The sequence below is a fragment of the Loxodonta africana genome, chromosome 19 (genome assembly GCF_030014295.1).
Source record: "Loxodonta africana isolate mLoxAfr1 chromosome 19, mLoxAfr1.hap2, whole genome shotgun sequence".
NCBI lineage: Eukaryota > Metazoa > Chordata > Mammalia > Proboscidea > Elephantidae > Loxodonta > Loxodonta africana.
The window spans coordinates 62,657,151-62,769,947 of NC_087360.1; the positions used below are offsets into that span (position 1 = coordinate 62,657,151).

General features: G+C 40.9%; 3 protein-coding genes, 1 long non-coding RNA gene and 1 pseudogene across 11 annotated transcripts; 4 read left to right on the forward strand and 1 right to left on the reverse strand.

The window, feature by feature from the left end:
• Window positions 1–4,065: 4,065 nt before the first annotated feature.
• PLPP5 (phospholipid phosphatase 5) lies at window positions 4,066–9,860 on the forward strand. Of its 2 annotated transcripts, none has more exons than XM_003412407.4 (7): window positions 4,066–4,155; window positions 4,333–4,441; window positions 4,885–4,975; window positions 5,401–5,464; window positions 5,934–6,058; window positions 6,886–7,056; window positions 8,708–9,860. In XM_003412407.4, exons 1-7 carry the CDS (start codon window positions 4,082–4,084, stop codon window positions 8,869–8,871), a joined length of 798 nt encoding a protein of 265 aa, XP_003412455.1. In that variant the 5' UTR covers window positions 4,066–4,081; the 3' UTR covers window positions 8,872–9,860. The 2 variants fall into 2 exon arrangements, with proteins under 2 accessions (XP_003412455.1, XP_064128883.1); XM_064272813.1 differs by lacking the exon at window positions 8,708–9,860 and adding an exon at window positions 7,876–8,695.
• Window positions 9,861–9,873: 13 nt separating this feature from the next.
• Window positions 9,874–97,492, reverse strand: LOC100663900 (phospholipase DDHD2). Of its 6 annotated transcripts, XM_064272807.1 has the most exons (22): window positions 97,164–97,492; window positions 77,994–78,101; window positions 58,078–58,332; window positions 55,093–55,347; window positions 53,838–54,072; window positions 33,823–34,050; window positions 32,936–33,126; window positions 32,383–32,472; window positions 31,804–31,924; window positions 30,183–30,272; window positions 29,164–29,299; window positions 25,846–26,054; window positions 25,481–25,548; window positions 24,403–24,525; window positions 23,081–23,176; window positions 21,676–21,804; window positions 21,414–21,569; window positions 21,039–21,141; window positions 20,728–20,898; window positions 19,743–19,905; window positions 12,904–13,011; window positions 9,874–12,463 (listed from the first exon to the last, which is right to left on the reverse strand). In XM_064272807.1, exons 1-21 carry the CDS (start codon window positions 97,431–97,433, stop codon window positions 12,930–12,932), a joined length of 3,279 nt encoding a protein of 1,092 aa, XP_064128877.1. In that variant the 5' UTR covers window positions 97,434–97,492; the 3' UTR covers window positions 9,874–12,463; window positions 12,904–12,929. The 6 variants fall into 6 exon arrangements, with proteins under 6 accessions (XP_064128877.1, XP_064128876.1, XP_010590754.1 ...); XM_064272806.1 differs by having other exon boundaries at window positions 9,874–13,011; XM_010592452.3 differs by lacking the exons at window positions 53,838–54,072; window positions 55,093–55,347; window positions 58,078–58,332; window positions 77,994–78,101; window positions 97,164–97,492 and adding an exon at window positions 35,714–35,982 and having other exon boundaries at window positions 9,874–13,011.
• On the forward strand, window positions 58,329–71,025 carry LOC135228253 (origin recognition complex subunit 3-like; annotated as a pseudogene).
• Window positions 90,448–94,523, forward strand: LOC135228254 (uncharacterized). Its single transcript, XR_010318648.1, has 2 exons — window positions 90,448–91,324; window positions 91,424–94,523. It is a non-coding gene; the product is annotated as an uncharacterized LOC135228254 (long non-coding RNA).
• A 67-nt stretch (window positions 97,493–97,559) lies between the features above and the next one.
• Window positions 97,560–110,204, forward strand: LSM1 (LSM1 homolog, mRNA degradation associated). Of its 2 annotated transcripts, XM_003412533.4 has the most exons (4): window positions 97,567–98,020; window positions 102,124–102,192; window positions 103,427–103,542; window positions 108,272–110,204. In XM_003412533.4, exons 1-4 carry the CDS (start codon window positions 97,732–97,734, stop codon window positions 108,440–108,442), a joined length of 645 nt encoding a protein of 214 aa, XP_003412581.2. In that variant the 5' UTR covers window positions 97,567–97,731; the 3' UTR covers window positions 108,443–110,204. The 2 variants fall into 2 exon arrangements, with proteins under 2 accessions (XP_023406879.1, XP_003412581.2); XM_023551111.2 differs by lacking the exon at window positions 102,124–102,192 and having other exon boundaries at window positions 97,560–98,020.
• The last annotated feature ends 2,593 nt before the right edge of the window (window positions 110,205–112,797 follow it).

Sequence of the window (112,797 nt, forward strand, 5' to 3'; positions counted from 1 at the left end):
GGGGCAGTTCTACTTTGTCACATGGGATCGCTACAAGTAGGAATAGACTCAATGGCACCTAACAGCAACAACAACAAGCTATAAAATAGGCTGAATTTTAGAATCACTGAAACTTAGAAATTTCTGTATGCTTAAGTCAGGAACAGCTGAAAACTTTTTTTTAAAAAATGGTGTGTGTGTGTGTGGCAGGGGGGTGTGCTTCCAGCTCCCTTCTGCCATTTCCACAGAATATTTGGAAACATACTTGTAAATACCGTGGAACTGAGATATTGAGTATCTAATCATGTAAAGGGCTCTCAGTAGGGCAGGCTGATAGCTAGCTTTCTTTCCTGGTTCATGAAGTAGAGTTTCCTATTTGAATGGTTACTTGCATGGTATGTGCTCAAATCAGGGTCAGAGGTCTGCAGTTTGTAAAACAGAAGTGCCATCTATAAAGAACGTGATCTCTGGACTGCCCAGGATATTGTTACTTGTCTTTCATTTCATTTTTTAAAACAGAGTTCTTCCTTTAGCATTCGCCTTAAAGACAAGGTACTGCCACAGGCTGTGTCCTAAAAGGATAAGAAAACAAGTTACAGCATCCTTACAGCTTGGGAGGCTGGCGGCTGACTGACTTCTACTGGAGTGCAGTGTGCCTGGGGAAGTGGCTTTAGTGCTGGACAGAGCAGGTTAGACTTGGCTCGCGTTCTACGAGGCTGATGCTCCTAGCCAGCCCCAGATTGGCCACGTTGCTGCAGACATGAAGTGATCAAATGGAACAACTTCCTTTGGCCCAGGGCCAGGAATTGGTCTCTGGTTATTTGTAAGCAAACAAAAAGGAGAACTCACTTCCTGTTTCAGGTGGGATAGGAAATAGATACAACTAGACAGCTTTGCAATGAATTAGCTACCATTGAAGAGCTGGAAATTTGTACATACTGAAATCTTTGCAACTTTTATCTGGGGCGGGGTACAGAGAGAACAGGGGGTTATAATAGGGTAGGGAGGGGGACGGTGTGTGTTTACCACAGGTACGAAGTTGTCACTTTAACATTCAGAATTCTGCCTCATTGAATTCAGGTTTTATAAGTACTTGAAACTCCTCCGTTTCTCATTTTACAGTTTTTTCTTTAAACTTATGAAGTAGAGAGCATTGTTGTGTATACTATTTAGAAAATACAGTAAACAGCCTAGTCTCTTATCCTCTGTAACTTGGGTTAAAGGCAAAGTTCTGCAAATGGGAGAGATTGTTCAGATAGCTCAGATTGAAGGTACACACTGGAAGAAGGAACAAGCAGCATTTTATGAGTATTTTCTATGTATGTTCTTTGGCATTTTGTCCACCCTGTCCCTGAGCGCCTCTTCTTTTCCTTTAATGTATGCCCGTGGGGTAGGGGGATTGCACTTACGTTACACTCCTGAGATGTTGGATGTAAACTGTGTGTTTCAAAAACTGTTCTTCTGTCAGTCCATTGCTTAAGTGAGAAGCTCAGGTGCTAGTGGCACTTACGTATGAAGGGGAGGGAGGAAGATAATCACCTGTCTTTCAGCAGCCTCTAAGTTATTACCACGCATGTAAAACAGGAAAACAGAATATCTGCCAGTCATTTATTCGGTCCTTCATTTTTCTTATGTGACATCACTGCATCTGCCAAATGGCGAGACAGCACCCTCAGGTTCCCGTGTTCCCTCCCCTGCCTGCCCGCAGGCTGCTGATACGTGAGAATGGTTCTCAAGTACCCCTCAGATCACCTGCAGAAGGTGTTCATAAGGTCTTCGCGTCAGTTTAGAAGTGGACTGGATAAAATTTACTTTTACTTCGTTGTCTTTAATATTGCTCTTATCTCATTTGCTTTGTCACATACCCTGTGTTAAAAAATAATCACATTGCCACTGGTAACCAGGACGCTAAATCGTGATTACAGCTGGGTAACAGTAAGATCGTCTTTTTCTATACCAGGGTGTGTGCCTATTTGGAGTCGATATGAGAAACTCATTTGTATCCACACTGAGTGATACTGCACAACAAACACAGATACCTACAGATTCCGTTTTCATTTCCTTGTGATCTTTATGATAATGACCTTTGTAGACTGGTTGTTTCTGTACTTTGTTTATCTGTAATAAACTTTGTAGATCCTGTGAAATGTTATTTTGCCTAAATCACTTGAGACTTGAGTCTTTAATAACAAAGCATCAGTATTCACTAAAGTCAGTCTCTTTTGAGTTTCTGTGACTTGGCTAGAAGCTCTTGACACTAACAGATTAGTGTTATTTTCCCTGGGAGTGTTCCACTAGGGCGTTACTGTATGATGACTTGATGTTGCTACATAGACTTCAAGATATATAATATTTGGGGGATTTTGTCGATGGGCCTATGTTTTATTGCAGAGTGTGAAATGTGTAAAGCTTGGTTAACCTGTACATAAACAGCTGATTGTGGACTAGTTATAGTGTATTTAGGATTGCCTGTAATATTTAAGCTTCTTACTGATTGTGTGTGCTGGTAGGGACATATAATTTTTGTACATTATATTTACCGAGATTTTGCCTTTTTTATTTTACAAATACTTTGGAATTCAAATGTGTTTTTTGCTTCCGTGAGGATTAATTTGGAAAGATTTTTAATGACATTCCACTGATTTCAGATTTTGCTTGAGACTGACTTCAATAAATTGTCCTGTATGTTCCAAATTAAATATGTGGACTTGTACTTCGCATGTCATTTCTTGCTGCAACTCACTGGGCAGAAGACCAGCATTGGGGGAGGGGTGGCGGAACATATGCAACCCCAGCCGGCTAGGCCTACCCCGCATCGGAGCCTTGTGTGAGAGCTAGGTCTATCCTCCTTCAAAACACCGCGGTGCTATTGGAAGAGACCTGGATCCTAAAACGTGGGGTTTTGTTTGGCTTTGATACTTGGAGGAAAGATCCTTGCAGAATGTTGCTCCTTGCTTTGGTGTGGAAGGAGAAAACCTAGGCGCCAGCTGGGTGGTGAAGGATGGAGGGGAGATCGAATTGGTTTCTCCCGCAAAGGTTACTAGCTGCTCCGGTGGCCACCGGGGAGCCAGCTCACTGATGCCCAGCACGGCTTGCTTCACGTGCCCTTTGCTAGAGGGTCCCCTCAGAACGCAGGCGAAGCTACCGGTCCTAATTAGAAGCCGCGGGATTGCTGACCTGCTTGGGGAGTGGAGGTGGCCGAATGCCTTCCCCTCGGGGACCGCCTCCCCTCCGGCCGCTCCGCCCCTCGTCCGACTGCCCACCCCCCGCCCCGGACTGCCTGGGCCCCCACCACCCTCCCCCCAGCGTCCCCGCGCCGACTGCCCAGGACCTACTCCCCCGTCCCCCGGTCCGCCTAGCCAGGACTGCCCCTCCATCCCACCCCGGACTGCCCACCCGCCTCAGGACCGCCCTGGGACCAACCCCGTCCCCCCTAAGACCGCCACCTGTCGCCCCCCAGGACCGCCCCACCCCACGGACCGACCCCCGTCTCCCCTCCCGGGACCAACTCCGGGCCCCCCGGGACCGCCCCCCGGCCCCCATGACCGCCCCCCCAGGGCCGCCCCCCGTCCCCCCTAGGGCCGCCCCCCCGTCTCCCCAGGACCGCCCCCCGTCCCCAGGACCGCCCCCCCTCAGCACTGTCCCCCGCCTCCCCACGACCGCCCCCCCGTCCCCCTAGGACCGCCCCCAGGACCGCCCCCCGTCCCTAGGGCCGCCCCCCGTCTCCCCCAGGACCGCCTCTGTCCCCCCTCCACGGACCGCCCCCGTCCCCCCTAGGGTAGCCCCCCGTCTCCCCAGGACCGCCCCCGTCCCCCTAGGACCGCCCCCCGTCTCCCCAGGACCGCCCCCAGGACCGCCCCCGTCCCCCTAGGGCTGCCCCCCGTCTCCCCAGGACCAACCCCCGGCCCCCCCTAGGACCGCCCCCCGTCCCCAGGACCGCCCCCCCGCCTCCCCCTCAGCACCGTCCCCCGCCTCCCCATGACCGCCCCCCCGTCCCCCTAGGGCCGCCCCCAGGACCGCCCCCGTCCCCCTAGGACCGCCCCCGCGTCTCCGCCGCACCCGGGGCCACGTCAGCGCGGCGTCGGAGGGACGTGCGGGCCGGATGGGGAAGGCGGTGGCGGTGGCGGCCTTGGGGGCCGAAGTGGGCGTCCGGATCGCGCTGTTCGCGGCCTTCCTGTAAGCGATTTGCGGACCGGGCCCGGGGAGAGGCCGGCAGTCAGGAGAGGCCGTCCGCGCCCCGCGTGGAAATCTGGGAGCCCCGGGCCGAGATGGGAGCTTCCAGTCCGCAGGAGCAGCCCTCGGGCCCGGAGAGGACGCCAGCCGACGTGCTCTGCCTTTTTGTTTCCCCTTTAGGGTGACGGAGCTGCTCGCTCCCTTCCAGAGGCTGATCCAGCCGGAGGAGATGTGGCTTTACCGGAACCCGTACGTGGAAGCGGAGTATGTCCCCACCAAGCCCATGTTGGTGCGTGGTGAAGTATCCCTGCTGACCCTGTGCCCAGGGGCGGGAACGTGGTCCTTGTGGCTCCAAAATGACCCTTGTAGGAACGTACTGCTCCCTTTCTTGGTTTTGTTCAAGATTCTAATGTCTAGATGTTTGAGACCCGCATTTAGAGAGCAAGATGTCATTCTTTTTTGGCTCAGGAGGCATTTTCTTTTGTTAGCTCTGCTCCTTAGGACAGCCCGAGGTGACTGGTCATTTTGAAAAACGGGTGACAGTGTTATTTACCTGGTGGAACCGACTGACCCCCAGTCACACCATAGATGCACAACAGGCCCTGAGGACCCCTACTTACAGGGAACTGTTAGGGCTGACACTGAGCTCTGCTGTGTCACTTCTGTCCCTCTTCCCTGTAAGAGCTGCTTTAGCAACTAGTTTCCTTTGACCTTTGACATATTCTGGTCCAGGTCATTGCATTTCTCTCTCCTCTGTCACTGATCCTGCTGGCCAAATGTCTCAAGAAGGCAGACACCATGGACAGCAGACAAGCCTGCCTGGGTAAGCGCTAACCCTTCCTGCCTTGGGGTTGTCTTGTCTTCGTAGTGGTGTGCAGGCCACTGAATTCCGCATTCCTAAAGCACTTACGAAGCAGTGGTGGTTCGGTGGTAGGATGCTCACCTTCCACACGGGGGACCTGGGCTCAGTTCTGGACCAGTGCACTCAGTGCCACCACCGTCCTGCTGCAGTGCGCAGGGTTCAGCGGAGCTCCCAGACTCAGACTAGGGAGAAAAACCTAGTGATCTACTGGAAACAGCCAATGAAAACCCTGTCGATCACAGCGGTCTGATCCCACCATGCATGGGGTCGCCATGAGTCAAGGGTTGCCATGAATTGGGGGCCACCTCAACAGCAGCTAACAACCCCCTTCATACCCCCGTTGTTGCCCTGTGAGACAGAAAAATAGTAAGTTTTTTGCTTTCCAGCTGCCAGCCTTGCCCTGGCTCTGAATGGTGTCTTCACCAACACAGTAAAACTGATAGTGGGAAGGTAAGAGTTAGCCACCCCCGTATCTGCCTCAGCCCCTTCAGAAAAGAATAGTTAATGGCTCTCCATCCCACGTATTTCTCTTTTGGTCTCAGTCTAATCTTTCTCATCTAAGCCTCCCTCCTTTCCCTGTATCCCGGGCTTCCAGGCGGCACCTCTGCTCCTCTCTGCCCCCAGCATTGCCCACTGACAACCACAGCGGCCTCTGTCCTCATGAGTGCCCCTGGAAGCTGCAGTGTTATTCACTGTTTGCCCTGAAAACAGTCACGTGCTGGACTGGTGCTTTACTCCCCTCCCCTAATTGAAATGATAACCTGGAAATAACATTCTTTGTTAGTGTGGTGACTATCCTAACACAGCTCCAGTGCTTGCTTGCCATGCTGTTTGGTAAGGTTAGTATGTCTGAGAAAACTGAAACCTGAATTTTAGAGCTGTAAGTGATCTGTGTTCACACTATGCTTATTTCTTCCAGGCCACGCCCAGATTTCTTCTACCGCTGCTTCCCTGATGGGCAAGCCCGTCCCGACCTGATATGCACAGGGGACAAGGACGTGGTGAATGAGGGCCGCAAGAGCTTTCCTAGTGGACATTCTTCCTGTATGAACAGCGTTATCAACTCTACATCTATCCGTGTTTTTGGATCTCTGAATTTAACCTAGGAAGCTCGTGGAGATGGGAACATCTGACTACTCCTGTTACTTGTATCTAGAAATTGGAGGCCCCCCTTCTTTAATAACCTTAAGGTTTTACAAGCCTGAGCCTCAATTATTATTGAATTACATATTCAAGGACAGAGGAGGTAGTTTATCTTCATGAGGGCTGCACATTTTATTAGTTTTTTATTTGTATAAATCCTGCAATATTGTAGCAATCATAAAAATACTAAACCCAAAACCAAACCCACTGCCATCCAGTTGATTCCGACTCATAGCAACCCTACAGGACAGAGCAGAACTGCCCCATAGGGTTTCTGAGGAGTGGCTGGTGGATTTGAACTGCCAACCTTTTGGTTAGCAGCTGAATGCTTAACCATTGCGCTACCAGGGCTCCATAAAAACACTAACCTTTACTGAAGACTGTGTGCCAGGTACTTTGAAAAGCATTTTAGACTTTTATTTGATCTCACACCAGCCCATTGTTATATTTATTACGCCCATTTATACATGAGGAAATTAAAGCATCGAGAAGTTAAGTAACTGTCCAAAGCCGTATAGCTAGTATTCTGAAAAGTATTTTTAGGTAAAATATTATCTTTGGGACACAAAGTCCTTCATTTTTCTGTTTCCTTCTCCTTCATAATCAATGATCCACAGCAGACATGTACAAAAAAAAGGGAAAACATGTCACGCCCCTGCCTCCTATGTGGAGACAAGTGAGGTAGCTTCCTTTAAAAGACACAGACTTACAGGTTTTCTCTGTTTTAGTTGCATTTGCAGGCCTGGCCTTTGCTTCCTTCTACCTGGCAGGGAAGCTACACTGCTTCACACCACAGGGCCGTGGGAAATCCTGGAGGTTCTGTGCCTTTCTGTCACCCTTACTTTTCGCAGCTGTGATTGCACTGTCCCGCACCTGTGACTATAAGCATCACTGGCAAGGTGAGCAAGGGTTCATGCCACAGAAGCTTCCCTGTTTTCACTCCTCTTTTTACCCCCAGCACCAGGCAGAGGAGCTGCTCTGGGTTCTGTATCAAGGGTACGCGTTGCTATCTGTGGATGAGAAAGCGCTCTGTTATCTTTTAAAGTGATCACCAAGGAAGGGCTTCCTAATTTTTCCTTTACTTTGAAGCCTCATAAATGCAGAATGAACTCATCTAACAAGGAATTTTTAAAAACAAATCTCAAAGCTGAACTTACTGTTTTTAAAATAAATAAAAATCAAGTTCATTATCATGAGATTTTTGTTCAGAAACAGGAAATTTAAGAAAACAAAATTGTAATTAAAACTAAGAAGTTTAAATTGGGTGATAAAGTAAAACAGCCAAGTTATAGACTATTTTCAAAGAAAACCCACAATTCCCAGTTAACGGTATTGCCCAGAGGCTCTCAGAAGCCCTGTTTTAAAGAATACCCTAATGTTTTACAAATGGAGGCAACTCTTGAACAGTTTATTCTTTTCTCTTGAACTCCGAAATGGTGAAAAAGAGTTAATATCATCAAGTGAACCTTTGTTAATTCTTCTAAATTAAATTCCAGTTTACTGTACTCTGAACAAGACTTATTAACTAACGCTGTGTTTTGACCCTGAGGGACCAAGTTTCTGGGCTCAGGGCTGGGGACCATGATCTCGGGGACATCTAGCTCAATCGGCATAACATAGTTTATAATGTTCTACATCTTCCTGTAGCGAGTAGCATCTGGGGTCTTAAAGGCTTGTGAGCGGCCACCTAAGATACTCCACTGGTCTCACCCCATCAGGAGCAAGGGAGAATGAAGAAAACCACAGACACAAGGCAAAGATTAGTCCAAAGGACTAACGGATCACAACTACCACGGCCTCCATCAGACTGAGTCCAGCACAACTAGATGGTGCCCAGCTACCACCACGGACTGCTCTGACAGGGATCACACTAGACGGTCCCAGACAGAGCTGGAGAAAAATGTAGAACAAAATTCAAACTCACAAAAAAAAGACCAGACTTACTGATCTGACAAAGAATGGAGAAACCCCGAGAGTACGGCCTCCAGACACTTTTATAGCTCAGTAATGACGCCACTCGTGAGGCTCACCCTTCAGCCAAAGATTAGTCAGGCCCATAAAACAATAATACACATAGTTCAACCATGTATACGAGACTAACTAGGCACACCAGCCCCGGGGCAAGGACAAAAAGGCAGGCCAGGACAGGAAAGCTAGACGAATGGAAATGGGGAACCCAAGGTCAATGTGTGCTGCCACATTGCAGGGCTGGCAGCCAATGTCACAAAACAATATGCATATTAACTGTTTAATGAGAAACTAATTTGCTCTGTCAACTTTCACCGAAAGCACAATAAATATCCATAAGAGCAAAAAAAAAGGTATGTTTTGATTTGTATTTAGGGAACTGACGACCCGATAATGGTCATCTTGTAACTATCTGATAAAACTAAGAAAACATAAAGAAACCATAAACCTGGAATTTAGGGTTTTTGTAGCCCCAGTAAGTAGACTAACCTGGCGGGCCAAGTCCTCCGTACCGTGTGGTGTTTAGGTAACTTTAGGAGTCCAAGTCTAATATGATGAAGGCCTTCTCTGTTCTCCCTTCAGATGTCCTAGTTGGATCCGTGATTGGCCTGACTTTTGCCTACGTCTGCTACAGGCAGTACTATCCCCCACTGACAGATGAAGAATGCCATAAACCGTTTCAGGACAGACTCGTACTTCCCACTGTACAGAAGAAGCTTGGTGATCCCGATCGCTTTGACGTGTAGAAATTGGACCTACACCAGTGGAAGCCAGGTGAATCAGCCCCTCCTCAATGGACCGCGCACAGGCCAAACTTCTGGCCTTTTTACCTCTGCAGAGGTGAAGCGAAGACCTGTGCCGCGCAGCGTTCTGCCTGCACGTGCGTCTGCAGGTTTCTCCTGCTTACACGGATCCACCATGAGGAGCCAAGGGCCTTTTCCATGGACACCACACATTCTGGTAAAAGGGATCTTTCTAGGGTCCTCGAAAAGCTTCGGAATATGATTCAGGTTGAAATCCCCAGGTCTGCAGTGTTTTTACACTTAATTTAAATGCCGTTCTTGGAAGGATCTTGTCACAGAGAAGCCTTTACACAGCCCGACTTTATCCTCAACGCTACAGTGAAACTATAACAACTTAATCTCCACTTCCCCGTAGCCCAAAATTGTAAAATCCAGGACATGAACAACTGAATTACTGTCCGTTCTCTGCTGAGAATTTCATCAAGCCTTAAATAGGAAAACGTACACTTTGGGCTGATTTATCACACACAGCTGATCTCAGTCCGGCCAGATACTGCTGTCTGTTCTGAATACCGTGGGCATATACAGTCTGCTGTGCTGCCAAGTGAGCACAATGAAAAAGAAGAAAATGGTCAGAAGTGTGATTTCAGGACTAAAAACTCATACCTGTTTCTACCTCATCTGTCTTTAAACTGTGGCTCATGAGCTGCTTTCCCGGCATTTATTACTGAAGATCTCCCAAGTGGCTAAGGCGGGAAGGAAAAACCACATTTAACTGGAGGATAAATGAGCCTTATTCTGTCCCCTTTCCACAACAGGATATTAAGGACCAGTTGTGGGATCTCATCAGACCTGCTGCTGTACGACCTACACCTGCCATTTTATTGTGATCATACTTTAAATATGACCTTGTCTTATGTATTTTTTTTTTTCTGTTTTCAGTGCATCTTTTCCTTCAGCAAAGTCAACATTCAAATAAAGTGTAAATGTGCTTTTTCTTGTACGTATAGCACCACTTAGGGGGCAGGGAACATTTTGGAAGTACAGCACTTGATTCCCCGTCGGACAGAAGCGATTCAGCCGTGTTGTCTGTAGCAGTGACTGATGTTTACAGATGCTGAACGATTCTCAGTGATCACATTGTAACTGTCATGCTCTAAATGCAGAACTATATCTGCTTATGACAGTGAAAACGCCAGTCAAGGGAAAGGAACTTAAATATTAGTTCTTTGCCCAAAACTTTCGTTTTTAAAACTTGTTTCAGTAATATATAGGGGAAGAGAAAATGGTTACTGTATTAATTTTCTTTATGATAGATGAAGCCAGGTAAACACAGGCAACTGGTCAATAGAGTTTTATTTAAGTATTTACTGAAGTTTTAAATACAATCACGTAAAAAACAAACATTTCAAAAGTGCAAATGTTAGAAACCTCATTGGTGCCATGAATCTGTCCACGCTGAAGGAAGTGATACTAATTCTGCAGCTGGGACTACGTACAAAACAAGGCCGTTCCAGGGTTTACACATAGATTTGGTCAAGAAATTGCACATGATACAACTGAAATAGTGCAAATAATATAAAACTAAATAAAAGATTTTAATCAAGCTTATGACCCCATAATAATACCACAGGTGTATGGATGAGATATAAAGCTCTCTTACCGTTAACCCACCCCTCACGACCATCAGTACAAATAGTGGCTCATCCAGGTCTCCAGGGTCATACTGTCCATCTTTGGTGGCAGGGACTCACTCTTCCTTGTCCTTTGGTTTACTTTTAAATACTATCTATTCTGCTAATATGAAGAGTAAATTTAAATTTGAAGACAGAAACGTGAAAAAAGTTTTCTCTTTAATATAAATGAGTGCTACTTAATTCTCAGTAACCCTTTCTTGAAACTCAGGGTTTATTTAATATGGAAAATATTCCCTATATGTGAAACGTCTTAGTGGCTTAGTCAGCATTATTCTGTAAGCAGAAGGACGAGGAAAGGCCAGGCTCAGACTATACCCCAACCTCTCCTTCACCATCTCCAGGGCGACACTAATTAACCTTCCCTTCCCTCTCCAGAAAGGGATAAAGACCACTGTTGCCTGCCTGAGGGATGGCTCAAGTGAATATTAAATGCCAGTACTTTGGATTCCATGATACATTTACAAAAAAAAAAAAAACCTTTTATATAAAAACAAAACGCAGTTGGTCTACCTATGCTACTCTCTAAGGAGGGGCCTGTGGAAATCTGAGAGAGAGTATAAAGGACCCTCATAAAGAGAACTACCTCCAACCAGTGCGGAAGAAAACAGCTACTGCAAAGTGGTGGGCAGATGCCTTGAAAAACTTAGCCTACAATCCCCTGTGGTCTGCAAGGTAAGCCTCACTCTGTGCATTCCAGGCTCAGCTGGCCCTGATCCTACATGAGCTATACCTGGGACCCTACAGGCACAGGTTTTTCTTTCAGAGTAAGTTGAATTAAACATTTCCTCCTTCCAAACCTATCTGCTATGCCAAAAAAAAGTGCCTTTTAAGTAAGCATTCTGGGTTGTGCGTAACCAAGTGCCTTTTAAATAAGCATTCTGGGTTGTGGGTGCCTAAGAAGACTATGATGTTTACAAAATGTTTTTAAAGAGGACAAACAATGTGGCCTTTGCCCAAGTGGACATGTCAGGTGACTGACAGAAGTTTTGTTTCACCATAAAGGTACCACTAGAAGATTTTATTTACAACCTAACTGCCAGTCAAAGCTATGCTACTTCAGATTTGTCAGCTCTTACAACTTTACCCTAAACATAAGAATAGAAGCTCTTATCAAATAACTAAGTCAAACTTCATCTTCAGTCTCCAAATTTGAAGTATGATATAAAAGGGCAGGCCTAGGCTATGTAACATTTATGCTCTATGAAGATGTATCTAGTGGGATCTAAATCATCCACTTTACACTCTTACAGCAGCTCAAACAGCGTAAAAACAACGCACAGCATCCATGATTCCTGGCAATAATCAGCCTGTCAGGTGTCTGTAGAGAGGAAACAATAGCCTTTCAAAGCCACATTCTCATCATTCTTCATCCAGTACATGTAGGAAAGAAAAGTTGGTTCAAAAAGAAACTGCCTGCCTGACAAAACCTTTTTTATCCCCACGTAGACTTAGTCTTCAAGTGCAGACAACAAGACAGGAGTGTATCCCCAAATGCCTTCAGAATCTCAAGAATTTGCTTTCCAAGCTGCAAGCTTTTCTAAAGATAAGCAATCATTTCCTAGAAAAATGTCTACCTGACCAAAAATAAATCAAACCCAAAACCGACTTTATACCATCTCAAGTAAGAAAGCATCGAACTGTGGCACCTATACACTATCATTAAAGCGTTAAAGATGCGAACCACCCCCAGCCATGAAGAATGGCAAGTTCTTTAAACGAAATCAGTAACCGGGCCTTCCCTTTGCTTCTCCTCTCATTCCTAAAAGGAAGATTATCTTCCAAAGACCCCAGTTGTGGGTAAGTGGCAGGCAACATGCAGGACATGGATGCAGCTGAGGAGAGGAAAACCGTAGCAGCCAACAGGTGGGTTTTCTGGGGAAGCCTCCCTCAGTGTCCGGCTGGGGAAGAGAGGGGGAAAAGAGGTCGGCATGCGGTCACAATGGAAGGCAGGCAGAGAGAATGCCACAGGCTAGCACGCAGACTCTCGTTACACATGTAAAGGCTGAACAGTTTAAAATGCTGGATGGGCTGTTTGTGATTTAAATTATAACTGTTATCACGGAAACTCTTAGATGATCACAACTCTTAAGATCCTGAAAACAACAGGTGTTATGGGATGAAATCACTAACCCAACATACACCAGTCTTCCCCTGAGTGAGCTACTGTGCTTTTCCCCATGCATCTGAACCAGAGTCCTTCTGAAAATGAACAGTAACCTAGATGCTGGTGACAGACAACAGAAAAGTGTATTTGTAGCGAGCTTGCGGTTCCGTAGTTTCTTGTAACATGTCAGGAATGTTGAGGACTATCCCGGATACGTGACGATTAAAAACTTACATTAAGCAGCCACAGATGGGTCATGTCTACTGTAAAGGCTGATCAAGGGAGATGCCCTGGGTTTGGTAGATTTCTTTGAGGACCAGCAATACTGTATCTTCAGACTCCCTGTAAAGGGAAAACGGTAAGGCTGAGAAAAGAGGGAACTAACATTTGTCCTAGATGCTTTACAGACAATATTTCACTTAATCCACTCAACCGCCTTGCAAGTTCATTTTTTACTACTGCAAAAAAAGCAGAGCTAGGGTGATGTCAGTACTGGTAGACAACCAAGAATTATCCTTTCCAGAGAGCTCATTCTTGGGGCAGTTTGGAAGCGACATCCGCGATTGGTCACTGTAATTTTTAAAATGTTACTGTTTTTTTCTGAAAAGGTAATACAATCATGTAGTTCAAAACCCCAAAGATATAGAAGGGCATACTAACGAAGTCCCCCTCCCACCTCTGTTCCTCACCACCGGTTCCCATCTTCCGACCACCAGCGTTACCAATTTCTCATTCACCTTCCAAACCTTACTCTGCGTGCGAACAATTATATCCAGTTCATAACAAAATGCGATTACATAAAAGTAACATTCATGAAGGACTGCCTTAAGGATATATGGCTCAAACATTCCTCTAGATCTGCTGTTCTACATTTTTGGAGTCATAGATCCTTTTGAGAATCTAATGAAACCCACAGATTTCTCCCCAGAAAAGATCACATATGCATATGTGCCCAAAATTATAAATAGAATTTCACTGGATTCACAAACTTCCCCCGTCCCTCACAAACTCCATAAACAGACCCCCAGGTTAAGAAACTCTGACACTAACCAGGGGGAATTAGCTCTACCAGATATTAAAACATATTATAAATCCTTAATTAAAATGGTGTGATCTCGGTGTATAAACAGATCAATAGAAAAGTACAGGAAGTTCAGAAATAGTCCGAAATACATATAGCATTTAATATACGATAAAGTTAGAATCTCAAATCAATGACTAGTGTTGAGACAACTGGATAGCCATGTGGAAAAAAATAAATTGGCTCAATCCGTATCTTAGGATAAATCTGAAGTGAGTCAAGGATTGACATACAAAAATGAAACAATATTAGAATAAACTATGGTAAGGATTTTTTGGGAGAATAAGGAAGATCTTACTAAGTACGACACAAATTTCCGAAGCCAAAATCTGACTAATTAAAAAGTCACAAATCTGACTGTAAAAATCAAAGTTTTCTATACAGCAAAACCAATATAGGCAATATCAAAACACAAACTGGGGACAAGGTATTTGCAACATGTATCACAGACTTAGAAGAAAAGGACCAGCATTTCAATATAAAAAGGAGTAGAGGGTATAGATAACTCCCAGAAAAGGAAATAAAAATGGCCCTTTTATATGTCAGCACGTTCAACCTTATTCATAATAGGAAAAATTCAATTTAAAGCTGTAGTGGGCGTGACATCATTGTTATCAGGTCTGGTGGAGTCAGTTCCGACTCATGGCAACCCTATGCACAACAGAATGAAACACTGCCTGGTCCCGCGCCATCCTTACAATCGTCGTTATGCTTGAGCTCATTGTTGCGGCCACTGTGTCAATCCACCTCGTCGAGGGTCTTCCTCTTTTCCGCTGACCCTGTACTTTGCCAAGCATGATGTCCTTCTCCAGGGACTGATCCCTCCTGACGCTGTGTCCAAAGTATGTAAGACACAGTCTCGCCACCCTTCCTTCTAAGGAGCATTCTGGTTGCACTTCTTCCAAGAGAGATTTGTTCGTTCTTTTGGCAGTCCATGGTATCTTCAATATTCTTCGCCAGCAACACAACTCAAAGGCATCAGTTCTTCTCTGGTCTTCCCTATTCATTGTCCAGCTTTCACATGTATATGATGAGATTGAAAATACCATGGCTTGGGTCAGGAGCACCTTGGTCTTCAGGTGGTATCTTTGCTTTCCAACACTTTAAAGAGGTCCTTTGCAGCAGATTTACCCAGTGCAATGCGTCTTTTTATTTCTTGACTGCTGCTTCCATGGCTGTTGACTCTGGATCCAAGTAAAATGAAATCCTTGACAACTTCAGTCTTTTCTCCATTTATCATGATGTTGCTTATTGGTCCAGTTGTAAGGATTTTTGTCATCTTTATGTTGAGGTGCAATCCATACTGAAGGCTGTGGTTTCTGATCTTCATTAATAAGTGCTTCAAGTCCTCTTCACTTTTTAGCAAGCAGGGTTGTGTCATCTGCATAACACAGGTTGTTAATGAGTCTTCCTCCAATCCTGATGCCCCGTTCTTCTTCATGTAGTCCAGCTTCTCGGATTATTTGCTCAGATACAGATTGAAAAGGTATGGTGAAAGGATACAACCCTGACACACACCTTTCCTAACTTTAAACCAATCAGTATCCCCTTGTTCTGTCCGAACAACTGCCTCTTGATCTATGTAAAGGTTCCTCATGAGCACAATTAAGTGTTCTGGAATTCCCATTCTTCACAATGTTATCCATAATTTGTTATGATCCACACAGTTGAATGCCTTTGCATAGTCAATAAAACACAGGTAAGTATCCTTCTGGTATTCTCTGCTTTCAGCCAGGATTCATCTGACATCAGCAATGATATGCACACTGAAAACTACAAAACACTGCTGAGAGAAATTAAAGACCTAAATACATTAAGAGATATCATGTTCATGGATCAGAAGACTCAGTGTTATTAAGATGTCAATTCTCCCCAAAGTCATCTACAGATAAAACGCAATCAAAATCCCAGCAAGCTTCTTTGTAGAAATTGACAAATTGATTCTAAAGCATATATGGAAATGCAAATAATACATTTGGCTACAATAGCCAAGACAACTTTGAATACAAGGAACAAAGTTGGAGGACTCACGCTACCTGATTTTGAGAGTAATTATAAAGTTGCAGTAATCAAGACAATTAATGGCGTAAAGACAAATAGACCAATAGAAGAGAATAGACAATGCAGAAACAGATACACACATATACGGTCAATTGATTAAGGCAATTCAACGGTTTCTATATCTGGATAAACTTTTCAAGAAATGGTGCTAGAACAATTGTCTAGCCCTATGCAAAACAATAAGGAGTCACTGGGTGGTGCAGTTAAGCACTCAACTATTAGCCTAAAGATTAGCGGTTCAAAACCAGCCACAGGTGCCCTGGAAGACAGGCCTAGCGAGCTGCTTCTGAAATGTCATAGTCTTAAAAACTCTATGGAGCAGTTCTACTCCACACACATGGCATAGCCATGAGTCCGAACTAATTCCACATCAACTAACAATAACAACAACAACATGCAAAATGATGAACCTCAATCCTTACCTCATAGCATATTCAAAAATTAACCTTGTACAAACTTTCACCAAAAACTCAATAAAATATTACTTTAAAAAAATTAACTGACTTGAAATGAGTCATAGGCCTAAATGTAAGAGCTAAAGTGATACAACTTCTAGAGCACAGGAAAAATCTTAATGATTTTGCATTTAGTAAAGATTCCATCAAAATAGCACAAGTCAATACATTAGACTTCATCAAAATCAAAAACTTTTGCTCTGCCAAACACTCTGCTAGGACAATGAAAAATCAAGCAAGCTACACTCTGGGAGAAAACATCTAACAAGGACTTATAACTGGAATATACAAAGAACTCCTACAATTGAGTAATTAAGAAGACAATCCAATATTTTAAATGAGCAAAAGATTTGAAGAGACATGTCACTGAAGAAGATATACAGATGGTAAACACATGAAAATATGCTCAACATCATTAGTCATTAGGGAAATGCAGATTTAAACCAGAGTAAGATACCATTATGACCTATCTAGAATAAAAAAAGAAATAGAGTAAAAAAGACTAACCACACCAAGTGCTGGCAAGGATGCAGAATAACTGAACTCTCATGCGTGGTTGGTGGGAATGTAAAATGCTGGTGGGAAGAGTTCAGCAGTTTCCTATATATAAAGATACACTTACCAGACAATACCCAGCCATTCCACTCCTAGCTATTTACCCAAGAGAAATTAAAGAACGTGTCCATACAAAGACTTGTCAAGAAATGTTCACAGCAGCTTTGTTTGTAATAACTGAAAACAACCCAAATACCCATCAAGAAATGAATGGCTATACAAATTGTGGTACGTCCATACGATGGAATACTATTTAGCAATATAAAGGTACAAACCCTTGATACATGCAAAAACATGGAAGAATCTCAAAATAATTATCCTGAGCAAAAGAAGCCAAAAAATAAAGAGTACATATTGTGTGATTCCATTTACATAAAAGTCATATGCAAACTAACCTACAGTGACAGAAGCACATCAGTGGTGCCTGGAGACAGGGAGGGGAGGGAAGAGGAGAAGAGGGATGGTGACAAGGGGGCGAAAGGAAATGACAGGGTGCGTGATGGATTTCACACATGTATGCCTGTGATTGTGGTCATGGTTTCATAGGTGAAAACAGGTCAGAACTCAAATTGTACACTTTAAATAATATATCCAGTTGAATGTATGCCAATTATGATTCAAAAAAGCTTTATATATTTTAAAAAAGAAACTACAGTGAGAGACCATTTTTCACTCAACAAACTGGCAGATTTAAAAAGTTATTAAAACTGTGTTGGAAAAACTGTGAGGAAACAGACTTCCATGTTCTTGATCCAAAAAAAACCAAACCCACTGCCGTCAAGTCAATTCCGACTCCTAGCGACCCTACAGGACAGAGTAGAACTGCCCCATAGAGTTTCCAAGGAGCACCTGGTGGATTCTAACTGCCGACCTTTTGGCTAGCAGCCACTTAACCACTACGCCCCCAGGGTTTCCATGTTCTTGATAGGAGTGTAAAAAGGTACAATCTCTACCTGACGATTATCTATCCAATATTATGAATGCATATAACCTTTGGGCCAGCAGTTTAAGTATTTACAGATAAACTCATGCATGAATGGGTGAAATGACATGAACATGGTTCATAAAAAGCAAAATGCCCATCAGTAGAAGACTATTAAATACATTTTGGTACATCCATACGGTGGAATAGTATGCAGCTAAAAGAGAATAAGGAAACTCCTGACATACAGTGCAGGCCTGGGGGCGCTGTGGTTAAGAGCTCAGCTGCTAACCAAAAGGTCAGCTGTTCAAATCTACCAGCTAGTCTTTGGAAAACCCTATGGGGCAGTTCTACTCTGTCCTAAAAGGTGGAACTGACTCAGTGGCCAAGAGTGGTTTTGGGTGATATACAATAGGTAACACAAACTCCAAAATATACTAATAGAAAAAGCAAGGCACACAGCAATGCCTATAATACTATTTCTGTTTTTTTACAGGAGGAAAAAATATATTCACACACACTCACACATGTATTATATATGCATAAAATGTATCCCTGGAAGGACATTTTAGGAAGTCCATGTTAGCAGCATATGAGGAAGGGAGCTAGGTGGCAGGGAACAAGGTAGAAGAGAGGCTTTTCATTATTTATCTTTCTTTGAATTCTGAGCCATAGAAATATACTGCCCACTCAAAAATTTTAAAAGAACCCTTTTTTCAGATATTTTATCGGGCCAGATCGGCAGAGATCATTCCTGGACAGCATTCTTTTGGCCCCTTATAAGATTGCTTTTACTAAATTGCACTTTGATTTTCTGTAATAACCTCTATTGTATTTATTATATACAGGTGACATTGATTACATCAGATGATAATCCCTTTATCGGAATTCAATAGAAAAATCTTTCTGAGGTCTCAGTACCAGGAAAGCACACGCAGGCATGTGATTTTCCTGAGAACTCCTTTGTTTCCCCTCTTTGCTTTGCCTATTATTAGAAAGCTCAACTGAATACACAGCCCACCACCGCAGGACCCTAAAGCATCCATTTTTTACACACTTACCTTTGGCTGAAACCAAAAACCCACTGCTGTCTAGTTGATTCCAACTCTTAGAGGCCCTGTGGGACAGAGTAGAACTGCCCCGTAGGGTTTCCAAGGAGCAGCCGTTGGATTCTAGCTGCCAACCTTTTTTGGTTAGCGGCCAAGCTCTTAGCACAGCGCCACCAGGGCTCCACCTTACCCCAGACCCATCTTATTTTCCTAGCTTTACTATCCTTTACTTCAATTTTTTAAGTGATTAAGTTGTATTCTGTTATACCGTATGAATTTCAATAAGCACTAATAATCCATTCTGCAATCCAAAGGGTAATTAATCAAAATTAATTCTGCTCTAGCTACTGTAAATGCCTTTAATATTGATGTAACAATGTTTTCTTAAAACTCTGTTACCAATAGGAAAGCACCTGTTCTAGTTCATTCATATGTACCCATCCTGTCCCACCAAGGGCCAAAAGAGCACACTTTTTTTTTATTGTAAGTGAAAGCTTACAAATCAAGTCAGTCTCTCATACAGAAACTTACACACTCCTTGCTATGTACTCCCAGCTGCTCTCCCCCTAATGAGACAGCACACTCCTCCTCTCCACCCTGTATTCCCCATGTCCATTCAAGCAGCTGCTGTCCTCCTCTGCCTTCTCAGCTCGCCTCCAGACAGGAGCTGCCCAAAGGGCACACTTTTAAGACTAAGCTAATTGAACTCATAGTTGCTGGCATCATTAGCCTCATGCTCCAACCATATGCAACTAAATGAAACAACAATGTGTTTAAATCAGGTTTCTTTAAATGACTACGTGAATGTGCTATTTTGTAACTTTCTAAATGAGAAATCATTCTAGTCCCCAAAAAATGTACCCTGGCCTATCCTCCCTTCTCCAAATCTATCAAATACCTGTGCAACGGTTAGACAAAAAACAGAAACAAAAGCAAAAACCACCACTTACCAGTAGCACAGATGGCTTTGTAAAGCAAATAAATATTCATTAAAACTCTCAATGGGTTTCTCCTGTAGCACATAGTCAATGCGTTGGCCTCCGTTCAGCATTCCCACATTGATGGGTGGAACTTCTTCTTTAACTGCGTCAGAAGTCTCCTCTGTGTTAACATCTGGACATGGAGGAACCACGGTAAGAATCTAAAAGTTCTTAGCCCTCCGCGGTTGTACCGTTAGGAGCCCTGCTGGCAAAGTGATTAACAGCTTGGCTACTAAGCAAAAAGCTTGGCGGTTTGGTTAGAAGCTGCCCCTTGGAAACCCTATGGGGCAGTTCTACTCTGTCCTATAGGGTTGCTATGATTCGGAATTGACTGATGGCAATGTGTTCTCTTCTTTTTTCTCTCAATCCCTTTAAAGCTCCTCAGGTCACACTGGTTTTGTGCCCTTTTTTCTTTTTGCTCATCTCATGACCTGCACCTTTCACAGCTAATTCATCTGCTTTTGGGTTTATAAAGTAAAATGGAAGCAGGAATAGAGGTCTGTAGGCAGTCAGAAACTAAGGCAAAAGAATGCAGTATTAACTGTTCAGTTAAGAGAAAGCATCCTAGCTTGTCCTCAGCCAGGACAATGAATCAGTCCTGCAGGGAACTGAACCGACTCATGAATGTACAGACTTTCCCCTTGTAGAAGCAAAGGCTTCACAGAGAAAGCTCTTCCCATCACCTCCACAGTTCCCAAGTGGGGAATGTTTCAAAGTCTAGGTATCAGATACTCAGTTTCTCTTGACATTTTTCCTCACAAATACTGTTTTTCCATAATTTATGGCTATTAGATGACAGAAAAGGCAGGCAGAGCTAAAGGCCCATTGAGACCCATAAAATAGGTCCTATACAACAAAAAGGGGCGATAAGAAGGCCCTGGGAGAATAAGAACTCCACACCATGAAGTCCTTATCCGGCATGATGCAGGAAATCAATGTGTGCAGTGTCACTGACCACTGGCCTTCTCGGAACTTGATTCCAGCTCGGCTTCAGTTTCTTCTGCAGTTTCTGAAGCTTGTAAGGCAGGGTGTGGAGCTCTTGTGAAAGACTTCCAGGCCATCCGCAGGGAACCTAGCAGGTTGTTCTTCAGGTCCATACTCATCCGGGTCAAGCCCTCTCTCAGTTCTGAAACACGTGTGAGTAAAGAGCATTAAATGGCTTACAAAGACCTGAGGGCCCAACACAGCTGAACAGAATGAGTAAGGTCCAGTTAGTCTGCACTGGCCAGAAGGTGCAGAATTATCAAGTTCTGTGGTCAAACTTACCTAAGTGCATCCGCTTCCTGCCTTTATGATGTGGGATCAGCATTGGCTCAAATTCCACTCCTGGGACCACCATTGGTTCAATCCTATAGGCCACAGGATCAAACTACATAGGAAAAATAATAGCTACATTTACCTCTGCTGAAGAAAGATCGCCAGTCTGGGAAACTGTATACCTTAAAGCAAGAGCAATCACAGGTTCACTAGAAAAAGGTAAGATGTTCTGCCACAACACTTCCAGATCAACAGTATCATAACTTGTCTCATCACTACAGAATACTGTAGAAAAAAGGCAAGTCAACACAACAGAAAAGTATATGCTCTTTACCAATATGCCATAATATTCAGATAAAACCACAACAGCTGTACAATGCTTACAGGGTGATAAATATTGAAGAAACCTTTGCACGTTGGAAATCTGTAGTTTGGATCAATTCTTTTTAGTCCTCGGACAGTAAGGAACATCCCAATGGGCGATCCAAAGGCAAAGAATATTTCTGGTTTATAGATGAGCCGGGGGTACTTTACAAATACCTGGAATGAGGAAATAAAAGTATCTGTCATTAAAAACAAAAGTCACACCAGTTCCTGCCATACCAATGACAGGCATAAAACAACCAAAGAGAATTAGTATTGTTACCTGCCCGATGCCAACATCCAGAAAGGTATGATTTCTAGTATCATCAGTATTACTGCAGAACTCAGATTCTTTGGGGATATTAGACGTACTCCTCCCTGAAACTGATTGCAGGGTTGGTCTATTCATGCCCTAAAGAATAAAAAAAATAGTTCTCTGGAGTTCCTGTGTAGTAAATATAGCTAAAGGATTATACAGTTTTCTACTGGTTTAAAAAGACGTTTGAGAAAGTTTTGAAATGGTAGCCAGTAAATCTAGGGAAATCCCTTAGAGAACAAGATAAACCTGATAAAAACAACAGTTGCCTTAAATTATAAATTGACATCCCTACATGCTCTAAGATGTAAAAGTTGCACACAGCTAGTTGGGCGGCAATTGAAACTTTAGGCAACCATCACGACAGAAAACAACAGCAGAGCATCATGGGAAGGAATGTTGAGGACTGCTGTGCCTCTCGAATCAAGGCAAGTCTCTCTGGGTACAGAAAATGATGCAAACACTGGGCCAAGAACGGAAGCCTTAAATAAGAACCAAGCCACCTGCTAAAAAGCTGGATATGGAAAGGCACTCAGTGGCCAAGAAAATGAAAAAGTGAATGGTAGATATAATGATACATGCTGTAACATGGATGAACCCTGATAACATTAAGCTAAGTAAAGAGGCCAGTCACACAAGACACATATTACGTGATTCCACTTATACGAAATGTCCAGAATTGGCAATCCACAGAGGCAGAAAGTGAATTAGTGGTTGCCATGGGATGGGGGAGACAAAAGTGGGCAGTGACTGGTAATGGATGCGGAGTTTCTTTTTGGGATGACAGAAATGTTCTGGAATAAGATAGTGGTAATGGTTGCATGGGGTCCCTGGATGGTGCAAACCGTTAACATGCTTGGCTGCTAACCAAAAGGTTGGACGTTCAAGTCCACACAGAAGTATCTTGGGAAAAAGTCCTGGCAATCTACTTCCAAAAAATCTGCCATTCAAAAGTCTATAAAACACAGTTGTACTCTGACACACGTGGCAGTGCCATGAGTTGGCATCAACTTGACAGTGACTGGTTTACTGGTTGATGGTTACACAACTCTGAACATACTAAAACCCACTGAATTGTGTACTTTAAAAGGGTAAATTTTATAGTTATGTATATTATATCCCAGTAAAGCTATTTTTTTTTTTAATGGAAAAAAACTGAATGGTAGGAGGAGTCCAGAAAAGATAAGACTTCTGATACTAGTGGTATTTTTAAGGACATGGATAAAGAAACTGTGCTTAATTTCTAAAAAGACAACCAAAGACCAACTATCAAAATTGCTTAGCTCCTCAGAGTATGTACCCCACAAAGCATGAGGATACACCATGCACGTCAAAGAACTGTTTGGTCTGACAAACCATATTAGGCACATACCATTGAAGTTTTTCTTACACTAAAATAGTTTAATATCTTCTTTCTTGGTCCCAAAGGGATTCCCATTTCCTGAAGATCTTTGTCTGTACATAAAGCCTAGGCAAAGAAAACCAAATATTATTCTTATTTCTAGGCGGACAAAATAAAGTAAATGTCCTGGCCTCTAGGCACTCTGTCGTTCTTTGCTTTACATTGCTCTGGCCTCCTAGTGATGCAACATCATCAATAACTTTGAGAAGGAAAGACTATTCATAAAAGAGCCTAAAGACGAATAAAAAGTATCAATACCACAGTATCGATGCTATAGTAATACAGATAACGGGGTTATTGAAAAAAAAAAAAACTAAAGAAGTATATATATAATAATGACTTCATGACAGACAGGAAACCCTGGTGGCATAGTGGTTAAGAGCTATGGCTGCTAACCAAAAGGTCGGCAGTTCAAATCCACCAGGTGCTCTTTGGAAACTCTATGGGGCAGTTCTACCCTGTCCTATAGGGTCGCTACGAGTCAGAATTGACTCAATGGCAAGGGGTTTGGGTTTTTTGGTCATGACAGAAAAACCCTTCTTGGTTCCCATCCTCACCTAACAGCTATAGCCTTCCTGAGGAAGACTACAGACACAAGCAGTAAGAACATACAGTAACAAAAAAGTATGGAGTAGACTGACAATAAAGATCTCAGCTTAAGTGTCACTTCATTAGGGAAGTTAGGTTAGTTCATCCTACTGCACAGCCTGACATCACTGTGCACTTTTCCTACTTAGAACTTGTCACATATGTAATTAGTTGTTGTGTGATTAATATGTGTCTTCCCCACTAAACTACAAACACCAAATCTGTTTCATTCACTACTCTTATCTCCTGAACTTGGTATGCTACGCCTGATCACAGTAAGCATTTACTAAATATGTCAAATAAATGAACGTATCACAAACCAGAAAAAAGCACAACAAAATTAAGTGGTAAATAAACAAGTATCAGCAGTAGAGCCCTTGAAAGTAAAATAAGAGCTGGAATAAGTAACGGTCATTTATAGGATGCTTTTGCTCTCATGTTCTCTCTGAGATGAGCTGTTTTAGTCCTTGCCCTATCGCTGTATGTTTATTGACACTGCCCATTCTGAACTCTGAACTTCCACAAAGCAAAGAGGACTTTGTATAATGAAAAAGCATGAGTAATGCTAAAGAACATTATCAATGATAGCAAAGTATTTATGACTCAAAAGCTGCTAACAGGCAGGCTCTTAGGAAGTAGTACAATGAAGATAAGCAGTAAAAATGCTGAAATGATATAGCATAAAGTTTAAAAAAGATTTTTACCAGCGCTTCTTTATCTACTCTCTCCTTCTCAAAGATACTAAAGAACTCTGAAAGCTGAAGTTTCTTCAAGTCTTCCTCCAGTGTTGGTGTGTCTCCTTGATCCATATCAATATTTGGTGATGCCTAAAAATTAAATTGTAAAGCTCACATTTTCTGAATTCATCTAGATTTTCCTTAATACTATTTTGTGACAAAGAAATTTATTACACAAGGTTTCCACAGAGATGTCTCTTAACTTTAAATAAACTGTAATTTATACAAAATATAAATGGAAAGGTGAGCGAATGATCTAAGTTTTTGCAACTTCAGCTGAAACTTCCTATGTTTTTAAATAAACGAATGAGTGAATGAATGATTACCAAAGTATTCTTCATCATCATTAGCAGACATTCACTGAACTCTTACTAGGAAAGCAGTGCCTACCCTATAAGAGAGGCTTAGCTAAAACCCCTGCCCTGAGGAAGAACTCATGGTTCGCTAGGAAAAACAGGACACTTACATAAAAAGAGAAAAAGCACAGGACAGTATATGCGCAGTGCCCAGTACGAAATACAGGTGGTAAGTACTGACAGGATTTTGTTTCACTAACAGATATGTCAAAACATCAAGTCGCCCCCCTGCTTTAAAACAGAATTTCTATAAATCAGGTCAATTTGCATCCAATTCATTCTGCGTCTCCTCACATGCAAACCCCTTCTTAGTGCAGCAGCTCTGTAATTCTCCTGACAAGACAGTAAACCAAAACCAACCCCAGTGCCGTCGAGTCGACTTCGACTCATAGCGACCCTGTAGGACAGAGTAGAACTGCCCCAACAAGACAGTACTACATATTTATAACAGAAAGTAAGATACCTAGGATTATTTTAGAATGTGGCAATATCTGTAGAAGCATATTACTATCTTGCTTCTCTCACCCAAGAATGACAGGAGTAATAGAAGTCTGTTAAAATTAAAACAAATGCAGATTTAATGCCATGGTATAAGACTAAGCTCAGCTAAAAACAAAAAAAAAAATATTAGTCTAATATCTAAAAAGTAAAGAATACTACAAGAGAACCTATCTGAACATCTAAATTACCTTTTCACTGTCAATATCCCCCAAAGAATCTTTCTGATTTGTTAGGATATCAAACAATATAAGCGAACCTATAAGTAAAATAGAAGAAAGAAGGAACAATTTCTAAGCATTAGCACTAAATGGCTGTGTTTACATAAAAAAGTAGTAAGCCAATACCCATGTAAACAAATCTACAAAACAAGGAGTCTTTTGTTCCAATCCACCACCACCCTTCAAAACCCCTTCCAAATTCTTTATCATAGAACAGTTCTAGACCTCTGAACCTGATACTGATAAAAAAAATAAATAAAAATAAATTGTTCCTTAAAAACAGGTGTCCTGAAAATATGACAGTCTTCTCTGGACACAGAGAATTCATTTGTTACCTAAACTATGACCAGCAATGGATACACCCCCTTTGAAATCAGGGTTCCTCTGCAGAAAAAGTGTGTATATTCTGTTCATTTCAGAAGCAACTGTGTCCACAATAGTCTGACAGTAGGTGGGGCTATTGTAGAAGAAGACATCCAAGATTGTGTCATTGGTGAAGTGTCTGAGCCGATTAATGCTGGGCAGGGTTATTCGCTGCAGATCTCTGAAAAAAGGGAAGACATTATAAGCAGAAAATCTAAATATATTTCATAGCCATCTCTGAGTTATTATCTAGCTTAGCCTTCAAGTTTAGACTTAGACATTTAAAGATGTTTGTGACAGGTATTAATTTATAGAAAACGAAGAGGACAGAGGGACATGCTTAACATCACCAAAGGGATGTGATCAGCAAAATCCAGTGTGAGAAATGGGGAACCCAAGGTCAAGAAGGGGAGAATGTTGACACATCACGGGGTTGGCAACCAATGTCACAAAACAATATGTGTATTAATTGTTTAACGAGAAATTAATTTGCTCTGTAAACATTCACCTGAAGCACAACTAAAAAAAAGAAAGAAAAAATTCAGTGTGAGAAATTCTACAAGAAACAACCCAGTTTCTTCAATACATAAATTGCAAGAAAATAAGAGAGATGGAGAGGTAAATGAGATTAAAAGAGGCTTAAAAGACATATCAGCTAATCACAATTTATGGACCTTATTTGGACCCCAGTTTAAATATATGTGGGGGTACATCTGTGTGTGTGTGTGTGTGTGTGTATATATATATATATCGTGACATTCATTAGGCAACTGGAAATTCAAACGATGACTGGGTATTGATGATATTAAGAATTGTTTTAAGTGTTATAATGGTGTTACCTTACATATTTTTAAGTTCTTTAAGATATACAAATTAAACATTTATAGATGAAACTATATGATGTTTAAGAGCTGATTCAGAAGTAACATCGAGGAGGCAGTTGATAGAGGTATAAAGTTATGGATGAGGCAGAACTGGCCATGCATCGAGGTCTGTTGGGGTTGGATAATGGGTACATGAACATTCACTTTATTTATATATGTATATATACATAAAAGCAATATACATTTTATATATAGTTTGTATATCTTAAACATAACATACATACATACACACATTTTTGTGTATGTTCAAAATTCTCTATAAAAAGAGTTTAAAAAAAGATACAAAAGGCTTTTCCTAGAAGTCTCAGCATTAAGGTTTCTTTTTTTTTAATCACAAGGCAAATGATAAAGGAATCAAGCTTCCTCTCTCAATACAGAATTTCAGAAAGCAGAAAGGTGAGAATGCCAGATGCCAAAAGCAAACAGAACTCAGATCTGGCAAAGGAAGACCAGGTTGACATAGTCTAAATCAACTTCCAATTAAAGCTTTTTCCTGAAAAGATTCCTGAATGATTCAATGGTTTCTGTGGTTTAAAGCAAGCTACATGGCTTTCGTAACCTCTCAGCATCAGCTCAAACGTGAAAGAACACAGACTCCTTACCTAATGTCTTAGTTATCTAGTGCTGCTGTAACAGAAATACCACAAGTAGGTGGCTGTAACAAATAGAAATTTATTTTCTCACAGTTTAGGAAGCAGGGAGCCGATTCAAGGGGAAGGCTTTTTCTCTGTTGGCTTTGCGGGGAAGGTCCATGTCTCGTCAGCTTGCTTCCTGGTTCCTTGGAGATGTTTGTGTGGCTTGGCATCAGTCTTCCCCCATGTCTGATTGTTCACTTGCTTGTTTGCACCCAGTTTTCCCTAACATTAACATTTTACATGGCTGTAATTGTTGCTGTGTGCCATCCAGTCTGTTCCAACTCACAGCAACCCTACGGACAACAGAACAAAACCCTGCCCGGTCCTGCACCATCCTCACAATCTTTGCTATGTTTAAGCCCATTGTTGCAGCCACTGTGTCGATCCATCTTATTGAGGTTCTTCTTCTTTTTCGCTGACCCTCTACTTTACCACACATGATGTCCTTCTTCAGGGACTGGTCCCTTCTGATAACATGTCCAAAGTACATGAGACGGGGTTTCGCCATCCTCGCTTCTAAGAAGCATTCTGGCTGTACTTCTTCCAAGACAGATGTGTTCCTTCTTCTGCCAGTTCACGGTATATTCAATTTTCTTCACCGACACCATAATTCAAAGGCGTCAATTCTTCTTCGGTCTTCCTTATTCACTGTCCAGCTTTTGGATGGACAGGAGGCGACTGAAAACACCGAGGCTTAGGTCAGGTGCACCTTAGTCTTCTAAGTGACATCTTTGCTTTTGAACATTTTAAAGACATCTTTTACAGCAGATTAGCCCAACGCAATATGTTGATTTCTTGACTTTTTAAGTCTCTTTTATATCTCAGGAGATTGATTTAAGACATACCCTACACTAATCCTGCCTTATTAACATAACAAAGACAACCCATTCCCAAGTGGGATTATAACCACAGGCATAAGGATTTACAACACATATTTCGGGGTGGGGGACACGATTCAATCCATAACACCTAGTAAAAGCAACACCACACGGGACCATCTGGCACATGGAATAAGCTCAAGTCATAGACTATTAAGAACTGAGAGACAATGAATCAGGAAGTCCATTTCCAGGATCAGCATGGTAACAATACTAACTACTTCCTTTATTCTTCCTGAGAAGCAACTTCTCTTCTGCTTCTATTCTACAACTGTATTAGGAACGTATCTCTTCTCTCTAGGGAGTCCATAGCTGGATTTCCTTGACATAATAAGGCAAGCTTCTCTGCTACTACCATAAAACAAAACTACTGGGCTTGTAACTTAAGAAAGCCATCACTTCAAAGTTATTACACCAAGCAGATCTCAAGTTATAAGTCCTAATAATTTAATGTTTGGGGATTTCCTTCCTGTTTTCCTTAATTTGGACAAGTATTATTTAAATATGATCACAAAGGGAACAACAAAATGCTTTGGACATCTTGAGGTACGGCTGGCTTCTGACATCTGAAGATGGAAATGCTCACACATTCTGGGAAGAAACCAATGATTGGCTTTAATGCTGCAAAACAGATGCTGATGAGCCAGTAAGACATACTAGAGGGAGCTACACGCAGCTCTTTACCCCTAACCAAGCCAGTTAAATCAAAGGACTGATCAGCACTTAATAATGTATCTCTAAGAAAAAGACACAGGAGCACAAAAAGCTTTTTGTTGAACAAAATTTTAAATATACAATCAGCTAAACCAGAAATGTCCCTACGCATATTGCTACTGAACAGAAAAGAGATTACAGTGACAGTGAACAACTCAAAGGTGTAAAGGATTACTCACACATCCACACCAGTAGAATGCAAAGGACTGTGCCAGTTGACTGGAAGAAATTCTACCCTTCCAATCTGCTGATTTTCCTGGGCTTTCTTAAAATGGGTCTGCAGCAGGTTCAAGGAGACACTGCGAAAATCATTAACTAGAAAAGAAAATTAACGGTAGAACAATGAATTGGCAGAATCGGGGTCAAACAATTCACGTAATTTTACTCTAACTACATTTACATAGAATACACTGACTTGAGTCAAAAACAGCAAAGTGCTATTCAAGTGCATACAGGACACTGTTTCTCTAATATAGAATTGATCTTACCATATAAAACATTTCATCAAAAGTTAACTTCAAAACTTCTATAGTATCATGGGAACTTTATCGATTAAAAAAGAAAAAAAAAGTCATGACCACCAGGCCAGTCGGTCTTGCAATCGGGTCCCTAGCCTAACTTCTCTGGTTGATATAAGCAACCACCATCCAATATTTTACATTAAAACACACACACACTGCTGTCTGAAATGTATATCCTGTCAATCTTATCCTTCCAGAACACAATTCTAATTTATGTTTAGGATCATTATCCAATAGGGTAAGACTTCCTAATTGGGACAGTTAGACTTTGAATACTACCAAGTTTATGCTAATGAATTCAATTAGAATATCAAGGTTTACCACAGTGTGAATTACAAAAATGACTGAAGCTTCTGTTATTCATTTAAACTATATCATCCTTGTGGTTCCTTTAAAATTTGAAGTGGTGATAAATAGGACTATCACTTCATAAAAAATTTCATAGCGATTAAGGGCTTTTCACTCAGGAATTATGAGTTAAGAGTATGAACCAAGCTTTAGGAGTTTACTTTAGGTCTTAGCTGGAAGCTTTACTACTTTGCCACCTGTCTTTAGCTCTCCAGTTCTTACTATGCAGCTAAGACAACAGGCCAAAAATAACACTTAATCTCAGCTCACAGGAGCACTGCCTAATGCTCCCCTTAAACAATCTAATCTTACATGCTTTACAAACTTACCACACTGTACAATGCTTCGAAAGCGGAGATCACAAGCTGGTCCAATCCCATGGACTACAAAAACCAAGTGATCTATTTGCAAAGGCTCCCCTATAAATGAAATTAAAAAGAAATATTATTCTATATAATTGGTCATATATTCTAAAATCAAACACTCATAGTAAGTTATAAATTTGGGTGTTACGAATTATGTCCCCAAAACTATGTGTTGGAATTCCTAACCTCTATGCCTATGGTTGTAATCCCATTTTGGAATGGGTTGTTTTTGTTATGTTAACGAGCAAGTTTAGTGTCAGTCAATCTCTTCTGAGATATAAAAGAGATTAAACCAGCAAGTCAAAGAGAAGAGATGGTGAAAGACGTGCCAAGCCACATGAAGATCAGAAGAGACAAGGACCTTCCTCCAGAGCCGACAGAGATACAACGCCTTCCCCTAGAGCCGCAGCCCTGAATTTGGACTCAGAGCCTCCTAAACTGTGAGAAAATAAATTTCTGTTTGTTAAAGCCACCCACTTTTGGTATTTCCATTGTAGTAGCACTAGATAACTAAGACAATGGGCAAATTAAAAAATCAAACATAATTTAAAGAACATAAAATAGTCCTATATTTAACTACTTAGTATAAATACAGTGATTTTACTTAGTTTCTAATTCATCTTAAAATAAATCTGTGAAAAAATGTTTCAGGTTTTTTTTTAAACTTTTTACTTTGAAATAATTTTGAACTTACAGAAAAGTTGAAAGAATGGTACAGAAATACCCACATACTCTTCATACACTGAATTTGTAACACTCCCGTGTTTGCTCTATTATCCTCTAGATAGCTCTGTGTGTGCATACACGCATAGGCATCTACTTTTCTGAACCATCTGGGAACAGGTTGTGTACATCATGTCTCTTTACTCATTTAATATTCAACACGTATTTCCTAAAAACACTCTCTTGCATACCCACAGTATGGTTATTGAATTCAGGCAATCTAACATTGAGCTAATATTCCATTTTTATCAACTGTTCCAATAATCTCCAGTATGTTTTTGAAGACTGAGCTTTTAAACTTTCATCCTTTTCAATTTCAGTAAGTTTAATCTAAGACTTTGTCCAAGGAAACAGAACTACCAAATCATCAGCTCTGCAAGACAAAAAGGAACTTGATAATCCAGATAAGTATATTATGAACCCAACCATAAATGACCTATTTAGATAGCAACGGATAATCGTCAAGGTCTTACTGAAAAATAGTTTTCCTTAGATGAAAATCTTTCTAGGACAGGAGTTACCAGGAATAAATTTCTAATTTATCAGGTGATATCACACTTCTTAGAATTAGGGCTAAATCAGCTCACCTGTACTTAATGACTTCCTAATTAGTACTGCCAAATTTTACCAACCCTATGTACCTAACTTAGCAACTTTAAAAAGAAAATCTTTACATCTATTGAGATTCTTAGTAGATGAAGTAATGCTAACCTTAACTCAGAATAAGCCCATATGACTAAAGATTATTTTTAAACTCTGAGGCAATCCAAGTCCACAGGAAAAAAAAATCACAATTTAAGTAATAAACAATAACAAAATGAGCATACTGGGAGATAAGAAAAAAATAAATGATTAACATTACCACAGTGAATGTCAACAGAGATGTTCTCAACCCCTCTCTTCACTGTTCTTGGTCGACCCTGCTCAGTGGGTGTCGAACCCCATTCATCAGACCCTGCGACTGGCTGGTAATGCACCATGAGCTTAAATAGAAAAGACAGGAGAAACAAAGGTACCTATATTAAAGTTATCTCTCCATATATATTCCAAAGGGATGTACGTCTTTCAAAACATAATATATAGTCAAATCTCCACCGGAGTTTTGATATGCAACTCACAGCTTGAAATGAGTACCCTGAAAACACATTGGGCTGACAGATCTTCCAGCAATATCTTACACATGGACGCTAGCCCACACATGTGTCAGTGATTTTCTTAATCCACAATGGTGCAATTTTCCATAAGGAAATTCCTCCGTGAAAACTGAGTGAGGTAAATAAGGGTAGTGGCTGAAAGTTTTAAGTTTCATACTTGTGAATGCAGTATGAAATTTGTCAGATTATCCCAAGTAGAATCCCTACGGAAAAAGAAACTAAGTTTTCCTTAATAAAGCAATTAACCTTTCATCCCAACATCAGAGAAACGCTTTAGTTGGCTTTACCTTTGGATTGTGTAAAATAATGATTTCTCTGTTGGGAGACTCCAGTTTCTTTTTCCATTCATCCAGAGTTACAGCAAGCATGTAAGTTTCCTTAACAAAAAACACATTTCATTAATTTCTTTGATAGCTTTTCTATTAAAACTAAATTTATTCACAAGAATACGGGTAGCGTAACAAGAATTTCTATAAGAATATCCTACTCCATTTTGAAGAAGGCAAATTTCAGATGGTTTTCAGAGCAAGAAAAATAAAAGTCAAAAAAGATCAATTCTCTGGTCATGGTTTAAACCGCAACAATATCGCCACTGGGGAAAAAGACATAATTTCTGTAGTATTTTAAAGTCTGAAAACTACTTTATCCTGAAACTAACTTGCAAAAAGAAATGCTATAAACTATGATGCAGATCGAACAAAATTCTTTCTGGGAATTTCACAAAATAAGTCACAAGTGGACAAGGAGATTACTAAATAAGAAAAAAAAAAAAAAGGAAGAAAACAATGAGGAAAAAAAGAGCCATAAAATAGGTTTTACACTATAACGTAGCAGCATTACCTCTAACACTTGGCTGAAGCTTTCCGAGTAGGGAACGTATTTATTGTCTTTGTCTCCTTTATAAAACCAGGTACACCGTCTTACTTCTGACGCTAGCTCATCCCAGTAGACAGCATACCGCATCCTCTCCCCCAAATGAACATCATACCTGCCCCCATCAGTGGGGACAACTCTCCCATTACAGTCTTTTCCTATCAAAAATTGGGAAGGGGAAAAGAAGTAGATATTTAAAAATAAATCCCCCCAAATGCAACTCTGAGTTAGACTCTATATAATGTTCTAAAACATATGAAAGAACGAGTTTCTTTTTTGGCTAAACATAACATAAAATGGAATTTAATTGATAATCGTTTTTCAGTAAGCACTCTACAAACTGTCAAAACCATTCTTGCTTTTAAGGAAACATTAAACACGCTACCTTTGTTCTTCTTCTGAGGAGAAATAATAGTGTCTCTTCAAAAAAAAAAAAATTCTAAGAAGACCCCTCTGAATTTTTTGCTTGAGGGACTAAAAGGTAAATTAATGACTATCACGATGCTATCTATGGTGGTAACTAGCACCATTCTCATTTCATAAAAGAAACGGTCGACACGTTAGAGAATTCTTTCTTCTGCGATCCGGCACCCTCCCTCCTCCCCCCATACACACTCTTTAAAAATAAAAACCAGATCTGAAGCATAAACTAGAACATAATACTATTGGATAAATATGTAAAAATTACAAAAGGTACTGTTTTCAAAGTACAGAGCCAAGGCAAAACCTCTATATAAACACGTTGTAGGAGATTACGTAACTAGAAAAACCTAAAATTTATTTTTAATAGCATTCACTACAAGGGCGATTAAATTATAGTTGGAGAGAGATGACAGTCATCACCTTCACCTTACCAGAGCCATATGCCTCTTCCAGTTGTTGCGAATCCTGAGAGTTGAAAGGAATCCATGTCTCCTTAGAATCTATTATCTTACAGTAAAACCAATGAGGAGAAACCGGCTCATACAAACTGGCAGCATCCATGTCTATTAGCTCAAAGGAACTGCATGAGTTTGGTGACGGAGATGGATCTGACTGGGACAATTGTTCCTGCTGTGATTCCACTGATGACATTTCTCTCTCTAAAAGACAAGTTAAAACAAAACTATCAGGAAAATGATTTTCCTTCTGTTAAAAGTGTAATTGTTGGCATGCACACTAATCATTTTAAGGGGAGTCATTTCTGTAAACAACCTGAGGGGCTACATAATTCAAATAAAATATAACATAAATTAACAGCTGGATTTTTGAGGGAACTGAAAACAAAATACTTCTAGCCAGATCAGCCACTTTGCACTGAGTTCTCAATTCTCTCAGAAAACTAAGTGGTTTTAGTCAGTGTTACAAAACAAATCCAGAATCACACGTAAAACCCCAAAAAAAACCCAAACTCACCGCCCTCAAGTGGATTCTGACTCATGGCTACCCTATATGACAGAGTAGAACTGCCCCATAGAGTTTCCAAGGAGCGCCTGTGGATCTGAACTGCCAACCTCTTGATTAGCAGCTGTAGGTAGCACTTCACCACCACTCAACAGGGTTTCCATGTGGTTTTAGTCAATGTTACAAAACAAACCCAGAATCCCAAGTAAAGCAGCGTCAAAACTTGGTTGCAACACAACACGTTACCCCAATTTCTAATCTTCACTTAGTGCCAAAGCTAGAAAATTTACTCCAACCAAGCCAGGGTGCCATGTCCTAAGGACACCTAGGTTTTAGGCTCCCTGGGAAACCCTGCTGGCATAGTGCTTAAGAGCTATGGCTGCTAACCAAAAGGTCAACAGTTCCAATCCACCAGGCACTCCTTGGAAACTCTATGGGGCAGTTCTACTCTGTCCTATAGGGTTGCTATGAGTCGGAATCTACTCCATAGCACGGGTTTGTTGTTGTTTTTTACCTCCATTATTACACGTTTACATGACTATTGGAATCTTAAAATATTGAAAATACAACTTCATTTAAGAACCAAGTTCTTGATTGAGTCTTCAAGTGTACCTAAGCGTATTTAATTAGTGGCTGGGGTACAAATTCTGAAAACAGAAACTGCCTGGGGCCGCTGCAGCACGTACACCCACTCACACCACAGAGACACACACACTCCAACTCTCAGGTAAAAAGTTCCATGTGGCTTCAAAGGCCTCCATCCCTCAAAGAAGGTTCTCGCCCGTGTGTTTTGCATTTTTTTCTTCCTTCAACCCTGACACCACTCGGCACTCCAACCACCACTCCAGACATCAAAAGTTTACTCTTCGGCGTCTATGCGGGCAGTGAGCAAGACTAGCGGTATCTCAGCACCCAGCACAGGGCGATGGCAAACACCTGGCCTCCCTCTGAGCAAACCTCTCCATCCTTCCCGCTGCATCATCCTTCTTCTGAGCACAAATTTACCTCGGCCACCTGGGCGCGCTCCTGCTCCCCACGACCCCAGGCCTCCCGCGCCCACCCCGGGGCCTCAGAGCTCGGGGACTTGTCCCCTGCCAGCTCCGGCACGGAGAGCTGCCAACGAGAACCAGGTAATTTGCCAGCGCCTTTTTAGGGTGCAGCCGATACAAGGGGGGGGCCTGGCTGCTTCCCGGGCACCGAGGCCACCCCTCCCCACCGGGGCTAGTCTTCCCAGCTCCCCTCCCGGCCTCGGGCTCTGTCCTCCTCCGAGCCCGGCATCCAAAGCCCGGCCCGGGTCAGGCCTCCGTGCGGCCCGCCGCAGCTCCAGCTCCAGCGCCAGCTCCAGCGCCGTCGGGAGCTCACCTGGCAGCCCCGCTGCCCCCCAGGCGCTCCTGCCCTCGCTGGGAGGGGCACGACATGTCCCGGCGACGGCCCTGCCCCCAAGCCCCGGCGGGACTGGGCGGAGCAGGGCGGAGTCCGCGGCCCCGCCGGGCTCGTGCGGAACTCGGAGCTCCACCGCGCTCCCAGCCGGTGAGCACCGGGCCGGGCTGCCTAAAACAAAGGTAAGGTGGCCAAGGTCGCGGCGGGGCAGCGGCTGCCGGGGCGAGGGGAGCCGCAGGGGGACCTGCGGCAATGTCGCGAGAGGTGGAGGGAGTCGCGCGAGATGTGGCTCCTCCCTGCGGGCAGGGAGCCGGAGCGCAAAGCTAGCGGGTGAGGCGGCACGTGTGCCCTCGCCTCGGAGCCGAAGCCCGCCTGAGGCCCGCGGTCTTTACAAGCGGGAACGGGGACACAGTGCACGGGAACATATCGGATTTCAGTCAGAAAGTTCTTCCAGGTCAACCAGTCTAGCCTTCTCCCTTAACAGATGGGAAAACGGGTCTCCTGCCCCCGGTGGCATTCTGGCTAACCCTACTGATGGGTCAGGGACGATGTGGGAACCCATGCAGACGGGGGGATGCGCGTCCCTGGTGGTTGAAAAGGAGGGTTAGGGGGTGGTGGGGCCACCACCTCGGTCCAGACCCCCGCTTCTGGGTGCTGAGGTGAACGGATACCTTCGGCGTTTGCAAGGTGAAAATGAAAGGAAGACAGAATCAAGGCTTCTCTTCATCTGGGGACTTCGCTCCTCCCCCTTGTGTTTATTAGGACTTTGTTGTTGTGTGCCCCATAGAGGCTGTGAAAGGTATCCCTAAAAGATGTAGAAGTGGACTTGACAGGATGTAAAACCCGCAGAGGAGGTCGAAGACGGGATATTCTCGTCCAAACAAAGATGACGTAGTTCTTCTGATCGAGATGCCAAACCCCGCCCAGCTCTCCTGAGTATTTCGTTTTCTGGAGACCTCTATTCCTTTGGATATTAAATAAGATGCTTTCCTATTTTCTAAATAGATTTTAGGGCAAGGGTTCAGGGAATGTTTTACAGTCTTATTCCTTCTTTATAAACAGGAAAAGGAAATTTTTTATAACATGAATTCCCATACAGGTTAACAGCCATACACAAATATCGACAAGTTTACTTATACCTCCCCGTAAAATTTATAACACCTACCTAGCTTCTGTTTTTCTGTGGAGAAGATGAGGAAAGCCAGGACCGTGTCCCGTTCTCTAGAGTCCTGTTAAATGACTAGCTAATATCATAGATTAATTATAGTTGCTAAAACTCACTTGGAGCCCTGGAGGCACAGTGGTTAAGAGCTCGGTTGCAAACCAAAACGTTGACAGCTCGAATCCACCAGCCGTTCCTTGGAAACCGCATGGGGCGGTTCTGCTCTGTCCTGTAGGGTCGCTGTGAGTCAGAATCAACGTGACAGCAGTGGGTTTAGTGTTTACTGAGTTCTTACAATGTTCTAGGTACCTCGTAAGCATTTTCCAGGTATGCCATTTAATCCTCACAGCAACCTGATGAAGTAGGTACTGTTGTTATCCCTATTTACAGACGTAAAATGACTCACCCAAAGCCACACTACCAGCAAGTGGTGGAACAAAAATTATGAACCCAGATAGCCTGACTTCAGAGCCTGCTCTTAAATAACTCACTAAAATCAAAGTCAGTTAAGTGACAGAACTGCAATTGGAATTTAGGTTTTCCATCTCCAAATCCCATTGTATCCTTTATACCAGCTGTTCTGAAACTTTCTGATCTCAGGACCCTTTACACTCTAATTATTGAGGACCCTAAAGAGCATTATTTATGTAGGTAATATCTGTGGAGTTCTCTGGATGGCACAAACAGTTTACACTCAACTAGTAACCTCAAGGTTGGTGGTCCAAATCCACCCAGCAGTGCTGTGGAAGAAAGGCCTGGCAGTCTGCTTCTGTAATGAATTAGAGCCAAGAAAACCCTATAGAGCAGTTCTATTCTGTAACACGTGGGGTCACAATGAGTCAGAATTGACTCGATGGCAATGGGTTTTGGCATATCTATCCTTATTGACCGTTTTTGAAGTTAAGACTGAGAAATTTATTCATTAAAAATAACAGTGGTAAAACCATGTAAACAAAAGTAACAGTCTATGAAAAATAACTATTTTCAAAAACAAAAATTTGGTGAAAATAACGCTTAGGAAAAAGAATAGCAGTGTTGCTTTACATTTTTGTAAATTTTTTAATGTCTGGCTTAATTGAAAACGGTTGGATTTCTATATATGTTCCTGCAATCTGTCACAATTTTTGTTTTGATTTAAGTATATAAAGCAAATCCAGCCTCACTCAAATATGTAATTGGGAAAGAAAGAGTGTTTTAATAGCATTTTCAGATAATTGTGGCTATTCTCTTTTGACACTATATTAAAATTCAACAAGCAGTATCTGTTGCCATCAAGATGATTCCAACTCATAGCAACCCTGTTGGACCTATTACCCCATAAGGTTTCCAATGCTGTAATTTTTACAGAAGCAGGCTGCCACGTCCTTCTTCCTCGGAGCCACTGGTGACTTCAGACTACTGACCTTTGAGTTTCCAGCGGAGTGCTTAACCACTGTACCACCAGGGCTCCTTCAACAAGTGGTAGTTTCCCAAAAGGGAGTTGCAACGTGGAATCTGAAAACAAATCAATGAACTTTTTGTACTCTGAGACTTCAAAATCCATTGGTTTATCTTGTACTTCGAATGTATATTTTACCCATGTATAACCTATAACATCATGCATTGGTCATTTGGAAAATACCTGCTCACTGGGCTATGCAGATCTTCCAAGTGTTGACACATTTCATTATACAGTATTTAAAATCACATTCATTTAAGAGAAAATCACCGCCAGTCTCATCAGAAGGGTCTTGAACTATTGGACAGGTGTCGAGCTCACAGTAGTGGATACAAGTTTTCCAAAATAGTGCTTTTTTTCTTGAAAGGTCAAGTTTTATCATTGGCAACAAACACTGTCAGTTGTTTTCCTTGAAGTGACAAGTTTATTTTCAGGAAAAGGTCTGCCAAATACGCCAGTGTGAATAACCATAATCTGTCAGTCATACTTTTCAAACAAAAATGGTATTCCATGAAAAAAGAGCAATTAGTTCAGCTTGCAATTCAAGTCATTGCGCGAGTGGTTCTTCCTCAAGAGACAACCATGGTGCTTTGGTGTGCTGAAGCGTTTTATATATACTAGCCATTTTGTCACATAAAATGTGAAAAAGATGTGAGCTTGAGGGTTGGGAGTTAATCATTTTTACTGCTTCATCAAGGCTATTACGTGAAACTGGCACTCCTTTTATTATGGGTGAATGACAGTGCAGAATACAATAATTGTCAGTACAGTTTGGTCCTGCTGTCTTAATTCACGCTGAAGAGCCAGCAGCTTTTTTTTTTTTTTTTAATTGTGCTTTAGGTGAAAGTTTACAGCTCAAGTTAATTTTTCAGACAAACATTTATGTGACCCTAGTTGCTCTCCCTATAATGTGACAGCACACTCCCGCTTTCCACTCGAGTTTCCTGTGTCCGTTCAACCAGCTCCTGTCACTTTCTGCCTTCTCATCCTGCTATTGGACAGGAGCTGCTCATTTAGTCTCATGTATCTACTTGAACTAAGAAGCACACTCTTCACGAGTATTATTTTGTGTTTTATAGTCCAATCTTTGCCTGAATAGTTGGCTTCGGGAATGGTTTTAGTTCTGGGTTAACAGAGTCCGGGGGCCATGTCTTCTGGGCTTCCTCTAGTCTCAGACCATTAAGTATGGCCTTTTTATGTGAACTTCAGTTCTGCACTATACTTTATCCTGCTTCGTCAGGAACTCTCTGTTGTGTTCCCTGTCAGGGCAGTCATTGGTGGTAGCTAGGCACCATCTAGTTCTTCTGGTCTCAGGCTGATGGAGTCTCTGGTTTATGTGGCCCCTTTTTTCTCTTGGGCTGATATTTTCCTTGTGTCTCTGGTGTTAAGGTTGTGTCTCAACTTATGATCTAGGCTATGATTCTCAGTGGAAACCCTGGTGGCATAGTGGTTAAGTGCTACAGCTGCTAACCCAAGGGTCGGCAGTTCGAATCCGCCAGGCGCTCCTTGGAAACTCTACGGGGCAGTTCTACTCTGTCCTTTAGGGTTACTATGAGTTGGAATCGACTCGACGGCACTGGGTTTGGTTTGGGTTTTTTTGGTATGATTCTCAGTGGTTTGGCAGTTATGTAGTAATGTAGTCATCCTCCATGATGTAATCTGATGTGACCACCCAATTGGTTGTAAAGGGAGTTTCCTTGGGGGTGTGGCCTGCATTCAATGTATACATGGACCTTCTGGCAAAGCTCACTAGCTGGCTGTGTATCCTGCATCCAGCTCATCATCATCTGACCTCCAGATTTGGGGAGTTGAGCCAGCAGCCTGCCATACTGCCTGCCGGTCTTGGGATTCATCAGCCTTTGCAGCCTGTGTCCCAGCAGCCTGCTGTCTTACCTGCTGATCTGGTGATTTGTCAGCCTCCACAGCCTGTGAGCTTACCATCTTAACTGCCGATCTTAGGTTCATCAGCCCCTGCAGATAGGTGAGTCAGGAGAAGCCTCCAGCCTAATGCTTGACCCATGGAGTTGAGACTTGCCAGCCTCTACAACTGCATGAGCCATTTCCTTGAGATAAATCTCTCTCTGTCTCTCTCTCCCTATATATATGATTCATTGGCTTTGCTTCTTTAGAGAACCCAGCCTAAGACAAGGGCCAAATAATAAATATTTTAGGCTCTATAGACTGTGAGGGGAAGCCCTGGTGGTGTAATGATTAAGAGTTACGGCTGCTAACCAGAAAGTCAGCAGTTCAAATCCATCTGGCGCTCCTTGGAAACCCTATGGGGCAGTTCTACTATGTCCTGTAGGGTTGCTATGGGTCGGAATCGACTTGATGGCAACGGATTTATGGGCCCTAAAGTCTCTATCACAAGTCAACTCTTGTTTTAGCACAAAAGCAGTCTTAAACAACACGTAAACTAATGGTGTGGCTATGTTCCGATAAAACTTTATTTACAAATATAGGCGGTGGGGTAAATTTGGCCTCAGGTAGTAGTTTGATGACCTTGTGCTCTACTGCAAAAGGTAACGCTAATGGCCAGTAAGTTGCCTAAAGAGCAAAAGCAAGAGGCTAGGATCACGAAACAAATGGATTTTACATCCAAAGTTGGATTGTTATTAGACATCAATTTTGAACTCCCTTTCTTTCCAGAATAAACCATATATGATTTATTCAATAAGTATGTGTTGAGTGTCTATCCAGGCATTAGGTGGTGTGAGAACAGTTTTCGGATGCAGAAGTCCTCAATCCCTGGCTGACATCTAAGCATCCACAGTTGAAAAAACTCCATAGTTGTTGCTGATGTTCTGACTGTAAAATAAAAAGACCAAGGCTTCAGGCTGTGACAGTGATTCTCAAAATCAAATGAGTGGAAGAATCTTCTAAATAGATTCTTTAAAATGCAGATTTTCAGCTCCAACTCCCAGAGATTCTGATTAACTCTGATAGTTAATCAGAGAGGTCCATGAATCTGCATTCCAGTCAAGAATATGCAGGCTGCAGCTGTGAGGAGAGGCACCTTGAATCAGGAAACAGAAGACCTCTCCCACTCTGTGTCTTAGTCATCTAGTGCTGCTATAACAGAAATACCACAAGTGGATGGCTTTAACAAAGAGAAATTTATTCTCTCACAGTCTCGTAGGCTAGAAGTCCAAATTCAAGGTGTCAGCTCCAAGGGAAGGCTTTCTCTGTTGGCTCTGGAGGAAGTCCCTTGTTATCAGTCTTCCCCTGGTCAAGGAGCTTGTCCACGCAGGCACCTCAGGTCCAAAGGACACGCTCTGCTCCTGGCACTGCTTTCTTGGTGCTATGAGGTCCCCCCAACACTCTGCTGGCTTCCCTGTCCTTTTATCTCTTGTAAGATAAAAGGTGGGGCAGGCCACACCCCAGGTAAACTCCCTTTTCATTGGATCAGGGAAGTGACCTTAGCAAGGGTGTTGTATTTCACACTAATCCTCTTTAACATAATCTAATCTTGCCTCATTAACCACAGGCAGAGATTTAGATTGGTAACACATAGGAAAATTATACCAATCACAAAATGGAGGACAACCACATGATACTGGGAATCATGGCCTAACCAAGTTGACACATACTGGGGGACACAATTCAATCCATGACACTTTGCTTATAAAATAAGAATGTTAGAGCTTGACAGCTTAGAGACATCCAATGTGATATTCTCTTTTAGCCCAAAGTTGGTTTGATTTTTATAAGTCCCAGTAAAAGGAACCCAAGGCTTCTTGGAGAAGTGATTGATTCTAAGCACTGGGACAGGAAATACACAAGATGAGCCTGGTGCCAGAAAGTAAGGAAGGGCTAAAAACAACAAGAAGCAAATACCACACACAATGATGGGAGTATATGAAAGGGACAGAGGAACCAACTGAAAGAACTCCCAGTGGTCAAAGCTAAGACAATTTGTGTAACAAAATTAAGTAATATTGGCTTATAACCGAAAGTATAAATATCCTTGAGCCCGTACTGATGAATAATTAATAGATAAATAAATGGGGGAGAATAGACAAATCTCCCATGCAAAGAAATTTCAATAATTTAACTAGTGTCATGGGTTGAATCGTGTCCCCCCAAAATATGTGTCAACTTGGTTAGGCCATGATTTCCAGTATTGTGTGATTGTCCATTTTGTCATTTGATGTGATTTCCCTATGTGTTGTAAATTCTATCACTATGATGTAATAAGATGGATTAACAGCAGTTATATTGATGAGATCTACAAGATTAGATAGTGTCTTAGCCAATCTCTTTTGAGATATTAAAGAGAGAAGCAAGCAGAGAGACAGAGGAACTTCGTACCACCAAGAAAGCAGTGCTAGGAACAGAGCACGTCCTTTGGACCTGAGGTTCCTGCGCTGAGATGCTCCCAGACCAAGGGAAGACTGATGCATCACAAGGACCTTCCTCCAGAGCCGACAGAGAGAGAAAGCCTTCCCCTGGAGCCAGCACCCCGAATTCGGACTTTTAGCCTACTGGACTGTGAGAGAATAAACTTCTCTTTGTTAGAAGCATCCACTTGTGGTATTTCTGTTACAGCAGCACTAGATAACCAAAACAACAGCCTAGAGAGGTGGAGTATAACTCCCTACTGTTTAAGTGTGAGCCGTGCGTAATGACTTCTTTCCAAGGAGTACAATAGGGAAAGGAGGGGAAAAAGAGTAACTTTCCAGTGGAGAAACCTGACAGATACTACCTCAGCCAGGGATTAAGGTTAATACCAGCAGTGACAAGTCATGTTGATAGTTAAGTACCCTTGATATGACATGATGAGAAGAACATTTCACATCTCTGTGGTCTTCCTCCCAAAAATCTATTACCTCAGTCTAATCATGAGAAAAACATCAGACAAATCCCAACAGGGGAACATTCTTCAAAACGCCTGACCAGTACTCCTCAAACTGTCAAGGTCATCAAGGAGAGTCTGAGAAACTGTCACAGCCAAGAGGCCCCTCAGGAGAAATGACAAGTAAATGTAGCATGGGATCCTTGAATAGAAAAAAGACTTTAGATAAAAACTAAGGAAATCTGAATAAAGGATATATTTTCCTTAATAAAAATGTATCAGTATTGGTTTATTAATTGTGGCAAATGTAGCATGCTAATTTAAGATGTTAATAATAGGGGAAACTGAGGGTAGGGAATCACTGTACTATCCTCACAATTTTTCTATAACTCTAAAACTATTCTAAAATGAAGTTTACTAAATCCAGTTAGAAAACGGACAAAAGTCATGCATAGACATTTCATCGAAGAGAATATACAGATGGCAAATATGCACGTGAAAAGATGTTCAACATCATTAGTTACTAAGGAACTGCCAATTAAACCACAATAAGATATCACTACACACCTACCAGAACAGCTAAAATGAAAAACAGTGACAACATCAAATATTGGCAAGGATGCGGAGAAACTCATACACTGCCGATGGAAATGTAAAATGGTAAAGCCATTCTCGAAAATAGTTTGGGAGTTTCTTAAAAAACTAAATATGCAACTACCAGATGAACCAAAATTGCACTCCTGGGCATTTACCCCAAAGAAATGAAAATGTGTGTTCCCACAAAAACAGGTGCACAAATGTACACAGCAGCTTTATTCATAATTGCCCCAACTGGAAATAACTCGGACGTCCTTCAGTGAGTGAATAGTTAAACCGTGGTGCATTCATACCATGGAATACTACTTATCAATAAAAAAGATCGATTGATACAGGAAACAACATGGATGAATTTCCAATTAATTAAGAGTGAAAAAAAGTCAATCTCTAAAGGTTACATACTGTATGATTCCACTTACATAACATGCTTGAAATGACAAAATTATATAGAAAATCATGGAAATCATTTAGTGGTTGCCAGGGGTTTGTATGAGGGTGGGGGGGGATAGGTATGGCAAGAAGGATAATTATAATGATAGAAATGTTCTGTCTCTTGATTATATCAGTGTCAGTATCCTGTTTTTGATACTGTACTATAGTTTTGCAAGATGCTACCATTAGGAGAAACTGGGTAAAGGGTACATGGAATTTCTGTATTCTTACAGCTGCATGTGAGTCTAAAATGATCTCAAAATAAGTAGTTTAATAAAAAAAAAAAAAAGAAGACTCCCAGTTGAATCTGAATTTCAGATAATGAATTATTTTTTAGTGTAAGTATAAAATTTTTTTTTTATATCCCAAATATTGCATGGGATATACTTACAGTAAAAATGATTTATTATCGAAAATTCAGATTCAACTGGGAGTACTGTGTTTCATCTGGCAACTCTATGCTTGGCTGTAGCCTTCTAAGTTAAAGAATATATTGAAAAATAAAAGGACATTAAAGGATTGGCTAAGAGAAGATGTCCCCTGATTCCAGAAGCCCCGAAATCCTCCCTCTAAGCAGCTGGTTATCTCCTCTGACTCACATTTCATCACAACATATGTGCTACTGCCCACTACTCTTGGTGAGAAAAGTCACATAGACTGTAAAATCTTCCTGTTTTCACTGGAGTGAAAACTATGCAGATAATCTCCCCTTCCCAATCTCAGAGTTAAAATATCCATCCCCTCCAAGAAAGATTACAAAGAAGTAACAAAATAGTCAGGAAGCATTTTCTAGAAACAATTTTGGGTCTCCACTGTAATAAAATACTGTAAAAATACATTTAAGGAAAAAAATGAATAAAGCAGTAACAAATATAACAATCACAATAGTAATTTTCTGCTGTCACAGTGAAAATAAAGGCTTGGAAAATACAGTTCAAAACCTCTGGCGAAGTGTTCATCTATTTAACACCGTATACTTCCCTATGGACAGAGCTTGAGCTCTTAACTTGAACGATTTGGCCTTCCTGCCTTTTTTTTTTTTTTTTTCTGAGTAGACTTTCAAATGTGCACACCAAACCCATTGCCATCAAGTCGATTTCGACTCACAGTGACCCTCTAGGACAGAGTAGATCTGCCCCATAGAGTTTCCAAGGAGTGCCTGGCAGATTCAAACTGCTGACTCTTTGGTTAGCAGCCGTAGCACTTAAACACTATGCCACCAGGGTTTCCTTTTTTACTGAGACTTTCAAATGTGCACACAGGTAGGGTCAATAATATAGTGGATGTTAACCACTGCCCGATCATCAACTCATGTCCAATCTAGTTTCATCTACACTCCCACCCACTTGCCTGCCCCAACAGGACTATTGTGACGGCCTAATTTTTCTAGTATCAAACCACTTAACTCTTAGTTTTAAACAAAGTAAAATTTATTTTTTTCATTTTTACCATAATTTAGGCATAAGAGGCCCCCATTTTTTTTCAAAGCCAGATTATAAATTCTATGAGCGGGGCACCTTTTTGTGCCCAGCATGGCGCCTGGTATGTACCATTGAGTGATGAAGGCATGTTGATCCTTACCACAGACTTGATACTATTTTAAATTCTTTAGCTTGAAGCCAAATAAATTTCTGTTAAGCAAGGGTTACAAAGGGATAGTCCAATTTCCTCACTCCATCTGAAGCAGGAAGATTACAATAACTACAAGATTAATGGCAAAATTAAAACTAGAACCCAAGTGTCTGAGAATACAGACTTGGGAATTAGCAACATATAGGCTAAAATCAAAGCTATAAAAATAGATGAAATAACCCAGAAAAAGAGAATATGGTCAAAAGAGAAGATAATCAATGATAATACCTGCCTGGTGTAGTGGTTAAGTGCTACGGCTGCTAACCAAAAAGGTCAGCAGTTCGAATCTGCCAGGTGCTCCTTGGAAGCTCTTTGGGGAGGTTTTACTCTGTCCTATAGGGTCGCTATGAGTGGAATCGACTGGACAGCAGTGGGTTTGGTTTGTTTAAGGGGCAGACTGAAAGAAGCCCGTAAAGGAAAAAAAACAAAAACAGTAAGTGGAAGACTTATATGAGAGACTTAGTGGTTGTCTCATCTTCACTATATCACACTGACGGTCCTTTACATTTGCAACTAAACAAATATCTTAAAGAGCTTTATTATAATGAAGATACTTGCCAACAGAAAGTTCTACAGAACTAGTGGTTCTCAGCCCTGGCTGCACAGCAGAATTACCTGTAGGGGTTTTTCTTTTCTTACCCATACTCCACGATGAAATCAACCAGCCAACCCACTGCTGTCAAGTCGATTTCGACTCATAGCGACTCTATACAACGAAAAGAGGTTTTTAAAACTCCAGGGGCTTGGGGTCCACTCTAGACCTACAGAATGAGAATTTTTAAGGATGAGGCACACTCATCTGTATTTCAAAAAGCTCCGTAGGTGATTTAGGTGAGGAACCAAAATTCAAAACCTACATACTATACTCAGGAGCTCTGTGGCACCGTGGCTAAAGCGCCCCACTGCTAACCAAAAGGTCAGTGGTTCCAACCCACCAACCACTCCATGGAAGAAAGATGTGGCAGTCTGCTTCCGTAAAGATTTACAGCCTTGGAAATCCTATGGGGCAGTTCTACTCTGTCCTACAGGGCCACTGTGAGTTGGAATAGACTCAAGGGCAGCGAGTTTGCTTTGGTTTGGTACTACATACTAATTTGTGTGTTTCCCCCACCCCTGGCACCTAATGGAGAGCTAGGGCACCTTTCAACTTCAATGCCAGTCAAAAACCAATGCTGATACTGGTTCCGAGCATTGATCTGCAACTTAATACAGCTAGGATTAAAGATGGAGATAATTTTAAATTGAAGTTAAGCCGGTCAGTTGTTACATTTTAAAGATGAAAGCAGAAAGCATACAGAAAATGCTAAATGTATTGTGAAAAGTTGTCTAAAGGGCATAGTGTCGTTAGAGGTTTTATAAGGTTGTGTAGCCTTAGGAACAGAAGTCTCCTTAAATCGAAGTCTGTTGTTCGGCTTTCCCGTTTTCAGGAATGAATAATGTACTAAGGTAGAGAGAGGCTGCCTGTATCGTACCAGGAGTGGTTGTCAAGATTTTCAAATGTTGAAGGGAGGTCAAGTATGATTAAGGCTAAGAAGAGACTATTGAATTTGGTGGTCTTCAAAGAACTCTTTCAGCAGAGGGCTGGGGACAGTAGAAGAGAGAATACAGTCAGTGTGAAAAAGGACTAGAAACTCTTCTCTTCCCAGAGAGGTTCTGGGGGGAAAAGGCAGTAGCACCTTAGGTCTATTTTTTCAAAACATTTTGCTACAAAGAATTTAAAATATAAGTGATACTCAGTGTTGATGAGGGTACGGGGAAACCAGCATTCTCCTGAGCTGTTGGTGGGAATGTAACCTGGCACACCCTCTCTCAGGTGGTTTAGCAATATATTAAAAGGTAAAGCTGCCTACTTGTTAACTGACCACTTCTGAGCTGCCTGTGTCTCCTTCAGCCCAAGGATCGTCACTGCGGTGGGTTCAGTGGTAAATTCTCTCCCTCCGCTCAGGAGACCCGGTTCAATTCCTGGCCAGTGCACCTCAGGCACAGCCACTGCCCGTCTATCAGTGGAGGCTTGCATGTTACTATGATGCTGAATAGGTTTCAGCAGAGCTTCCTGACTAAGATGGAGTAGGAAGAAAGGGTTGGCAATCTACCTCCAAAAATCAGCCAATGAAAACCCTATAGCTCACAACGATCCAGTCCTTAACCAATCATGGGGGTGGCACCAGACCTGGCCGCATTTCATTCCATTGTGCACAGGCTTGCCATGAGTCAGGGGCTAACTTGACAGCAGCTAACAACAACACACATTAAAAATGGTATAGAAAAAGTTACACTTCCAGTGTAAGGAAAAAAGATCAAACAAAGGCATACGATTTCACTTCCTTTAGAAACCCCATGAAATGACAGTAACGAGATTGTTTAAAGACATAAATCTACAAAGATGTAGAGAACTGAAACAAGAGCAACAAAATATTGGCAACTGGGAAGCAGATGGATGAGTGATGGCTGACTTAGCTGACCTGAAAAGCTCAATCCTAAACCAGCAGTGGGGAAAGTCAAAAATCAGTATGATTTCATCGATGACAGATACCAGTTGCCTCTAGAAATAGGCGTGAAGTGAGGTGGCTAAAATAGAACTGGTTGAAAGCTGCTTTCTAAACAGGTGACAGTCCCTTCTCCATCCCACAGAAGAGAGCTAAGAGCATTAATCCTCACACTTTAGCCTGTATCAGAATCACCTGGCGGGCTGGATGAAACAAAGATAGGGCTCAACCTCCAGGCTTTCTCATTCATTAGGTCTTGGGTAAGATCAAGAATTTGCATTCTAACAAGTTCCCAGGTGATCTTGATGCTGCCCGTTCAGGAATCATACTTTTGAGAACCAGTGGTTTAGAGAAGGTAAAATAAAACCATCAAGCACATTTGAGAGCATTGAAAACAGTGACTGGTATACACGCTGGATATTAAAACCACTTATCCATCTTCCCCCACTCCTCTCCTAGAAGGCTGACAATCAAGCCTTACTTCCTACTCAAAGACTGAAAGTCAGGTGAATGAGTCTCAATCAGAACACTCCAATAGTAAACTAAGGCCTAAAGTACTAACCTTTGGGGTTCTTCAAGGAAGAAGCCCTGCCACAGAACTCTCCCACGAAGCCCTACTGAACAAGCTCCTCACCTGCTTCCAATCAGCTTTTAAAATTTCCTCATTCTTAAACATGAGCAGACAACCCAGGACTAACAGACGTCTGAGAAATACTTCTAACATGACAAAATAGGGACCAAAACAGGAAAACGCCAGCAGCTTTGGAGGAAACTCATTATTTAGAAAGAAGAAAACATCAAGAAATTACATTCATATCCTCAAAAATACAAGATGCTACCATAAAAAAGAGCATGATCCCATAAAGAAATACAGAGAACAATAATGACAAAAATTCTTAGAAATGATAAATATGATAGAAGAAATATAAAGTTCAGTGAAAAGTTGGGAGATAAAGTTAAGTAAACTTCCCACAAAGCAGAGTAAAAAGGCAAAAAGTAGAAATCGAGGGAGAAAAGAAAATCGAAGAGCTAGTCTAGGAGGTTCACAATCAAAATCACAGGAGTCCTAGAAAAATTTAACAGAGTATTGGGATAGAAGAGGGGGAAATGAATAAACAAAATCAAGAAAAATTCCCAGGATTTAAGGACATGAATTTCAAGAAAGAAATGTCCCCAGAAAAAGATGAAAATAGAACTACACCAAAACTACACTGTTGTGAAATTTCAGAACAGAGGAGACAAAAACATCTTATGAGCTTCCAAAGAGAAAAACTGGGCTTTATACAAAGGATCATGAATTAAACAGCATATGCTTCTCAACAATTCTTCAAACTAGATCAATACCTTCAAAATTCTTAAGACAGTAACTTCCAACCTAGAATTCTATACCTAGGCAAACTATCAATCTAGTGACAGGCAAAAGAAACATTTTCAAGTATGTATGGCTTCAAAAAAAAAAAAAAAATTCCCATGTATCATTTTCCAAGAAGTTACTGGAGAGCATGCTCCACCAAAATGAGGAGCTGTACTAAGAAAGAAAAAGACATAGGATACGGAAAACCAACAGGAAGGGCAAAGGGCATCCCCAGGATGACAGTATGCACCAAGAACATACCAGTCATCCAGTCAGAGGGATCCAAGATAGATCTCTTCAAGGGTTTCGAATTAAAATTTCATATGTTTGAGAATCTTGAGAGAAGATTTAGACAACCAATGAAGGGCTTGAGATCAAATTAGTCATAAGTATGTAACCAAACAAAATAAGTAAGACAAATTATTAATTCTAGGGAAAACAAGGAGTTGTTCAGGAAACGAAAAGTCATCAGTTTACTACATGGCTGAGCTCGCGTTAGCATTTACGTATTCATAATAATGTACAACAAAATTACCATGTAACTATATTGACAAGTTAGAGGGATGGTAATTGGACTGTGGGCAGGGAGGGGTAGGTGCAGAGAGAGAAGCCTAAATTCTCATCCTCCATAACAGGAAATCAGTAGAAAATGCCTAAAATCAAGAAACATGGAGTAATGATACAATTGTGTTATTTTAAAATACGGAGTTGTTTTGGTTTTTAAAAAACTCAGTTGAATATGGTTGCCTCTTGAGAAGAAGGTGTGGGAGCAGAATGCTGCTTTTCACAGAGCTGACTCTTTAAACTCATAAATTACATAAAATGATTTGGATTTTTAAACTCATTACTTTTTCAAAAAGAAAAAATGTAGAGATGAAAAAGAAACATTCCAGTCATCAACTACCCATCCTCCAAAAAACTTTTTAAAAGAATGCTGCTTTAACCTATATTCATCAACTTTTAACTTGCCAACCTTAAATGATATAATTTACATTAGAGAATTAATGAACTGTTTTCAAAACTCCAACATTGTACAGACGAGCATAACCCATCCCCCAGATACTTCATTAGGGCTTGTTTAAATATTTATATTGGCATTTATATTTGGAACAATAGGGACTTATTACAAAGAAAACATAGTTGTGTTTAACATGCTAAGTCTGGGTAAATTTATTCAAGATTTTGACAAAAATGATTCCCAAACTAACATAAATGTAGACACTTAAAAAGCCCAGGTGTTAAATTTCAGGAAAAAATTTAACTCAGTCTCGAGTCATAATTAAGTCAAAAGTCAAACCAATTCTACAAATCATAAATAACTGTTTCTCTTAAATTCATTGTATTTTCTGAGATAGGTTACCAACGTAGTTTTCCTTTCTTTGATACTGATATTTTGAATCATTTTAACAAAGTTTTTACATCTTTAAATTCTAAGTTTTGTACTTATGCTGAATATCATTATAATTAAAAATATAAATCCAGAAGTGACAACTCTTCCTTACAGAAGAATTCCAATTCATAAATGTAGAAAGAATGAAACAAAAAATCACCATTAGAATACCACAGTAGTAATTATCACAAGCGAGATCTACCAATGGATACTGAGTGGACAAAAGTTAAAGCAGAAACAAAACATTTGCATAGTCTCAAAGTATCTCCCCCAAATATTTAGTAATTACATAAGGACACATAGTAAATTTATAGTAGAAAATCCTAGCAGACATCACCTTAGCCTAGTGATCAAGGTTAACAACACCAAAATGTATTACGACATCATGTACCTCGTAGCAGGATGCACTGTGGAGGACACTACAGAGACACAACAGCTAAACACAACATGTGATCCTGGAACAGTAAAAGGACATTTGTGGAAAGAATAATAAAATATCCACTTTTTAAATTCTCTACTTAAGTTGATAGTATTGTCTTAAGGTTAATTTCTTAATTTTGGCAAATGTTCTATGGTTAGGTAAGATGTTAACAACGGGGAACTTGGGTGAAGGCATATACGAGAATTCTGTGCTATTTTTACAACTCTTCTGTAAGTCTAAAATTATACCAAAATTTTAAAATTAACTGTTAAGAAACACACACATACATGGATATAATTTCATTGTGTGTGTACACGTGTATATAAATCGAGACTTCACGGAAAATGGCATGTTGGGCACTTGATAAGTTAAATCCAAGTGTCCTATCCTGAATTAGTAATTATCTCACTGGTTTATGGTAACTTAGCTTTAAGGTGCTACCCCTTTAAATTTTTAGCTTCAAGTATAATTCTAATTTTCACACAAAAAAAGCCTTTCTTTAACATTCCTATATTAGGGCCAAAAATAAAAACCCTGGAATAAAATTATCCCCACGCAACATTCTAAAATCACTCATCCCAACTGTAAGACCTAGCCAATATTTTTACTAAATTTCTTCTCATCACATAGTGTGCTTGTATTGGTTTGGTTTTGTTTCTAGGGGGAGGAGATGGCTGATACATTTAATATCTATAGGCTTGGCAGTCTAGAAAAAAAAATTACCACTTGAAAATCTTATTAAGAAACAGCTGTTTTTCTAAGAACAGATACTGTATACTAAAACTCACCTCAGATGTAAAAAGTAAGTTATTTACATAAGTCCTTTCTATATAACAGCATTGGTGCTACTCAAGCAAGCCCAGCTAAGACCCTTTTAATATTACTTCCATAAATTTGGCTCTAAAAGGACTGTTATTAATGGCAATAAACCTCTTTTTATAAAACAGGAAATCCTCTCTATGCAATTTACAATAGGGAAAAAAAGGTAACCATCAAATATACCCTTAAAAGAAAAAAATAATTCCCCACTCTAGATATGGCTGATTCAGTTCCTGAGCACAAATCTGCCTTTACCCTCACCGTTTCCTGCTATACACTGAGATGAAATCTGCTCGGAGGGATCTTGGAAATGAAACTAATATTTTAGATGGAGAACGGTATTACCAAATAATCATATTTATTTTTTGCAGTTATTATTTCTACTCACTGTAGAAAGATTAGTCTTTAATCTATCACAGCACTATCTGCAGAAGCAGCAGTGGTGAAAAAATTATTTGCTAAAAAAAAAAGGTTAATTTTCAAAGTGTATCTCTATCCAAAATATGATAAAAAGCAAAAAAGCACAATGTCCACATATATTTTCAAACCGATGTCATTGCCATTTCCAAATTCATCTTCCACTACTACCACGAAAAGCAGAAGTGGTAAAAGCTATCACCTAATGACAATCTATACAAAAAGGGAGACAGTTTACCTCAGGAACTCACTACACATTGTAATATATATACTCAAGTGGCAAAAAGATATAAATTCATTCAGTATTGCCATACTGTCTGGCTGTCAGTATGATCTCTTGAAATAATTATATTAAACATATTACTACAAAATATACCAAGTAGAGAATAATAGTATATTTATGAACTGCAAATAACACACAAAACAGAGGTCCAAGAAGGCTAAAGTCCAAGCTGTAATTTACACATGAAGTTGTAAGCAGTCACAATGTACAAAAATTTAACAAGTAATCCAGCTGTTTAAAAAAAACAGAGCCTGTCTGTCTCATATTATATCCAGTCTCATCTGGCAGGTTTCTGATAAGCCTGTTACATAAAGTGTATTTCCCTCCTGCTGGTAAGAAGCAGCTTGCAAATATCCATAAATTTCTTAGGAAAGCAGTGAATCTACTTGGCAATATTGATAACTCCACAGTTTCCTGTTACATTCATTGGTCTGAAAACTGAAAACAATTCATTACTACAATGCTCCTCCAAGTCCCTTGCCCGTTTTTGAAGTCTGAAATCAAAGGAAAGCTGGAATGTATTGCTTCCTGTCATTAACAGCCATCTCAAAAAGAGGGTAGTTAACCAAAACCAGTCAAGAGTTCTTTGGTCAAGCTAGTAACAGGCTTCCACTTTGTTCTAAATCCTTTCATAATCCTTTTTTCTCCAATTTTTCCAGTATGGCCTGGATCTTACAAACAGCCTCTTTCCTGGCCTGCCGGACGGAGTCCTGGCCCCCAGTTTCAACTGAATCCAGTTCCAAAAGTTCCTTGGTTAGCATTTCTTCCAGGAGCCAGTATGCTTTGTCTGTCTTTTTTCCTATAAACTCTTCTACTTCTTGCTCAAGATACTGGACCTTCTCCAGCACATTTATGATTTTTTTAATACTTGGAGGCGTACCTTCATCTGAAGATAAACGCTCTTCAGGATGACTACTGCTTGGATCCTGATGGCTGGGATCTTCATGGGTGACATTATCACACAGCTGAGGCTCAGCGCTATACTGGACTTGGGGATCCACAAGACCTGAATTACCATTGTTCATTGTCCCCGAGGATTCATACTGCTGGATACTGCAAGGAAAGTTGTGCCGGTTCACGCCTTGATCTGTTTGGCTATAGGGGTATGAAGAAGCCTTGGAGTGGGAAAACAAAGAAGGGGAAAAACTATTTTAATGGGGATCCACCAACATCGTTCACCTGATCAGGAGGGCACATGAAAACATTACCCACCAATAAAACTGCACCTCTCTTCTTAATCATTTGAGAAAAAACACAATCCTAAAAAGATACAAGCGCATGCCCTGTCAAATAAAAGGCAAAGAATTCCTGAGAATAATGGCTGGAATCTTGTCCTGAGGCAGGTCATCATCACACACACCTCACAGTCTCTCCTTACCACCTCACAGTCCCTCCTTACCCCCTGACAGTCCCTCCTTACCCCCTGACAGTCCCTCCTTACCCCCTGACAGTCCCTCCTTACCCCCTGACAGTCCCTCCTTACCCCCTGACAGTCCCTCCTTACCGCCTCACAGTCCCTCCTTAGTGCCTCACAGTCCATCCTTAGCGCCTCACAGTCCATCCTTAGTGCCTCACAGTCCCTCCTTACCGCCTCACAGTCCCTCCCTACCCCCTGACAGTCCCTCCTTACCCCCTGACAGTCCCTCCTTACCGTCTCACAGTCCATCCTTACCGCCTCACAGTCCATCCTTACCATCTCACAGTCTATCCAGTGACTTAACAAATAGGAATTAGTTCTTCCCCTACAGAGTCAAAACCTCAAGACAGATCTTAAGTAGGTACCCAGCCACAAGCAGATGATGCTCCAGTATATGGTCTAATTTAAAATTAAACCATACAAGCTAATACTATAGATACTTCACATTGCTTTTGTTTTTTGTCTACAGATTATTTCAGGCAGCAAAATGCAATCTTTGATTGTATTTAACATTCAGATAGTGTTAACAACCAACAGAAAAAGAACACTTTCCTATCTTTTAATAAAAAAGAAACTGGGCAGAGGTTAAACTATAGGTAGTAGTCATCAACGTTTTGCAGTTAGCTCCCACTTGACACAGACCAATGCAGAAAAGGTCCATGTTGTGCTCACTTAATTATCCAAGTGTCAAAGCAGCAATGTTTAGAAGGTCTCCTACCTTGGATTGGTGGGGTGGTGGTGAAGGAGGTGGCTGAGGAGAGCCACTGCTAGGCCATGATGAAGTACTTTCAGTCATGTAGAGATTTCCAGGTGGTGCTGAGGGCGTAGCTGAAGGCCAGGGGTAGCGGGCTCCCATTCCATAAGCACCAGGAGAAGCCCACACATCCTCTTGTGGTCGTACACTCGGTCCTGATTGTGGTACACTACGATTACCATCCCCATAAGAATAATGGGGCAGGGTCATTCCAGAGTTCTAGATTGAAATGGAAGGAAATACGATTATTGTTAAAAAAAAAAAAAAAAAAACTTAAGTTACAAAAATATTCTAGTACAGACAGATTCTGAGATGCTTCCTATTGTATAGAGTACACTTTAGCTGCCACTGGGCTAAACTGTACCAACTCAAACCAGCTGCAGTAAGTTCACCAAGCCCAAGATAACTGGACTCGAAAGATATTCGGAGTAGATGTGGTAACAATCAGAAGAAATAAGGCCTGAAGTTCAATGGCTGAAGCATAACAATTTTGTCCCATGGACACCATAAATAGGGTGGACCCATATGGTATAAGGAAGTGCAAATAAAGATATATGAGAACTCCTCTTGAAGTGAACACAGAAATAAACATGATATCATCCATAAAATATTAAAAAATATAAACCTAACAAAGCATTAAAAAGGCTAAGATAAAGAAACTTTAAAGGCAACAACTCTAAAAATTTCTTCTAGTGTAAAATTTACGATTATGACATCCCAAGGTATCCTCAGCCAAAATCCATTCACTAGAATAGGTGCTACAAGTGAGAAAAGCATGAATATAAAATTAGTCTTTGTCTTCCCAATCACCTCTAGAATAACCACTGAACATCTGAAGTGTTTTTAAAAATATATACACTGAGGGCTGTGGGGACCATGGTCTCAGGGAACATCTGGCTCAACTGGCATAACAGAGTTTATAAAGAAAATGTTCCACATTCCACTTTGGTGAGTGGTGTCTGGGGTCCTAAAAGCCTGGGAGTAGCCATCTAGGATACTCCACTGGTCTCACCCCTTTGGGAGCAAGGAATAATGAAGAAAACTAAAGACACGAGGGAAAGATTAGTCCAAAGGACTAATGAACCACATCTACCACGGCCTTCATCAGACTGAGTCCAGTACAACCAGATGGTGCCCGGCTACCACCACTGACTGCTCTGACAGGGATCACAACAGAGGGTCCCAGACAGAGCTGGAGAAAAATGGAGAACAAAATTCTAACTCAAAAAGAAAGGCCAGACTTGGCCTGACAGAGACTGGAGAAACCCTGAGAGTACGACTCCCATGGATACCCTTTTAACCCAGTGATGAGGCTACTCCTGAGGTTCACCCTTCAGCCAAAGATTGACCAGGCCTATGGAACAAAATAAGACTAAAGGGGTGCACCAGCCCTGAGGTGGGGACTGGAAAGTAGAAACGAACAGGAAAGCTGGTAATAGGGAACCCAGGGTTGAGAAGGGAGAGTGTTGACATGTTGTGGGGTTGTTAACCAATGTCATACTACAATGTGTGTACTGTTTGATGAGAAACTAGTTTGTTCTGTAAACCACCTAAAGTTCAATAAAAAATAAATAAATTATATATATATGTATATATATAAAACCCATTGCCATTGAGTCGATTTTGACTCATAGTGACCCTATAGGACAGAGTAGAACTGCCCCATACGGTTTCCAAGGACTGCCTGGTAGACTTGAACTGCTTACCTTTTGGTTAGCAGACATAGCTCTTAACCACTATGTTGCCGGGGTTTCCATATACACATACACACATACTCCTCAATTGGAAAACCTGGTGGCGTAGTGGTTAAAAGCTATGGCTGCTAACCAAAAGGTCAGCAGTTCAGATCTACCAGGTGCTCCTGGGAAACTCTATGGGGTAGTTCTACTCTGTCCTATAGGGTCGCTATGAGTTGGAATCAACTTGACAGCAATAGGTTTGGGTTTGGGATTTTTTTTTCACTCCTCACTTATCGACTATCTCGTTATTTGAAATTTCACATTTATGACAACAGTAAAAAAATCTACTATCTGACTATTTTGTGCATTAATGATGTACATCTGACAGTAAGGAACACTGAGGTGCGAGGCAAGAGTAACACTGGCTGTGATGGTTGAAGTTATGTGTCAGCCTGGCTGGGCCATGATTCTCAGTGGTTTGGCAACTATGTAATGATGTAATTTGGCAATTATATAATGATGTAGTCATCTTCCATTTTTGTGATCTGATGTGGTCATCCTCCATTTTCATATAACACCAATTTGCCTATTCTTGTTATTTCATGTAAGTGAGATCATCCAGTATTTGTCCTTTTGTGACTGACATACTTCACTCAGCATAAGGTTTTTGAGGTTCATCCATATCATAGCATGTATCGGAAGTTCATTTCTCTCTATGGCTGAATAATTTGTACCACACTTTATTTATTCAGTCACTGATGGCACTTATCTTGTTTTGGCTATTGTGAATAACGCTGCATTGAACAGTGGTGTATATGAGTCTGTTTGTGTTGCTGCTTTCAGGTCTCTTGGGTGTATACACTAGGAGTGGAATTGCTGGGTCATACGGTAGTTCTCTGCTTAACTTTTTAAGGAACCACCAAGCTGTTTTCTTTTGCAGCTGTACCATTCTGCATTCCCACCAGCATTGTGTAAGGGTTTCAGTTTCTCCACATCCTTGCCAACATTTGTCACTTCCCTTTTTTTTTTTAAATCTTAGACATCCTAGTGGGAGTGAAGTGATATCTCACTGTGGTTTTGATTTGCGCATCTATCTAATGGCTGATGTCGTTTAGCATTTTTCTTTAATGTGCTTGTTGGCTATTTGAATAGCCTCTTTAGTGAATGGAGTGTTTTCTTAAATCAGCACTACTGTAAACAGATATGCTTCCACTGTTTACAATTCAAGAAGCAGAGACTTTGATTTTTTCCCCAACAGAAATCTGCTTACCTGTGAAGCAGGATATCCTGGAACCTGTCCCCTAAGAGGGGGCACTTCAGTCTGACAGTCCTGCTGCGGATACATCCAACGAGAGACTGGGGTTGGGCTGTTGCCAGGTGAATGATAGCTGCTTGGAACTTCCGTGGAGTAATTGGTCTGAGTATATCCAGGTGCATAATAAGCCCCAGGGTACGAGGCAGTATTTGCCCCAGGGCCCGGGGGGTATGGTGGACCATATGCTCCATTTGTGTAAGAATTTAAACTCTGAAAAAGAACAGAGTTGGGAGAAAATGATGAGTGAGAAGAGCTGAAATGACCCGACTTAATGCCTAACCTTGAAAACTTTGGGAAGAAAAGAGATTAATAACTAATAAAAATATGAATTACCTAAGCAATTTTTAAAGTATTCTTTCTTTCATATATATAAAATCATATGCCATATATGAAACTCAGGCTATCGCTGTAGTCTGTCATAACAGTGCGAGAGTATATTCTGATAAAAGGTGAAATGATAAAGTGGTGGCTTTAGAGAAGTGCTACTCAAGCTTTTCCCTAAGTATACCTAACAGCAAAGGAGAACTTGTGCCCAGAGACTGAGGAGGGGATTCTGGGAAATCTGGGAGACTGGCTAGAGAAAAAAGAAAATTACCCTGATATAATAGCAAGAACCAAGACTCCAGGGACAGACCTAGCTTTGCCACAGGCTTCGTGCTTAACCGTTTTGAGCTTCAGCCTCTCCATCAGTAAAATGGGCATCATAAACTTATCTTGCAGGGATATTGTAAAAATTAGATGAGATGACATATATGAAATGCTTAGCATAGTGTCTGGCATATAGTATGCTCCGTAAATCATAGTTATTTATATTATCATTGTTGGTAGTACAGTAAAGCCTGTGAAAGCCCAGAACCTGTGTAAGACAGAAACCTGTCAAAGGAGGAAAACTCAAATATTTTCCACTAAAACAATTATTTCAGTCTAATAAATATTCTCTGAAAGCTGGAACCTGCAAGACGCAGGTGGAATCAGAAAATTATTGGTATTGCAACCAGAATACAGAAAGTGCAGATTCCGCAGGCAGGCCTCTTTTTGGCTGTTGGTCCTATGGCCTGGCTCAGGCAAGAGTTCCGAGCTCTTTAAAACCAAACCCACTGCTTGACTCATAGCAACCCTACAGGACAGAGTACAAGTGCCCCATAGGGTTTCCAAGGAGTGGCTGGTGGATTTGAACTGCCCACCTTTTTTGGTTAGCAGCTGAATGCTTAACCGCAGCGCAACCAGGGCTCCACAAAGCTCTTTAGCTCCGCCAATAAGTGCCTAGAGGCACCCCACTCCACACCAGGAAGCCTCAGTCCAAAGGTGCTCAGCTCTCTAGCTCCGTGACTCAGCAAGCCTAGCTCTACTGACAAGTGCCTGGAGGCATACAACTCTGCCAGCCAGCCTCCTGCCTGAAGTCACTCAGCTTTCTCGCTCTGTGGGCCAGGAAGCCCACTGGGCCATCTCCTGGTTCTGCTGCCTCTGCTGCTGCTGTTTCTCTGCCGCTGCTTCTCGCTATCTCTTGCCATCTCTGGTGTTACAGCTCTCTGTCTCCTGGGTCTAGGAGGTTCTTTGTGCAGGGACCCCGGACCCAGAGGACACACTCCACTCTCATCTCTTCTTCTTGGTAGTGAGGTCCTCACCCCTGCGCTGGGATTGCCTCTTTTAAGCCTAGCAGGATGGCAAAACTGACCAATCCCCTCATTAGGGTTCCATACACCTTATTTGCCTGGTCCCACTCCCACAAGGGTGCCATACACCTCGTCTGCATTATTGGCAAGCTGTCCAATCCCCTCGATGGGCCACAAACGCCTTATTTGCATAATCTCACCCAGTCATCTGGTGGAAGTTACAAGACCCTGTTGAGAAAGCCCATATAAAAGGGATCCATTGCATGGCAACTACATAATCTTTCCCACTTTAGGTAAAAAGAACAAGTGCCAACTTCAAGAGAAAATAATCCAGATAACTTGCACAGCTGTTGATGACCACAGAAAATGAAATACAAATCTGATTCTTAATCTAACACATCAAAAAGTGGAATGGATAAAAGTGAGAAGGAATTCATCATTATGTGGAAAATAAATCCCTTAGCCATGCTTTTGTGGCAAGAAGACAAAACCAAAAAAACCAAACCCACTGCCGTTGAGTCGATTCCGACTCATAGCGACCCTACAGGACAGAGTAGAATGGCCCCATAGATTTTCCAAAGAGTGCCTGGCAGATTCGAACTGCCAACCTTGTGGTTAGCAGCTGTAGCACTTAACCACTACGCCACCCAGGTTTCCAAGAAGATAAAAAGTAGGCTATATCACTACATGGCCAAAGAATTCTATGTAGGGTTAGGTGTAATGAAGAGCCAGTACTGCATTCCCTGAGCACAAGGGCAATGAATCACCTCTTTGTTAAAGCCACCAAAAGGCTGTTAAGCTCTTAGGCCTGCAGGTTGCTGTGCCTAAAGAAAGAACCCCTTAATACCATACACAAAGCTGGAGAGTTGATAAAACATCATGTGACTTTTTGTACCATTATTCAACGTTTAGGAATTTGTCCTAAGGAAATAATTCAAACTAGAGAAAAAGTCATAGGCATGAAGTTGTTCATCACAGCATTATTAATAATCACACAAAATTACGAGCAACTTACATATGCAAATGTCGTGTAATAATAAAATGATTAGGTTATGGTCTATTCATTAAGGGAATTTTATTTAGTCTTAGAATTACTGCTGGTTTGTTTTCTTTAAGCTTTGATAATAGTATTGTGGTTATGCTTTTTAGACTTTCTTATATTTTAAGGATACACACTTAGGTATTTACAAGTGAAATGATATGATATCTGAGGTTTGCTCCAAGTTACTCCTAGGATATAAACGAAACAAGATGGTCATGGATTGTAAACTCATTCAAGCTACATGATGGGTACATGGGAGTTTACTATTCTCACTACTTTTGATTATATCTGAACATTTCCATAATATAAAAAAGTTATTGAATCCTATAATATGGGAAGTACATATGATAAATTAAAAGTCAAAGGAAATTGTATGTACAATGAGATTAACTCTTTGTAAATATATAAGGAAAAGTTTGAAACGAAATTTACCAAAACATTAGTGTGTTAGCATGGCAGTATTGGAGTGTTTTTTCTTTCTTTATTTTATCAATTTTTAACAATGAAGTTATATAGCTTTTTATTAGGCTATTAAAAATATAATGGCTGGAATGTGGTGGGTGCTAGAACCATAGCTACTTCATAGGTGCCCAAGTGGACTATTTTAACGAAGGGAAACTTGTGTCTAAGGACAGCAAACTGTGAATCTGAAATGTCTCAGTTGATATGGCAACAGATGAAATCTAACGCTGAGCAACTACAAGAACAATTAAGTACAATTTTAACAGTCTAATAGAATTTCTGTAAAAGTCTCATTTGGATTCCAGATGAAATAAAAGACTGGAGCTCTTAAAAATCAGAGAAATTCCAACTGCTGCTCTTGTTCTACGTGTAAATTTAACAGATTATGATTTAACATTCAAAATTCTAACAGAGGCCTTTCAAAATAAAATATCACGCCATATGCAATCTCATTGTAAAACTACAGATTGTCCGGTATGAGATATTGTTTCCCAAAGTTATTCTGACAGTTAATGGAATGCAGGTTTAGATGTGGAATCCAAAGAGGGGGAAGTTGCCAGGTCTCTCTCCCAGAAGAAGATACACTCTTCAATGATTCCCTTCCCACTTGGTATATGAATATTACACAGCAGACAGATCCAAGCCAAGCAAAATAAAGGATTTCCTCTAGCCAATGGCAGGCAGTCTTCTCCTGTTGTGCTTATCTTGAAAATTTAGAAAGCTTTATCACTAAAGTACTGCAAGCTTCCTAATTATCAGCAGTCAACATCGATATGAATTTTTGGAACTGCCACATCTATTATCATTCACTGGTTGCGTCCTCAGGCAATATCATCGCTACTACGGATATAGCTATTCCAATCTTTGTCTCACTGACAAAGTACTTCATACATCTAACTCCAGACTACGGTACTTAATAAGCTACTTTTTACAACTTCCCCTTTATATTAAATGAAAGACTGTTACAGGTTCTGAGCAACACCTTTTTATATTCCTGATTTCTCAATTCAGAACGTTATAAAAGGATTTCAGTTTTCTTTATTAAAACATTTCTATTCCAAGCCACTTTGTGTTCTGTGGTGTAATTACCCAGAAGCCAAGAGGATATATCCTTTATCAGAAAATCAATGTGAAAACATCCAGCACCTTTCATCCCTTAGGAGGTACATGGAAAACCAAGCTTCAGAAAAGCAAGTTGAACTTATGACCAATGAGAAGATTTTAAACAAAGAAACACAATCATTACTAGAAAACCTATTATGCTGACCATACCAATTACTTCCTGGTTTAAGATACCTTCACGTGTTACATTTTCTCAAGATCCCGGTGGACTGACAGACAAGCTGCCAGGTGCTTGGTTAGACAAGAACATGTAAAGTCTGAAGAATATGTACCAGCCTTGCAGCTGCTAAGGATACTGGCGACAGATGAGTTAATGATCATATTTCAGAAACATTTCCAAGTTTTTAAGTTGTCTTCTTAAAAGAAGCTTGGCAGCACAGCAAAGAGAATAGAGGAGTTCCTGGCCCAGTTTCAGAGCCTTGGTGCAGAGGCCAAAGAGGAAGAAGATGCTTCTGACTCACAGCCAAAGGGGCTTCAGAAGACGGACTTCCATCACCTTCAGAAGTCCTTGATGGAAATGAAGGAGTTACGAACAAACAAGCAAACTTAGTTTGAAGAACTCAGAGAAAACCTCGTGGACTTCATCAACAATCTGGTGAGAGAGTATCTTCGGCCTCCAGAGATACAGCATCTGCGTGAGATGGCGTACTTCAGTGCTGCCCACACCCTGCTCCATCAATTTCCCTACAAGCTCCACTCAACAATCCTTGCTATTAGCTAGAGAGTGACGCTCTGAAAAATGAGGAAAACTGTATTTCAAATACTGCACCTGATACCTGCATGGCATATAAGCCATCTGGAGCATAGCAGGCTAATCCCAGAAGTATAAGCATCAGTAACAGCGCCTAAAGAAACGGATATAAATTCCACAATCTCAGGGAAAAAAAAAAAATGAATGAAAGTATTCATGTATGGCTTATTAAAGCTGTTTCTGAACGAGAACATTTAGGATTTATAAAACCTACCAAACAGAAGACTGACCACGTGGCAACGCTAACATGCGGAGGCAGCTAGAAGGCCAATGAGTGAAACCAGTTAGTTTTTAACAAGGGAAACTGCTCTTACCTACATACCACTATAAGAGTTTTGGTTAGAAAAGTGTAATCCCTATGTGATTTTTAAGCAGAAAATAAACATGTGCTAAATCCAAACTGATGTATGTGAAGTTATCTTTAGGTTATTTTAAAACTTCAACAACTTGTATGTTGTGTCTAAACATTCTCTTAAATTATTTCTGTAGCTTCGAAGAGTCATTACTAAATTATGAGTGAATTTTTCTTGAAAGAATATATGTATATGAATATATAATCAATTCCTTTATGTAAGGGGAGGCAGAACGTCATGAGAAGGAATATTTTTTAATAATAAATCAGTAAAATCAGAAAAATTAACATGTCTGAGAGAACTTTTGACTCATGAGTTGAAGGTCTTCTGTCTGCCTCTTACATTAACTACAAAAGTAATGCGTGCTACTCCCTAAATTGATCAATAGAGTCAATACAATCCCTATCAAAATCCCAGCCGCCTCTTTCACAAAAATTGATGCTAAAATTCATAAGAGAATGCAAGGAACTCATAGCCAAAACAATCTTGAAAAAGAAGACAAAGTTAGAAGACTCACACTTTGTGATTTCAACATTTACGACAATGCAACAATATTCAAGACTGTGGTACTGACATAAAGACAGATATACAGATCAATGGAATAGAATCGAGAGTCCAGAAATAAACTCCTATATTTATGGTCAATTGATTTTCAATAAGGATGTTGCTAAGATAATTCAATGGAGAAAGAACAGTCTTTTCAACAAATGGTCCTGAGACACTTTAATATCCACATGCAAAAGAGCTGGACCCCTACTTCGTAGCATATACAAAAAGTAGCTCAAAATGGACCATAAACCTAAATATAAATAAGCTAAAAAACTCTTAGAAGAAAACACAGGAATAAGTCTTTGTGACGTTGGGTTAGGCAAAGCCTTCTAAAAGATAAAACACCAGAAGTACAGCAACAAAAAATAGATAAATTGACTTCATCGAAATTAAAAACTTTTGTCCTTCAAAGGACACTGAAAAACGGCAGCATCAGGCCTCCTCTAACTTCATGAACGGGGAGGATCATCAGCAGCGGCAGCCCGAAGCTGGTTTCTGCGAGGTGGACGGCAGACATACCTTCACGCTCCAAACTTTTTACCAATTCTGACATCAGCCATCCCTCCCACAGGACTCTCTACTTCTCTGCTGGGTTTGATAATTCATTCCAATGGCTACACAGAACTCACAGACCATATTCACAATTATGGGGTTTATTAGGGAAATAAAAAACCAAAACCAAACCTGTTGCTGTTGAGTTGATTCCAACTCACAGAACCCTGCAGGGAAGTAACAGGTTACAATTCAGGATCAGAATCAGCTTAGAAGTTAACAGAAACAACTCAGGATACAGCTCTTTAATAACAACGGCTTCTTAGTTGTACCTGCAGGCAGGCCTCTGCTGCCAGGCCCTGCTCAGACCTGACCTCTGCCCTGCTCAGGCAAGTGTGATAGCTCTTTAGTGTGATAATAACTGCCCAGGGGCACCCCACTCCTCCAGGAAGCCTCCAGCTCGAAGGCGTTCAGCTCTCTCACTCTGCAGGTCCACCAACCTAGCTCTGCCCAGTGCCCAGAGGCATCCCACTGCAGCCATCTGCTGGTCCAGTACTCTGCAGTCCCATGACACTGCTGATCCTGTGGCACTGCTGTCTTGTGCCCCCACTGTCTCCAGTGTAACAGCTTTCCAGTGTTACAGCTCTTTGTCTCATGGGTCTACAGGGTTCTCTATGCAGGGACTCTAGATCCAAAGGATGCACTCCACTCCCAGCTCCTCTTCTTGATGGTAGTGAGATCCACCCTCAACCTCTGGGATTAGCCATTTTTAAGCCTAGCAGGATGACAAAATTGACCAATCCCCCTGGTGGGCCACAGACACCTTATCTGCATATTCTAGCCAATCATGGCAAAAGTTTTACATACTTTATTTGCATAGTCCCACCCCCACAAGGGTTCCATGTACCTTATTTGCATTAGCAGACTATCTAATCCCTACAACGGTTCCACACACCTTATTTGCATAGTCCCAGACAGTCATTTAATGGAAGTTACAGGACCATGGCTAGCAAGACCATACAAAAGTGATTCACTGCACCACACACACCATCAAGAAAGTGTATAGAACACTCACAGAATGGGAAAAAATATGTGCAATCATATATCTTAAAAGAGACTAGTATATATCCAGAATATATAAAAAAAACTCTTGTGATTCAACAACAGAAAGACAAATTACCCTATTTAGAAGGGCAAAAGATCTGCATGGACATTTCTCCAAAGAAGATATAAAAATGGACAATAAACCAAAAAAAAAAAAAAAACCAAACCCAGTGCTGTCAAGTCGATTCTGAAGCATAGTGACCCTATGGGATGGAGTAGAACTGCCTCATAGAGTTTCCAAGGAGCACCTGGCAGATTCAAACTGCTAACCCTTTGGTTAGCAGCCATAGCACTTAACCACTACGCCACCAGGGTTTCCTGGACAATAAGCCACTTGCCATCAATTTGATTCTGATTCATGGCAGCCCCATGTGTGTCAGAGTAGGACTGTGCTGCATAGGGTTGTCAATGGCTGATTTTTCAGAAGTAGATCACCAGCCTTTGTTCTGAAATGCCTCTGGATGGATTTAAAGTTTCAACCTTTTAATTAGAAGCAGAGCACGTTAACCATTTGTACCAGCCAGGGACTCCTAAATGGCCAATAAACACCAATGAAAGGCGCTCAACATCATTAGTTATTAAGATATATGATTGCACATATTTTCGTTTGTTGTTGTTGGGTGCTGTAGAGTCAATTCTGATTCATAGTGACCCCATGTGAGAGAGTAGAACTGGCCTATAGAGTATTCTAAACTATAATCTTTATAGGAGATGGCCAGGTCTTTCTCCCACGGAGCTGCTGGGTGGATCTGAACTGTCAAACTTTCGGCTAGTAGCTGAGCACTGTTAACCATTGTGCTACCAGGGATCCTTTCATTAGTCATTACGGAGATGAGAATCAAAACCACAATGAGCTATCGCTTCACACCCACGAGGATGGCCACAATCGAAAAGTTGGACAATAACAAGTGCTGGTAAGGATGCGGAGGAAATGGAACCCTCATACATTGCTGATGGGAATATTCCTCAAATTGTTAAACACGGAGTTCCCACCTGCCCCAGCAAGTGCACTCCTAGCTACAGGTAGTCCCCGACTTACAAGTAGTCAAGTTACAACGAGCTGCACTTAATGACCGCCCTTTTTTCTGTCCATCTTCTCATCAGTAATATGTCCTCCGTACAACATTGCAGCTCATCATTTGCTGATGTCATCATCCTCAGACGTCCATTCCCTGCAATGTTGTAACTTACATACTCGTAAGTCACGAACGACCTGTTTTCTATACTAAACCTAGAGCTTCAATTGCTTGAAAACATGGACCTAAATGCTGATTGCTTTGCAAAGTCAGTAGGCAGATTTGGGAAGCGGTGAGATGTTACTGCAAAATACATAAAGAAAAAAAAGAAAAGGACCATACAGACAACGCTCACTAATTTTCTGACTAGAAACACCATCCCCATTGCCAGGGACAATCCAGATGATCCCAAAACTTCCACAAGTGGAGTTATTACCACACCTGATAAAATGGCAACATCGTGTAACTCTTCTTCATTGTCAGGGTCAATTTTTATGATTTGCGTGTTTTTTATGTATGCATGTATTAAAATGTATCTGTGAGTTTATATGTAATGTTTCCAGCCCCCAGAGACAATAAAGATCACACTTATACTGATAATAAAAAGCAATAATAATGAAAACTAAAAAAACTGAAGTATTCAACTTATGACAGAAACAACTTATGACGTCAGAATGAAACCCCATCATTATTTGGGGACTACCCACACGTGCTCAAGAGAAATGAATACACATGTTCACATGAAAACCTGTACATGAATACTCATATAGTAGCATTATTCATAATAGCTTAAAAGTGGACACAACCTCAATGTCCATCAGCTGATGAATTCGGTAAACTAAATGTGGTGTCCGCACACAATGCAATATTATTCAGCCATAAAAAAGAATGAAATACTGATAGAGGCTACAGAAATGGATGACGCTGCACTTATCCACTGCTGGTGGTAATGCAAAATGGTACAGCCGTTGTGAAAAAGTGTGGTGGTTCCTGAAAAAAAAACTAAAAATAGAAGTACCACATGACCCAGCAATTCCACTCCTAGGTATACACACAAAAGACTTGAAAGCAGAGACTCAAACAGATATTTGTACACCAATTTTCACTGCAGCACTATTCACAAGAGCCAAAACGTGGAAACAACCTAAATGCCCATCAACAGATGAGTAAGTTAAAAAAATGTGGTAAATACACAATGGAATACCACTCTGCCAATAGGAAAAATGAAGTTTTGATACATGCTACAATATGGATGGAACTTGAAGACATTATGTTTAGAGAAATAAGTCAATCACAAAAGGACAAATATTGTATGGCCTCACTTATATAAAAAGACAGGAAGAGACAAATGTATAGAGACGAAAGTTTATTAGGGGTTACTGGGGCAGGAGGGAGGTGGAAAGACGGTTATTGCTTACAGAGTACTCAGTTTCAGTTTACAGTGATGAAAAAATTATCATTGATTAACTATAGGGTCGCACAGCTGATGAATGTAATCACTGTCAATAAGGTATACCCCTGTAAAAAGTTGAACTAGCACTGAATTGTACCTGTAGAAACTGTTGGATTGGCATATGTTCTGCTGTGTATATTCTCAACAACAAAATAAATTATTGAAAAAAAAAAACTTAAAAACATTAAGATGAAAGAAGCCAGCACAAAAGGCCACATGTCATTCCATTTATATGAAATACCCAGAATAGGGAAATCAAGAGAGATAGCAAATAGATGAGAGGTTGCTAGGGGCTGGGGAAGAAGGGGGAGTCAGGTAACAGGTTTCTTTTTGAGGTGAAGAAAAAGCTCTAGAATTAGATAGTGGTGATGGTTGTAAATCTTGTGAATATACTAAACTAGGGAACTATATATTTAAAAAGGATAAATTTTATGGTATATGAATTATATCTCAATTATGTTATAGAAGCCCTGGTGGTGCAGCAGTTAACAGCTCGGCTGCTAATCAAAAGGTTGGCAGTTTGAATCCACCAGCAGCAAACCATATGGGACAGTTCTACTCTGTCCTATAGGGTCGCTATAAGTTGAAAGCAGCTTGATTTGGCTTGGTTTAATGTTATATAAAAAAATAATAATGCATGTTTATGGTCAAATGTAAAAGTCTTCTCTCACAAACACCCGGCCCTGGTTCAACCTATACTACACCAATAGAGTTTCTTTGGTATCCTTTAAGAAATAGTTTTTTGCACTACCAAGGGCAGGAGGGAGGGAGAGGGTAGGAGCCACTCTTTGGGAAATAGCTTTTATTTACGTTAAAGGGAAATAGCATAGATTAAGGGAAATGGTTGTATAACATGATTAATACGGTTGATATCACATAAAAAGGCTGAATTGGCAAATATTGAGTTATATATGGGCATACCTCATTTTACCGTGCTCCGCTTTATTGCATGTTGCAGATACTGCATTTTTTACAAATTGAAGGTTTCTGGCAACCCTGCATCGAGCAAGTCTATTGGCGCCATTTTTCCAACAGCATGTGCTCACTTCCTGTCTCTGTGTCCCATTTTGGTAATTCTCGCAATACTGCAAACTTTTCCGTTATTATTATATCTGTTACGGTGATCTGTGATTAGTGATCTTTGATGTTACTGTTGTAATTGTTTTGAAGCACCATGAACAGCACCCATGTAAGATGGAGAACTTAATCAGTAAATGCCGTGTCTGTTCTGACTGCTCCACTGACTAGCCGTTCCCCCAAACCCTTCATCTCTCTCCTTCTCCTCAGACCTCCCTATTCCCTGAGACACGACCATTTGAAATTAGGCCAGTTAATAACCCCACAATGGCCTCCAAGTGTTCAAGTGAAAGGAAGAGTCAGATGTCTCTTTTTTTAAATCAAAAGCTAGAAATGATTAAGCTTAGTGAGAAAGGCATGTCAAAAGCCAAGATAGGCCAAAAGCTAGGGCTCTCGCACCAAATAGTTAGCCAAGTTGTGAATGCAAAGAAAAACTTCTTGAAGTAAATTAAAAGTGCTGCTCCATCCTGTGGAGGAGAAATGAGAAGGCAGAGGGGGTCAGAAGCTGGCTGAATGAACACGAAAATAGAGGGTGGAGAGAAGGAGAGTGCTGTCTCATTAGGGGGAGAGCAACTAGGAGTACATAGCAAGGTGTATATAAATTTTTGTAGGAGAGACTGACTTGATTTGTAAACTTTCACTTAAAGCACAATTAAAAAAACAAAAAAAGTGCTACTCCAGTGAACACACGAATGGTAAGAAAGCGAAACAGCCTTATCGCTGATAAAGAGAAAGTTTGAGTGGTCTGGATAGATATCAAAGCAGCCACAACATTCCCTTAAGCCAAAGCCTAGTTCAGAGCAAGGCCCTAACTTTCTTCAATTCTGTGAAGGCTCAGAGAGGTGAGGAAGCTGCAGAAGAAAAGTTTGATGCTAGCAGAGGTTGGCTCATAAGGTTTAAGGAAAGAAGCCATCTCCATAGCAAAAAAGTGCAAGGTGAAACAGCAAGCCCTGATATAGAAGCTGCAGCAAGTTATTCGGAAGATCTAGCTAAGACGATCGATGAAGGGGCGACAGTAAACAACAGGTTTCCAGTGTAGATGAAACAGCCTCATATTGGAAGAAGATGCCGTCTAACACTTTCACAGCTGGAGAGGAGGAGTCAATGCCTGGCTTCAGAGCTTCAAAGGACAGGCTGACTCTCTTGTTAGGGGCTAGCAGCTGGTAACTTTAAGTTGAAGGCAGTGCTCATTTACCATTCTGAAAATCCTAGGGCCTTTAAGAATTATGCTAAATCTACCTGGCCTGTGCTCCATAAAGGAAACAACAAAGCCTGGATGACAGTACATCTGTTTACAACATGGTTTACTGAAGATTTTAAGCCCACTGTTGAGACTTACTGCTCAGAAAAAAAGATTCCTTTCAAAGTATCACTGCACATTGACAATGCACCTGGTCACCCAAGAGTTCTGATGGAAGAAATTTCGACTTTCAAGTCTTATTATTTAAGAAATACATTTCATAAGGCTATGGCTACCATAGATAGATAGTGATTCTTCTGATGGATCTGGGTGAAGTAATTTGAAAACCTTCTGGAAAGGATGGTCCATTCTAGGTGCCATTAAGAACATACATGATTCATGAGAGGAGGTCAAAATATCATCAGTAACAGCAGTTTGGAAGAAGTTGATTCCAATGCTCATGGATGACTTTGAAGAGTTCAAGACTTTGGTGGAGGAAGTAACTGCAGATGTGATGGAAACAGCAAGACAACTAGAAGTGGAGCCTGAAGATGTGACTGAATTACTGCAATCTCACGATATTTTAACAGATGAGGAGTTCCTTCTATGGATGAGCAAAGAAAGTGGTTTCTTGAGATGCAATCTACTTCCAGTGAAGATGCTGTGAACATTGCCGAAATGACAACAAAGGATTTAGAATATTACATAAACTTAGCTGATAAAGCAGTGGCAAGGTTTGAGAGGACTGACTCCAATTTTGGAAGTTCTACCGTGGGTAAATGCTCTCAAACAGCATCGCATGCTAGACAAATCTTTCGTGAAAGGAAGAGTCAATCAATGCAGCAAACCTCGTTGATGTATTATTTTAAGAAATTGTCACAGCCACCCCAACCTTCAGCGACCACCACCCTTATCAGTCAACAACCGTGGCCCTCCACCAGCAAAAAGATTACAACTCCCTGAAGGCTCAGGTGATGGTTAGCATTTTTTAGCAATAAAGTATTTTTTAATTAAGATATGTATATTGTTTTTTAGACATAATGCTATAATACATTACAGTACAGTGTAAACATAACTTTTATATGCACTGGAAAACCAAAAAATTTGTGTGACTCACTTTATTGCAGTATCTGCTTTACTGCAGTGGTTTGGAACTAAATCCGCAATATCTCCAAGGTATGCCTGTATATTTCTACAAAAAAAAAGGGCAGCTGCTGATACTCCGTATATTGTTGGGTGCCGTGAAGTCGGTTCCGACTCATAGTGACCCTATGTACAACAGAACCAAACACTGCCTGGTCCTGCACCATCCTCACAATCATTGTTATGCTTGAGCCCATGATTGCACCCACTGTGTCAGTCCAGCGCCTTGAGGGTCTTCCTCTTTTTCGCTGACCCTCTACCAAGCATGATGTCCTTCTCCAGGGACTGATCCCTCCTGAAAACATATCCAAAGTATGTGAGACTAGTCTCACCATCCTTGCTTCTAAGGAGCATTCTGGCTATACTTGTTCCAAAATAAACTTGTTCATTCTTTTAGCAGTCCATGGTATATTCAATATTCTTCACCAACACCACAATTCAAAGGCGTCAATTCTTCTTTGGTTTTCCTTATCACTGTTCGGCTTTCACGTGTATATGAGGCAACCAAAAACACCATGGCTGGGGTGTGGCGCACCTTAGTCTTCAGAATGACATCTTGGCTTTTCCACACTTTAAAGAGGTCTTTTGCAGCAGATTTGCCCAATGCAATGCCCTCTTTTGATTTCTTGACTGCTACTTCCATGGCTGTTGATTGTGGATCCAAGTAAAATGAAATCCCTGACAAACTTCAATCTTTCCTCCGTTTATCATGATGTTGCTCACTGGTCCAGTTGTGAGGATTTTTGTTTTCTTTATGCTGAGGTGCAATCCATACTGAAGGCTGTGGTCTTTGATCTTCACCGGTAAGTGCTTCAAGTCCTCTTCACTTTCAGCAAGCAAGGTTGTGTCATCTGCATATTGCTAGTTGTTAATGAGTCTTCCTCCAATCTTGATGCCCCGTTCTTCTTCATAGAGTCCAGCTTCTTAGATTTGCTCAGCATACAGACTGAATAGGTATGGTGAAAGAATACAACCCTGACACACACATTTCCTGACTTTAAACCACGCAGTATCCCCTTTGTTCTGTTCGAATGGCTGCCTTTTGACCTATGGACAGGTTCCTCATGAGCACAATTAAGTGTCCTGGAATTCCCATTCTTTGCGATGTTATACATAATATGATCTACACAGTCGAATGCCTTTGCATAGTCAATAAAACACAGGTAAACATCTTTCTGGTATTCTCTGCTTTCAGCCAGGATCCATCTGACATCAGCAATGATATCCCTAGTTCCACATCCTCTTCTGAATCCAGCTTGAATTTCTGGCAGTTCCCTGTTGATATACTGTTGCAGCCACTTTTGAACGATCTTCAGCAAAATTTTACTTGCATTTGATATTGATGATATTGTTCTATAATTTCCACATTTGGTTGGATCATCTTTCTGGAGAACAGGCATAAATTTGGATCTCTTCCAGTCAGCTGGCCAGGTAGCTGTCTTCCAAATTTCTTGGCATAGACAAGTGAGCACTTCCAGCGCTGCATATGTTTGCTGAAACATCTCAATCGGTATTCCATCAATTCTTGGAGCCTTATTTTTGCCAATGCCTTCAGTGCAGCGTGGACTTCTTCCTTCACTGCCATCAGTTCCTGATCATATGCCACCTCCTGGAGTGGCTGAACATCAACCAATTCTTTTTGGTATAGCGACTCTGTGTGCTCCATCCATCTTCTTTTGATGCTTCCTCCATCATTTAATATTTTCCCCCCACAGAATCCTGCACTATTGCAACTCAAGGCTTGAATTTTTTCTTCAGTTCTTTCAGTTTGAGAAATGCTCAGAGTGTTCTTCCCTTTTGGTCTCCTATTTCCAGCTCTTTGCACATGTCATTATAGTACTTCACTCTATCTTCTTGAGCTGCCCTTTGAAATCTTTTACATCATCGTTTCCTCCTTTTGCTTTAGCTACTCGATGTTCAAAAGCAAGTTTCAGAGTCTCTTCTGACATTTATTTTGGTCCTTTCTTTTTAATGACCTCTTGGTTTCTTTATGTATGATGTCCTGGTCTTCTTTCGTTATTACTGTTCCTATATTTACAACCAAACATTTCGTGGGATTTTTTTTTTTTTTTTTTTTTGGTCAGAGGCTTAAGGTCATGCTTTTGTGGGACATTCCAATCAACTGGCCTAGTATCAATTTTAGTGCTTCTGTTCTACCTCCTAGTTTACTGTGTAGTGCCTGGGGTCTTAAAAGCTTGCTAAGGTACAACAACTGGTCTCTATTAACCTGGAGCAGCAGAGGAAGGAGTGTCAGGATTTGGAGGAAGAAATGGACTATGTGTCTAATTGCCTCCATGAACAGCTGCCTGCTTTGCCATGAAACGAGAACTGGATGGTGCCCTGCTACCATTACTGAATGTTTTTATCAAAGTTTCTAATGAAGGATCCTGATCAAAAGGGTGAAAATGTAGAAGAGACCCTCAAATTTTCACACAATCCTGACTTTCTGGAGCCACTGAGGCCAGATGACACCCCAAAACTATTGTCCTGAGGAAATCCCTAAACCTTAAAGTGAAACTATCCCCTGAAGTCATCTTTAAACCAAATAGTTTAGCTTAATTAGAAAAAAAAGTCTTCCTTGAGCATTGTGTCCTTTTAACAAATCGTATGTGATCAAATTGACAACAGCAACTTGAAAGGTTAGATGAGAAGCTTACGAAGCAGTGAGTTTGTGTTAATGAGGGTGAAGTAATTTAGAAAAGGATATCAAGAAAGGTGGTACAACTTGAAGAACATAATCAATGTCACTAAATTGGCATATGGAAAGTATTGAATTGGTATATTATGTTTTGCTATTTTTTTTTATGTATATATATCTTCACCAAAAATTAAAAGAAAAAAACAAATATTCTTTACAAACATAAGCATGTCTTTATATATCTGTATAATTTTAAAGACAAATGAAACCATGCTATATATACTATTCAGGCCTCCCTTCCCCCTCAATTTATCTTAGACATCATTCCATAGCAATAATATAGATCAACCTCACTCTTTTTAACAGCTACATAATATTCCCCTGTATGGGTTTACCAAACTTTAATACATTTTAAAACTTTTCAGTGGGTTAAAAAATCTTAGGTTATATGAACAGATTTTTTTTCCCTACAAATTTTGTGTTCTTTCCCTTTCCACGCACCTCTACAAAGTAGAGACAGAAGAGCTTCCCAGCACCAAAGTGAAATTACAGGGCCAAACCACAAGCATATAGCACTTAGCAACAACAATGCCTACTTCTCAACTTCAGTCACAGAAATAGGGATGACACCAGTAAAATGGAAGTTTATGATAAGTGGTTACATAATCTTTTTTTTTTAACATTTATTATCTCTAATCAATATCATCCTAAAGTTCCTATATATATATAAACATTATGGAAAACCAATTACATGTATATTTTCCTTAAGTAAAACAAGCAAATTTTGTTCTAACTTTAATAAAAATTCTCCTAGCTTAAACGCAATCTAAAAGGATTACATCAACAAATAATGAAGAAAAAAAGGGAACATGATGCTTTTTTAAAAATGAATTAATTATTCAAGTCCATAAAGAACCTTATTTCCATTATTTTGGCCTCCGTATCACTGGTAAATTAGAACAGAATTGAACTCAGTATTTGAGAATTTGCAATCCATCAGGAGAATCAGATCAGTATAGTTTATGGTAGTCTTAACACTAAATTCTGCAGAGAATGTCAGTTTATCGAGAATTCTGACCTGGATATAAAATTCTGCAGACTCACTTGAACACTGCTTAAATACAACTGCTAAAAAAAGTATGTAGTGCAAGTATGCATTTTTAAAAATGATAGAAATATGCTAGCTACATAAAAAAAAAAAATGGAAGAAAATATACAAACCTGACAATTATTGCTTTGTTAGGCAGAATTATGGGTGACTTTAAAAAAAACTCCCCATTGGTAAAACCATTTTGAAGAGTAATTTGGCTATAATAGCAAAAAAATAAAATTAAAAAACAAAACAAACACACCAAAGATGTCCAGGCAGCTAAGAGATACATGAGGAAATGCTCACAATCATTAGTCATTAACCACCCAGTGCCGTCATTAGATAAATGCAAATCAAAACTACAATGAGATACTATCTCACCCCAACAAGGCTAGCATTAATTCAGAAAACATAAAATAATAAATGTTGGAGAGGTTTTGGAGACACTGGAACACTTATGCACTGCTGATGGGAATGTAAGATGGTACAACCACTTTGGAAATCGATTTGCCGCTTCCTTAAAAAGCTAGAAATAGAACTACCATACGGTCCAGCACTCCCACTCCTTGGAATATAGCCTAAAGAAATAAGAGCTGTCACATGAATAGATATATGCACACCCATGTTTATTGCAGCACTGTTCACAACAGCAAAAAGATGGAAACAACGTAGGTGCCCATCAACAGACGAATGTATACACAAATTATGGTATATTCACACAGTGGAATACTACGCAAAATGATAAAGAACAATGATGAATCTGCAAAACATCTCATAACATGGATGAATCTGGAAGACATGCTGAGTGAAATTAGTCACAAAACGACAAATATTGTATGAGACCACTATTATAAGAACTCAAGAAAAGGTTTAAACACAGAAGAAAACATTCCTTGATGGTTATGAGGGAGGGAGAAGGTATTCACTAACTAGATAAAAAAATAAATAAATAAAAAATAATTATCTTAGGTAAAGGGAAGGGCAACACACAATACAGGAGAAGTCAGCACAACTGGACTAAACCAAAAGCTAAGAAGTTTCCTGAATACCATCAAACATTTAAAGGGACAGAGTAGCAGGAGTGGGGGTCGGGAGACCATGGTTTCAGGGGACATCTAGGTCAACTGGCATAACAAAGCTTATTAAGAAAACATTCTGCATCCCCATTTGGTGAGTGGCATCTGGGGTCTTAAAAGCTTGTGAATGGCCATCTAAGATGCATCAATTTGTCTCAACCCACCTGAAGCAAAGGAGAATGAAGAACACCAGAGACACTTGGAAAATATTAGCCCAAGAGACAAAAAGGGCCACATAAACCAGAGACTCCATCAGCCTAAGACCAGAAGAACTAGACCACCAATGACCACCCTGACAGCGAACACAACAGAGAGTCCCTGACAGAGCAGGAGGAAAGTGGGGTGCAAAGTTCAAATTGAGTAAAAAGACCAGACTTAATGTTCCGAGACTGGAGGAACCCCAGAACACATGGCTCCTGTAATCTCTGTTAACCCAGAACTAAAACCATTCCCTAAGCCAAGTCTTCAGACAAGTATTAGACTGAACTATAAGAAATAAAATGATACCCGTGAAGAGTGTGCTTCTTAGTTCAAGTAGTTACATGAGACTAAATGGGCAGCTCCTGTCGGGAGGCGAGATGAGAAGGCAGAAAGAGACGGGAGCTGGTCGAATGGATACGGGAAATCCAGGGTAGAAAGGAGTGTGCTGTTACATTATAGGAATAGCAACTAGGGGCCCATAACAATGTGTGTGTAAATTTTTGTATAAGAAACTAACTTGAGCTGTAAACTTTCACTTAAAGCACAATTTAAAAAAAAGCAATTTGACTATATCTAATAAAGATGTCATGGCTTGAATTGTGTCCCCCCAAAATACATGTTGTAAATCCTAACTCCACAGTTTGAATCCACCAGGCACTCCTTGGAAGCCCTATGGGGCAGTTCTACTGTGTCCTATAGGGTCCGCATGAGTAGGGATTGACTCGATGGCAATGGGTTTTTTTTTTTTATACCTGTGGAGGAACCCTGGTTGTGCAGTGGTTTAGAGCGGCTGGTAGATTTTTGTATGAGAAACTAACTTGAGGTATAAACTTTCACCGAAAGCACAATAAAAAAAGAAAAACTTCAGGGAGCAATTAGTCCAAAGGACTAATGGACCACGTGAAACACAGACTACATGACCCCGAGACTAGAACTAGATGGTGCCCAGCTGCCACTCTGACTGGGATTACAATAGAGGGTCCCTGACACGGCAGGAAAAAATGTAGAACAAATGTCAAATTCACAGAAAAAGACCGGAATTACTGGCCTGACAGAGATTGGCTGAACCCCCAAAAATATGGCCCCCAGACAACACTGTAACTCAGACTTGAAGCTATTCCCAAAGCTCACCTTTCAGGCAAAGATTAGGCAGGCCTGTAAGACAAACAATAACACATGTGAGGAGCGTGCTTCTTAAACCAACCAAGTATACAAGAGCAAATGGGCAACACCTGCCCGGCAACAAAGATGAGAAGGCCAGAGGGGACAGGAAAACTGGACAAACAGACATGGTGAACCAGAGGTGGAAGGGGAAAGGGGGAGAGTGCTGACACAATGCAGGATTGCAGCCAGTGCCATAAAACAATTAGTGTATACATTTTTGAATGAGAAACGAATTTGCCCTATAAATTTCACCTAAATCACAATTAAAAAAAAAAGGGAATGTAACCAGTTTAAACAAAAAGAAAAGAAAGACTTCAGAAAGTGTCCGTCCATTTTAGACCATACCTGGCCTTGCAATTCCGGTCTTACGGGATATGTACTTGGGTAAGGAGCTGTAGTTCGGGCAGGAGAATTCCAATAGCTAGAATTGTAGCTGGAGTATGGTGGCTGCTCCTATAGAAAAAAGGAAAACAGGCACACTTTAAATAGTGCTTTTATATCGTTCTGACATGTTAAGAGGCAAGTATAAATTTTAGTAAAAAGCAATAGAACCCCACTATAAAACCACTCATTATTAAGTCGATATAAACATATTACATAATAAACCACATGCCTTGAACAAAGCAATTATTGACTAGTGAAAGCCTGTTCTTACATACTAGTCTAATGCCACCACATGAAATGATACACAGTAAAACCTGCAAAAGTCGGAACCTGGGTAAGGCAGAAACCTGTCAGAGAAGGAAAACGCAAATACTTTCGACTAAAACAAGTGATAGAAAAGTGGTAAGATGCACCGTATGAAGGGTGGAAAACTTGGGAGACCTGGAAAAACAGGGCAATCCTGGCGAGTTCCAGCTCTCACAGGTATCACTGGGGTAAAGAATTCTACCATGTTAAGATGACTAGATGGAAACCCTGGCGGTGTAGTGGTTAAGTGCTACGGCTGCTAGCCAAAGGGTTGGCAGTTCGAATCCACCAGGCACTCCTTGGAAGCCCTATAGGGCAATTCTACCCTGTCCTATAGGGTCGCTATGAGTCAGAATCGACTCGATGGCACTGGGGTTTTTAAGATGATTAGACCTTGAAAACATTACGCTGAGTGAAATAAGTCAGTCACAAAAGAACAAATATTGTATTATCCCACTTAAATGAAATATCTAGAATGGTAAGCATATAGAGACCAATGTTTATTAGTGGTTTCCAGGGGTGGGAGGGAAGAAGGGGGAAAGAAGACAACTCTTAGTGGGCACTGAGCTCCTGTTTAGGGTGGTGGAAAAATTCGGAAACGGTCATGGTTGAACAACATAATGAACCTATGTAATATCACTGAACTGTACATGTAAAAATTATGGCAAATGAGTAGGTTTATGCTGACTGGGGACGAACAACTCAGAAAAGGCCGGTGAGAGTGGCTGCACGGCTTGAACAATGTAATCAATGTCAACCGAATTGTACATGTAGAAACTGTGGAATTTGTGTATGTCCTCCTGTGTATATTCTCAACAACAAAAAAAAATAAAAGATTGTAGCAAATGTTTTGTTACCTATATATTTACCACACACACACACCCAAAGATGATTAGCAAAACCGGAGACCTTAGATTCCCTTTCTCTCAAATGACCCTTCCTATCAGTACTAATTTAATTAGTGCGAACAATTATGGTTCTTTACTAATATTGAGTATTCACTTACCTCAACAACTTTGGAAGATGTTACTACTAAAGTTTACTTAAAGCACATGTATTTTTAATACTCCACTTCTTTCCTTTGCCACACTCTCGTTTTTTCTTTTTTTCATCCACCACGCATCTGTCAGTTTGTCGTACTCCGGTGACTTGAGTGCTGCTATGATGCTGGAAGCTATGCCACTGTTATTTCAAATACCAACAGGGTCACCCATGCTGGACAGGTCTCAATGGAGCTTCCAGAGTAAGACTAGGAAGAAGAACCTGGTGGTCTACTTCTGAAAAAAGCTGACCACTGAAACCCTTATGAATAGTAGCAGAACACTGTCTGGTATAGTCCTGGAAGATGAGCCACTCAGGTTGGAAGGCAACCAAAATACGACTGGAGAAGCGCAGCCTTCTCAAAATAGAGTCAATCTTAAGGACATGGATGGAGTAAAGCTTTCGGGACCTTCATTTGCTGATGTGGCACAACTCAAAATGAGAAGAAACAGCTGCAAGCATCCACTAATAATCGGAACATGGAATGTACTAAGTAATCTAGGAAAACTGGAAGTTGTCAAAAACAAAATAAAATGCATAAACATCAACATTCTAGGCATTAATGCGCTGAAATGGACTGGTATTGGCCATTATGAGTTGGACAATCATATGGTCTACTATTCTGGGAATGACAAATTGAAAAGGGATGGCACTGCATTAATCATTAAAAACAACATTTCTGCATCCCACTTTGAGATGTGGCGTCTGGGGTCTTAAATGCTAACAAGCGGCCATCTAAGATGCATCAATTGGTCTCAACCCACCTGGAGCAAAGGAGAATGAAGAACACCAAGGTCACACGACAACTAAGAGCCCAAGAGACAGAAAGGACCACATGACCCAGAGACCTGCATCATCCTGAGACCAGAAGAACTAGTTGGTGCCCGGCCACAATCGATGACTGCCCTGACAGGGAGCACAACAGAGAACCCCTGAGGGAGCAGAAGATCAGTGGGCTGCAGACCCCAAATTCTCATAAAAAGACCATACTTAATGGTCTGACTGAGACTAGAGGAATCCCGGCGGTCATGGTCTCCAAACCTTCTGTTGGCACAGGACAGGAACCATCCCCGAAGACAACTCATCAGACATGAAAGGGACTGGACAGTGGGTAGGAGAGAGATGCTGATGAAGAGTGAGCTAATTATATCAGGTGGACACTTGAGACTGTGTTGGCATCTCCTGTCTGGAGGGGGGAATGGGAGGATAGAGAGAGTTGGAAGCTGGCAAAATTGTCACGAAAGGAGAGACTGGAAGGGCTGACTCATTAGGGGGAGAGCAAGTGGGAGTACAGAGTAAGATGTATATAAACTTATATGTGACAGTCTGACTTGATTTGTAAACGTTCACTTGAAGCTCAATAAAAGTTAATAAAAAAATTTAAAAAAAAACGCCGCTATAAACAGTCATGTACAACTTTTTGTGTGGACATGTTTTCATTTCTCTTAGGTATTTACCTAGGAGTGGAATTACTGGGTCATACGGTAAGTCTATGTTTAACCATTTGAAGAACTGTCAGACTATTTTCCAAGACCACTGCACCATTCTACATTCCTAGGGCAGTGTATAAGAGTTCTGATTTCTCTACACCCGCATCGACACTTGTTATTATCTGACTTTTTTATTACAGCCATCCTAGGGGGCAGTGGTCATTCAGTGGTAGGATTCTCACCTTCCATATTGGAGACCTGAGTTCAGTTCCCAGCCAAGGCATCGTAAGCACAGCCACCAACTGTCCGTCGGTGGAGGCACGGTGCTGCTACAGTGCTGAACAGGTTTCAGTGGAGCCTCTAGGCTAAAACGGACTAGGAAGAAAGGCCTGGTAATCTACTTCTGAAATCAGCCAATGACAATCCTATGATTGCAATGGTCCCATCCCATTTCGCATGGACTCAATGGCAGCTAACAACAACAGGGACTGTGAATTTTTATCTCATTACGGTTTTTATTTGCATTTCCCTAATGACTATGAAGAATGGGGCATCAGGACTGGAGGAAGACTCATTAACAACCTGCGTTATGCAGATGACACAACCTTGCTTGCTGAAAGTGAAGAGGACTTGAAGCACTTACTAATGAAGATCAAAGACCACAGCCTTCAGTATGGATTACATCTCAACATAAAGAAAAGAAAAATCCCCACAACTGGACCAAGAAGCAACATCACGATAAACGGAGAAAAGATTGAAGTTGTTAAGGATTTCATTTTGCTTGGATCTACAATCGACAGCCATGGAAGCAGCAGTCGAGAAATCAGAAGATGCACTGCATTGGGCAAATCTGCTGCAAAGGACCTCTTCAAAGTGTTGAAGAGCAAAGATGTCACCTTGAAGACTAAGGTGCACCTGACCCAAGGCCTGGTATTTTCAATCGCATCATGTGCATACGAAAGATGGACAATGAATAAGGAAGACCAAAGATCTGACAGCTTTGAATGGTGGTGTTGGCAAAGAATATTGAATATACCATGTACTGCCAAGAGAATGAACAAATCTGTCTTGGACGAAGTACAACCAGAATGCTCCTTAGAAGCAAGGATGGAGAGACTGCGTCTTACATACTTTGGACATGTTGTCAGGAGGGATCAGTCTCTGGAGAAGGACATTATGCTTGGTAAAGTATAAGGTCAGTGGAAAAGAGGAAGACCCTCAACAAAATGGATTGACACAGTGGGTGCAACAGTGGGGTCAAGCATAACAGTGATTGGGAGCATGCATGGCCAAGGACCAGGCAGTGTTTCATTCTGTGGTATATAGGGTCGCTATAGGTTGGAACCAACTAGACGGCAGCTAACAACAAAAACAACTAACGGGAGCCATAGTGGCATAGCAGTTAAGAGCTATGGCTGCTAACCAAAAGGTCAACAGTTCAAATCCACAAGCCGCTCCTTGGAAATCCTATGAGGCAATTCTACTCTGTCCTACAGGACTGCCGAGTCAGAACTGACTTGACAGCACCTAACAACAACAACTAACAATGCTGAGCATCTTGCGATGGTGCTTGTTGGCTACGTGTAATTCTTCTTTGGAGAAATGTATATTCAGATCCTTTACCCATTGTTTGAATTAGGTAATTTGTCTTTTTATTCTATTAAGTTGTAAGAGTTCTGTATATAAGCTGAATACAAGTCCCTTATCAAATATATGATATAAAGTGTGTCTCCTGGAGACAGCATATATCATGCTATCCCAAAGTAGAGCGTTCCTATAAAACCATTCAGAAGCCAAAGTGGCATAAAACAAAGAATTACCACTAATTTATATGGGGAAAATTTTTCAGCATTCCCAGACCAAAAAATAACCGACCAATCACACCAAATAACACATAAAACTCGGGTGGGAGCTGTGGAGGATGGTCCTCGCAGAGCAGGCTGCCCAGGGACCAGTGGAGTGTGCCCAGGGGCCACTGGGCAAGGGGGTGGCAGGCACCGCAGCCGACAGAGGACCCGGAGCTGGAGGATGAGGAGGAGGAAGGAGTGGCGGCGGAAGAAGGCGAGGAGGAGATGGTCGCATCAGGGAGAGGAGCTGCTGGGTTTTCTCACCAGGTTTGCTTCCCAGCCCCACCAGCCTGGACTATAGCACCCTGGACCGCAACCCGGGCCTGCGGCCCCCTTCAAACACGTCACACTTCAAGTTTCCGGTCTACTGCACCCCCAAAGCTACCGAGACGATCGCGGGGGACTGGCACCAATCTAGCATGGCTAACCTGGTTTTCACCTACTGAGCCCACCATCAGTGGGGCGCGCACCCCCCCAACCGCTGTTTACATATAGGAATGCTAGTTTTGCTTTTACATCTTCTTTCCAAAAAGCGAAAATCCTCTTCCGGTTTCTCTTGGTTAGTGAAAACAGGTCCTAAGCAGGTCTTTTGTAAAAGCGAAATGGCGTAAGGCAAACTCTAAGCGGGGGAAACCTGTAGCTGGATCTTGTTTTTTTAATCTGGTTCAGTAATCTCTACATTTTGACTATATTGTCTAATCCATTCACAGTCAATGTTATCGATACAGTTGGCTTTACATCTGCCATTTTACCTTTGTTTTCTCTATCTCATGTCTTTCCCCCCCATTCCTCCTTTACTTTCTTTTGTATAAAGTATTTTTTAATGTAGCCTTTTAATTTCTTTAACGATTTTTTTTTACTATTTCAGTTTTTTTTTTAGTGGTTGCTAAAGATGCTAATGCCGCTATAGTTATTTCTTTAGCGGTTGAGATGCTACCATGTACATCTTACTGACCAGAATCAGATTTATGCTAACTTTTTTTTTTAATTCCAGTGAGATACAAAAATGTTGCCCCTATATAGCTCTATTCCCTTTTCCTCCTCTTTGCAACATTGTTATACATATTACATCTCTAAATGTTACAAATGGAATATTACATTGTTATAATTATTACCTTATATAATTTTGTTTTTGAAAGAAGCTGAGAGAAGAGAGCGCAAAGAGATATCTATAGCTTTTGTTATATTAACCTTCCTGGTTATCATTTCTGGATCTCCTGGTTATTTCTGTTGTTCAAGTTCTCATCTGGAGTAGCTTCCTTAGCCCAATACGCTTTTGCTACCACCCACCTCCTTATGCAGTTATTAGCAAATATATTATACTTCTACATGTTATGGGCCCAATTATACACGATGCACATATTCTATACAACTGCTTTTTAAATCAGCTAAGAAAGAAAAAATAGGCATTTATACTGTCTTTTATAATTACATAAGTTACCATTTCTCGTGATCTTTGTTATTTCATGTGGATTCAAATAACTGTCTGGGGTCACTTGCTTTTAGCCGGAAGAATTTCTTTTATTATTTCTTGTAAGGTAGGTCTGCTAGCAACAAATTCTGTTTTTGTTCAGCTGGGAATGTCTTTATTTTGCCTTCATTTTTTGAAAGACAGCTTTGCTGGATACAGGATGCTTGGTTGACATTTCCGACCCCCCTCCCTTTGAGAACTTTGAACATGTTGTCCCTCTCCCTGCCTTCTGCTTCCATTGTTTCTGGTGAGAACTCAGCTGTTAATCTTATCAGGGTTTTCTTGTAAGGTCATTTTACTTTTGCTGCTTTCGATATTGTCTTACTTGTCTTTGGCTTTCAGCATTTTTACTATGACGTGCTGTGGCTTTCTTGTGTTTACCCTATCTGGAGTTTTTTGAGCTTCCTGGATGTACAGACTAACATTTTACAGTGAAATGGTTTAGTTTTCAGCCACCATTTCTTCAAAATTTTTTGTTTCTTTTTCTTTTTCCTCTCCTTTTGGTACTCCCATTACACATAGGTTGGTGCACTTAATGGTGTCCTACATTTTTTTGAGGCTGTGTTCATTTTCTTCATTCTTTTTTCTCTCTGTTCTTTGGATAATGTTCTCTGTCCATCTATCCTCAAGTTTATAATTCTTTCTTCTACCAGTTCAAAACACTGTTGAGCCTCTCTAGTAAATTTTTTCATTTCAGTAACTTTTCAACTTCAGAATTTCCACTTAGTTCCTCTCTATAATTTCTATCTCTTCAATGACATTCTCATTTGATGTAACTGGTCATCATACCTAAGGAGCCTGGTGGGACAGTGGTTAAGCACTCAGCTGCTAACCAAAAAGTCAGCAGTTCAAACCCACCAGCACTTCATGGGAGAAAGATGTGGCAGTCTGCTTCTGTAAAGACTTACAACCCTGGAAACCCAACGGAGCAGTTCTACTCTGTCCTATAGGGTTGCTATGAGTTGGAATCGACTGGATGGCAATGGGTTTCAGGTCATCGTACCTTCCTTTACTTCTTTAATCATGGTTTTCTTTAGTTCTCTGAACATATTTATAATGTATGTTAAATCTGACCATTTTTGATAATCTATTTTTTTTTTTTTATTACAGCAACTTCGAATCCGCCAGGCACTCCTTGGGAACTCTATGGGGCAGTTCTACTCTGTCCTATAGGGTCACTATGAGTTGGAATTGACTCGATGGCACTGGGTTTGTTTTTTGGTTTTATTACTGCAACTCTAGGTACTGGTCTCCCCTCTCTGGGGCTTGTTATTGTCATTTGCTTGTTTATTTAATTACTGGCGGGATTATTTTAGTGAAGTCTAATCTACCAGTCTCCCCTCCCTCCACACTCCCTCCCCCACAGTATGAGGCCTCTGATGTTGCTCCTGAGGGGGCACAGCCTTCGGTATGCCCACAGTCACACCACGATGACAATGGTTTTGACAGGGCTCTCCTTCTTTGACTGCCTCTTTCCCTGACCACACCCAGCTATAAAGCTCCAACAATCGCTGGCTGATTTCACGACTGTTTTCAACAATGCCCTGTGGCAACTGCTTCACAGACTGATCCAATGAAACTGAAGCTCCTCTGAAGGGATTAGGAAACCCTGGTGGTATAGTGGTTAAGAGCTATGGCTGCTAACCAAAAGGTTGGCAGTTCAAATCCACCAGGTGCTCCTTGGAAACTCTATAGGGCAGTTCTACTCTGTCCTATAGGGTCACTATGGGTTGGAATCGACTTGATGGCAATGGGTTCTGAAGGGATTAGAAACCCTGGTGGTGTAGTGGTTAAGAGCTACAACTGCTAACCAGGTCAGCAGTTTGAATCCACCAGGTACTCCTTGGAAACTCTATGGGGCAGTTCTACTCTGTCCGATAGGGTTGCTATGAGTCAGAATCCACTCAACTTGATGGCAACAGGTTTGGTTTTTTCTTTAGTCTGAAGGGACAGTTCCAAGTTTAGTGTTTGATATTTATTCTGACTTCAGGAGGACTCCTCCCAGCTGTCTCTTTCCTGGGTTACTACTGGCAAACTAGCTGCTTTATAGTTTAGCCTGTTATCTCCAATAAATGTACCAATCTCCAGCCTTTCACCACAACTTCCATTGTTATTCAGGCTCTGGAGCTGGAGGTGAGGACACTAGCATACTTCTGAGAGACACTCCTACTTTAGGAGATAAGCATTGGGAGTGGGAGGCAGGGGGCAGGCAGCAGGCTCAAGTCTTCTCAGCTTGTCTTTCCCAGCATGGAACCTTATGAGCCAGGGCAGGGGCCATCAGGGCCCCAGTATTTTCAGCGGCACCATGCCCAAAATAGAGCCTTCATCCCTTGAGTGGGAGCTGGGCGGTACATACCAGCCCCACCTCTTGACCACACTCTCCTGGAACTTAGTCTCAGTAAAAGGGAGCTGAGGGCAAGATGAGAAATCCTGATATCGTCTCCTCTGGAGAAGAGAGCCCTCCAACTGAGAGCTGGAAGGAGACAGAGCCCTGTGTTTTGGCTGTACCAGTCTGGAGTAGAGTTTCTGTCTTGTTGAACTGGGGTGTGGGTAGGGGGGAAGGAGTGGATCTTGGTTTAAATACCACTGACTGTCATTGTTATTACTGAGTTTTAGTAGATTTTCTTGAATAAATGCTTCTTCATCTGCTGTATGCTCTTAGGACCATTTCTAGAGACTTTAAATGGTTGTTTTTAAAATCATTTTCACCAGTTTTGCTGGGGAAAGTGGAAGCTGTCATTATTTTGAACACATATATATATTATTGTAAGATTGGGCAAATATTTTTAATTACTTTAATAGTTATGAGCCAAGAGTTTGCATATAAAAGTGATACATAAAATCACAGAAGTAAAAGTCCTATCATGGTAAATTTGAATACACGTATGAACTCATTTATTTTTCTATTTTAAAAATACTTTATAGCTCATCTTTTAAGTAGTAAAAAAGTCTAGAAACAATGACAACTCAATAGCAATTAGTACACCTAGTACCCAGTAATAACTTCTGTATCAGTTACTAGTTGCCCTGGTTGCGTAGTGGTTAAGAACTCGAATGCTAACCAGAAGGTCAGCAGTTCAAATCTACCAGCTGCTCCTTGGAAACGCTATGGGGAAGTTCTACTCTACCCTATAGGGTCACCTGTAGGTCACCATCTGTTATTAAGCTATTGTCCCTCAAATCCAAACATACCACTCTGTATTTCGTTTTGTGATGCAGGGCCATGAATCTGCAAAGTCCCTGGGTGGTATAAATAATTAATGTGCTCAGCTGCTAACCAAAAGTTTGGAGGTTCGGATCTACCCAGAAGCTCCTCCGAAGAAAGTTCTGGCCATCTATTTCTGGAAAAGTAGCCATTAATAACCCTACGGAGCCCAGCTCCGCTCTGACACACCAGGGCGCGCCACGCTGACATCTGCTCAGTGGCAACTGGTCGCCAGCCTGCCTCCTGTTTGGTTCCGTCAGCAGGGGGCGCCAGGCTGGCCGAGGGGAAGAACTGACCCGTTCCTTCCTGTTTGTTTACCGTTCCTGTCCGTCAGCCCAGCCATGCCCTTTACCCCGGCAACAGGAGTCAGCTCCTGTCTCCAGCTCCTTGTGGCTGTCCCGGAACCCCCTCAAGGCTATCTGGGCCAGCCAAGCAGTGCTTCCTTCCGGGTGCCGGCATCACCAGGCCCTTCTTCCAGATTTCTAAGTTCTAATAACCCGAATCTCTCGCCTTTATTCCCCCAGATCCAGGAGTTGTAGTGCTTCCTGCAGTTACCTCCATTTTACCTTTTCGGATCCCCAATACCTGTTTAACTAATTTCATCAACTAAATTTTCTCTATTAAAAGAACTAACAGGGTCACTGTTTTCTTGCCTGGGTCCTTCCTTACTTACACAGCTTGTAAATATAATTCTCCATTAAATTATATATATACACACACACAAACCAAGGTTTCTTAAAGGTATAGTAGATTATATATTTGTGACAGAACATATACAAAATGAGCCTGAGACACCTTGTTATACCAGAAATCAAGGAAACTATCAAAAATCAGTGGGTCATGTCAAAGGACTTACAAGTCAACAAAAAAGTAGCTTCCATTAGCAAAATATGAGATCATTTAAACATCGAAAAGAATAGCTGCAATTGAGTAAAACTGAATATATACATATTAAGACCAACGAATTCATAACAATATTTTTTAAAAAGGAGAAACACAACTCCTTTTCTGTAATTTCAATGGGGCTTAGAGATGAATGGAAATTAAGTCTTCCATTTTATCCTAGACATCTTTTTTTTTTTTTTTTTAAAGCTGGATCAATATCTATGTCTTGATTGTGGTTGTAGTTTACATGACTGTATCTGTCAAGGCTCACAGAACTGTACTCTAAAAGGGGTGAATTTTGCTGTATGTAAATTATAGTAAAAAGAAAAAAAGATCGTCTTCAATGAAGCTGTAAAAATTATTAATTTCATTAAGTCTTAAAAAAAAAAAAGTTGTCTTCATCTCCTAAGTCCTTTTGGACAAAATAGGACAAATCTAAAAATATCCCCAGTAACAATGAAAGTCTGCCAGCACCACACCCCTAACAGGACACTAATTCTAGGAAACAGCAATTCGTTTCATAGGAAGCTGTTGGAAGTTAAACTCTGTTCTACAAACTAAGCTGCCATTTTTATCATGTGCCTAACTCTTTCCAAACTGTTTATTAGTTGTGTGAAATACAAACTAGACTAAGATGATAAAAGGTTTTCACAAATGTTAATAATGTGAATTAAAACTTTTATGACAAAGAAAATTTGATTAAAATTATGCTACAGGATAATTAATTTATTAATCTTCTCTCTTGAGAAGTACCTAAATCTCAGAGGAAGGCTTGAATCAATGCCTTTCCTTTTTACCTGAGAACTAAATAATGATATAAGAAGTGAATCTATGATTAAACTTACAAAGTGGCTTACCAACATGACCCCCAAAAATAACTCCAAACCCAAACAAATCTAACAGCAAAGGCATTTCAGTTGTGATGGTACCATATATACCCCATTTACAGATGTGCTTCTATTTTTAAAAAGAATTGGAGAAAGATAATTACAAGAATATATAACAAATCATTTTATAGTTATATATTCCACTCCATGCTCTTATATTAACCATCACCACAAATTTTTATTTTCATTATCATTTGGGTCTCTTTGATGTTACCCTGCAATTCCTCCTTTCCCTTAGCACCTATTTCAAACATTTACCATATGAAGTTCCAGCTGATCCCATCCTGCTGCCCTTACTCTCAGATGACCCAGACACCTACTTCATCAAGAGAGGAAACCAATAACCAGAAATGCCTTCAATGTCCCCTGCCTCCAACTCTCAACTTTTCTCCCTTCATTCTCAGAAAAGGTTTCTCAATTCTTTTCCTCACTGCTTAACCCCATTCTCCCCACAAAACATACTCAATCCTTCTGTTCACATCTTTTCTTTTTTTAAAATCTACTAGCTCGTTCTCCTGCTTACATATTCAAGCTTCCTAATCCTAAAAGATCTTCCCTTAATCCTGGAGGATTTACTAACAAACTTCTCGAAGTATACTTTATACTAGTTATCTTTTCATCCAAACTTTCCATTCATTAATTTAATACTATTTTAAATTCCTACCGCTGAAATCAACAGTATCTTTTTTATTGACAAATTCAACAACTTCTTTTCAGGTCTCATATGATTTACCTCCAAAATAATTGTGTCCTTGCTTGGTTTGCAATGCACAACTCCTGATTTTTCTACTGTCTTCCCAAGTATTCTCTCTCACTGTCTTCTTTTGGACCCTTTCTCTGCCCCCTACTTTAGGCCCTCAAAGATATTCCCTGGCAATATTACCCACTTTGGTAATTGAGTTATGGGTATACTTGATGATTCTTAAATCATTATCTCCATCCCCCATCTCACTCCCCAGCCCCAGACTGTTGTTTTGTTCCCAGAGACAACTTCGCCCAGTCACCACAATGACTCTAAAATTCAACATTAAAAAGAAAAAACCAAAAACAGAAAATTACAAACCTCTCTGTAATCAATCCCATACAATGCAGCCAGAGTTTGGCACACGGTAACCACCATGACTATCCGGTTTCCAGTAGAAATGAAATCAAGACAGCACAAAAACCCTTAACAAGTTTATTTTTTTTTAAGCTCCGTCTCTTATCCAACCACGAGTCCCTGGGTGGTACAAATGGTTTGCTCTCAACTACTAACCTAACAGGTTGGCAGTTCAAACCCACCCAGCAGTGTTGTGGAAGAACGTCCTGGCAATCTGTTTCAGTAAAGACTACAGCCAAGAAAATCCTATGGAGCAGTTACACTCTGTATCGCATGGGGTCACCAGGAGTTGGAATCGACTCAACAGCAACGGGTTATGTGGGCTCTTAAGCAATCACTAGCTCCTCTGGTATAAAATTCATCTGCCCCTAAAAACCTGTTCCCCTTCCGTTTCATTCCTATTACATAAAATACCAAAACCTTAGAATCATCTTCTGTTCCTTCCTCATCCCTTACTCCCAAGGGCTACAGTTTCAGTGTTCCCAATTCTACCTTCAAAAATGTCTTTCAGATCTATGCAACCTATTTTGAAATGAGTAAAAAAAAAAAAGGATGGATAGATAGATAGATATGTGATAAAGCAAATATGTATAGTAAAATGCTAATTATAGCATCTAGGTAGTGAGTACATGTGTTCACCGTACAATTCTTTCAACTCTTTTATACTTGAAATTTTTAAATAAAATATTGAAGAAAAAAAAAAGGTCTCTACATTCTGCCTTGAGTACTATGCTCTTTCAAGAACTATTTATACCAGCACAAACTGACAACAGCAACTCAAAAGACCTACAGGTACCTCAGGGGGCAGTGGGTTTATGTTAATGGGGAAGGGACAACTCAGGAGGGTAAGAATAGCTGCACAACTCAAAGAATGTAATCAGTGTCACTGAACTGTACATGTGGAAGCTGTTGAATTGGTGTGTGTTTTTGTGTTTTTGCTGTATATATTCTCAGCAAAAATAAATAAATAAATTTTTTAAACATATAGGAAGGACATCGTATTTTTATGGCAATTTACTCTGGGGAGGGAGGGGCATGATCCTGAGAGCAAAGGTAAATTTAACTTTATTGCATGTTTACTTTTTAGTAGGAAAAAAGATCTGAAGCAAATATAACAAAAGGTGAGTGTTTTAAGGGTTGTGAGTATATGGCTACAGTATTGGTTATATAATTCCTTACATTTTTTTTTTTTTTTCCTGTGTTTTACAAATATTTCCAAGTTACACAAAAGAAGACTTCAGCTTCTGTCTTGGTACACTCTCTTGGATGATTCGCTCTGGGAAAAGCCAGCTGCCACGTCACAGGCACTCAAACAGCCTATGGAGAAGTCCATGTGGTAAGCAACAAGTCCTCCAGCCCTAACCAGTGAACAACTGAGGGCTGCCAACACCCCAGTCAAGCCGTGAGGTGACTGCAGCCCTAGCCAACAGACTGACTGCAACCTCGTGAAACACCTTAAGCCACTCCACTCCCCGGTTCTTCACTCTGAGAAACTGTTGGAGATAATAAAGGTGTGGGGTAATTTGTTATACAGCAATAGATAACGAATACACCTCTCCTCCAATCTACTCCTCACACTGCCAGCAGTATTGTCCTAAAATACAATGGTGTCAGTCTGCGCCTCCCTGCTTCAGTAGCATCTTACTGTCAAGAGAACGCTGGTGATCACCACACCTTACCTTGTGCTACAGGTTAACTCGGTTTTGTACAGACTTTCTGTGCATATGAGAACTTCCTGTAAATGTGTCATTGATTAGTAATAGGTTTTTGTTTTTTTTAATTTAGGCATGCATATGTACAAATTACAGAATACATTCGTCACAATCATTTATGCCAGACAAGTCTCACATACCTCGTCTTAGTCTTTGTTCTCATCACTGTGTAAGGGTGAGTCATGCAATTGTAGTTAAGTATGCAACCTATCTTAGAAACTTTGGCATTTTTAGGTTTGGGTGTTATTGTATTAGTTTCCCAGGGCTGCTCCAACAAACTACCACAAAATGGGTGGCTACAAACAACAGAAACTTATTCTCTCACAGTTCGGTAAGCTAGAAATCCAAAATTAAGCTGTTAGCAGAGTTGGTTCCTTCCAGAGGCTTGAGGAAGAATCTGTTCCACGCCTGTCTCCTAGCTTCTGGGGGTTGCTGGTAACCCTTGGCGTTCCTTGGCTTGTAGTTGTGTCACTCCAATCTCTGCCTCCATCATCACATGGCCTTCTTATAGGGACACCAGTCATTGGATTTACGGCCACTCTAATCCCCTCTGACCTCATCTTAATTGATTATACTACACAGACCCTATTTCCAAATAAGGTCACATTCTGAGGATCCAGGTGGATATGAATTTTGGGGGGAACACTACTCAACCCAGCACAGTTGCTTCTTGTGTGATTTTTATAGTTGTGATCATAACTACAAGTAGCTCTTAGATTAGGGATTCAATTTAAAATGAAACTTTCCTACTTTACTCTTCCTAAGCTTCCAATTAAATTCAAGTGTGCAGAGATCATTAGGTAGAGCTATTAAGAAAACTTTTATTTTTTCCAAGTAATCCCTGGGAATCAATATTTTCTTCATATAGAAAAAACAACAAAAAAAAAAAAACTGGTTTCTTCTTTACTCTAGTTTTAATTTTATTTTACTTCCCAAAATAGCCTCACTGGACTCTCTAATCAACATTAGATACTAAAAAATAAATTTAGAAGTATTTTACGAATTTATATTAAACACTATTTTATTTGTTTTATATATATTGAGGTTCTTAGTAAGATTCCATTTTTTAAAAAACAGTGCTTCCAGAAAGCTAAACACAGTTCAAGCATTCAATCCAGCAATCTCACTCAGAGGTAATTACACAAATGGAATGAAAACTTAAGTCCACATAAAAACTTGCACAAATGTTTATACCAGCCTTACTCATAATTGCCAAAAACTTGAAGCAGCCAAGATGTCCGTCGGAAAGTGAAAGGATAAATGAACGTAATACATTCATACAGTGAAGTATTTTATAGTGATAAAAAGAACAGAACTATCAAGCCGTGAAAAAATAAGGAGGAACGTTAGATGCATATTGCTAAGTCAGAAAAGCCAGTCTGAAAAAGGGGCATACTATATGACTCCAGCTATATCACATTCTGGAAAAAGCAAAATTATAAAGACAGTGAAAACATTAGTAGTTGCCAGGAAGTCAGGGAGAGAGGGAGGGATAAAGAGTTGGATTGTAGGGCCTTTTTAGGGCAGCGAAACCATTCAGTATAGTACTATAATTGCGGACACGATAGTAAGCATTGTTGAAGACCCATAGAACCACACAACCCAAAAAGTGAACATGCATAGAGTCACCATGAGTCACAATAAACTCAATGACACCTGATTTTAGGAGTCCCTGGGAGGTGCAAATGGGTAAGTGCTCTGCTACTAACCAATCAGTTGGTGGCTTGAATCCTCTGAGAGGCACCTTGAAAGAAAGGCCTGACAATCTACTTCCAAAAAATCACCCACTGAAAATTCTATGGAGCACAGTTCTACTCTGACACACTCGGAGTGGCTATGAGTCAGAACTGACTCAATGGCAAATGGTTTGGTTTTATTGGTTTGAGCAGTGCAAATGGTTAACGTGCTCAGCTGCTAACCGAAAGGCTGGAGGTTCAAGTACACCCTGAGCACTACAGAAGAAAGGGCTGGTGATCTACCTCCCAAAAACCAGCCATTAAAAACCCTGTGGAACACAGTTCTACTATGACACACATGGGGTTGCCATGAGTCTGGTGTCAGCTCAATGGCAACTGGTTTTAATGTAAACTATACGGAAGCAGTGCTTCAGGGGTCGAATTCTTGCCTTCCACACAGGAGACCTGGGTTCAAATCTCAACCAATGCATCTCATACGTAGTCACCACCTGTCTGTCAGTGGAGGCTATGATGCTGAACATGTTTCTGTGGAGCTTCCAAACTAAGACTAGGAAGAAAGACCTGGCAATCCACTTCCAAAAATCAGCCAAACTTTCCAATCCACAACTGATCATGGGGATGGCGCAGCACTGGGCAGTGTTTGTACATGAGCTTGCCTTAAGCTGGGGGGACTGACTCAAAGGCAGCTAATAACAACACGGACTTTAGGTAATAATGTATTGATACTGACATTGATTCATCACGTGTAACAAACAGACCTCAGGAATGCAAGATGTTAACAGGAGAAATGATGTGCAGGGGGAGGGGGCACATGCAAACTTGGTACTCTCTGCATCATTTTTCTGTAAACCTAAAACTGCTCTTTTTAAAAAAAAAAAAAAAAATTCTATAAAAAAAAATACACACACAACTGAGCTTCCCAAACTTTTCTATACATATGAATCACCTAGGGATCTTTCTAAATTGTACTTTCTGATTCAGTAGGTCTGGGACCAGGCCCGAGATACAGCATTTCCAACAAGCTTTTAGGTGATGTAGATGCAGTTAGTTTAGGCAAGTATAGCTAATCGGGTAAAGAAAAAAAGTTTATTTCTTTAAAAAACGAAAACAAAAAAACAGGGAGAGAGACTTCCCATTTTTTTCCCTGCCATATTCGAGTATATTAATACAGAGTCACGTCTTTGTTGTGGTTCAGTGCAACACTGTCTCAATATATTAAGTTCTCTAGAGCAAAGCTGCTCAGATGTTAACACGTATGAGTCACCTGGAGGTTTTACCAAAATGCAGATGCTGATTCCGTAAACCTGGAGCAGGCGTGCTACTGACGCTTCTGGTGCATGGACTGTACTTCCTGAGTGCCAAGCTTTTCAACGGTTCCTACACTTTTTTTTTTTTTTAATAGTTTGACAGATTTGATTATATTGTACGGTAAAACTTTCCAAAAGCCGAAACCTGTATAAGGCAGAGGCCTGTCAGAGATGGAAAACGCAAATATTTTCCACTAAAACAAGCAATAGAAAAGTGGTAAGACTGCACTCTGTCAACAGCAGAAAACCTGTGAGACCCGGAAAAACAAGGCAGTCCCATTAAGTTTCCGCTCTTACAGGTTTCACTGTATAAAAATGTAGAAAAAGCAAACAAACTGGGGGAAAAACATTTGCAACACCTGTGACAACACCCATATCTTTTGTATTCTATTCCTTTGTAACAAATTACTCTCCTGTACTTTGAAAGTTTCAGAATTATCAACCTGAAAGGTAAAGTCCAAACTTTTTTAATGGCTTATAAATGCCCATTACACATTTCCAGCTTTATCTCCAACTACTCCAGCACCTACCTTCTGTGCAGGTACTCTAACCCTACCTGACAATTCCCCACACAATGCTAAAATCTCAACTTCCCTAGTCTATCCAGCACTTTCCTAACCCTACAAGCAGAAAACAGACTTTTGTATGATACAGCAAGCCCAATAAGAAGTCCTCAGTTCAGTGGTCCTCTCCTCTTTACCTTCAAAAGATCTTTGGTCTGGTTTTTAGTTAAGCATTTTATCATTCTACAACGGGATAAAACTCCCACAGTCTAATTATCCAGATTTAGGCAGAGAAAATATGGACTTTTCTTCACAGTAAACCTTCACTGCATGTTTTCTCTCACACAATTTTTTTTATTGCTATATATTCACATACCATAAAATCGATCTTTTAATGTGCACAATTTAATGGTTTCCGGCTAGAGTTGTGCAACCATCACCAGTATCTAACTTTAGAACATTTTCATACCCACCCATCCTGCCCTACACCACCCCACCCCGCCCCTAAAAAAGCCTAGTACCCATTATCGATTATTCTCCATACAACCGTCCCTCCAGCCCTTAGCAACCACTAATCTTTCTGTCTCTCTGGATTTGGTCATTTCATATAAATGGAATCACACAATATGTGGTCCTTTTTGTCTGGCTCCGTTCACTTAGAATGTTTTCAAGGTTCACCCATGTCGTGGCACATATCTTCCTTTTTATGGCTGAATAATATTCCATTGTAGGAATATATCATATTGTGTTTATCCATTCATCCGCTGATAGACATTCGGGTTATTTACACCCTTGGGCTATCACGAATATGCTGCTGTGAACACTCCTGAGCAAGTTTTTGTATGGCTATGTGTTTTCATTTCTTTGAGGTACATACCTAGGAATGGAGTTGCTGGGTGATATGGTAATTCTATATTTAATTTTTTGAGGCACTGCCAAACTGTCTTCCAAGAGACTGCACCATTTTACATTCCCACCAGCAATATGAGGATTTCACTATCACATTTTCACCAACTGAGAACGTTATAACCACTTGAAGGAAAAGAGAAGTGTGCCATCACAATATAGCGACAATCCTCTACTGAGAATAATGCATTAACAAAACAGAAGTATATTTTCAGCAGAACACGGAGTATCTTAAGCAAGTGAGTTAGCCTGTCAGCGCTTCCTGTTCCTTGTTCGTTAAACAGGGATGCTGTAATGACATTTACCTCGCAGTTGCCATGAAGATTAAATAAAACAATCCACGTAAAGATGCTTTACAATACTGATTATTCGTGATTCAATCCCGGGCAAAGCAAGAGGGCAAAGGGCTAAATGCCTAGATCCCTCCTTCTCTTTCACGTCCTTCCTCACGGGAGGGGCTGCTGAGTGACAGCGGGGGCTGCAGCCACTTCCCTTCCTAAGACCGGCTTGCCGAGCCACGCAGGATAAATTGTTAGTGCAGAGCCGGGTCACTCCAGCCCAATGCAATCCCAGGCGACATACCCCTTGGCAGGCAGGGCAAGACCGTTTTTCCTTTTCATTGGTAACAGCTACATTTATTATGGTCGAAACAGAAAAGGAGGATCAAACAACACAAGCACATCCCTCCCACCGATGGCCCCAGTCTCCGTCTCTCCAATCCCCCAAAAGGAAAATAAAACGATCCATTAACGAACCCCGGAGATACATCAACTCCAAGAGCCCTCACCCCCAAAGACCCTCCCACCGGACCCCCAGAGACAGATACAAAGCTTACCTGGGGGCTTCCTGCAGTTCGACCCGGCTCCGGCCAGGCGCCCCCAGAGGGATAGTAGCCATCGCCTCCTCCGACTTCTACCTGCCAGGTGGTCTCAGTCGGGCCGCCCCCGCGCACCCGCCAGGAAATGGGAGGCTGGGGAGGTTCAGAGCGAGGGGGATATAAGGGCGGAGGTGGGTGCACGGGCACATCTCCACCCCCAGGCCCGTAGTAGCGGCCATAAGGCGGACCGTCACTGGGGCCGTAGCCCGTGCGCCTCAGGGCCGACATGGGCTCCACTGCCCCGAAGCGCTTCCCGCCCCCCAAGGCCGGCCCACTGCGCAGGCGCCTGAAAGAGAAGGGGAATGGAGAGCAGTGAAGGGGGTAGGACGACAACAGCCAATCCCAGGCGCGGTCCCGCCCCTCCTGCTGCCCGGTCTGAGAGTTGAGGGACATAGGTCCGCGACTCTGGTGTCTTGGAAGCAGAAAAGTGAGGGGAGGCACTGTGTTTCTCACAAGGGAGAATATATTTTCCCACGTTTTATCCAATCTAGACTCCTCTTCCCTCTTCATCAGGGACGGGGAAAGGATGTCCTGCGACCACACAACGGCCCCACCTCTTCCTGAGGACGGGCGCGTGATGCCGGAAGTGGGCGTGGTAATATGGAGGCGTTTCCGGCAGGCCCCGGCGGCTGAAAGCCGGGGCGGGAGTGCGGTCCGGGGACGGGTTCCTGTCCCGGTCCCGCCAAGGCGGCGCCTGCAGCAGGAGAAGGGAGGTGTTGGGCTCGCTGGCCCGTTGCCGCTGTACATTACAACCTTATCTCAACTCAAAATGAACTATATGCCTGGCACCGCCAGCCTCATCGAGGACATCGATAGTGAGTAGTTCATCTTCTCACGGTGAAGTCTGGGATGAGACCCTTCCTCCCGGGTGGGCGCGTTTTTGGAAGGAGATTGTAGAATGAGTCCAGGGCAGGGGACCGTTTGTTTTGAACTCACTTGTGGGTGTTCCGCGTTGACATTCTCTACAGCCAAGGTACACATCGCATGACACCCCACACGCCCTACTACCTTAATTCTGCCCCCCGCAACCTCCGCCAGTCCCCGAACTGTGGAATTCACTCCTACTTGGAGGGACCGAGCAGCCGAGGCCCGAACACGAAAGTGTCCCAGCAGACTTCTTCCCCGCCCACTGTCTCCCACCTGGAATATCACGAAGTACTGTACCAGGTTACCGAAGGATGGCTAAGAATACTTAGAGAACGGACCCATTAAGAAACACCAGTTGCACTTAATTGGCAATTAAACGGAGGCTTTGTTCTGATGTATCCGTGCAATCTTCATTTACCATGAAGGTGTTAAGCACTTTAAGTTTATGATAGTAGAGACCAGTGGCAGACATCGTATTGACATTTTTGGAAAGACTGAGTCACTTCAAACTTTTTTTTTTCTGTTAGACAATTTTCTTCTACTTTTACTGACACCTCCCTTCTTCCTATTTACTACCCTGAAGGGGAGCTCAGGCCTGTACAAAAGCAAGAGGACCTACTTAACAGCTGTCCTGTCTTTCCTTTTTCTAAACTGTTCTCTGTGGATTATTCCTCAAGTAACATGTTTTATCGTTTTAATTGTGTGATTTGTCTCATTAACGTGTAATTGCTGCAAAGTGGTTTGCAAACAGCTCCAGACAAATTGCAGCAATCTCTCTTGTTGTCGGTAGCTGAGAGTATGCCAGTTAGAGTGAGTCTATGATTAAATTCTCTGTGATCATTTTTTAAATCCAAATTATTTATTTTGCTATCAAAAGGAAATGTAAATTGGACCAAATCCATAAATGAACAACTGTGCAAGTCTGTCTGTAATGTGTAATGATTTTAGTTATCTGAGGATGTCCTTTTTCCCCACGCCTCCCGTGTTATAAATCTAAATTATCTGAGGTCCCTGACACATCCCACCATTTTACTAAAAATCATGTTTATTCTCAGGTCTCTAACCCCTACCTATATGTAGATTCCATGTCCCCTTCTCTTTTTTTTTTTTTTTTTTTTTTTTTTTTGGCCAATTTAACATTTTTCACATGTACAATTTGTTGTTGTGGTGGTGGTTGTGTTCACTTGTAGCGGCCCCATGCCATACAATTTAGTGACATCAATTATATTAATCATATCAGGACTCCTTCTTTACCTAGAAGTTTGAAGCTGTTTGATATGCATCCCACCCCCTACCCCCACTCACACATTTTCTTCCCCTATCCTCAGTCTTTCTGTATCTGCACCCATCCACTTGTTTGAGTAGGTAGTATTCCTTTTGTTCTGTGTGTGCATATATTTTCTCTCTCCTCCCACTGCTTCTGGACCCTTGTTCCATTAATATCCTTTTTTCTCTTCTATCTCTCTTTCCTCCTGGATCCTTCCCTTCGGCTGTGTTCTTGTCTGTCCATGCTCAGACATTTTTCTCAGCTGTGTCTCCCCATCAGACTCCCATCCTTTTTTTCACATCTTCATCCCCAAACTTCTTTAGTCATCTCTGTTTTAACTCTGCTTTCTGACCATCTGTGATAGACCACAAGGAGCCCTGGTGGTGTAGTGGTCAAGTGCTTGGCTGCAAACCCAAAGGTGGGTGGTTCAGACCCACCAGTTCCTCTGCAGGAGAGAGATATGTAAAGATTACAGCCTTGGAAACAGTTCTACTCTGTCCTATAGGGTCACTGTGAGTTGGAATTGACTCAACAACAATGGGTTTGTTTGGGGGGTTTTTTGTTGATAGACCACCTCTGTTACCCCTGCAGTCTGTTGTGTTAGTTTGTTTTTGGTCATCACCACTGTACTGAAGATGCATTCTTAAAAGTCATCAATCAACAGCTCTAATGCACAATTCTGAATTCTCTTCCTCACCACAGCATTGTTTACTGTCACCACTACATTCTTAATTCTGTTTCTTGACTTCTTTGACAATGATACTTGCTGATTTTTTTACCCTTCAAACTTCTCCTATTCCCTAAAATAGGTAGTTTCTTAGATTTCATCTTTGGTCTGCTTCTTTCTTTAAATATCTAGGAGACTTGGACTATAATAATTAAATCACCTCATTGTGGATTTGTCCAAAATTGCTCTAATTCTGACCTCTTTGGCATTCCAGTCCTTCATTTCCAACTGCCTGCTGATTTTTCTACCTAGATGTCCTGATAGCACTTCAGAATCACAAACAGGTAATAACCTTCCTCCCTAAGGTTGATCTTTTTATTCCCAACTTTTGGTAAATAACCCTCCTAGACATAATGACTCAAAACTCACATCTTCTTTAACTCGCTTCTTTACTTTACTGCCCCACCACTCACACATATCCACACGCACAAACTCAATGAGTTGACAAATCCCATCACTTCTGCCTGCACAGTGTTAGCCTTTTCATCCTTTCTGTTCTCTTCTGTACCATGATTCAGCTCTGTTCTTCATGCCTCAGGTATAATCTGGAAATAGCCTCCTAACTGCTCTCCTTTTTCTGCCTGATCAGTCTTCAGTGTTTTCTTGTTCCCTATGAAATAAAGTCCAAACTCAGCCTGGCCCCTTTCTGACTTCATCCACTGTTACTTCTCTTCACACTCTCAACTTTCCGCCTTTTTTTCTTCTGTCTCATTTACAGATTTCCCTCCCTTTATCTTTCCCCATCACTCTTTCCGTGCCCCAAAACTGTCTACCTTTCAGGATCCCACTCAGACACCTCCTCCAGCTAGATATATTTCTTTCTCTGAAGTCTCATGTAATTAAAAATTGAGTTCTTGTGGTAAAAAAAAAAAAAAAACAGCCCAAGGAAGGCTGTAAATCCCTTCAGGGCAGAACCACTATCTTGTTCCTCTGTTCTGCTTCTAGAAAGTATTTTATGCATGGCATTAGAGAAATGAATTGCTGACATTTCTAGTGACTGGCTTCTTCTCATTGTTCAGATGTCGACTCAGAACCCCCTCTTCAGAGAACTATTCTCTCACCAGCTTTTCTTATGTAGCTACTTCCCCTCTCCCTTCATCATACCATCCTGCTGTCTTTATTATTTCATTGTACTAATCACAATAGATAATTTTCTTGTCTTTCCCCATCAGAAATAAAAATTCATACGGTTGATAACTTTGAGTCTTATTCTCTGCTGAAAAAGTACATAGCTCTCAATAAATATTATTGAGTTTCTGTTCCAGCTTGTTCTCAGAGTCTTTATTTTGAATATCTAGACACTGGTTTTATTTACAGCCTTCCCTAATCCCAAAGTGTGCGATAGAAACTCATCTTTTAAATTGAGGGGAAAATAATTCTAGATTTAAGATCATAAAGATCATGTAGACTAAATTTCTCAATTTGCAAATGTAGAAGCTGACACTGAGCCCTAAGACACCCTTCCAACCTGGAACAAAGCCATTCCCAGAGACCACCTCCCAGCCAAACAATAGACAAGCACATAAGATAAACAACACCCAAGAGGAACATACTCCCTAGAAGGATCAATTATATGAGATCAAAAGAGCATTATCTGCCCAAAAGCAAAGATGAGAAGGCAGGAAGGGGTAGGAAATCAGGTCGAAAGAAAATGGGGAACCCAGCGTGGAAATGGAGAAAGGGGAGAGTGCCCACACGTTGTGAGGAGTGAAACCAAGGTCATGAAACATTGGACGTACAAACTATCGAACGGGAAACGAATTTGCTCTGTAAACATTCACCTAATGCTCAATTTAAGAGAAAAGAAACTGACACTGAGAGGGTTCCAGTGTCAAACCTCAGGCCGTAGAGCCAGCCTGGTCCTTCACATTTCTTTACTGCACTGATTTTTGTCACCACTGATCTTGTAACCTAAATCCCAGGCGATCTCGGTCCTCCCTTCACTTCTCAAATGAACTACTGCAGCTACAAAACTGCTATTAACTTTATTTCTGCTGCTTCCTTGTAAACTCGCTGAAGCTAACAGTTTCGTTCTAAAGATCTTTTTCTTTTCCCAGAAAAGCACTTGGTCCTGCTTCGAGATGGAAGGACACTTATAGGCTTTTTAAGAAGCATTGATCAATTTGGTATGTTTCACTTACGGACCTGCCCTTGTCTTGTACTCTGGATAATAATCGCTGCCCATTGCATTTTATGTGTGTGTGTGTGTGGTCTCATGTTGAAATTTATGTGTAGCTTCTTCCCCTGTCTGGCATAATGGAACATGACTTTGAGTCAATACATCATTGTTTTCTAAATTACGAATAGGTGGTTCAGAAAGCTTGTGGTTCTGAAACTGGTTTTCACCGGAATATGGGATTGCAATGTTTTGGACTATTTTTTTATTCTCCCACTAGAGGGAGCAAAATGATAGAAATGAGCTCAGTCCACTGAAAAAGGCTCATTTGTAGATTGGCTTGGGTGCAACTTCGTAGCAGTTCCTGCACTGAAGGTAATCCCTCCCTGTCCAATGAAAATTGGGTAGAAAGCATTTTCTGAAGCTTTCTGGGGACCACAGCATGAAGCTCAATATTTACACATAGGAATGCATCAGACTCAGGAGTTTGGGTCCTTGTTTTATATCCTATAATTTCCTAAAGTAAGAGATCGTGTTTCCTTCTGTTTCAGAGGACGTCTCATTTCACATTGACATGTGTTGAACACCTGTTAGGCCACCAAATTTGGGCTTGAGGAAAAACAGCATACTAATTGAAATAATTATAAAAGATCAGAGCATGAATTTCTGCTTTTCTTCAAAGACAAGTAGTATCCAGTTGGAAGAAGAGAAATAATTATTCTTAACTGATTAGGGTTCATAAACCATGGATGTCTGCATCGGGTTAAGTGAATCCTGTTCAGTACTGAAACGAAGTTAAATCTTTGGTGAATCATCACAAACACATACCCACACAACATAGAAAATCTGTTTCTTTCTAAAACTAAAGTTTTAATCTCTGCAGTTGTTTAGGCTTTTGAGTTTTCAAGTTCCCTGTTCATATTTTCTTACAGCTGTGCCGATATTAGCAATTAACTGATAAAGAGATTTAGTTTTCTGGGTTTATTCCTATCATCATCCACGTATATGCATTAGTGCAGCATAATCCGAAATACTCTTCCGGTTTGCGGTTTAAAGTTCTCCTAAATGATGTGTCTTACTCAATACAATAGTAGAAGATTGTTTGACATTTTAGCTCTTCACAGAATTAGAAATAGATCATGTCTAGCTAAATCTTTCCTACTCGAAACAACTGTGATTGAGTTACGGACCTTTACCCAACAATTTGAACTAAATATCTTTGTTTCTTCCCTATACATTTATAGCTAACTTAGTGCTACATCAGACTGTGGAGCGTATTCATGTGGGCAAAAAATACGGTGATATTCCTCGAGGGATTTTTGTGGTCAGAGGAGAAAATGTGGTCCTTCTAGGAGAAATAGTAAGTGAACATGTTAAGCTGCTCTGGGTTTTATATTCATGCTAGTTAGGTTTCCTTTTGTCTTTTCAAAAGGGGAAAAAAATATTTTCCACATTTTACCTTGCTTCTCACAGAACCACTGAATTAACTTAAGAAAGCTATAGTTGTACAGAGGGAAACTAGAGAGAATATTAACTTTGTTTCAGTGCCTTTTAGTAATTTAAAGATTGTGATCCCATGGACAGCAAAAAAATATTGCCTTATCTGACTTCATAAAAAATACTGCCCTGTACAAATATGTTCATTAATATATTATTTCTGCTATCTATAATAGCAGAAAATTGAAAAACCTTGATGCCTAACAAAAGAATAATTCAGTAGAGTATGAGTTACATATGTTTGAATATTTTGCAGCCATTTAAACAATTGGTTACAAATAGTTTTTGTTACGTAAGATTAACTAGTGGTGGTTGCAGGAAGGGCACATTGCACGTGTGGCATGGTATCCATATTTGTGTGTGTGTGTGTTTTAGGTAAAAGTTTACAGCACAAATTAGTTTCTTATTCAAAAATTTATACACAACTTGTTTTGTGACATTGGTTGCAATCCCCAAAATGTATCAGCACTCTCCTTTTTCCCTTCATACCTCGGGTTCCCCGTGTCCATTTGTCCAGATTTCCTGTCCCGTGACATCCATTTTTAAAGGGGAAAAAAAATTGTAGGAGAGAACTTTCTATTACTTAACCTGAGAGTGGAGCTCAGCTTCCCTTGGATCCTTAGCTCGCTGCCGGAGGGGGAGGTGCTAACGTGTCTTTGACAGGAAGAACTGCTGGCAGGTGAAAGATTAAACCAAATCTTCTAAAGTGTAGTTGCTATATAAGTTTTTATTTATTTTATATGAATATATAGATACACATATGTGCATAAAGCTATTTGAAAGCTTTTGTATAAAACTATAAGAAGTATTCAGACTTTTTTTTTTTTTCCAAGAAGATAGAACTGGATTTCCTGTTTTACGTGAAACATTTACTTTTTAAAAGGACCTTATTTAAAACCTTTGACTTGCTCCTACTGCTGTGAATATTGGGTTTGCCAGAAAAATCCCTTAAAGGCTAGTTAAGGGCTAAACCGGCGCTATTTTCCTGTTTCTTACCATATTTGCTTAATTTTTTTCTTTGTTTTTAAAGTTTTCAATACCTAGCCAAATCTTAAATGAAATTTATTCAAGGCTTTGGAGTGGTTTGGTTTGTAGCTGTTTTTAACAACAAGCCATTTGAGAAAATGAGGAGATAACTGCCAGAATCAGGTTGGTTCGATACCTCCTGTTAGAAACAGCTAGAAATAACTAATTAATACTGTCAATATTGTTGTACAAGTGCTGCTGTGAAATGTATCAAATACTGTTTTCTTTTCAAAATAGTTTTGTGATTGATATTTTTGGATACATTTATTTGTTGCCTGTTTAAGCATCAGAAATTGTCATCTCCTTGTATCTTGTATTATGTAGAGGCTGAAATAAAGCAACCTAGTATGGAGACAGAGCCCTGGTGGCACAGTGGTTAAGAGATCAGGTGCTAACCAAAAGGTCAACAGTTCAAATCCACCAGCCTCCTTGGAAACCCTACAAGGCAGTTCTGCTCTGTCCTGTAGGGTTGCTGTGAATCGGAATTGAGTTTTGGTTCTAAAATGAGGGCAGAAACCAAAAAAAAAAAAAAAACCCACTGCCTTTGAGTCGATTCCGACTCATAGCGACCCTATAGGACAGGGTAGAACTGCCACATAGAGTTTCCAAGGAGTGCCTGGCGGATTTGAACTGCCGACCTCTTCATTAGCAGCTGTGGCACTAAACCACTACGCCACCAGGGTTTCCAGAATGGGGGTTGGGGCACTGGTAAATGACTATAAGGTAGTCTACTAGCATATTCAGAGAAGCTAACCCATCTTTGCATGATGGGATTGTGGGTGATTATTTTTTTCCTTTTTTTTATACTTTGCTGAATTTAAAGAGAAAACGTATTACTTCACTATCAGGGGAAAAGATTTAAGTTAAAACATTTACACGTACTCAGCTTCAGTTTTATGGTAATAAACACAACAGTCATGCTACATTGACATAATTGTGCCTGTAGCTAGATGTGTACGTGAGAGGAGAAAAAAGCGAACATGTGTTTGTTCTTGAAAAATCATTGATCGTGGGATCCTTTTGTGGGAAAAATCCTCTTTTTTGTTAATATACGTGTTATGGTTTGAATGCTGTAAAATTTTTACAGCAACATCACTAGAGAAGAGTGATTCAGGAATGCTTATATAATCATATGACTCAGCAGTCAGAAGAAATTATGTACCAACTCCAGGGAAACTCATACTCAGAAACCAAGTAGATCCTGTAAACAAATACATTGCTTAAAAAGTCCCTGGATTCTGAATCCCTGATGGAGCAGGAGAACAGTGGGATGCAGACCTCAAATTCTCATAAAAAGACCAGGTTTAATGGTCTGAGACCGGAGGGAGCCCAGAGGTCATGGTTTCCAGACCCTCTATTAGCCCAAGATGGGAACCATTCCCAAAGCCAACTCCAGACAGGGATTGGACTGGACTATAAGACAGAAAATGATACTGGTGAGGAGTGGGCTTCTTGGCTCAAGTAGACACATGAGACTATGTGGGCAGCTCCTGTCTGGAGGTGAGATGAGAAGGCAGAGGGGGACAGGAGCTGGCTGAATGGACACGGAATGCAGAGTGGCGAAGAGGAGTATGCTGTCTCATTAGGGGGAGAGCGACTAGGAATACATAGCAAGATGTATATAAGTTTTTGTATGAGAGACTGACGATTTGTAAACCTTCACTTGAAGTACAATAAAAATAAAGTCCCTGGATTCTGCCTCAAGGATGATGATGCACACAGCCTTAAGTAATACATCTGATTACTGGGAAGCAGCATCATAACAACTGGCCTAATGAATAACATTGAAAAGCCCAAGAGGCAAGACATTAAGCTAAGAACATTCTCTTTCCTTCAGCTGCTATCCATAGGTTATGAGAGCAAGCTACACGTGATAGTATATATCTTGCTGGGTGCTGTTGATTTTTGACACAGGGAAGGGCTAGCTTATGTATTTTGGGTGGCTTTTATTCTAGCCTCTGTGGTGAAAGTCCTGTATCTGCTACGCCGCTGCCTTGTGGGTTCTGAGACCTTGGGAGCATGTGAAGGTTAGTTATCACTTGACAGGTTGAAATAACAGGAGCCTAATGTTTGAGTTTGTGTTTGTGTCTGTGCCTTACCAAAATTTTGTACTTGAAAGTCACAGAGGAGAAAGGGTAAGAAACAAGAACACCCTGTCTGTGTAGGCTTTCCATGATACAACAGCATAGAGTGATAACTGTATTTAGGGTGTGTGTATTTTAACGAGAATAAACAGTCGGTAGCTAGTGAGAAACTTATAGCAAGGTCCTTCTGCATTATGAAATTTGTTATTAAATGTTTGTAAAGTGTTCAAAAATAAAAAATAGTAAGCATATTATGCCATATTAAGTGAAAAGAAAATTTACAGTCAATATTTGCATTGTAGGTTTTTTTTCTTTTTTTAAGTTAGTATATACCTAGAAAAATGGAAAAATATTCATCAAAATGTTTTCTTTCTGTACTGGAATTACAGGTAATTAAAAAGTCTTTTTTCTACTTGTCTTTTTTTATGAGTTTCCTACAATATGAATGTATTTTTAAAATAAGGAAAAAAATAATTGTTTTAATTAAGCAAGAAGTTAAAATAATGTTGAAATATATTGGGCCCAAACTGATTTAGTAGCCTAAGGTTTTCTCTAGAAGCCTTGTTGCCACAGAGGGAAAAGGGGTCTTCTATTACAATTTAGGAGCCCTGGTGGCACAGTAGTTAAGAGCTTGGCTGCTAACCAAAAGGTCAGCAGTTTGGATCCAACAGCCGTTCTTTGGAAACCCTACAGGGCAGTTCTACACTGTCCTATAGGATTGCTGTGAGTCAGAATTGACTCGATGGCAACAAGAACAGTTTATAATTCAAAGACTCATGATTAATGCAACAGAAGGAGAGTTTATTGCCTTTAAAAAGGAGAGAGGTATGCTACTTTGAACCAGTGCTCTCTACCTTCTTACTGAGCAACAGCCCCCAGAAATTAATCTGACTTTGATAATGTAAAAATACAGAGTATATTTAAAGTCATTTTGGTCTCAGTAACTTCTCTCTTGGATTCTCTGGGGTTGGGAAGATAGTTGCTTTAAGAAAAGCTAATCTTTGACTAATAATAAGTTAGTTCTTCACTGAGTAACATTTTGGATGACCTAAAGCTTTGTTAAGAGTCTGTGTGGCACAAATGATTAAGCACTGGACCACTAACTGAAAAGTTGGTGATTCAAATCCACCCAGAGGTGCCTCAGAAGTAAAGTCTGGTGATCTGCTTCCAAAAGGTCACAGCCTTGAAAACACTGTGGAGCAGTTCTGTTCTGCACACAGAGTCAACTTGATGCCAGCTAACAACAGCAAAATCTCTCTTACACACAGTGATACGGATTCCTCGTACCACATTTGTATTTATATTAAGCTTGTATTCTGTAGTAGTGTTGCTAGCCTTTTCTTTGGAAAATTTACCTGTTTGAGCCCTGTCACAGTTAAGAAAAACAACCTAAGCCTAATTTAAGAATCCATTTGCATTTAGACGTGTACTGTTTTCTTATTCTTGGTCTTCAGGTGACATTTTTCAAACCTTGTTTTGTAGGACTTGGAAAAGGAGAGTGACACACCCCTCCAGCAGGTGTCTATTGAAGAAATCCTAGAAGAACAAAGGGTGGAACAGCAGACCAAGCTAGAAGCAGAGAAGCTGAAAGTGCAGGCCCTCAAGGACCGAGGCCTCTCCATCCCTCGGGCAGATACTCTGGATGAGTATTAAGTCTTTTGCTCGAGGATAGTTGCTCTCGGGGAGCAGGAGCTGTCACTGAAACAGAAGTGACATCCTGGTCACCTTTGACCAGAGACTGTAGAATTTTGAAAAGTCATTTTTATTTTGAATTCTTTTACTTACGCAAAGTGAAGAAATCATGTGGCTTTTTTTTTTTTTTTTTTTTTTTAAATAACAAAATCATTGTTTAAAGCAACAGTGGCATGGACTCCTTTCTCACATCACTGTGGAGCCAGCAGTTTCTTCTTTATATTGCTTTCATTATTCCAAATTTGACTTGATAAGAGACGTTTTTCACTTACTTGTAAATAAAATATGAATCTCAAAACCGTCAGTTTTATCCCCCAAGTTTGAGTTGCCTCCAGTGAATAGATTAAGATTCTGCTCTCAAAGGTATGAGCAGTCCACACTGGGATTGTCCCCTTCTGTCACAATTTCAAGCTGCTAGTTACACAGAAATATTTGCATACTAAGTATCTTGGAGGTCTTCTTCCCCTCTGTCTTTTTCACGTTTGTATCTCATAAGAAATAGAAATTTTCAGGCTTAAGGAAAGAGATTTCAGGTAAGTGTTCCAGTAACTGATTGTAATAGGAGCCTAATGTTTGAGAAGACTCAAAACTCAGGGGACTTGGGTTCGATTCCTGGCCTGTGCATTCCATGTGTAGCCACCATCTAGCTGTTGGTGGAGGCTTACGTGCTGCTACGATGTTGAGCAGGCTTCAGCGGAGCTTCCAGACCAAAGGACTAGTTAAAGGCCTGGCAATCTGCTTGAGAAAATCAGCAGGGAAAACTCAGTGGATCACAACGATCCATTCCAGTTGTGCAAGGGGCCACCGTGAGTCGGGGGCCAACTTGATGGCAGCAGCAGTACCTGAGAAACACTGCTGCTCTTGCTGCTCCTGCGTCACCAGCAGCTGTTCCAGAGTAAGTTCCCGTAAGGTGGAACATTTTCCTAAAGTGACTTTTTCTCAATCTTCTGTTAATTCAGTTTGATTTTCTAGCCCTTTGGATTGAGTCTTGAGCCTCTTGTGCTATGATCATCAAAAAAGAGCATCGAAAATGGTGGTTTAGTGACTGATAGAGCAGGCTATTTTGTGTCTTGGCCAACAGCCCAGAGGGATGCTGCTTTTTTAGTGTGATTGTTGAACAGCAACAATTGCACAGCGAGTGTAACAGACCAAGTGTGGTTTAGTGGACGGTGGACTGACCGAGGAATTAAGAGACACAGGTTAGAATCTGGCTCTGCTCTCTGTAGAATGTGGGCTTAAGCAACTCAGTCCTTCTCTCTGACTCTTAGTTTTTCCCAGCTATAGAATTACTCCAGACATTTTTAAAAGTCTGTTGGTCAAAGACTTCGTTTTCGTAAGATACTTATATCTAGTTCCTATGTGTGAATTAAGGTCCCTAGGTGATGCAAATTGTTTGCATTCAACTGCTAAACTAAAGGTTGGTGGTCCAAACCCACCCAGGAGCACCGCAGAAGGAAGTCCCGCTGATCCATTTCTGTAAAGAACACAGCTGAGAAGACCTACGGAGCAGTTCTGCCCCAACACACGGGTCACCGTGAGTCAGACTCAGTGGCAACGGGTTTGGTTTTTTTGTTTGCTGTGTGAATTATTTTTATAGTATTTAATATACTTAACATTTTACAAGCTCAAATGTTTTTAAAATTGCCCAAAATGCCTGTAAACCATATGACTTCTGAACTGTTCACTGTTGTTTTGGTTTTAATATAGGTAATTTATAAAGAAATTGTTGCACTTAATTTTCTAGTGTGTTTTGCCCATAATCTTACTGTTTAATAGCCAGAATTTGTCATTTCCCATGTTGTTGTTTTTAGGTGCTGTCAAGTCGGTTCTGACTCATAGCAACCTTATGTATAACATAACAAAATATTGCCTGGTCCTGTGCCATCCTCACAATCATTGCTATATTTGAACCTATTGTTGCAGCCTCTGTGTCAGTCTTATCTCGTTGCGGGTTTGCTCTTTTTCTCTGACCCTTTACCAAGCATGATGTCCTTCTCCAGGGACTGGTCCATCCTGATAACACATTCAAAGTAAGCGAGACAAAGTCTTACCATCCTCACTTCTAAGGAGCATTCTGGCTGTACTTCTTCCATACAAAGGCAAAAAACCATCACCAACTTCGGAAAAACGTGTAGCTTTATCTGACTACAATAAGATACTCTCCAAGAGGTGGCAGAAAAACAGCATTTGCTTTTGTGGGCACCATTTCAAAACATCTCAGCTCCAGAAAGAGATTTGGATTCACTATAGTTACCTCGTTAAAAAGACAAGAAAGAATGAAAAGACGAAAATGGATGTCAGAAGAGACTCTGAAACTTGTTCTGAACATATGGTAGCTAAAGCAAATGGAAGAAATGATGAAATAAAAGAGCTGAACAGAAGATTTCAAAGGGCAGCTCGAGAAGCCAGAATGAAGTATTGCAATAAAATGTGCAAAGACCTGGAGTTAGAAAACCAAAAGGAAAGAACATTTTTGGCATTTATCAAGCTGGAAGAACTGAAGACAAAAATCAAGCCTCAAGTTGAAATTTTGAAGGATACTATAGGCAAAGTATTGAACGATGCGGGAAGCACCAAAAGAAGATGGAAGGAATATACAGAGTCACTGTACCAAAAAGAATTGGTTAACGTTCAGCCATTTCAGGAGGTAGCACATGATTAAGAACCGATGGTACTGAAGGAAGAAATCCAAGTTGCACTGAAGGCATTGGTGAAAAGCGACTCCAGGAATTGATGGAATACCAATTGAGATGTTTCAGCAAACAAGTGCAACACTGGAAGTGCTCACTCATCTATGCCAGGAAATTTGGAACACAGCTATCTGCCCAACCAACTGGAAGAAATCCCATTCCAAAGAAAAATGATCCAACAGAATGTGGAAATTATCAAACAATATCATTAATACCACACGGAAATAAAATTTTGCTGAAGATCATTCAGAAACATTTGCAGCGGTACATCGACAGGGAACTGCCAGAAATTCAAGCTGAATTCAGAAGGGGATGTGGAACGAGGGATATCATTGCTGATGTGAGATGGATCTTGGCTGAAAGCAGCAAATACCAGAAAGATATGTATCTATTTTATTGACTATGCAAAGGCATTCAACTGTGTGGATCATAACGAATTATGGATAACATTGTGAAGAATGGGAATTTGAGAACACTTAATTGTGCTCATGAGGAACTTGTATGTAGACCAAGAGGCAGTTATTCAAACAGAACAAGGGGATGCTGTGTGGTTTAAAATAAGGAAAGGTGTACGTCAGGATTATATCCTTTCACTATACTTATTCAATCTGCTGAGCACATAATGTGGGATCAGAACCAGAGAAAGACTTCTTAACAGCTTGCAATATGCAGATGACACAACCTTGGTTGCTGAAAGTGAAGAGGACTTGAAGCACTTACTGATCAAGATCAAAGACTACAGCCTTCAGTATGGGTTACATCTCAGCATAACACAAAAGTCATCACAACTGGACCGATAAGCAACATCACGATAACTGGACCGATAAGCAACATCATGATAAATGGAGAAAATCGAGGTTCTCAAGGATTTCATTTTACTTGGATCCACAATCAACGCCCATGGAAGCAGTAGTCAAGAAATCAAATGACATATTACTTTGGGCAAAATGTGCTACAAAAGACCTCTTTGAAGTGTTGAAAAGCAAAGATGTCACCTTGAGGACTAAGGTGGGCCTGACCCAAGCCATGGTGTTTTCAATCACCTCATATGCATGCAAAAGCTGGACAATGAATAAGGAAGACCAAAGAATTGATACCATTGAATTATGTTGGCAAAGAATATTGAATATACCGTGGAATGGCAGAAGAACAAACAAGTCTGTTTTGGAAGAAGTAACAGCCAGAGTGCTTCTTGGAAGTGAGGATGGTAAGACTTTGTCTCATGTACTTTGGACACATTATCAGGAGGAACCAGTCCCTGAAGAAGGACATCATGTTTGGTAGAGGGTCAGCACAAAAGAAGAAGACCCTCTAAACACTAGCATATGGCCATCTAAGATGCATCAATTGGTCTCAACCCTCCTGGAGCAAAGGAGAACGAAGAACACCAAAGACACAAGGTAATTATTGAGCCCAAGAGACAGGGCCACATAAACCAGAGACTACATCAGCCTGAGCCCAGAAGAAGTAGATGGTGCCCGGCTACAACCGATGACTGCCCTGATAGGGAGCACAACAGAGAACCTCTGAGGGAGCAGGAGGGTAGTGGGATGCAGACCCCAAATTCTCATAAAAAGACCAGACTTAATGGTCTGACTGAGACTAGAAGGACCCCAGAGATCATGG

What these genes read in the sequence shown, in the direction of transcription:
- PLPP5 (XM_003412407.4), top strand. Translation starts at nt 4,082, where the DNA reads ATGGGGAAGGCGGTGGCGGTGGCGGCCTTGGGGGCCGAAGTGGGCGTC. An exon ending in GTAAAACTGATAGTGGGAAG is followed by an intron (nt 5,465 to 5,933) that starts GTAAGAGTTAGC and finishes TATTTCTTCCAG; the next exon opens with GCCACGCCCAGATTTCTTCT. An exon ending in CTATAAGCATCACTGGCAAG is followed by an intron (nt 7,057 to 8,707) that starts GTGAGCAAGGGT and finishes TTCTCCCTTCAG; the next exon opens with ATGTCCTAGTTGGATCCGTG.
- LOC100663900 (XM_064272807.1), bottom strand. Translation starts at nt 97,433, where the DNA reads ATGTCGGCCCTGAGGCGCACGGGCTACGGCCCCAGTGACGGTCCGCCT. An exon ending in GGAAGAGGCATATGGCTCTG is followed by an intron (nt 33,127 to 33,822) that starts GTAAGGTGAAGG and finishes AATTTTTGATAG; the next exon opens with GAAAAGACTGTAATGGGAGA. An exon ending in CTCTGTTGACATTCACTGTG is followed by an intron (nt 30,273 to 31,803) that starts GTAATGTTAATC and finishes TTTCATTTATAG; the next exon opens with GGGAGCCTTTGCAAATAGAT.
- LSM1 (XM_003412533.4), top strand. Translation starts at nt 97,732, where the DNA reads ATGTCCTGCGACCACACAACGGCCCCACCTCTTCCTGAGGACGGGCGC. An exon ending in AAGAAGCATTGATCAATTTG is followed by an intron (nt 102,193 to 103,426) that starts GTATGTTTCACT and finishes ATACATTTATAG; the next exon opens with CTAACTTAGTGCTACATCAG. An exon ending in TGGTCCTTCTAGGAGAAATA is followed by an intron (nt 103,543 to 108,271) that starts GTAAGTGAACAT and finishes CTTGTTTTGTAG; the next exon opens with GACTTGGAAAAGGAGAGTGA.